The 144,179-nt window shown below is 42.5% G+C and overlaps 1 long non-coding RNA gene across 1 annotated transcript; it reads right to left on the reverse strand.

The window, feature by feature from the left end:
- Positions 1–43,956: 43,956 nt before the first annotated feature.
- On the reverse strand, positions 43,957–92,280 carry LOC147463453 (uncharacterized). The gene is made up of 3 exons (XR_015190215.1): positions 92,141–92,280; positions 91,933–91,997; positions 43,957–44,030 (listed from the first exon to the last, which is right to left on the reverse strand). It is a non-coding gene; the product is annotated as an uncharacterized LOC147463453 (long non-coding RNA).
- Positions 92,281–144,179: the final 51,899 nt, after the last annotated feature.

Below are 144,179 nucleotides of genomic sequence, written 5' to 3' on the forward strand. Positions count from 1 at the left end.
AGGTGCTTGGGAAGATGGAAGGGGTGGATACACACTATGAAACACAATGCCAAGCTAGAGGATGTTCTTTATAATGTTTCCAAAACTAAAAAGGCTACGTCATTTTGGCCAAATGAAGGAAGTACATCATCATAGTTTCATTTGTAAATTGATTTTTGGCTACTGTGATAAGAGCTACGCTCATGAAGTGGTTGGTGGTTTAAAAAAGGAACTCTTGCATACTAGATGACATTTATGTCATGGTCTTATTCCATCATGCCAACTTGCACATAATGGTATGATTAATATATCACTATCCTATATGGCACTAATTTGTGGCTTTGTACAATATTGCAATCCTTTTGCCCATCACGTTGTGGTCTTGCATCTTGTATGATTCTTTGAATCATCTTACATGCTATCCCCTCAAACCAATGAAGAATTAGATTTTTGGATAGGCGAAGAGAGAGAGAGCGAGAGAGAGAAAGGGGGTTTGCTCCAACCAAAACCCTCAGAGAGAGAGAGAGAGAGAGAGAGAGAGAGAGAGAGAGAGAGCTTGGAAGTTCAACTAAATTTGCATCTCTCTCCTATTTTATTGTGGGTGTGTGAGTGCCTAGAGAGCAGCCATAGAGATATGGCAAGCTTTGGAAGCTATAAATCGGCATCATGAGAGCTAGGACTAAAAGACAAACACAATGAAAGAGATCTAGATCTCCAAGAACTTAGGAATTGGGTTTTAGGCCTTGAACAAGTACGTCGAAGTCGCCATTAAAATTACATGGCATAAAAGTCAGATTCGGGCAGCTAAGCCACTAAATGAGCGAGGCGTTAGTCCCAAAGCTTCACATAATTTTCTATGTGGTCTAAGCATCTTATCTTTTGTAGGTACTGCTCAAGCTGGAAGAGTTGAGTATCTATATGTTGTGTCACTCATGTTGGTGTAGGTGAGCATAAGAGTCAAAGTCTATGTACTTTAAGTCTAGTGAAGTGAAGGAGGAAGTCCAAAAGACACATGAGAACTATTCAAAAAGATAGCTCTATGGCTAAGAAACACTCTTCCAAGGTCAAAACATAAAAAAATAACCATTCTAGAAAAATCTATGAATTTATCTCACAAATAGTTTGTTGCAAACCACAACAAAACTGAGAATGATTACACCTAGATTCAAGAGCAAGAGACAAGGAACACAATGCACTAATCAAAATTGATTTTTGATTACCAGAACAAAGAGAATGAGTGATTACGAGTTGTAGTAGGGTATGAAGCTAAGCCTACCAAACATGCAAGGGATATATTGTGCAACAATGGAGAACACTTCCCAAATGCCCCAATACTATGTCTCATATCAAAGGGAGTGGGAGCTAAGCTGGATCACTACTCAAGTGCAAAGTGCGGATGTGAAGATGGGCTCAATAGATCATCTCTTAGAGATTAACATGATTTAGCAATTGATGGAAATATGGTAATTTGGATTGCTATAAGTTTTCATAACTTCACTATTTAATTTGATGTTTGAACTCTTCAGCCATCACAATAATATGATTAATGTTGTCATGACTCAATTTCACTCTCTCAAATCATCATTCATCATCAAACTATTAGTAAGGATATGGAGATGATGATAAAGGGCAGGGTATTAGATTTAAAGAATGATTTCTTGGCATGAACATTCATGTTCTGGAATGTTATGGATATCCTACTTTACTTTAGTGTGTTAGGGTGATGAGATAATTATGGCACTACTCAAATTTCCTTCTTGTAAGAACATTTAGCCTTAAATTTTGTGAAATTTGACTAGATTTGGTTTCACTTGACAAGTTACAACACTATCTCTCATTACGCAAGCTCTACAAGTTTGCACTCCCTTGCCCCCCCCCCCGCGCCTCCTCCTCCTCCTCCTCCTCTCTCTCTCTCTCTCTCTCTCTCTCTCTCTCTCTCTCTCTCTCTCGCATGCACACGCACAGGCACGTGCACACACACACACACACACACACACACACACACACACACACACACACATTCTCTTACAGAGAGAGAAAGATATATTAGAGAGTAAGAACATTGGATGGTTGAAACTCATCAATGCTGTTTTTGGACCCTCAAACATAGAAATTTCAAAGAGTTTTATGACATCATAATGGATCTTGGAAAGAGTGAGTGGGGTAGCATAGAAATGGGGAGAGCTATGAGAATTTGAGTGTTTTAATGACTTGGGGTTGCATTGTATGTAAGTTCAAGTTATGATTACATAACAATTATGGAAACACTCTTTTATTTTTCTTAGTACAAAGTGATTAAGAGAGAAAGAATGTCTCTTTTCTTTTTCAAACAATGATAGGTAGATAAATATTTCCAGAGAGCCTATCCATGCCATTAAAAGAGCTCCCTACAATGCATACACACATGGTTATCAAATATGTCCACTACCTAGCACAACACATAGGTGAACAAAGAGTTAGGTAAACAAACATCTTCAAAGCCAATTATTTCAAAGTATTGTGAGAGAAAATTCTCAATGGAAATTTATATAGCTTTATGTATTCATTTGTAAAGAACAATGTAGGGTGTTAAGGTCCCCTTTGAGAGAGAGAGAGAGAGAGAGAGAGAGAGAGAGAGAGGAACTTATGCATCAACTTTTTGATAATAGAAAAGGAATTTACTTGACTAATAAAACAACATGATTGATTTTCTTACTTTCAGTGCTGATGATTGAATCATGCCAATCCTTTCTAGTTGTTCATAGAAGCTCATGAAGTGCTACAAGGACCAACCTATGCTCACCTTGCAATGTTTTTAAGGTATCTTGTTGCTCTTCAGCAACATCATGAAGCTTCCATGTTGCATCTCTTTCACCATCTCCTCCCCCCTCATCATCTTATACGGCTTCATGCTTGGATTGTTTGGTGCCTTTGTATGTGCAAGATACCCCCTCACTTGGTATGCCTTGTTTTGTGTCCTTCATAGCTTGATGGGATACAATTTGCTTCTTGCAATGTTGCATTAAAAGTTATTGTTTTTTTTCATCCTATCATCATTTACATTTGTGAAGGATGTGATAGGGGGGAAGCAAGTGTTTGTATGTGATTTGGATATCGAAAAAGCAAAAGAGAATAGTAAAAATGCATTTGTGGCGCAAGCTTGCCATCATTGCATCCTATTAGTATAAGATAAGCTAAAATTCTAGACCTAACATGAAATTTTAAATATGAAGAGTGATAATCCCATCACCTTCGATGTCAGTGTTGCCTACGATAGCAAGAAAAGAGATCATTCCAAGCTGAATAACTAAGGCATTATAGGCTACCGCTATTGGAAACAAACTTTTTTTGTAAAAGCTTCAAAAACCTTCAAACAAAAGTTTTAGATTTGAAAATTTGTATACTAAAACCCCTTCACTTTTTTTTGGGTAGGGTCTTAATCTTGACATGTACATTGCTACATAAAGGTGTAAATTGTACTTTTACACTACACTAAACTCAGGTTTTCCAATCAACTTGTAGCACCGTCATGTAAAGTGAAAACATCAATTTTAAATCATCTTTTATTCTTTAAAGGTAGTATTTGAAATTTATAGGGGAGATTTAGAGGGGGAACTTATATGGGCAAGCACTTCTAGTGGCACCATCACCTCCGAGCTGACAACCATATGCATGCCTTAGTTGCTTGAGTGTGCAGCTAGTACTACATCCAATAAATGAGTAGACCCTGCCACCATTACGGAGAGGTGGGTCTACACGCTATGAAAGGGGTCCACGAGGGAAGTTATATGCTGTTACATTCAACATGAGCTTCTCATTAAAGGAGTGGAGGGAGGTGATTGAAGAGAGAGCATCCAAGGGGAAAGGGAGGGTGCCGCTAGCTAGCAAGTGGGAAGGGAGGGCGTATTCCTTTAATCCAATGTGGTTGCAAATGATTTCAGCAACAATGGATGCAAGGTTTGCCTCTTTTGTGTGTGTGTGTGTGTGTGTGTGTGTGTGTGTGTGTGTGTATATATATATATATATGTAGATATGTGGAGTGTAAATTTCCCTATTGATGAAAAAGTTTAATCAAGAAGTCATTGCATGTTAAGTTTCAAGATTATAATTTGGGCACTATACTTTAATTATAAAGTATCTTTGCCCTTTTGTTTTGCATGAATCGTGGTTCCTCTTGATATGGCCTAGATGCGACAACCATAACCAACCATAATGTGCACATGAGTGCTAACTTGGCTTTGATGCAAAGAGATTGCTATTATCCTTTCAAAGGTATAGCTTTTGCCATAAACTAAAAAATGCCCCTACTTATCACTGATCTTGTTGGTAGCCACTATTAACCACTGAATGTAGGAAACCACTGTTAACCACTTTTGCCATAGACTACAAAATGCCCCTGGTTATCACTGATCTTGTTGGTAGCCACTATTAACCACAGATTTCTATTATCCTTGCAAAGGTATAGATTTTGTCATAAAATACAAAACGCCCTGCTTATCATTGATCTTGTTGGTAGCCACTGTTAACCACTAAAAGCCCAAGTTGTATTATTTACTCCATCAAACTCAATGTAATTTTTTTTGGGACTCGATTGAGTTTCCAGATTGTAATATACTGATATGTGGATTAGCCGAACTCATGGGAGAAAGTAGGAGATGATTCTGATAAGTTAGAACCTCCAAGGATGAGGTACAAAAGCCAATTTTTGTAACCCTAAGAACAACTTTTGAATTAATCAACTTTTGAACTCAACTAAGTGTGCCATGAGTTTTGTGTGAGAGAGTGAGTGATCTTCTTCTACTTTCTACGAGCGCTATGAATGCTACATTGCAAAGGTGTCTTCACCATTGTGTTAGCAACAGCAAGAGCTACGCGCCGACGCTAAGCTTGCACGATTTTGATCTCTTTGCAAAGAGCTCTCCCACACGAGCTTCTAGGCGAGTTTTCTCTCTAACCGTGCATCCGATTAGAGATTTCTATATGGCATTGCATTCATGATGAGTAGAACTACACATTAGGCCCAAAAACGTCTAGAATTGGTGACATGTAATTTTGGCATGTCTTCACACGCGATTTCTGCACCCAATGTTTACAGGTAGTGAGTTGGTTTAGAGCCTTTACGGTAGTGTTCTTTAGGTGTATAGAGGTAATTCCTTGAGTTTTGTGATGATTCAATAACTTTAGGTCTTGTTTCGAAGAGCATAGACATCATAGACACAATAGCTTGCCCGCATACATAGTGTGTTTTGAGCTGGTTTTCCTTGTTAGTGATCATCCTTATAAGGTCAAGTAGATGATTGACACCCATCTATTTGTTTCCGAGACCTGTACGGGTCAAGCTCTGTCCTTCGCTGACATTTTGTTTATTGGCCTAGGTCTCACTTTGCTAGCAACTGCGAGCAGCGAATGTGCCCGACAACATTGGTGCCGTTGCTGGGGATGAGAGCCCTAGGTAGGTGACCTTAGACTAGTCCTACGAGGTAAAAGGTTCCTCTCGTTTCCAGAGCCTTATTATTTTACTCTAGGTAGGACTCTTGAGGTTTTAGAGATATTCTAGGGAGCGTGTGTCTCACCTGGGTCTTTTGCGGTAGACAGTTTTAGCTAGTTTGGTATAGTGGTGATTGTTGGTGTTTGATTGGTTGTGGTGGTGTGAAAGTGCTTACTAGACCGTGTGTGGAAGTAAAGTGTTTCTACCCACAATTGAAAAACCCCACATGGTGAGTAGGAGTAGTTGTAGATAGGACATGTGATTGTGATCTAGAGCTATCCATCATCAATGTTATTTGCTTGTAAGCTTGCTTGCATAAGTAATCTCTGAAAAGTCAATGTTTAGAGCAATAAAAAAGCTTCAGTAGACATTTATGCATGGTTGCATGAGGGTGGGAATAAAAGAACACATATGCAAGAGATTTGGATGAGAAATCTGTAATTTTTCATATGTAGACATCATACGTGTATGATGTCTTAAGGCCTAGTAGGAGATCAAATTTGACAAAACAGACTACACCAAAGTGTTCTAGAGGGGTGTTATATGCTAAGTTCACCTTGGGACTAAGGTTTTGACCAACATTTGGTCCTCAAAAGACCAAAGCCGAGTGTGGAAACAAAAAAATGAGAAACTTGTGATTTAGTGCATATTTTTGCATTAAAAATGTGTAAGAGTGCCTTGGGGGCAGTGCTGAAGACTTGGGAAAACATGTGCTTGAGTTTTAGACCAAATCTCCCCAGCAGACATCATACGCGTATGATCTCTCAAGAGTAGTTTTGGTAGCAAAAATGGACATTTAACTTGACAACCCTAGTGTACATATTCTATAGAGCACATACACCAAGTTTCATCTCATTTGGGCATCTGAACTAAGTATTGAGAGAGTTGTACTTTTTTTAGAAAATTTCTTGAGAAAAAGTGGTGGTAAGGTGCAATTTTGATATCCAAACTTTGATATAAGCACTTGTGCATGCTGCACACATCAAGGGACACCTAGGAGGGAAACAAAAATTCATTCTAACAAGTTAGACATCATACCCGTATGACGTCTAGAAGGCCAGATTTTGGGCCAAAAGGCACTTTTGTGTGAACCATTGTGCTTAAGAGTATCTAGGGAGTAAATAGGCCAAGTTCCATTGAGCTTGGAGCAATATAAAGCTGATAGAGAGCAAGAGATACAATTAAGCAAAGTGGATGCTTGATTTGACCATATCTAGCACAATAAGTATTGAAATTAAATTCTTCAAATGGCACTGAGTTTCTTATGTGGTGGGTATCCTCTGGAATGAGATTCACTCCATTTTGACAAAAAAGACATCATACGTGTATGATGTCTCAGGGGCATATTTAGTGACAAGAACTGCCAATAGAGCTTACCATAGTGTGAAACATCTCAAGGAAAGCCTAAGGATCAAGTTTCACCCAATTTGGATCAATTTTGACCTAGTTAACCTGTTGGATAAGCCAACACCAACCCAAGACTACATAGGAGAGATTAACTTACCTACAAGGGTTATAACTTCAAGATAAGCCTAGGATTGGGGTAAAAACATCAAGGAAAGTGCATGGTTCAAGTTTGAGTCACTTCTGAGAGAATAGACATCATACGCGTATGATGTCTACATACCAATTTTAGTGCTCAAACTGAGAATATACTACTCCAAAAGACTTTAATGATATCTTAGAAGTCCATTTGTCTTATCAGATCAGGATTTGGAGCTCATATAAGGATCTTGTTTGTACATATAGTAATAAGTGAGGAATACTAATTTGACAAAGAATTGCAGAGTCAAAGTTTTGTAGAGATAATCAGAACCAAGGAACTTGCAAATTGGTAATCAATTGAAATTTCAAAGCACTCTAATTTGAAAAGCTACTTGGAAGCAAACAAGGACAAAGGAACAAATGCAAGCAGACTTCTAAGGTAAGAGGTTGGGGTTGGAATTTGTTAAAAAAGCAGCCTTAAGGTTGAGACTACGTAAAATTCTACCGAGTGGAGGAATTACCAACTCAGTCCCGACTCATGCTGATATTTATCAAAAGACTGAGAAATGCAAATCTTCATAAGGATTTTCATATGAAGAAGAGCTTAACTCTAAATGAGTTGACCAAGGAGGTTCTATACCTAGTAGTTAATTATGTTTTCTATAAGGAAGAGGACTATAGAGACTTAGATAATGACTCATCATCACAACAAAGCGGAGCTAAGTCTATAAAGCCAGCACAAAAGAGCGAAGTAACTATGAACCAAGAGAAACTTGTTGAGGAATTTCTCAAACGGATAAGCCCGTTTGCTAAGCCACAGGCTAAGTAACCTAAATGGTGTGCCATTGAGCAAAAATGGATGAATCACACTACGAAAGAGTGTTATTATAACAAGGGCTATGTGAGAGAGCAACAATATGCCCCACTAGTCCAAGTAGCACCTCCTCAGGTACCACCAATGCCTAGGTATGCGGTAGGAAATTTGCGAGGACCAGGAGGAGTTGAAGGGCCACAACCAGTTTTAGGACAGCAACCACCTCTACCAGGAACGTGACCAGTGGGCTTCAGATATACACCCCACTATAGAGGAATCAAAGAAACAAGCCTTAGTGCTTGTGCGTGTGTATTACAAAGAGCCAAGAAAATATGGGGCTCGTTCAACATACTATCCACGCAAAGAGCCAAAAGCACCTGAACCACCTTGGAGCATGATTAGGAATGTTGGACCACCAACAACAACTCATGTTGCAGGAGAAGGTAGATATAGTTTAGATGAGCACACATTGCTATTATGATAACCAACAATGACCAAGACCTACCTAACAATAGAGAGCGGCCGCATGAGCGCCTAGTCAACCCTTAGGACCGTGTTACAAATGTGGTGGTGACCATCTTATGAAGGACTGTCCTTACACAGAGATCATGAGAGTGAATGTGTATTGTCCAGATTGCGGAATTACGCATTTGATCAATGATTGTCCAAAAAACCCAAATAAGACAGTGAAAACTACACTAAACATATTGGGCGCGATCCCAGCAAGTAGTGGTTCAAAAAATGAAACGGTGATACCCATACAGGTCGTCACAAGAGCACAAGCACATAAATCAAGGGAGGAACCAATAATTGAGGAACCTAAACTAGATGCACCTGGTTATGAACAAAAAAATCGACGAAACACCTGGAAAGCTAGGAAGGCACGTATGAAAGCTAGAAAGGAACGTGAACAAACAGCCCTAGCAGAGGTGTTAAAACAAACCAAGGATAGATTAGAGAGATTAGATAGTCAAACTAACCTTGAGTCGGAACTCCCTAAGACCAGAGAGCCTAATGAGACAAAGATACCAAGGAGTGCAAGTGCTGGCAAATTAGTACTAGTTGAAAAAGTGAATGAACCTCTAGATGCACTTATGAAAGCCTAAAAGCACAACTTTAGGCTAAACAAAGCCACGAACAAAAGTGGATGACGTACTCTTATGTTGAGCTAGAAAAGCAAAGGTTAAGGATGTGTCAAAAAATGATCCAAACCATCCAAGCGTTGCTAGAGCCACTTGCAACTAAGCCAAAGAGTTGGATCAAAGTTCTAGCTCCGAAACCGATAATCTCATCTAGGAATGAAACTAAAGGGACCATTGGGAAATCCACAACTAAAATAGAAAAGCCTAGAGTAGTGATGAATACCACAAAGCAGGCATCTAAGGATCTCCACTCTAGGATACAAAAGCTTACAGAGAGGATGATGGCTTAGACGAGCTTTGGAGACACATACAAGAAGCAAACGATGCAAAAGAGTTGAGTCAGAGAGTCAACCAACCCGATAAGGGACGGGATGTTTTTCTTCCACCTATTGAAGAGCTTGAGGTAGGATCTCAAGCTGATCTAGACCTTTGCTCATACTGGGGAGATAAGGGGTCAATACACTCTTTAGAGAGTTGACCTCAATCATTGAAAACCTTACCCTCATTCGTGGTCTGCCAACCCACACATGCACACGGGCCATCATCCCGCTCTTCCTCTCTCTCTTGCATGGCATTGCCAAGATCATGCTATTAATCTCTCTCTCTCTCTCTCTCTCTCTCTCTCTCTCTCTCTCTCTCTCTCTCTCTCTCTCTCTCTCTCTCTCTCTCTCTCTACACAGCCGCCACAAGTCCCCTCCCTCTCAACCCTCTTGATCGCCCACTCTCATGCAGGGAGTCGTTTAACATCATCTCACCAACATTGGAGCGCCCTGCACTACATAGCCTAGTAGCTTCTTAACCACCATCTAGAACATCAAGCCCATAATTGCTGTCAGCTAGCTCTTTCAACTATCACCTACCACCCTCGCTTTTAGTCATCACTTGACCATACCCTTGCAAGAGACACTACACCTTTGTACTCTCTCTTATGCTCCATCACTGTGGGATGTCGTGCCCTATTTCTCATGAGACTACTCATCTCACCACACTCCTAATGATGGTGTTCCCTAGACCTACGACAACAAACACCACGTCCCACCACTAAGCAGCTGTTGCTGCTCTCGTCACTTCAGGTCCCCTCTCCAATTGCCATGAAAACACACTGCAAGGGATCCCATGGTGCTACAAAACATCCAAACCTCAATCTTGAAGAAATATGCGGTTGGCATCACCATTTGCTGGGGAATTCAAGTTGTTTGCACATTTTCTAATGGTCGCACCACCACTGACTATCTTGTCCCTGATACCCTATGTGCATGGCATGAGTACATCGAAGGCCAACCCAAATTCTATGGTGTTCCATATTTTGACACTCCCTGCATAGGCAACATGGAGTGGGCTCGTGCGAAGCTTTACACTGGTGAAATCCGCGTCCCTCACACCATACTTTACATTAATTTCTACGATCTTCTGCGTTGACCTTTCGTCGAAACCACCCGTGCACGTAAGGTAATAATCTTGAACCAAGCTTGGGGATGTTTTTGATCACTATGTTTGGCATGTGGGACCACATGGTAAAAAAGAATGCCTGCTATACTTTTTGATCTATACGGGATCTATACCACCTGATCTTTTTCACCTGGTTTTTGGCACATTACTCTGTCATAATCCCCACCACAATGTTGTTATGTACAACACATTCCATAAACCTTGCATGAACTTTGACTTTCGGGAAAATTTTCTCGACACCGACTGGGATTACTACTCCCCATACTACTCCGATCACCTCACCGAAGAGAAAGTTGAAATCCACAATCGTGAACATGTTCCTCCTTCCAACCTGACCTTGTCTAACCAATGGTATGGTAATCACAAACCCTATTTCTCCCACCTGGAATACGGCCCTTGGCTCTCACGTGACCCTCAAAACACCCAACCCAAATGGAAGGCCATGACCCCCCTCGCTGCTGGATACAATTGGGAAGCTGATCCCCACGGCATTTTTGAAGAATCCAAACCTGTGCCAAACCAACCTATGTAAATAGTTGGCAGCCTGCTCGCATTTTTTTTGTTATTTGTTTTCAACACACCTAGCATATCGCTTTATTTTTTTTAAACATGTTCTTTATTTTAACCAAAGACTAGCATCGTTTCAACTATTTACTTCGAGTCTTGTTTCTTATAAAAAATTTGGCTCCTCCTCCGTCCCAAAATCACGACCACTTGCCACAACTAACTCAATATACATGCTTTGCAATTGCAACTCCCCACCCCTTCCCCTCTTACTTAGTTGAACAACACACAATTGGTCACAATAATAATTTATTTTGGTTACGATAAACAAGCTAACTCACAAGGGATAATTTTTTTTAAAACCAACTCCTTTTATTTTGTTTGTCTCAAATCAGTTTGCTTGTAGTTTGCCATCGTGCACATGCCATATACGTAATCACATCACACTTTAAACATACATATACCCATAAATGTTTTACTTTAGAAATATGCACTAAGAAAATCTAAATCTTCTTTGTAAATCAAATCCCACTCAGGATTATCATGTTGTAGCACCCAATGTGCATAACCCACACAAGTAGAAGCCCGACACATTTCATATGACACCCACCTACAATCAATAAACATAATTATTTTTATGTAGTAACACACAACAAGTACCAAACACCCTGTGATAACCACATTTTAATACAATTTTACCTTAACAATCTTGCCATTTTTATTAGAATTCTCATATAGCTATGTGAGCAATTCCCTACTGACAACAAGCAACAAAGTTTATAATTATCCCTTTTCAGTGATGTACTCTAATGGACTTTGCACTTTGTAGTTGTCTTCCATGTTATAGTATTGAAGTTATTACTGCATCTTGCTCAATCTAGCTTCTGTATGACATGTCTTTTGTTACTTTTATTACTCCTTTGTGAATAGCTAGTACAAGATACTTATTCCTATGCATGATGCCAACCCCTTTTGCATTATGTGCTTAATTTTAACGTGTTTGAACATGTCCTCTCATCAACCGCCAAACATCTGTGTCTTTACTCACGTACTCCATTGACTTTGTGCCCTAATTTTGCACTTACCTCTTTGGTCTTCTAGCTCCTTATCGACGGTTGTGTAGGTAAATCATCATATTTAGAAATGGCCCTCACTGTTCTCTACATATACCACCATAATGAGGCCCTCACTCTTCTTGTCCTAGTTTAAATTATTCTATACAATCTTTGCTTTCACATTATCAACTAATATCATAGGTAATCTTTGCTTCTATCACACAAAAATTTGTCTCAACTGCTGAGAAATACACTGCAAGCAAAATCTAACTCAAACAATGTAAGATTCGAAAGAGCTTCATGGTATGGATTTTGTAATGATTGTTCTCTTTATCATTGCATTTCTCTAGTTCTCACTTTGGTTACTAATTGAATACCAACACTCCCTCCTCGCGCACTTCAATTATTAGAGGATGCTTCCCATTTTCTTTGAAAATGTTCTCATTACTCACAAGACTTTCTTATGACCTACTTACTTAATAGTCTCTCTCCACTGGTTGCCGCTCAAACAACCTCTATATTTCCTAGTTTGTCAATCATCCTAACTATGTATATTTCACTAATAAGTAGGATACTTTGTCATGAACCTCACTAATCACACCGTAAATCCTCTTCTTTTATTTTTACAGTGTTACTTATCACATTTAGGTGATATTCCACTAACACTATTCTAAAAGATTCTCTGCTCGCATTCTTTGTGAACCGATCCACTATCTAACCTAATCTCTTACTAAGCACTTCATTTGTTAAGTATGCTAACTCTCTTGTCTAAAACTGCGACAACCTATGGATGTGTCTACTGCTCCCATTCAAAAAGAGAACAACATAGTTACAACACTCTCCAACTTGTACGAGCATTTTTTTTTGTGCGACCCCCTAATCTAAATTGTCATTCTTTCAATTATAGCTCTCTATGCACACACACACACATAGGTACATACATTTTCAGATGCAGAATATCCTCCAAGTATGTCCCTTCATTACGTCACTCCTTTTTTCCTAATTTATTTATCTGCATTGTCTTGTTGACTGGATACTCCAACAATACTACGGTTAAGGCTTACTATTTGCATTGTATGAAATTTTTATTGACATGATTATTCATTAGCTATGCAACTCCTCATATGAGCTAGGGTGCTCTAGGATATCGAGCCACAATTTTTAAGTGCTTTTCTATTGGAACATACTCTAATTTGGTGTCAAATAGGTGGAAAATGTTTTCTTTTTATGCCTTCCTTGGTCCATTGGTCACAAGCACACAGATTTTTCGATTTAGACAGTGTGTAAACATTCATCCTGTGCAGATTCACGAATTTAGGTAGCACACAACACACAACACACAATAGATTCAAAAGTTTACATAATATCAATGCAGATTTGTCGGTTTAGGCAGCATGACAAATTGGCACCGATTCGCCAATTTAGGCAGCACGTATGGTGTAGATTTGCCGATTTAGGCAAGAAAATCATACTACAATGATTGACCACCACTATAACTGGTATGATTTTGATACCTGAGTACAAAATTAGAGTGATTTGCATTTGGAGTTATATTTGAAATTGGATTTGGATTTGGTCTATGACATTTTCCTGTCGCGATAATATTTATGGAATTGGAATTGAGATTGATGAGAATTGATTATTGAATGATGAGTTGTGACCAATGATATCTTGATTCATCAAGGTATGACATATACTGCTTATTCTAGTGGTATTGGACACTAGAATATGTAATATGTGGATGACGACAAGCATAAGAAATGTTGTTTATTTTAATAAATTTTTTCTTTTACTATGTGATATTTTGACATAGAATACTAATCGCTGTTTTTGACAAGTATCGTTTGCAGATTTTGACATAGAATACTAATCGCTGTTTTTGACAAGTATCGTTTGCAGATTCATGCTTCGCAATTGAGGACAGGTGCTTTCTAACGGAGCGGTATGTAGCGGAATTGATATTTTGGTGAATTAATGCAGCTGGCAGGTGGAAAAGGCTTGACCGATCTAGGCCTATGCGAATGGATATATATATATATTTTATGCACATTCTATTATTCAAGTGCTCTTTTTGAGATTTGGCCATTTATGACCTGCTAGCGAGTTTGTACTCACTTTGGCCATTCAAGAATTCTAAAAAATAAATACGTGCAAGAGGGAAATGGTCACTCTTGCACGGGGGGAGATTGTACCCAGTGCTTGTGTATTTTCTTCATGAAGGGTCGAAGTTGATATGAATGCATGGGGTCGAGGTGCTCAATTTGTAGAGAGTGTCTCTCTTTTCAGATCAGCAATCGGAGTTCTGGTTGTTGAGATATTAGCGGATTAAGTTTCACCGGGGGCCAATTGCGTATTGGTTTGGTCGCCTCAGTCAATGTGACATTTGAGAATTTCTAGGCTTCAACCACGTTTTGGAATATCATGCAGTTAGTAGAGCAGTAAGTGCTTGATGAGATTTCAACTAAAAAGGGTCCCTATGGTGCTCGGTAGTATCTTAGCCAATATGAATGACAAATGTGCGGGACATGCAATGCTTTGGTTGATATGTTGTGCCTGGGAAAAAATCCATTTATTGGAGACCGCTGATAGCAAGAAATGCCCAACACGGCTATGGCTTAAGCACATGCAAAGACAAGGGTCTCTCGCAAAATGCAATCACGTATACTAGATATTTTGAAGGCTATGACAATATTCACGACACATAAATGGTAGCAAACTTCACGATGATAATGTTAGTCAAGGACTATTGGAGGAAGATGTTGTGCTTAGCCATGCTTTGGGTGATGTGAATGCCAAATGTGATGCCTTCTTTTTGTGGAGCAAAGCCTTGGTAGATATGCATGTCAAATGTGGTGCCCTTACAAAGTTAAATGGCCGCCCAAAGTAAGTTGAATGGCCGCCCATAATTAAAAGGTTTATTGTGTGTGAAGGGGAAGGAAAAGGAAAGCGTGGGCATGGTGGCAGGCAATGAGGACAAACAACAAGGAAGGGGGGCAGAAGAGCTCGTAGCGGCCATGGAGGGCCTCGAGTGAAGCTAAGGAAGAAGGTGAAAGTGATTAGCTTGCTAGGGCACTACCTTTCGGTACCACTCACACGACATTTAGTGCTGCTTGACTCTCTTGATTGCCATGTCATCAATAAAAGGTCACGTGCCACATCAATCACGGTGCTTGACTGATGGGCAAGGCAAAAATAGCACGAGGAAATTTAAATGAGAGGATAAAAAGGGATTTTGAAGCAAGAGGGAGGAGGGGAAGCAAGAAAATGAAGCATGGTTCTTTCTCTCTAGCTCTCAAAGCTCAAGGGGACTATCTTGCTCTCGTGCTTGAAGAAGGAAGGGGCAAGCCACACTCTCTCTCTTGTTCTTGGACGAGCAAGGAAGGAAGGGAGCTCTATTTCTCTCTCGTTCTCGAACGAGAAAGGGAGGAAGGAGAAATATCTATTTCTCTCATGTTTGAACTCCCTCTCGCTCTCTCCCACTCTCTGTCTCTCTCTTTTCGTGTTGAGCTCGATTATGGATTGGTGCAAGTCGTCAGATATATAGATTTGTTCGTTTATGGCTTGCTGTATGCTATTTCGAGTATTTTGAAGGGCTCTCAATGCTCCCATTTGTAGCTCTCTCTCTCTCTCTCTCTCTCTCTCTCTCTCTCTCTCTCTCTCTCTCAGTTTGAGGTAATTGGCTCCCTCCTCCATACCTCAAGAATCCCGTGCAAATGGTCATGATGCAATTGGGCATGCTTGAGATCATCATGCATTGGGCATATCTCTTCATCATCACCACTGCATACGCCATCAATGTAATTGCAACGGGTGCATCCATAGCTTGTTGCTCTCATTTCCTCCTCATCCAAAGATTGCTGCTGTCATTTCCTCCACCATTTTAGTAAGTTGGCAAGGGAAAAGAGAGGGTAGCTTGAGGGAACTACACTGTGAAGCCAAGAGAGAGAGAGAGAGAGAGAGAGAGAGAGAGAGAGAGAGAGAGAGAGAGAGAGAGAGAGAGAGAGAGAGAGAGAGAGTGAATTGGTAGCTCTAGGTTGCTGCAAAGTGAAGAAAAAAGGAGAAAAAAGTGTATCCTCGGGAGCTGCAAAGGGAGAGAGAGAGAGAGAGAGAGAGAGAGAGAGAGAGAGAGAGAGAGAGAGAGAGAGAGAGAGAGAGAGAGAGAGAGAGAGAGAGAGAGAGAGAGAGAGAGAGAGAGAGAGCACCATTTCAATGCCGAGTTGGCAAGGGAGAAGGGAGGGTGTTGCTAGCTGGCAAGGGGGAAGGGAGGGCAGCTTGTTCCTTGCATCCATTGTGGGTGAAAGCATTTGTAGCCAGGTGGATGAAAGATATGCCTCTTTTATGTATTGTATAGATTTTTTACTTAAACATGACTTCTTTGCATTTGATTTCTCTTGCACTGGTATGTGATTTCTGTCTATGAGCACTAAGCAGGGTCACAATAAGGCTTGCATATTCAAAACTTGCTCTAAAATAAAGTTGACACATTGAGCCTATTGTGTAATCTTACAACAACTAAAGCTTGGTTTCTCCATCAAAGATACACAATCTTCAAGCAAGACAATTGCGTTGCATATAGGGTAATGGAGCCACTTTAGAGACTATTTGTAAACAAGCTAATCATTTTTAATACCCTTGGGGGGGAGATTTTGCAAATCTAACCATTTTCAATATTTAGACATTGCACCAAAATCCTCATGAAAAGGCGAATCAAATGATACCAAGATTAATATTTTTTAGATTGTTTTTTCAATGCTCCATTCGGGAAAGTTTGATTTTGAGTTTTTTGATGCATTAGAAACACTCAAGGCTCAATGTTGGTACAATTTTCAACAAATGACAACAAGAAACATAAGAAAGATTCTAAGAATATGCCAATTTTTTGGTCTCTAAATTGGGGGTGGAGCCGTTCCAAACTTGGGGCTCTTGTTTTTTGGTCTCTAAACTAGCTCCTTTACCCTATACATACATGCATCCAATATAGCCATGTATTCAATGCCAACCATGGCTGCCAAGATATTATCCTCCTTCAACTTGACTTGGATAGGACGTACAACAAAATCTCATGGTCATACATTACGGTGGTCATGAAGGCTTTGGGATTTGGATTAGTATTTGGGCAAGCCATGGGAGTTTGAAACCAAAAACGAAAAGAAGGTCATGACGGTGTGATTTGAATTCGTGAAAGAGAAAGAGTGGGAGGCTATAAGAAGGGAGTCTCAAAAATAACTGAGGGGAGATTTGGGAAAAGCATGAATATACAATGGAAGCATGGAGCAGGAAAAAAGTGAGCAAGAAGAGGATCATTCTTCCTACAAGTGAGGAAAATAGGTACTAGTCTATTGGAAGTTAATTGTCTTATATTGTCTATCACCATAAAGCTACCCAAGTACCAAGTTATGGCTTCTCAAAGCTTAAGGGAAGATTTTCTTTGAGACCTCAATGTATCAAGCCCACTACAAGGGGGGGGGGGGGGGAGAGAGAGAGAGAGAGAGAGAGAGAGAGAGAGAGAGAGAGAGATTGTGCATAGAAGAGAGCAAGAGGAAGCTTGTAATTGTGGCTATGGTGACATGCATCAAGAGGCATGTATGTGTGTGTGTGTGTGTGTGTGTGTGTGTGTGTGTGTGTGTGTGTGTAGGTCATGATCTATGTATGAGCATACATGGAGAGGCTATAAACTCATAGCCAACAAGTGTTTGTTGAACAAATTTCAAGGGCTAGAACATTGTAGCTTGGAGTGATTCCAATTTGAGGATTTGAAGGCAACCAAAGAGAGAGCATGTCAGTAGGGTTTTGTAAGAGTTCTTTTCTTGATGTATTTGAGATCAAGCATAATATACTAGAGTAAAACCCTTATGGTAGGAGACTAGGTTAGCCATATTTCCACAAAAGAGAATGTGAATTAGGGACATAGGAAATTCTATCTAATACTTCATCAGAGAGATCCTATACCTACATGGCTGAGGGATACAAAAGTCTGAGTTTCAAAGAGGGAACAAACATGGGAGTAGGACCATCCCAACCCACATAAACCATGAAACTTTTGCACTTGAAATACCAGTTTGAAAAGGACCAGAGTGCACAAATTCACAAAGATGGTATGGATTGCTACTGTGTAAGGTTAAAGGAGAGACCTAGTGAGTTCAAGGACCTAGTGCTTGTGGACTACAATGGTGATCGATACTTTGATGATGAGGGTATAATGTATCTAGCTATGCAAAGTCCCTATATTGTGGACAAATGGGGAATGTCATGCACACATGACAAAGTGGACATGGAGCTTGAGGAAAAACCACCTGTGTTGGACATTACAAATGCAAAACTAAGGCAAGTGAATGAGACAAATCAAGTCAACATGGAGAACACTCATGTGGGGGGGTTCTACAAGTACAATAATAGAGAGAAAAAGATCTATTATAATTGCAAGGAGCTCTACATTGGAGAGTTGTCAAAGTAAAGATGCTTATATATTTTTACATACATTGAAGGAAGAGATACACATGTAATCATGCTTGATAAATATGGGTATAGATACTTTTTAGTGGACCAAAAGGATCTAGAGAGATATACATACTTTGGAGGCCCACTCCATCAGTATTATGTCACTCCAAGCATGTTTATACCTACTGTATTGAAGACCCGACTAGACAAAAAGAGTAAGTCCTGATAGAACAATGGAAGACTCATTTAGTTGACCAATTTTCAGTACAAAGAGCAATGGGATCCTCGAGTTCAAGTGTTTCATTGACCACATACATAGGAAGTGAATCTCCAAGCACGATCAATACAATGAGAGTTCTAGATACATGGACTCAAGTAGGAGATGTGCGACTTGACAAGAGGGCTACATAACGAACTCCAACTAGAGTTCCTAGTGGGGGTTGCAAAGCTAGAGATGTCCTTGTGAGAAAACCTAGAATTGTGAGAATGGTTGCAAAAACACAACAAATGCGACCTTCTCAAGTAGTGAAGTGTGTTGCCAAAAAGTACAATGGGTTAGGGGATCCATATGCACATGTTTCATTCTTTAAGCAAGTTTTGCAAGCTGAACAAGTTGCAGATTTCCATACTCAGTATGAGGGATTTGGGTTGACATTGGAAGAAACAACTTTGACATGGTTCCAACCATTGAATAGGAGAGATGTTTCCAACATAAAGAAACTTCTATGAGAATTTGCTAAGGAATTATCTAAAAGGGAAATCAAACACAACACAGAGTCCCAAATCTATGCATTCAAATAGAAAGAGAATAAAAAAGTCAAGGAAGCTTTGCTTTGCTTCAAGCAATACATAGAGAGGTGTCCTATTAGAGAGCTACTGCAAGATGAGAGATTATTAGTTCTCTTTATAGAGGGCTTGAGAAATGAGACTCTCAAGAAGGACCTGCACTTTAAAGCATGCACCACATTTGAGCGAGTCACTAAAGAAGCATTGTATATCTAGTTGACAACTATAAGGTTTGTGAGAGGTAAAAAAAGATATAAATAATACAACCAACAATGCCTCTTCTACCACAAGTGAATCCACATCAAAGCGGAGTATTCAGGTTCCACTTGTACCAAATGTTGATCAAATGGTCAAAGAAGTGATCAAGAGAATGAACCGGAAAATATACGACAACCACTAGTAGCAACAAATGTACCATGCGTATTGAAGTGGTGTGCAATAGAGAAAAAGAATAGTAACCATGAGACAAACAAGTGCTTCTACAATAGGAATTATGTGAGGGAAAGGCCATTTGGACCTTTGCCAGGGGTGCAACCTTTGCCACCACCACTGAGGTATGAAATAGGCCGAAATAATGCAGCATAAGGGTGATACAAGCCTCAACCAGTGTTGGGCCAACATCCTCTTTTACCCAAAGTGAATCGAGAAATTGTTAGATACATGCAACCTGTAGAAACACTCACGAACCAGAGAATTTTGCCACCAACTTTGTATTATGAAGAACTAATTGAGACATACAAGGGAAATAATAAATGTATTTCATCGAGATTTTACCATGCTTGAGTGGATCTAAAATCGAGCCAACAATTCCAATAAATGTGGTGACTAAAGTGCAAGATCAAGAAGCTACAAAAAACACACCAATTGAGGACACACAAAAACTAACAATTCAAACTAAATTTTAGAGTTTGACAATAAGGACTCAACTAAAATTTTCGAAAGAAAGAAGAGACACAATGAATCAAAGAGGCTAAAAGAGAAAATTGAGTTAAAAACAAACCAAGGAGCTACAAAAAACTAGGGATCAGCTTAAACGTGAAAGGAAAAACAAGCAATGGACAGAAGGAGTGATTCATTGGGAGGTTCAATCTTAGTGGACAAAGTGCTTATTTTATTGGTAAAGAAGATAGACATTACTACATGCATGTGCATAGATAGCCACAAATAGATCTTGATTACTGGTACAAACAAGTGTCCATTATCACGAGTGGATGAAATGTTTGATCAACTACATATAGCATGCTATTTTATAAAAATTGACTTATGTTTAGAGTATTACCATAAATCTTATGGATATCATAGAATTTCTTACAAAACATAGTTCGTGCAATATGAATTATAGATATCCCTAGCTAACATCCTTTTCTATAGAAGTATCAATGGAAACATCTCAAATAGGTGTTTGGATTTGCTACATCAACAAAATAATTATTCCAAGGAGAGAAAATGTGATTTTCCCTAGATAAAATCTCACTATCTTGTTTGATCAATCATTTTGTCTCCTTTGTGCTCAATTTCCCTATCCCTTTGGCAGATTCATAATTTTTGATTCGAGATGTTTAGTGTTTTTGGATCCATTAGAGCTAGTTTTTGTTATCGTTACGATAATTTGAAATCACCTTTTTCTAGATCTATATGAAGGCAATGTCCGATACATGCATGCTATATAGCAAAATATAGCATTTGAAGGGTAGACTCTAAATGCCCAGCCTTTGACATATCTGGGTCTTATTGCAAAAATTTTATCGGTCACCACTTTTTGAAAGCTTGCCACATTAGCAATTTCTTACAAGGCCCAAAAATGAGCTCAAAATTTCCCTAATGTAATGAATGTCAAACCATGGGTGAAAGACGATTGGTAGCCCAGCCACAAGGGGTTGTAGTAGCTTAAAATGCATTTGAGAAATGGGGTTTGCATGCTACTAGTCCACTACCCAAGTTGAAAAATGGCAAGAATTACATAGTGATAGCTTTTGAGTATCTTACCATGGGGGTCAAAGCTAAAGCAGTATAAGGGGTAAATGCTCACACTATTTTTGAGTTTGTTTTTTAGTGAATTTATTTCCAGTTTGGAGTGCCTCCGGTGCTTGTTTCATATCATGGCCAAGGTTTTGAAGTAAGTTGGTGCGTGCACTAGTGGAGAAGTTGGATATTCAACACATGTTCTCTTCTCCTCATCATCCACAATGCAATGGTTTGGTTCAGAGTGCAAACAAGAAGATTGCCAAAATGCTCACCAAATATGTGTACACGTAGGTAGAAGAGTGTGAAGCTAATTTTGACAAGTGTTTGTGGGTATACAAGAATTCTTATAAAGTTGTTACCAACTTTATCTCTTATGAGTTTGTCTATGGAAAATAGACTTTGTTTCGTGTACATGTTTAGTTGGGTGCATTGAAAGGTAAGTGGAGGATTGATAAAGCTCAACAAGATGTTTTGCAAGATATAATCACAAGTTTTGAGGCTTTGAAGGTAGGAAACAACATATTTCTATGTGAAGCAAAGGGAGAAAAGAGTTGCAAATTTCAATTAGCACTTGCTAGAGAAGCAGATAGAGAAGGCTGATTTGGTACTAAAATATGAGAGCTATCTTGACTTTATGCTCCAAAAGAAATTCAAGAAGAAGTGGACCGATCCATACAAGGTACATCAAGATTTTCCCAATGGTACCTACCGGTTGATGAGGATGGACGTTTGATTTCTCAAACATAGGGTGAATAGTGTGCACCTCAAGTTATATTTCTCAAGGGAGCTGGTGCCAACCTATGCACCAAGTGTTGATGGAGCGAGTTGGGCAACCAATCTAAGCAAGAGTCATACATTTGGGATAATATCTTGTAAATACAATAGTATTTTTTTTCTTAGCTTACAGTGTTGCTTAGTTTATGGTTAGCAAAGTGCACCAATTAGTTTTTAATCAACCCTACAATTTGAAGTGTGACTCTCGTTTTTATTTGAAGGCCATAGAGAAATCCCCTTTTCTTTCCACACAAATTGGAAGGGCATATAACTAGTTAAAAAAAAAAAAACTTGAAATGGTGTTGTAACCTTCTAGTTTTAGAGCTGCCTAGTACAATATGCAACACTATTTACAAATATCAGAGGTGCTATGTTGTCTCTGAGATAAAGCCAAATGATCTCTTCTCCTTTTGGAAAGATAGCATTTCGGATAGAGCCTTTCTTAGAAATCACAAATGGATGTTTACATACTAATGCAACAATTCTACATCACTCAGTAGAGCTTGGTATTGGTGGTTCAACTGCATTGACAACCAGACTTATTGATAGTGCGAGTGTGTATGTTTCTAATGTGGGTGATTCTAGGGATGTTAATTTTTGTGTTAAGGTTGCAACACCAAAATATAAATCATGATCCAATTTTAGAGTGAAATAGTGTTCGAAGCAAGGGTGGATATATATCAATTCTAGAAGGCACGCTGCATTTTGAAATAACAATGTTGTACTAAGATTTCCATCTTTGTTTGTGTGATTTAGTTAGATGAATGCTCTGAGTTATCCCACAAAAAAAAGGATTTTCTTCAAACTACCATTCTTTATCTTTCCAAGCTAAGACAAAACATGACGTTTCTCTTTTACTTGCTACATCTCCCCACATGCAAGGTGCTTCAAGGCATCTAGCTTTAGACCTTTCTTTCAATCCGCACCTTTTTTATGCTCCGCAATCTTCAATGTCAAGAGCATCAAGCTCATGTTTACCTTAGTAGAACTAGGAAGAAAAGTAGCACTTTTAAAGTAATTTCCTTGATCATGTTGTCAATTGACAAGAGAAAAAACTTACTGTTTGATGTCCCCCAAAGCACAAGTGTGCAACTTGTGAGCAACTTATTTGTCTCATTGTAGGGATGCTAGCTTGTTAGGAGGATTGTTTATGATGTTTTAGTGAGTTGTTTTCTTCTAGACCATATCCAATTACATGGTATCTTTGAAATGTTTCTAACTACACCTATTCATGTAATTTCAACCTTTTTGATGGTTGAAATTACATGAATAGGTGCAACTAGATTTTTGGAGGTGCACCTAAGCCTCAACCGGTCATGTTGAATCTCGCAAGTACTTAGTTTTGATTCTTGCTTAATTGATAGTTACAATAACTTAGATTATATACGTATAGTCCATGTAGTGGATTTTTTGAGATTATCTATTGATATTTCATGTCCAACTAGAGAAACACATGCTCAAAGCACTCAGGATTTCTCTCAATTGAACACATGTGCATGTTTTGTGATCAGGATCTTAGAGTAGACTGGTTTGATCATGGAGGAGTTTCTACCAATGATCAAGTGGGTTCTCTACAAAGTTATGCATCACTACTTTCTTTTGAAAAGGTCATGCTTTTAATTGGGAAATTCACAATACAAATTGGGTTATGTGTGCACGCTACAACCACGTGTGATGTAAGCCTAAGAGCTAACCTTCCAAGCTTGCATAAGAATTCAATACTAGCCTTCTAAACAAAAAAATGGCACATCACTTGAACGAGCTTGAGTTGTGAATCTCTCTCTCTCTCTCTCTCTCTCTCTCTCTCTCTCTCTCTCTCTCTCTCTCTCTCTCTCTCTGTGCTTTGAGGAATGTTGAAGGAAAGGAACACCTAGAGTAGAAGAACTTGATAGTCAATAAAGACAAGCAAGACTTAATTTTATCTTCAAATGTGACCCGACATTTGGAAGGTAGCCATTTTGAACTCTCCTTGGCTATCATTTTATCTTGCAGGCATTTTAATTGCCTCACAAGCTTTCGGATCTTGTAGATATCAGGTGAAATATGTTTGATGGTTGTAGTTAAGACTCCCACTTTCTAATAATTTTATAAATTATGAGGGGTTTTCCCCTTGAAACGTGAGCTTCAATTGCTCTCTATATACGCTTCTCTAGCTTACCAACATTGTTGTAGTCATCATTAAAGTGCCTCAGTATGTCAGCATAATTGTTGCCTATAAATTCAAGAATGTCTGTGTCAAAAGCTTCAAAATATCCAAGATCATCATGATAGTTCATGAGGAAACATGACCAGTGCCAAAAAAAAAGACGTAACCCACCCTCTGTGTGAGCTCTATGTATTCATTTTTCAGTGTGAGTTGTCTTGATATTCAAAATCTCGTAGAAATATCCAAAACCAGGTAGGTGCTCTTGCACCTACTCAGTACATGTTATTGCTCCCACAAAATTGTGCTTTGTTGAGGTAGATGGTATCCAATGCTTGTTTAAAATGTAGGGTATTCTGTGGTTCAAATGCTACATTGGTTAGAATAATACGCAAATATTGATCACTACGAATGGGCATGGTTATGGTAGAAATCATATATTCTATCTAGTACAAGCTTATGATAGATCAAGTTACTCTCACTCTCCCTCAAGTTATCTATTATATTAGCTAATAAAAAAATAGATCTAAAATCATTTATTAGCATGTCTATATAGCTCGAGAATACCACTACAATGGGGCTCATTGATGTTGATAAAAAAACAAAGTATGGCATCTTGCTTTGTAGGGATTATGCAACCTACATTACCATGTCCTTGTGCTTCAAAGTTTGACTTTCTTGATTAAGGTTTCTCTCACCTACATACACACACATGTTTCATGGGATGGTGCTCAATAGCAATGAAACCATGTAGCTTATTGGTCTTCTAAATTGTTCATGCAAGCCTTGTCAAAAAAGCAATATGGCTTGACTTGCTATTGATGAAAATATTCATTGATATAGCATAATGGACTTCTGCTAGCTAGGTTTTGTTCAGTTGGAAATACATGGGTACCCTTCAACTTTTTGAAATGTTGTAGTTTCTCATGTTGGACTTTCTAGCCTATGGCAGACTGATTTGGTTGGGGAAATGATGTATTTTTGCATGTCATTTCACATTCATGGATGCCATCTCATAGTGATTGTGATAGATATTATTTGAAGTTACATGTAATGCAATAGAGCATCTACCATCCCGTACCCTCTTCTTAAGATCACAAAGTGGTAATCGATGTCTTGCTAGGAATTGCTAAAAAAACATGGATTTTCTTTGACTCTTTATAGGTTTTTCTAAAATATTATTTGGGGATTGTGACATGCTACCTAGATTTCCTAGATAGTTTTTTGGAAATGATAGAGTGGAAGGCTATCATATTTTAGGATGCTTGGATATCCGTGGTTGTGACATTACAATAGGAATCCGTTAAGATAAAGAAAATCAATGTAGTAAGCCATACGGATAGTGGCAATGATATTATATTTGCTTCTTCTTTTAGTGCCCACTCTTTGGTTGTTGATTTTGATGATGACATGCACACCTAGATTTTGGATCCAAGTGCTTCATTCCATGTGACACCACATCGGGAATGGTTCTCTAGCTACAATGCTAGCAAACATAGTGTTGTTCATTTGGGGGACAACCATGCATATGATATTGAGGGAATCGACAGTGTGCAGCAAAAACTTCAGCACGGATCAGATTTTACATTGCATCATGTGAGGCATGTACTCGAGCTCAAGAAAAGCCTATTGATAACATGCTCATTGCGCACAAATTTCACTAGAAAAATGGTTTTTAATAGTGGTTGGAGAGCATAGTGATCTTCTTTGTCATAAAGTTCTTACTACACTAGCAACATCTAGAAAGTACTTAATGCAAACATATTGTTAAATTAAATTGGAAATCTGTATGAGCATGGTTTTAGCCACAAAAATCTCTATCTCTCTCTCTCTATTGCTATGATGATTTAGTACTTGATCTCTGCTTAATTGTTAGTTTCTTTGTAATTTCTAACAAGGATAGCAAGGGTGTTGGAATTAGGGTTACAAGGAAATAGACATAGCTTGGAGAACACAAAGGAAGCTCAAGGCACACAACAGAGAGTGTATTACTTAGGGTGCAATGGAAGATAAGATATCGCTAGAGTGATGGGTGTATATACAATGCACGAGGGAAAAAACCTCTTAGTGAGGGAAAAATTTTCCCAGCGGCCCTAATTGTATTCACACACATCACTACCATATGTATATGGTAATAAATCTACTAGAGAATGATGTGGTGAATAAGAGCTGGCACATAGAGTATAGGGAAGTGCCATGCCCTATGAGGACATGATCAGTTTGCAAAGGGAAGAAGGTACATAAGCCAAGCTGATCTCTCTTGTTGAGAGCCTCTCCCTCATAGTGGTAATGCACCTCAATGTGCTTTGTGAAAGCATGAAAAATTGGGCTCCTTACAACTCCTAATGTGCTCTAACTGTCAGTGTAGATAGTGTTAGGAGTGTCCAATCCAACACCCAAATTAGCCATAAGGCATCTGATCCATACACACTCAACTGTAGCTATGAAGACTCTCATGAAACACCACTCGTGGACACTCAGGTGTCAAAACAACCAAACCAATCTGAATCCAAAAAAACATGTAAATGTGGCGGCAATGATCCCCCCTTGGGATAAAACAACCCAAGATGTAAATTAACACTCAAGTAGCAAAAGATCCACTTGATAGCCTGCCAATGCTTATACCCTAGGCTATGCATAAAATTGCTGACTTGTGAGATTGCAAATTGAATATTTGGCCTCGTGTTGCATACATAAATGAGGCATCCAATAACAGTTTGGTAAAGAGTGACATTGGTAGGATCACCAACATCATGAAGAATCGATTTCAAACCTATTTCCATGGGAGTGGCAATAGGTTTGCAATACTCAAGTCCAAACTTACATAGCAATGTCTCTATGTAACTTGTCTGGCACAAGTCAATACCACCATCAAAATGCTTAAAAATTGTATGCCCAAGTGATGATGTAATAGCCCCAAATCTTTCATCTTGAAAGTAGCATTCAAATCACCCTTAAATTCAGCAACATGATTTCATTTGGTCGAGTGATCAAGAAATCATGCACATAGAGAACAACAATGAGAAGTACATCACCCTCACACTCTACATACAACGTGCTTTTTGTTGGACTGTTATAGAAGCCTCGTTTGACCAAATGAGTATCATCTTTCTCATACCAAGCACAAGGAGATTGCTTCAACCCATACAAAGCTTTCTTACATTTGCACACTTTATCCTCTTGATTTTTCTTGACAAAATCGTGAAACTGCATTACATAAACTTCCTCAAATATGTCACCATCCAAGAAAGCAGTAACAATGTTTGACTGATGTACATCCCAACAAACATGAGCTGCCCTTGCACATAGAAAATGCACACTAGTCATACGACAAGTGGGAGCAAAAGTTTCTTCATAATCTATGCCTTTCTGTTGTCCATAGCTTTTTGCAACAACTCGAGCCTTATAGTGATCAATCTCACCATCCGGATTGCGTTTCAACTTGTAAACCCACTTTGTACCAATGGCCTTTTTACCATGAGGAAAATCACAGAAAGTCCATGTGTCATTTTCTATGGATGCATCATATTCAAATTGCATGGCAGCCATCCAATTTTTTGAATTCTATGCTTCATTAGAAGATAGAGGTTTGTCAACATTACATAAGCTAGACACAGCCAGAGCATAACATGTGATGTATAAGATTCATGACAAGAACCTAAACGAGTACAACTAGACAAAGGTGCATCCAATTTACTGCTATGCAAAGTATGCACCAGCCATTTTGGCATACCTCTAGCCTACTCATTCTCAGCCCTTTCCTTATTTGCATCATAGGCTGATCTGTAGCATTTTCTAAAACCCCCATAGACAGTACACTTACCTCATTTGAATTTACATTTGAACTTCCACCATTGAAAAGGGGCAACAAACTGTCATAAATGTCATGTGAGCTTACATTACTGTCTCTAGTACATGATAGCAACGGCTAAACAAAATCTTCCACAAACACTACATCTCATGAAACCAAGATACACTTTGTTTGTAGATGGTACAACATGTAACCTTTACTTTCAGCACTATAGCCAACTAAAATACATTTGACAGCCTTATCATCTAGTTTTTTGTGTTGCTTTTGTGGCACCAAAGCATATGCCAAATAGCCAAAAACACGCATGTGCTGAATAGAAGTCTTTCTTCTATCATGCCATGCTTTATATGGAGTCATAGACTGCAAAGATTTTGTAGGACACCTGTTAAGTACATAAGTGACACACATGATGGCCTCAAGCCAAAACAAATGCGGCAAAACTTGACTTTTGACCATACATCGTGCCATTTCCGTAAGTGACTTATTTTTCCTCTCAGCAACACCATTTTAATGAGATGTATATGGCATTGTACATTGGTGTTTTATCCAAGGATTAGCCAAAAATGCATTAAATTAATGATACATATTCCCCCCCCTCGATCGGAACGGAGGGTGCCCATAGTACATTTCGAGTAATTTTCAGCCATAGCCAAAGGATTGTTTGAAGCACATAAACACTGTGGACTTAGCTTTAAGTGGATATACCCATGCATGCCTGGAGTAATCATCAATAAAAGTCATGAAATTATAGGGGTTCCCAAGGATGGAGTTTGCATGGGCTCACAAACATCACTATGCACAAACTGCAACCTGCATGTGGCCCTAATTGAACCATCCTTTGGAAATTTTGAACGTTGCATCTTACCCAAAATTTAGCCTTCACAAACATGTTTGACATGTGCTTCAAGAGGTGGCAAAGAAGCAACCATATCAGATTTCTGCAAACGCAGCAAACTGGTAAAATTTAGATGCCCAAAATGTGCATGCCAAAGTTTTTCATCTGAAACAGCCTTTGAATCCACGACAACATCTGCAAAAAGTTTCCCACACTTGTCATACAAATTGAGCTTATACAACCCATGACATAAAATGCTTGATACAACAATCTCATCTCATTAAAATTGAGATTATGAGCTGTACATCCGTCATCCACAAATTTCACAACAAGACCAAGTCTAGCAAGTGCAAATATAGACAAATGATTCTTCTTGATCCTAGCTTCATACAATGCATCAACAAGCGTGAAAGAATTTCCATTTGCAAAAATTAGCACAATCTTTCCAACTCCCCGAATCCGATAAGAAGCATTGTTGGCACAAGTGACAATATTCCCATGAGGGATATACTCAAGAGAGGTAAACAAATCACAATGTGAGGTAATATGATTCGTAGCACCACTATCAAAGTACCACACATATGAATGTGCAACAAATGGCATGCATGCATCATGGACAACTGGATCATAAGTACACTGTACACTAAAAACCCAATCTGCATCTACATAAGCATTACAATCTCCTTTCACAAAAGAATCTACAATAGTTGCACTTTTATTGGACCATGTAGTTGATCCAACCTCTTTCTTCTTAGCCTCTTTTGGCTTCAATTTTAGACACTGCTTGATCAAGTGATCATTATATTTACAATAACGGCAACGCATATTCCTTTTTCCCTTATCACCAAAATTCCTAGAGGAATTGGTGCCAATAGAAGCATTAGGAACATGTGACTTTCTACTCGTAGAAGAACCATGATAAGTGGCTACATTGCTGTTACCCCCGTGACAATAAAGGCTTGTTCAATTGCACACTGTTAAATCCTGTTTTCTTTTGGAAGTTACTCTTGCAACACCAATGTGCATAATGCATCAAACTTGACAACTTCTGGATTTCCTAGGGTCATTAGTCTCCAAGTACTAGCAAAAGTCTCATAAGAATCTGGCAAAGCATCAAGAACAATCTACACAGCGAAACTGTCAGAAATGACTTCGCCTACAGAAATAAGTTTCTCATTGATATCCTTTACACCAGCAAGGAAAGTGTCCATCTCATCTTCCCCATGCATAATCTTTGACTCCATCTCTATATGCAGCAATGCAATTTTAGCCTCATTGCGACTTGCATAAAGACCAGCCAGATAACCCCAAGCTTGTTTCGTAAATTTTGTTGAACAAATATGAGGAGTAATAGTGTGCTTCATAGAAAAAAAAATCAATGCATGAGCCTGTGCATCTTTTATATCCCAATGAGCTTGCTCAATTGTAGGCAAAATAGCTTTGGGAGTAGCAATCCTGCCACCAAAACCTGCAACATCCTCAACATCTCCTACATCCTGAGAACCAAGACGTACATCAATTCCCTGCACAATATTCCAAATACCCTTTGACACAAGAACATGTTGCATCATATGAGCCCACATAGGGTGATTGTCCCCATCCAATCTATCCTCAGCATCAAACACCTTGAACAAATTTGTGTTGTTGTCAGCCATGGAAAATCTTGCACCTAACGTGAAAACTGCTCGAAAAGAAGAGAAACAAAGTGAGACCAACATGTGATATATAGCACAACCCATAGAATATTTGATGGGACCTGTTATGCAAAAAACGACACTGATAAAAATCCTGCACAAAATGACAAAATAGACTGTGTAGTACTACTTGTAGTGGAAATGGAGGCCGAACTGAGCCAAAATGAAAATTCTGAGAAGACCAAGCTCTACTAGTTTTCTTGAAGTATTTGTCAACTTGTTGATGCTTGCCAAAGCTCACAAAAATTGGAGAAAGTGAGCAAGTGTGTGTTGGAGCTGTTGGCGACTAACCCGTGAATACAACCTTCTCTCATACCAATTACTGGATTAGGGTTGCAAGGAAACACACATAGCTTGTAAAAGGCAAAGGAAGCTAAAGGCACACAGCAGAGAGTGTATTAGTGTGGAATGGAAAGATAAGATAGCCCTAGAGTGTTGGGCATATATACAATGCACGGGGGAAAAAACCTCCTAGTGAGGGAAAAGATGCTACGGTGGTCCTAAGTGTATTCACACACATCACTACCACATCTATATGATAACAAAAGGAAGGGGTCATTCACACCTATCTTCCCAAGTGATGCTTGTATTGACGTGCTTGTGCTCTTGAATGGTGATAGGTAAGAGGTTCCTTCCTTGGGATTACAAGAAGAATTGCATCAATAGTGGGATATAAACCTTGTAAAGTCTCATTTAATAATTGTATATTCACATAATACAAAATATATCAATTGTAATGTCCAAATTTTTTCATCTATACAGACTTTTTCTTACCACTTGTGAACTCTAGCATTATTCTCCTGTAAAATCTAAGTGTTCTTTATGTATGTATGTGCTATCTCATTTCTAGTCCCATTACATCATTCAATAGTTTTTAAAACAAAACTACTATTAGGTATTCAATCTTAAACACACGCATTGCACCGCTACAAGGAAGATTTTGTTTGTTCCCTCTCCTCTGATCGGCTGAGAGGGTTCCCTGATGCTATGCCTGATTTGGGATGCTCAAGACATATTATCTCTTGCCTTGGTCATGGTTTGTACACGAGCCTTGTTTCCTCTTGGTTTCTGATATTATTTGATGACATCACCACTTTGTTTCCTTCATATACTTGTCAATTACTATTTCTTGTCCTTGCCTACTTGAAGGAACTTAAGGAAAATAAAAGACATCTCCTATTACCTAATTGGCTACCCGATAGCTTGGAAAGGTGGACATCGCACCTGGCTAGTTGTTACCTCCTTTCTTAGAGGTGAGGCATTTCTTTTTCTCAGTTAGACTATTGTTATTTGCATTTTTGTCTACCAAGCATGAGAGGGTGATGTTGTTGTTTAAGAGAGAGTGCCTTCTACTATTGTTGTTTTAGAACCTCCACGGAGATTTAATTGTTTTGGTTACTTGCTCTTTTGAACTTTTGCTTATGATTGGTCCTCCCTTTAAAAATTCATATTGACTTAACTTTTGATTTGTGATACTCACCACATATTCTCTTTTCTTCACCTTCTTTCTACTTGGACATTTGGTTTTGAGAATTGTGTTATGTGTGTGTGCCTACAAGGGGTGAAGGGTGCAATGTGATCTATAGAGCGGCAAGCAATTTGTATCTAGTGTGTGTGCATCATTACCCTTTTCCATCTTTTGGTGCCCCCACTGAGGAGGGTATTGAGGAAAATAGTTTGAAATAGACGACAATGGATATACAAATTTTGAAAGGCAAGTGCAATTGAAGAGATGTTAGTTTTCAATTTCTGTCAGTAATGAAGATGCAAATGATTGGTTGAAAAATTATGAGTTGTTTATGTTCTTGATGTAGATGGAAATAGATGAAGTAAAGTTTAAAACAATGTAGTTTGTCATGCAAGGGAAATTGAAGGCCTCATTCAATGGTGTAGAAATTGCATACAAGCAAGATTGACATGAAATTCAAGAGAAATTTCTTCAAGGATTGAGAAAAGTGGTTTTGGTTGCTAAAGCAGATACGAAGACCAAAGGCCTATGTCAAGATGTAAGTAAAGAATTTTCTGTTTTTTTATGAATCAATTTGAAGCATGTTGGAGGGATTTAGTTGGTGTTATCCAAGTGGTCAATTTGAAATATTTCAAGTTGGATAAATTCCTCGCTTGACTATATACTCACTTGATGGATGGACAAAGGGCTCACTAAAATGATCTTGGTGACCATCTCAGGAGTCTCAAATTCGATCTGGTAGTAGCCATGCCTGAGAAACTATACATCGATGATCTTTAACACTTTCAAGAGAAGGCGGGCTTGGAGGAGATTGGCACCTCACCTCTGCTAGGTCAGGTGCCAATAATCTTGTAGATAGCTGAGGTGGCTTGTAAGTGCTCCAGCTTTGCTACAAGGCTTGCTTGATCTGTTGGCAAGAGAGCAAGTCAGATGGTGGGTTCTGCGAGGTCGGTGCTGAGGGGGTTTCATGTGAGTCCCTCTGAGGTAGACCATAATACTTCATCTGTGTTTTTTGCTATTGATAGTCGTTTTTGGCTATTCGTATTTTTCATAGTAAGCTACCTCACCCAATCCAAATCACCTAAACACTGTGACTATCCTCACCTTTTCATTGTACATAGGCGTGTGTGAGTTAGGGGACTTTCCCCGTAGTATCTCCTTAAAAATCCTAAGCTAGCTAGTCCCTGAGCTAGTTGAGCCAAAAATAAAATAGAAAATAAACATAAAAATATATTATGGCCCATTTATGTGTAAATATTTTATTGTATGGAGGACCTAAATATAGGTATTATTATTATTATTATTATTATGGTATTTATTTAAATATTTATACCTTGGTGTATGTTATTTGTCTAAGTATGCTATGTACATTGACTCACCATTACCACAATTTTTTTTTACCATCGAGCATACTCTTTATTTTATAAATAAATATTTTCATCCAAGCCTCTTTAAATTTTGGTGTGAATCCACTCCAAGAAAAAATCACAAAAATACCTTTCATCCAATCATTTCTTTTTACTAAATTAGTATTTTCTACATGCATTTTCTCTTACTTCATGTAAATAGAATTACATCACTAAATACATGAATTGTTTTTAAATTAAGCTGTTTTTTCTCATCATATCCATATTTGTGAATAATCCGAATTCATGCATTTCTCAAACCTTTAAGAATATATTACTTCATTCTCTCATGCAGTAAGGAGGGGGTCACTTTTGGTGCCTTATAGGATTTCAACAAAAGGAGGGCCACTAGAAGACATTTGCACTTAGGAAAAACAAATATTTTGGTGTCCATCTCTACTCCGATTTTGAAGAAGTGGTCAAATGAAAAATGTAGCTCACAAGCTGAATAATCTTCTCAATTTTTTTAATAATTTTTGGAGCTACCACTAGTGAGATATGATTTTCTGGGTAGACCTTGATCTGCCCATTTTTTCTCACAAAGTCACCCCCAGTCTTCTCTCACCTCCCTTCACACTTTCACACACATACACTCATTCCTCTCTATCCCTCACTCAAACCTGCATCTTCTATGGCCTCTCTCGCCCTCTTCACCATTACCCTCCCCTCTCACCTCCATATCTATCACTTCTAAGTTACAATTCTATCTAACCTCTTCTTAAAATACATAAAAAAGCAGCATGAAAACCATGCCTAGCCTTTGCAAATTACAAAATATCATCAACCAAGTCATCATTTTCATCCTTGGTGATCAATCTTGACGGCGGTGACGTCATTTTTTGAGAATCTACACAAGTAAGTCCAAAACTTTTCCAAGGCTTCACCATCACAAGACTTCATTAACCATCTTTCTTCAACCATTCAAATCGTTCTACCCATTTGTAAATATACCATTAAACTTTTTAGTGATTATTAATACTAACGTACTAACATAATATCCATTGACCTAACCTTAAAAAACACCTCAAGACATGTACATAAAGTAAAATTCTCTCTCTCTCTCTCTCTCTCTCTCTCTCTCTCTCTCTCTCTCCCCCCCCTTTAAAACTCTAATTTCACCTTATCTACCATCAATAATTCTCTCTCTCTCTCTCTCTCTCTCTCTCTCTCATCCATGACTCAAGCAAACAAAGAAGTCCCACAATATTTTGATATGAAAAAAATCATAATCTAGATTTTTTAGCTTGTAAAATAGGATTACCAATAACCTTAATGAGGGTCTTTGATCTATAAATAGGCCCCTCTCCTTCTTGTAAATAATCTCTCATCTCTGATCTCCAATCTCTAATCTCTAATCTCTCACACAACATCCCAACACTCTAAGCATGAGGAGAGACTTAGGTGTAGTGACTACTTTGTGAGCTTCACACTTGGTGTGAGGGAAGCTTGGCACTATACATTGCAAGTGAGAGTGTGAATGCCAATAACCTTAATGAGGGTCTTTGATCTATAAATAGGCCCCTCTCCTTCTTGTAAATAATCTCTCATCTCTGATCTCCAATCTCTAATCTCTAATCTCTCACACAACATCCCAACACTCTAAGCATGAGGAGAGACTTAGGTGTAGTGACTACTTTATGAGCTTCACACTTGGTGTGAGGGAAGCTTGGCACTATACATTGCAAGTGAGAGTGTGAATGCCATGTTTAAAACCACTATTGTACATGCTCTTTTGTTATCAATAGGTTGAGATTTTGGTGCTTCAAAGGCATGTTTTGGCTTCAAATCTTTGTCTTCCCACTTGTGAAATGCGGTTTGGTGAATTTAAGGTGACTTGTATCTTTTAAGTTCTATCATTTGAGCTTGTTTTATAAAGTTTTAGTGTCTTTCCATTGCCAAATTCTTGACCATTGTAAGAGGGTATTGTGGTGGTGAGAGGTCTCCCACACCCAAAGACACTGAGTGTGTGTTAACAATGTTTTAGCATTGGTTTAGTTGTATGCAAGCTCCGTGATAGCATCATAACAAACAACATCACTTTGCTCCATTCCTCCCTTTCTCTACATCATCCTTGCTGCTATGCTTGGTACATGTATTTGTGTGTGTTTTGTTGCGCCTCTTTTGGTCGTAACAGAACTCTTTCGCGTCCTAATTTGCATCCCATAACTAGGTGGTGCCCCTGTTCTTATTTGAGTTTGTTGATATGTTTTGTTCTTGTGGTTGTTTTCAGTCAAATGGAGTAGCACGAGAGCCTTGAGGAGTGTTTAGAAGTCGCTTCTCTTGTTGCCCGCCCCAGACTGCCTCAATTTTGGTGCCCCCCAATGAGGAGGGCTTTGTGTATTTTGTTAGTTCCTATTTCATGACTTCTTGGCCTTTATTATGATCAAGTAGGTTATAAGAATCAAGAAGATTTGTATGACCCTTTTATTCCTATTGCAAGGAAAAAGGTACCCATCATTGTTAGCACTAAGCTACAATTCCAATGTGTGATTTGTAGAATTCTAGGTCCTTGTAGATTAGCTAAAATAATCGCATCAGTGAATATGTTTATATTTTTGTTCTATTTTAAGCATTAGGCTATAAATACATTATGGATAATGGACCAAGAATAGAGATTTATCCGTTTCACTCTACACTACATATTACGATAAACGTTGCCATTAGTAGGAAGATCCATTTTTAACAACATATGGTGTTTATGTCTGACGCTCAAAGGGCATGTGAAATCCTTGCATCACCACAACCTGTCATCTTGTCTCTTATTCACTATCATAGATCATTTGATGTCCATGTTTTCATTTTTCTTTAGAATAGATTGCAACCTAGAAAACATTGTGTGTGCAACCTTTTTAAGAAAAAAAAAAAGAAACGTGTTTTCACTTTGAAATTGTTTTAATGGAGACCCATCACCAAATGTCTGGATATCCTCCCCTTTTTTAGAGAGCCTAGCAAGGATGCCGAGTTATTCTTAGCAAATTTCAAAATGGCTTGCTACATAAAAAGGGTGATAAGTGACGAGGAATGCTCAGAAATGTTTGAGGTAGTTTTGAGTAAAGATGTTAGTACTTGGTTTTTCTCTCTACCTCTGGAAAGCTATAAGGATATTTTGGAACACTTCAAACGATACTTTTTCAAACCCCAAAACACTCAAAAACTATGGCAAGACATTGTTGCCCACAATAAAAAACACCTAGATGACTACTACACCTACAAGCAGAAGTTTCTACGTCTTTGGGCTATTTGGGTAAGGAATATTGCTAACCGTGGGCATAGTGTAGAATTTCTAAAGAATGATACTTTTATAGTGGGCTTATTTCTCACACTCAAGGTAAAAGTAGAGGCGGATGCACATACCACCTTTGATCCCGCCAAAACTAGGACTGCCTTGAAGTATAGGAAATTGAAGTGCATTCACGGAGAGCTTCTAGTTGACGGTCCTAGACATAAAGAGACAACACAAGCATCCAACTCCAAGGATATTCCTAAGGTGATGGCTGAGGTAATTGAAAGGTTGAACGAATCCTTAAGCAACTTGTCAATTCACCTTGCACGAGATGTAGGTCTCAAGGGACAAAGAAAGAAAGATGAGGAACAAGAGCTACAGGTGAGTATTACAATGCTAAAATTGCAACGAATCTAGGCATGGGATGCATAATTGTTTTTGGCCCCATAGGGAGCTAGGGAGCCCTAACTTGAATTATCTAATGATGCGCAGGTGAAGGAACTAGTCAACAACCCATGCTTTTGCAGAGGCCAAATGCAATGAGACCACCTCCACGAGCAGTGGAAGGAGTTTCGCCTTTTTCAGATCCAAATCTTCATGTGGTAGAGGGAATTAATTTAACTGAGTTTGACGTGGAAGCAAATGGCATCAAGCGTGCCGTGGAAGAGGTACAGAGAAAGAAGGAGTTACATCACAAAGTGACCAAAGAAGGTGAACAAAACGAAGGAAGCCAAGAGGACTCAACTTCATATCAACCTCCAAGACTTCCCTCTTGGACATGGCATGGCTCCATACAAATTTTTGGAAGACATGAGAGGTAAGGGTTCTAATATCTCATGGCCTCAATTTCTTGCATTGTGTCCACAAGTTAGGAGAGAACTAACAAAGGCAGTTAGCACTATGAGGAAGGTAAAAGAGAGTGTCCATGTTGTAAAAATTGCACAAGTTGAAATGAATACAGACATTACACATGTGCTAGATTGTTATATCAAAGGAAAGTTGGTTAAGAAAGGTCTAGTGGATGGGGGCACACAAATTTGAATCATGACGAAGGGCCTCATGCAAAGATTAGGCATGAACATTCATGAGCCACTTGAAATCAAAGCCAAAATGGAAAACAATAGCAAATCTAGGTGCCTAGGGATTTGTAAGAATGTTTTTGTGGAGGCCTTTGGCATTAAGAATGTTGTATGTTATGTCTACCAAGGGAAATGGCTATCCATTTATCCTGGGAAGACCATGGCTAATGAAAATGCTAGCTTTGCAAGATTGGGAAAGAAAAATTTTGATTTGCAGGGATGCCAATCATAACAAGATGGTCTTTGACATGAGAGACCAAGTTAAAAGCTCCATGAAGAATCATCTCAAAGTGAGACAGAGGAAGACTAGATCGGGATCACCTCAGGAGAAGAAAGTAGTGGTAGCATTACAGAAGAGGAGTCTTCCATTGAATTCATGGGGGTAAGGTTTAGGCAAAACAACCGAGAGACCTCTTGTCACGGTTTTGGAGGAGATAGGTCCCCAAGAGAACCAATGTGTGCAAGATGAAGAGATATGTTAGAAGATATATTGTCAACAACACTTACAAAGTAAGAAAGAGAGGAGTTCAAATGTGTGATAAAAAAGGTTCCTAGGATTTTTGTTAAAGACTACACAGAAGTGCGTGGAGTAGATGTTGTTCAAAAAAATCATTGAGTTAAATCCTATTGAGGCCACACCTAAGGTAGAGAAGCTACGGAGGCTAGGAGTCATCAAGGAGCAGGCTCTACTAAAAGAGGTGATCTAGCTACAGGGTTTATCTATCCAGTTGAGAATTCAATGTAGGTCTCTCCAATTGTAGTCTCTAAAAACAATGGGAATTGGAGAGTGTGTGTTGATTATAGGTGTCTCCATTAGGAAGAGGATGGGGTCTAGGAGAGCCTCTTTATTTGCCATGTGATTATGGAGGTGATTAGCATTTTGACAAATAGGTTCATGCCATGTATACAAGAATGGTGGGTGTGTAAAAGTGGTCAAAGGATGCACTTTTTCCCCCAAAAAGGAAAGGGGGGGGGGGGGGGGGGGGGGGGGGGGGGGGGGGGGGGGGGGGGGAGGAGGAGACAATTTTATGATTTTTGGCCTTCCATAACTTCTACATACTATCTCCGATTTGAGCGGAGATGGTAGATCTGTAATCTACACGTCCATCTCTTTCCATAGATATGTTACACGATATGGTTTTGAATTTAATTTTGGGGGGAAAATTTGAATTCAAATAAACTAGCCGTTTTGCCTGTTTGAATTCAAAAATTGTTCTTTGATTACTTTCTTAATACTAGAGGTTTGACTCCCTTAAACTACCAAATAAAGAGCCCCTCCTAGACCCCATCCTCTTCCTAATGCAATGAGGCAACCAAGCGAGATCACTTCCCCTTCCATTTCAGGATGAGATATAAATGAGGTAGTTGGTGATGAGAAGTACATTGTGTGTGATGGCTACACGGGCTACTTTCAAATAGGTATTGCATTGGAGGATCAATTGAAAACAACCTTTATCACTCCTTGGGGCTGCTTTGCTTTAAGAGTCATGCCATTTGGCCAGACAAATGCTCCTCCAACTTTCCAACGCTTCATGAACATGGTGTTTCATGCATTCTTTGAAAACTCAATTAGGGTGTTTAATGACGATCGTTGCATTTGTAGCTCGAAATCGTGCATCTATAGAAGGTACAAGAAGGTTTGAAGGAGCTCTATGACATGGGAGGTCAACTCAATCTTGACAAATGTCACATAGGTGAGGATGAAGTGAATTTGCTTGGTCACAAAGTTTCTTACAAAGGTATTGAGGTGGATCCTTCAAAGGAAAAGCCTCTTATTGAGTGTCCATCACCCAACAGTCTCAAGGAGGCCATCTCATTCATTCAAAAGGTGAAGTATACGTCACGCTTCATTCACTTAGCCTCGGAGCTACTTCCTCCCTTGTAAAAATTGACACAACAAGTTGATTTTGTGTGGTCTGATGATGAGCTTGAAGATTATTTTTGTAACATTAAAGTCATTTTGTTATAGTTACCAACACTGATGCCTCCTTGTTGGGAGTACACATTGTTTGTTAGCTCTAGTGTTGGGAACGAAACAATTGGTGCTATCTTGTTACAACAAGATCCCCATATCATTATGTTGCCATCTATCTACCTTGCTAGTAGGGTCATGAATTCTTTGGGGAGGGGCTACACAGAAGCAAAACTCATGATGCTTGCTCTCATGTTTGTGGTGAGAAAATATAGATCCTACTTGCTACCAAAACCTTTTGTAATTTCTCACTACAAAAAATTTGTTCCCTTGAGTGTATCTCAAATGAATCTTAGTACTACGATCTCAAAGTGGATTATGAAATTGCAAGAGTTTCAATACTCTTTCAAGGAAGAAGATAGTGTGCGTGCACAATTGGCAGGGATTCTCACCTATAGGATGCATGATGGGAAGGAGATTAAAGTGCATGAAGTAAAGACCCTACCATTGGCACCACCTAAAAGTATCCTTAATGTTTTTACCTTGTTCTTTGATGAAGCTTTTCGATGAGCCACACGTAAAGGAGGGGGAGGGTTAGTGTTGCTGGACCCAAGTGGGGAGAGGTGGTTATGAAAAAAAAGATCAATTTTCTAGAATCTACTGGCAACAATGAAGCAAAGTACGACGTATTACTTCATGGTTTGAAGATCTACATTAGTCAAGGAATACAACATCTCAAGGTAAAGGGAGATGCATTGTAAAGAAGATTTTGGGCATTTGGGCATGCAAGAATGAAAGCCTAAGGACAAAAGTTCATGCCATCCATAGGTTGTTTAATCAATTTGAAGAGGTGCAATTGTATCATATTCCTAGGAAACAAAATGAAGATGTTGATTTACTTTCACAAAAAGTGGTTACATGTGTTGAGAAAGAAGTGCAAGTTATCATGGTGGCAGTAGTAGCTGTCAGGCAACCAAAAGTACCAGGGAATGGAGTCATTGGCTACATTTTGGAGGGCGAGTTTCCATAAGGATTCACGAAGGCTCAAAAGAGAAGACTCATGAAGAAGGAAATTTTCTATCTCTTCCTAGAAGGCTCCCTCTATCAAAGAGGAAAAGATCAAGTGTGTAGAAGAATACCAACAATGGAGGAAATTCCAACCATTCTTGCAAGCCATTTGTGAAAAGATTAACGTGGTGTGGATGTGATTGCTAAATATGTTACAATGCTAAATACATTCTTGCAAGCCATTTGTGAAAAGATTAACGTGGTGTGGATGTGATTGCTAAATATGTTACAATGATTTGTATCCGAGACCCTTGATAGAATGTGATTGATCAGTGATTGATGGCTTTGTAGAAGTGCTAGATTGGTGGAGTCTGGTGCATGAGTACATATAGTTAGTGTCTAGTGAAGAAAGTTTTTGTCCTTTGGATATTTTTGCAAGCATAATTGAGGGAGATTACAATTCTTTCAAGAGAAGGGAATGTCACAAAGTGATGACATGGGGTACCCAAGTAGAAGAGAAATGGCCGAGTAGACAAGAGAAAGTGAAACCCTGAAGAACTAAACCTAGAAAGGGCGTGAACTGAGAGAGTTTATGTTTGTGTGTTGCTATTGATTTCTTGCTTGGAGTGTCCATGCCTACAACAAATACCTTCTAGACAGCAGGTCTATAGGGTAAATGCTTGCCACTGTGGGAATTGTTATTACAGAGGAATGGTCTCCGGGAGACCATTCTCGGCAGTCAAATGTCCAGGGAGAGGGGGCCCAGAAAGCAACCTACGTGCACATTCCGAGCATTGAAAGTGACCTCGAGACAGATTTTGCACAGCAAAAGAGACTTGGGTACATATTCTATGCAACGAAAATGACCTTGCGATTACACATGCTAATGTGCAGGTCAATGATTAGCTTCAAAAAAATATAAGTATTACAGATTTTGCAGGTTGATGTGGCAAGTATCCACAACGGCTTGAGAAGACAATTCTGTATTTTAATCGCTCATCCCCTGGACTTTGATGAAGAGAGTGAGCATTCATCTAGAGACACATTCCTCTCTCTTGCAAGAATCAAGTAAGAAGCTTTAATTACTTTCTTTACAACAATATGGCTAACAAGTGGAACTTTCCCCTCAGCAACGTCTGCCTATACAATATACTCGTAAGGTAAGGCTTTATCTACATAATCTGGTATGCACCTGATTTTGAAATGCCAAGGCGTTCCGAGAATGATGTCACATCTGTTGAGTGGGGCAAGTAAGAAAGATCCTTTGCCATGGTATCCAAATTTTTGAAGTTTTTTGAGTTGATATGCTGCTCAATTGGACTGGAAAAGGTTGTGAGGCCTTCACATGCTGATCCAAAGCTGATGGGTAATGCCCTTTTTCTTGGGAATAATACCCATAGTTTTTGCGATTGCTAAGGATTAAAAATTATGTGTGGAGCCTAGATCAAAGAGAATTAAAAACTCTTTGCTTGTTGAGACCACCTCAACCCTGCAAAATTGTCTTTCTCGTTGATCTTGACAAGTGCTACCTCGCACATCTGGAACAGATATTGCGTAAGGAGGATTTTTCTTTTGCCAAGAGGAATTTGGCTTCATGTGTCCCTTCTCCTAGAAAAAAAAAAAACATCACCCTTCTTACATATATGCCTTCAACTAAGAGGGAGTAAGGAAGTGGCTTTTCTTGTTTCCCTATGGATTCTTAGATTGAGTACTAATTTGCTGAAAAGATTCAAGAAGACTTCGCTACATATAAAGTGCTTTTTGCTTTGACTTAAGAGCTTGATGCTCTTATCTTTCTTGGCCGACTATATCATTGTTTGGAGTGTATTGTCACTACACTTTCATCGTCTTTTGCAAAAGAGATTAAAGAGATTTTGATTCCAAAACAAATTCATACTCACAAAGATCGAAGAACCCCTCAAGAAAAAACAATATGAAGTTTTTTGGTGAACTTCAAGAACTACCCACCCATGGATGCCCAACGGATGACCTCTCAGGAGTTAATTTCATGATGATATGATATAGTTATACAACGAAGCTTTGGATTTACTTGATTTTTTTAAATATGGATTTGACATGGTATGGCCGACGACATGCATTCATCATATCATGAGGACGACATTCACTATGGTATGGCCGACGACATGCATTCATCATATCATGAGGACGACATTCACTATGGTGGCGCTTCAACAACTTTGGATGGATGATCACATTCAAAGATCGCCAATTGGGAACTCTGTCTCACTGATGAGATCCAATGTCATTTGCATTTAAAGTGGTGTACAAGTGTGTGAAGTCTTTTTTGCACATTGTCACCACAACACATAAATGCTTGATTGCATGATAATTTGCAGGAAAAACTTGGGGACACATTGGGTGTATGTTAAGTTGTGTCAATCTTTTTTCTCTTTCTTCTTCCACTTTCATTTTACTATATACTACAGAATTTCTCTCTCAAGTGTGAAGTGATAAATGTTTAGCAGATTGTGGTTTTCTCTATATGTGCCATTAGATCACATGTCCGAAGTGATTACACATGGGGCTGATCTTCATTCATAGAAAGGATGCTTGAGGAGCTCTTTTTGCCATTGATGGAGGCAGATTTTTATCACCCTGCTTCTAGAGACTTTCAGTTTTAAGAGGCTTATCAACACATAGATCTTTGAGGTCTCTTGGGTTTGTTCCTACAACATTAACAATTCTCTTCCATGTTCCTCTACTATGTAGTGATCTTAAAATAGGTCTCTACAATTTCTTTTTAAAAAAGACGACCTTTGAAAACATCTCAAATGCAAGGTATAGTGTAGGGATTGAGAAGCCTCACAACATAGGAAAGACTTTGCACTCTCTACATAAAGAGATTGTCTAGCATGCATGCAATGTGTGTTTACCTTTCCCTTTATGTTTTCTTTTCCTTAAGTTTCCTTGCACTCTGTTACATGTATAGAATCGGTTTATAATTTTGGAAGCCATTAGAGGAGACATTAACAAATCTAGAAAACCCCCCCCCCCCCCCCCCCCCCCCCCCCCCCCCCCCCCCCCCCCGCCCGCCGCCGCCGGGGCGCATTTTTATTTTGCTTTGTTTTTGTTTTCTCAATGTGATTACAACAATTCATGAGACTATCCATTGCCAACAGTTGATATCAAGGAGCTGAAAAATATATGCATCTGATTTAAAGCAAACCCCTCCTCTTAGCAAAATATCAAACAGCATCTATCCATGCTAGGAAAATTGTAATGGCAACAAACCATCCGCCCATGTGCTGCTTGAACTAACACCATGACAATGAGATTGAGTGTCTCCAAAAATATTTTGGTGCACTGACATCCAACCTCATTAAAATGAGCAGCTGCTTTGTATACCAGAGACGTGTACTGATTTCAGGAGCAGATACTCCCTATGTTGTGATCCAAGACTATGGACTTTTAAAATTTTGTTGCACAGCCTCGATAGTAGTTGGTCCACCCGCCATGCCAAGGCTTGAAGGTGCAGCAGCCATTGAAAGTGTTCGTGGTCCTGCAAGCTTTGACACTTTGTTTGCCAATTCTGATGGATTGGCCCCCTCTAGTCTGTCAATAGTCTCCCCGTCCTGGTCATTAACACCGACAAATGTTCAACTGTTTCTCTTTCAGTTCACATATCCAAGCAGTTTAAAACTCAGCTCCTTCCAAAAGACTTCACGCTCTCTCTCTCTCTCTCTCTCTCTCTCAGCTAGGGAGATCTAGATGACCGCGATTGAGGAGAGGAGCTACACAGTATCAACGGAGACTACAGCAGAGAATTCGAGCCTTACTTTTTCGACGTCCAGAGTGCAGATTAGGATGGATCTCTACCATATCTTCACCCCCCCCACCCCCCTCCTCCTCTCATTGTACTACACACTGTACTGGGCACCTTTTGTATTAGTTGGCACATCCATACAGTCCCAGCTTGTAGTAGTAGTATTTTTGTTTCAGTTCTTTTTTATTCCGGACATGGTATTAGATTCACTATGTTGTAACAGCTTAATCTCATAGGTCATTTTGGCCTTTTGAAGACGTTAATATATCATTTCATTTCTCTCTCTTGGGATAGTTTCCTACAACGTTAAAATACTCTTCTCCTTCTTCTCTCTTCTTCTCGGGTGTCTGTGCGTGTGTGTGCTAATAAGAAGAGGAAAATGGTATAACCTTTCTATCACCCAAGTGTGGTAGATTGGTTATGCCATTTCCCTCTTGAATAACAGGTCTTGAGTTCAACTCTCCTCTTCGGATAGATCTTTAAGGTCTCTTGGGATAGTTTCCTACGAAGTTAAAATTCTCTTCTTCCTCGTGTCTCTCTCTCTCTCTCTCTCTCTCTCTCTCTCGCAGAAAAGACAAGTCTGTATCAGTGAGTACAGTGAGTCCTTGAGAATGCTTGGGTAAGCGCGTCCACAAGGATCCGTACAAATCAAAACATATGGACAAGGACTCCAAGCTCAAGGTGGCTTGTAGAGTCACAGAGTATGAACCAGGTTTATTCATGCCAAGTAATCAGACCCAGTGACACTGTAACAAATGCAGTGGTGCGTGCCCATCGTCTCAAGAAAGCCTGGCAGCCCTCCTTCGCTGCCCTGGAGGAGCTGATTCAAGTATCTCCCTGACTACGAAGGGTGTGAACTAACCCAGTCTGGATACCACTAAGTGTATTCGCGGGAACAGAAGGCTGACCACTAACAACATGCAAGCATCTAGCCAAATCATCCACAAGGTACTGCAATGCAGTAGCATAAAATCAGCTTGTGGGGGTGAGACTCAAGAGCATGTATAGTATCTGGCAACATATCCAATGTGCCCCGTCAATAGCCGAGATCCATCAACAAGAAAACGTTATCCTCTCCTTCCCCCTCAAAAATAAGGTGTGAATCGAGAAACTATAACAGCCAGAAAACCGAACCCCACAAGAAAAAACTTGTGCAAATGCACACCCGGCAGAGCAGGACACAAACTGCACACCATACCATATGTGCATGTGGACAAACCCGATGGCAATGGCTGATAGCCTCATCTACATGTAAGACGCAGCATGATCAAGCCTGATCATAGCCAACCCATGCCCCCACCATAGTACAAACCAGCATGGATGATCAACCAAATGAAGAAGAGTATATAGGGGCTGATCCGCAAATCCCAGAGGAAGGTCCAAAATCTGTACATGAAGGCTTGAGATAGGCCAACATCTAGTGAACACTCCATCGTATAGGTTGACAATCCAGAGTTTGCTGCTGCAATAGAATATGCCGACCAATGCTTGCAGAATTACTAAAAAAGGAGACTGTCTGATTTTGATCCGCAGCTAAGGGCCAGTGCCTCTCCCCAAGGTCCCCCAATAACCGCGAGAGGCCTCCTCTCCAAATCCATAACCACCACGAGGAAGCATCATGACATGAGAAAATAGGGTCCACTACGTGGTGTTTGCCGAATGAGTCTACCACACGAATAGAGCTCCATCCGGTCAAGAAGAAGGATTTCTCAAGCAGAATGGTAACAAACACCAACCTTGCATGAGTACCCTATCTCAGTGAATCTGATCCACTGCAAATAGTATGCAACCAAGGCAAGCACCAAGGGGAGTACACTGTTCAACTCACCTCAAAAATCCCCAGAATCACATCGTCAATCTCTGCAATCCGAGTATGTATTCCTCTACACAGACCAAACTCAACAGCAATGAAGGGTGCATCCAAACAACAATGCCGTGACCACTCAGCAAGGGATACAACAGGCTGTCTGTCCCAGCCAGCCAAATCATTATGAGTCCGCGCCCCCAACTAGCATTCCTCACAATCCTCAATAGAAGGGTTCCAAATCAATGGCTAACGCTCAAACTCCTCTTAAGGCCCAAGGTGGCTGGCAAGCAAGACCTTTCCTCATCTTCACCCAAATCCTCCACATGCATCAATTAAAAGATGAGCAATGAGCAAAGAACAATGGACTCATAAAGCATCTGAAATATTTAGCAGACTGAGCGACGCTAGCAGCCCGCATCCGTTGCACATGATGCAGAAAACTTTCCGGGGTTCATTGCCCGAAAATAAACAATGAACAATGAGCTTAGAAAGTAAGGCAAATCTTTGCATCTTTGGATCACATGCATGCCAAGCAAACTCTGGCTTTGGTATCAGCCCCATCCAAACCTCCAAAAAGGAAATTCCTAATGAGACGAAGCAGTATGGAGAAACTCTCTGAATGCAGAACCCAACACAAAAGTTGTGAACCATGTTGTAGCCATAGTCAGCACAAGAAACAGAAACGGAAAAACCGCAGTTTCAAAGTTTCGGTTGAGGCCGTAACGGCATTTCTTTTAGTTAAAAGACTCAGCTTAGTGTACAAACTATTATTGGACTTAAACGTACCACCACCCGCAAAGCCACCCAAAATTCCCACAAGCCACCATAAGTGTATTTAAAAGTCACAAAGTCACTCTCAAGTACCCTTTAACCTTGGGGGGGGGGAGAGAGAGAGAGAGAGAGAGAGAGAGAGCAGTAAACACAAGAGTGCAGAGTCTGCATACGTAGAAGCCCAAATGCATAAAAATTATACAAAGGCAAAAAGATAATTGATTGCAAAAATATAAGGGGACACACAGATGCTTTAACTCCCACAAAAAAAGGTCAGAAACCACTTTTCTTCCGGTCCGAAATGATGGGAAACAGCCGGTCTGTAAGAAATGCCGTTTCTTGCTACTATGGCTGTAAAATAGAGGTTCTCATTGGCAAAAGATCTAAGCAAGAAGAGGAGCTACTCAAAACCTACACATGATTCTTTGCCATGGCCAAGGACTGTCCCGATTGTCTGGCATGCTCCACTACCTCATAAAGTGTGAAGATGTTTGTCTAGAATGCATCGATCCTGTACAAAATCCATCTGAGACGCATGTATCAAATCTGGTAGGAAAGACTGAAGTCTAGCACTGATCCCCCGAGTGAGAATCTTATACATAGAAGAGAGTATAGTAATGCGACGCCTACAAACGATGCAATGTGCACCCCCCCCCCCCCCCCCCCCCCCCCCCCCCCCCCCCCCCCCCCCCCACCCCCCCCCCCCCCACCCTTCTCTTGCATCCGCGTAATGAGGATCATCCCCAGGAAGGAACCATTATCAATACCTGCAAGAGCATCATGCATCTCTCCGACTGTAAAAGTGGCTAACAGTGAACTACCCATCAGTGAAGTGGCTCTACAAATAGTAAATGACCAAAACTCCTCTCTAGCATGAAGCATGTCCTCTGTGATTGGCACTGATTTGAACAATTCTACTCAACTGGGGAAATGGCAATAGGAAGTGGAGATGTAAGAGCCTGAAAGTTTGCATGTGACGCAATATTATTGAAGTCTCCCCCCACAATAGGCGATACATCCACTATCTCTTGCCCAAACACCAAGCATGCACGAACATCGTAGAAGCATATACAACCATGATACCAAGCAAAGAATCTGCAATAATAACTACATAGCACAGCCGGGGAACAATACCTGATGACTACGCACCGCTGAGAGACAATGACTCTCCACTGAGATACATACAACGCCACTACATGACATGCAGCCAACTGCGGGCTCCCAATAAGTGCGAAGCTCTAGGAAGGAGCTTCCCTCAATGATAAGTGTGAGAAAGAGAGAGCTTCTGCTCTTGCACAAGTTGTAACAGACTTGGACACTCCAAGTCGAGAATCTACCACGACACCACAAATAATCACTTCAAACAGTTCACAGTTCACAAATTGATTCGACATTGGCCCGCCGGCGGAGTTCCGTGCCTAGAGATATTGGCCCCAAAGACTGGCGTCCCTTTTGGTATTTCTTTTTTAATTAATCTGTGTTCAAAGTACAAGAGTGCGGGCAGGCGCTCACACTCAGACTCTGCGTCCAGATGCTCCGAGTTGTGAGAGGCCAACCCGCTTATTTAAAGATTACAAGGGATGCTAAAATCAAAGCCCAAAAGCTGTCCCAAAAACTTGAAGTATTATAAAAGCTTTGAAAAAAAAAGCAAAGGCTCTTTCCCTCTCTTGCTTGTAAAAATAAAGCAAAAGGATTCTCTCTCTCTCTCAAGCTCTCTTGAGTAAAAATAAAGCAGTCTTTTGCGTAGCTTTCTGCCCTTTATTTCGCGTAGCCAAAAACTGCCCCCCAAGAGCTGTCCCTGCTGGCCATACGCTGCTACCACGTGTCAACAGCCCCGCCAAACGCGGGCGTCCGTACAGCAAGCCATGTCAGCATTTCCGCCGTACAGGGCCTTTCCAAAAACAGCCAGCGGGTGTGTGCGAGTATGGGACAGCCACCTCACTATCAACAGAGAGTGTATGTGTGTGTGTTGTGGCACGCCATGTCACCAGTTTGTGACATACCCCCCTCTTGAAATCATTGTAATCGCCCTCGATTACGCCTGCAAAACAGACAGAGGCCATAAACTGTCTTAGCAGACACTGACTGTTAGTACCGACGCACTAGGAACACACATCTAGCACATGTACCAATCGACAGTCACATCACATGACAAATCACATTCAACATTCACTCGGATCTTAGACCATGATTTATCGGCAATGCAGTTAGCAATCACATCTAGATCCACTTAAGACCTCATAGATGCCCGATTGACTAACCCCTATTGCAACCATGTCTATTCGAGATCATTTAGACCAAAATGCTGCAGTCATTTTGTCCATCAGTTCCTGCACTTAAAAACAAGTCAAGAACAAATCGGTTTCATATTCAGGAATTCCATTTCATAAAGTCATACATCAGAATACTGTCAGCTCTCAGTATCCCTGAAGCTCAAAAGAGACATCAGTGACTCTAGTATTCTAAAAATCAAGGCATCTGTTGACAAAGGAGCGGAGTAACTCCTCTCTTGTGCAACCCACTGCACCAGATCTCCGGCCAAGCTGAGTTCGGCGTTCCATTTGGAGTAGACTATGCTAAACCAAAAGCTTCAAGGTAAAGGTTCACAATCTGAGGAGTATCTGCTAGGTCCTCCTCCTCCATCCACTTTGCATCCAATGTAGGATAGTTCTTGAATTTAACCAAGAACCTCCTTCGTACTTTACCCTTATTCTTTCTGTCCTTATGTGCCAAAATCTGTTTTGGAACAAGGATCTCCTCGTTTTCTTCCACTTCGGGTTGCTCATCGGGCTCCCCATCTTCAGGCACATCACCTTTAAAAGGTTTCAAAAGACTCACATGAAATGCATTGTGAATCCTCCAAGTGTCAGGCAGTTTCAATCGGAAGGAGACATCGTTGATCTTTTCGGAGATTTGGAAAGGTCCGTAGTATCTCATACTAAGCTTTGGAAAACGCCTCTCCTTTCCCTTCTTCTTTCTCAAGCGTGCCTTCTCAAAACGTACGAGCACCCAATCATCCTCCTTCAATTTCAAATCATGACGATGGCGATCCGCTACCTTTTTTTGTCTTTCCTAAGATTTCTGCAAAGCCTCGCGGACCTTGGCAAAAGCCGTGTCTAAGTCGCACGTGTACTCATCAGCTTCAAAAATCTTATCTTTCGTGCTTAGGAAGGGTGGAACCTTCGTAGCACCTTCAATAATCTCAAATGGCGCCTTCCCCGTCGAAGAGCGTATCGTGTTGTTGTAGGCAAATTCCACCAAAGGTAGATACTTTTCCCATTGAGTCTTCTGATCCGAGATATAAGACTTCAAAAAATCTAAAACCACTGAATTGGCAATCTCAGATTGCCCGTCAGTCTGCGGGTGGAAAGATGATGAGAACTGCAACCGCGTGCCAATGTTCTCCCAAATTGCCTTCCAAAACAAACTCATAAATCTGGGGTCCCTGTCGGAGACAATCATCTCGGGCATGCCATGTAATCTAAAAATCTGGGCCACAAACAGTCTCGCTAAGTGATCCGGCTTGACTGTTTTCTTCACTGGAATAAAATGAGCCTCCTCGCTAAATCTGTCAATAACAGTCCAGATGCCATCGTGACCACTCTGTGTTCTCGGGAGATCAAAAATGAAATCCATTGCAATACTTTCCCAGGGGCGGGTGGGTATGGACAAAGGCTGTAACAATCCCTGCGCTGTATGCCTGTCAAACTTGACCTTCTGGCATACCAAGCAATTGCGCACAAACTCGTCCACATCCTTCCTGAGTCTCAGCCAAAAGAAGTATCTTTCTACCCCTGTCACGTGACACATCCAACCCCACGTGTCCGTGGACAAGCTACAGCATGACAAGGGTTCAGTTCAGACACGTCAGTCTAGAATAGGAAGTGATCTGGTACTTTTGTGAGTCTGTTTGTAGACCGTGCATGTCCAGGCACTTAGAGTAGATGCATATCCTATGGTTGCACACAACATGATCATCAGCATTACCATCAGAATCCATCAGGAGCATTTTCCCGTGCATTAAACCTATTTCCCTATTTTTGACATTTTCACTTATTATTTTTAAGTGACTTTTGTTGGGAACTGGGTAAGGCAATTTGACTAAGTTAATATATAAGCAATCCCTAGCGCTAGCATTTCTGGCAGAAGAGCAAGGAGAACACAGGCACAGGGCAGCAGGTTCCTCCCTCTCTCTCTCAAGCAAGGTCCCCCCTTAGGTTGGCGTTTTTCCACAAGACTAACCCAGCGTTTTCAGCAACCCTTCCACCGGCATAGGCAGCGCTTTTGGAACAATGTGCATCATCATTCCAAGCATCCGCTTCAGCGTTTTGAAAGCCTTCAAGACAGCAATTTCAGCCCCTACACTTGGCGATTTCAGCAGCCATAGATCAGCGTTTTGCAGCAGCGTTTCAGCCCCATCAGGCCAGCGTTTCCAGCAGCAATTCAGCGAATAAAACAGCAGCAGGAACAACGTTTTTTTCAAGCAAATACAGTCAGCAACTCAGCGTTTTTGTCAACACCCAATCAGCGTTTTTGGAAATAGCAAGGAGTCGGGTGTTTTCAGCATTCAAGGCCGTAGCAGCATATAGAGGTCGTCGTCGTCGTCACTGTCGCCTTCGAAGCATTCAGTTTCCTGCATTAGCATCACTTAGCTTCGCATCTACACTTGTACCAGATTTGTGCAATCAATAGCGTAGACCTCTCTCGCCATCGAGAGGGGGGCCCTTGGAGGAGGGTTTTACAACTATCCGGTGTCGTATTCTCTTCTCTCTCTATCTCTCAGTCTCAGCACCTTCATTCACAGTGTTCATCCACTTTGTTCATGATCACTTGCACCCTATCATTTAAGAACGGAAGGCTCTCCCTTCCATAAGTAAAAGGAACCTTGAGCACAGTTCGGAGCACTCATCTTGAGCAAAGTTCAACATTCATTCCGCTGCACCTTACAACCCCTTTCATGGTGGTAGCAATGCCGCGGTGACCAGTAAAAGGCGGACAATGGCATTTAGTCATAACCTTTTCCCTCAACGGCTGTGTAACGCACAACATGGTTTTCCTCATCAAGTAGCCATCCCGAATGGAATATCCCGCTACTGTCTCCCCATCCCGTATCCGTGTGGAAACGTCTGCAAAATTCGTATCCGTGGCATACTGATCAATCATATCCTCGAAGCTCCTATGATTATCGCGGAAATAGCGAGAACCAACGGTTTCCGAGACAAAGCATCTACCACCAAATTCTTCTGTCCCTGCACATGGACAATCTGGAAGTGAAACTGTGACAAGATGTTCGCCCACCGCATCTGCTTTTCCAATAGCTGCTTCTGTGACAAGAAGTAGCGTAAACTCTGATGGTCTGTAAAGACAGTAAAATCCGCTCCGAGTAGGTAATGCCGCCACTGAGTAAGAGCATGGATAACTGCCAAAAGCTCTTTCTCATACATCTGTGCAGTCAATTTCGGCCTTGAGAACAATCGGCTCTCGTAAGCAATGACATAGACTTCTTGCATTAAGACCGCACCCAGACTACGATCACAAGCACACAATATACTTCAATGACTTCTACAAGTCCGGCAAAGTCAAAATTGGTCCCGTAGTCAATTTCTCTTTCAAAGTTTGAAAGGCAGTCACCTCTGTGGGTCCCCACGAGAAAGGGACTCCTTTATGTGTCAAGATATGCAAAGGGGAAGCAACCTCTGCAAACTTTCTAATGAACCGCCTGTAGTACGGACACAATCCCAAGAAGCTTCTAACTTCATGGACATTCTTCAAATCGGGCCAATCACGGATAGTCTCTATCTTGGCCGGATCTATCTGCACTCCTGCTTCTGCTGACACAATGTGTCCCAAAAAGTGTATCTCTAGTAGAAAAAATTCACTTTTCTTTGCATTAATCAACAGCTTGTGATCTTGTAATGCCTGAAAGACTTGAAGCAGATGATCTCTATGTTCTGCCTCATCCTTGGAGAAAACAATGATATCGTTAAAGAAAGTGCCAACAAATAGCCTGTACTCTTGAAAATCCTGTCAATCGTTCAGTTAAATGGCGCAGGAGCATTGGTTAAGGCAAAAGGCATCACCAAAAACTCAAATAACCCAAAAGCCGTCCGAAAGGCTAACTTGTAGACGTCTCGCGGCGCGATTCGGATCTAATGATATCCACTCTTCAAATCAATCCTGCTAAAGCACGAGGATCCCTGTATCTGTCGAGTATATCATCGATCCTAGGGATCAAAAATCTGTTCTTGATGGTGATTTTGTTGAGAGCTCTATAATCGATGCACATTCTCCAAGATCCGTCTTTCTTCAAAACCAACAACACTGAAGAGCAATACGGTGAAGTACTAGGCTGGACAAGACCCTTTTCCAAGAGGTCTTTCACTTGGTTCATAATCTCTTCGTTCTGGGCTCGGCTCACACGGTAAGGTGGCCGGTTCGGTGGTGTGCTTCTAGGTATCAGCTCAATAGTATGATCTTCAAGACGAGCGGGTGGTAACTCGCCTGGCAGGCCCTCTAAGAAGCAATCAACATGAGAGTGGAGAAAGTCTTGGCGTTCTTTATCAAGTTCAGACATATTTGTCCTATCCTCATCGCTCAACTCTTTCAAAAAGATGGAGTAAACAAACAGACTAGATTTCATTAACTTTGAAATGGCCGAAGCCGATACAATAGGGACAAACTCGCCCTTAAGTTTAATGTCAAGTACAATGGTTCTGCCCTGCTCTATGGTCAGTGTCGCTTTCCTCGCCCGATAGTCGACCACGGTGTTGTTCTTGTGGTACCAGGGAATTCCCAAGAGAACATCACAACCTTCCAAAGGCATTATGTAAAAGTCCTCATGCCCAAATACCCCTGACAATGCAACCGAAGTTTGCCAATGACAAGTGTAATGGCTACGTCCCTGTCGGGTGCCGCTAGAACTGCCTCCACAAGTGGTCCCATCCAATTGGGAGTGATCTCGAGCCGCGCCGCCAATTCCGGTGAAATGAAGTTGGCCTTGGCTCCTCCATTAAAGAAGATCAGGGCTTCTTGGTCTTTCACTTTGCCCCAAGCTCGACAAATTTCTGTAACTCTCGTCCAACGTGCTAGGATCGGTACCACCGCAATCTGGAACCAGTCCTGTTTTCATCTTGCCTTTTCTTCCACGTTCCTCACTGCTCTCGAACTCTCAAGCCTTTCGTCGTCCTTGTTGTTCTGTTCTTCCTGTGCCTTTTTAGGGCACTTCGTGCATCCTTCTTATATGGGTTGCTCTTCCTCTTTCTACTTTCATTTGTCGAAATCTGTTCGGCTCTTTGTGTCATGATCTCATCTGTGGGGTAGGTCAGACTGCCTGAGTGAATGGAAAAACCCCGTTTCGCATGACTCATCAATTCCTGAATGGAAGCCGACTTTTGTTCCAAGCAGTGATCTCGGATCTCTGTAGGAAGACCCAAGGTAAACCGCTCAATCTGTTCCTTGAACGAGATCTTCTTATATGAAGAGGCGGGTAGAAAAGAGCTCCAGAATCTCTCGCAATAAGCGTCCACTTTATCCTTCTTGGTCATCCGAAGATGGTTCCAAGCAGTTCGTATATCGCGTTCATACTCTCGAGTCAACCAAGAAATAAAAAGCCTCTTGAATTTCAACCATTTAACTGGCGCAATCTTGTTTAATAGAAGCGTGGACCACCAAGTTCGGGCATTCCCCTTGAAGTAAGAGGCAGCTCTCCGAATCTTAGAGTGCTCTGAGTAACGCCCTCCAGGGAAAGCGATGTCAAACTGCTGTACAAATGACAAAGCCTTCGAAGCATCTCTATAACGAGAAAACATGTCAAATTTAATTGACTGTCCACCTTCCTTAAAACTCTCGGACTTTCTTGCTTTTGTCTTCCAGAAAGCCATACTGGTTGGCTTTATAAAAATTATTCTTCTTTGCATAAAAGTTGCTATCATCAGAGTCCAAACTGTTTGTAGACGAGTCCTTTGTAGAACTGTCAATCACGGGGCGAGATTTAGACTTCTTTGCCTTTTTCTTGCCTTTTTCGAAGCGTTGCTTTTTGCTTCGCTTTTTGCCTTTTCTGTCTTCTTCGCTCGAGTCAAATGAGCTAGAAGAACTGTCAGAAGAAGAAGAAGAACTGGGTACTCCTTCAAATCGAACACGCTTCTTCTGTTTCTTTGCCTTTTCAAAAGTAGACTAACGAACCAAATAACTCGGGAAGTCAGTGCCTTTCTTCTGCTTTTTGTCGTGCTTTTTAGCTTTGTTCTGCGCGTCAAAAAGCTGAGCAATTCGTGCATCAACCACCTCTTCTAATTCTTTCTCTGTATACTTCTTGGGAGTAGGAGGTTTCTTGAGAGCAGGTTTTCGGGGTGGTTTTGTGGTCTGCCACTGCGTGTGCACCTGCTCAAAAGAAGTCTTTGAAACCAGCCCGTGGGGCGGTAGGCGTTGGCTTTCACCCGAAATTCTTTACTTTAAACACACACACAGAGCACTTCGCAAAGAGAACCTGCGAAACGGGAATTAACACTTAAATACACACACCGCTCGGAAGCTAGAATGCCCCGACCAAACGCCGACAACCTGTAGGCCCCAAAATTGGCGCCCCTTTCGGTATTTCTTTATTCTTTAGGAGGGTAAATTACAAAGAAGAGTCTTAGGAATCCTTTATCTGTATCAAGCTAGATACCACTTGTTTTGGCCAAGTTTTGGCAGCATAACAGTCCCAAAACTTGCGCGAAACCAATTCCCCTGCTGGAACTCACTTCCACTGGCATAAACCCTCTGATTCCTGCCAAAAAACAGTAAATTCAGCACGCTGTATTTACTGGTTTTTGCCCTGTTTTCAGCCCCAAACAGTCCCCTAACTGTCCTCTGCCAGTGGGGCACTATTCCCAATGGTTCTAGCATCCATATGGCTGAAAAACAATAAAATTACAGCACATACACAGCGCTGATTTTGCACCTGTATGGTGAGGTTATGACCCTCACCAGTGCCTGCTTTGGAGTAGCAGCTAGCTACCCCTGTTCCTGCTCAAGGAGGCTCTTGCCTCAGCACAAAAGCATGAACCCACACAGCTGTACATCAGTCAAATGAGGAGCCCTCTTGTGGGGCATCACATAACTGCACGTAGGGGAGAGAGAGAGCAGTGTGTAGTGTGCAGGGCATCACTCCTAGCACCACACTGTACATGAGAGGGAAAGAAAGCACTCCATAGCTCTTAACCTGTGAGGACAGGCTCTCAATGAAGCATCCCCCCAGCATAAATCGAGCACCCTCTCTTCTGCCCTTGACCTGTAATGCATCTGTGAACAAATAGATGCAAAAAGGAGAAGATTTCCATGGCTGCCAAAACCTGCATATTGCTGAAAACGCAGCAAAACAGGCCTGTAAACACGCATCTGATGCCTTCCAATGCTGAAAATGAGCTCCTGGACCTAGGCAAAGTCATGGGCAGCTCAAAAATGGAGAGAAATGGCTGAAAATCAAAGTTATCAGCCTCCGAAACTGCTCCAGAAAGTCAGTTACGGATTCTGTTCTCCCAGACTTGGTAAATTGACCAAAAAGTGCCACTTGGCACTCATACATGCAATTTCCCTGCATTGGGCTTCCTGCTTAAAAATCTCTCAACCGGTGCATCAGTTGACTTTGTAGCAAAGTAATAAAATGTTCCCTTGGTCATACCGAAGGTAATGACACGAACACATTTCACGGCCCAAAATAGCAGTTCCCTAATTTTTAGGAGATGCTTCCGTCGGGCTCCCGCTGGTCTTCTGACCATCTATCCTCATTGGGACCGCATCCAAAAGTGAAATATGGCCCAACTGTTGGATACTTTCTGTTGGTGATCCCACCTTGACTTTATGCCTTTATTGAGTTCACTTCCTAGTATCCACCAACTTGCTAAGTGCGACGGGGGGACCTATATGATCTTGCTCTGAGCCTAGACATCCTCTTACCATACGAATTCCAGTGCCGACCACTACCAATCTGCGGGTGAAACTACCATTCACATTGGCCATGCAATGTCCGACCATTTGCAACTTCAAAAAGAGGGTCTCAGAAATAAAACAAAAATCATTGGAAAGAAACCAACAACTAAGGTTAGCAATTGCCACGTCCTCGTGACAGTCTTGCTCATATATTTTGCCAATTTTGGGTCCTTGGCAAAATTAAGCATCATCTTTGTTGCATCGCCGATCAATTGTCGACGCTCCATCTCTTGACGCTCTGCCAAAGTAGGCCGAGGCGAGCCGTACTCCTCGCGTGAATCTTCGTTGTGATCCCTTCCCGCATCTCCGGATGCGGAGGGAGTCAACTGATCTTTGCCTGAAGCCATAAGTACCGTGGAAAAAAAATAGGGATCGGATTTCTCGTAGAAGAGATATCGGCCACGCTCTGATACCACTGTAACAGACTTGGACACTCCAAGTCGAGAATCTACCACGACACCACAAATAGTCACTTCAAACAGTTCATAGGTCACAAATTAATTCGACACTGGCCCGGCAGAGTTTCGTGCCTAGAGATATTGGCCCCAAAGACTGGCGCCCCTTTCGGTATTTCTTTTTTAATTAATCTGCATTCGAAGTACAAGAGTGCGGGCAGGCGCTCACACTCAAACTCTGCGTCCAGATGCTCTGAGTTGTGAGAGGCCAACCCGGTTATTTAAAGATTACAAGGGATGCTAAAAGCAGAGCCCAAAAGCTGTCCCAAAAACTTGAAGTTAAAAGCTTTGAAAAAGAAAGCAAAGGCTCTTTCTCTCTCTTTCTTGTAAAATACAGCAAAAGAAATCTCTCTCTCTCGAGCTCTCTTGCGTAAAAATAAAGCAGTCTTTTGCGTAGCTTTGTGCCCTTCATTTCGCGTAGTTAAAAACTGTCCCCCAAAAGCTGTCCCCACTGGCCATACGCTGCTGCCACGTGTCAACAGCCCTGCCAAACGCGGGCGTCTATACAACAAGCCACGTCAGCATTTCCGCCGTACAGGGCCTTTCCGAAAACAGCCAGCGGGTATGTGCGAGTATGGGGCAGCCACGTCACTATCAGCAGAGAGTGTATGTGTGTGTGTTGTGGCACGCCACGTCACCAGTTTGTGACACAAGTAGAATATCCAGAGTCCTAAAATCTTGACGCATCAGCATCTTTAGCAGTCCATTACAACTAGTCAGATGCAAAATCTGTGTTCGTGCAAAGTTTGCTGCTTACGAGATCCATCTCTTTTATACACAGTATCTACGATCTTCTCAAAGATAGATATGCTTGCCTAGCTTTGGAGTCTTCTCGACAGCTTGCCTCATAGGGAGACACATCTTGTCGGTATGCACAAATGACATCATGGTTTCAGCTACATTGATTTAGTATGGATAGACTACCCCCTTTCTACCAATACTCGCTAGATGCACCGTCCTTGTCCCTCACACGGACCGAGATTTACCGCCTCATCAGGCAGGATTTGATTCAACTAGACACCAAGAGGACATGGATAGAGCCGACAAGAGCACTTGGCACGAAGTGCTAGAGCTACATAGACACAGGGAGAGTCGCTTGAGGAGATTAGACAGTGGGAGACATCCAAGAGGGAGATCACTGACTTCTTTAGAGCAGAGACTCGGCAGTCCGATGAGCAAGCTTCATAGTAAACTTCAAAGTCCACCTATACCAGAGGTATATTGACTGACAGAGTCATTGAGCTTGGGAGAGCTAGACGCCCACATCTACGAGGGCCACCACGGCATCGATGGAGGCTCCATCAGAGGATCAAGACTATTCTAGCACGACACGGGAGACATCCAGTACGACTATTTATAGAGGCGGACAATGGCGATGCTCTTCAGCGATCAATGCAGTACATCTTCGGACAGCACTCGATGCTGGACATTCTCGGACACTGATGATCATTTTAGCTATTATTTTACTTCATTTTATTTTGTCCATAGACATTGTATTAGATCCACCAAGGTTGTGTCTTTTGGTCTCATAGGTCATTTTCGCCTTTTGAAGACGTTTAATATAACATTTCATTTCATCTCTCTCTCTCTCTCTCTCTCTCTCTCTCTCTCTCTCTCTCTCAACCAGCATGAGCTCTTTCACAAAGTAGCTGAAGAAGTTGACAGGCCGTGTGTTCACGCTAGAAGCAACGCGTGCGAAATTGCAAGCGAAAGTGTGATGCTAAGGGGTGGTGAACATGTAGGATAAAGGGGGTGATGGAAATTCAGGTAGAGTCTTCACACTCGTCTCCATTATGCCAAGGTCAGTCAGTTGAGGAGGCCCGACGGGTCAGTTGCTTGTGAGCCCGAGGATATGCGTGCAGTTGCTGCTGACTTCTACCGTGAGTTACTGTCTGCAGGGCCCGAGTCAGAGCGGCAGGATGCATGCAGGGAGCAGGTTTGGGCACAGATGCCTTGTCTTGTGACTAAGGAGATGCGTCAGAGGCTAGAGATGCCACTTCAGCTTGAGGAGCTGCACACGGCTCTTAGGGCCCTCCCCCGTGGTAGCTGTCCAGGTGAGGATGGGTTCACTCCCAGCTTTTTCTTGGAGTACTGGGACCTGCTTGGCCCAGATCTTTGTAGTGCTTTTCAGTACATTTTGCACACAGGAGTGTTGCCTGACAACATGAGTGAAGGCCTGATTTACCTCATTCCCAAGGAGGGTGGCTCCTTGGGTGAGATTCGACAGTGGCGCCCCAGCACCATCCTCAACTCAACCTACAAAATTCTTGCCAAGGCTCTGAGTTTGAGGATTCAACCATTTTTAGAGAGCCTTATACATGGGACTCAGACAGGTTTTGTCAAGGAACGCAGTATCCTTGACAATATCTTTACTTTTTTGGAGGCTTCTCCCCTGGCACGGCTCCGTGGTGAGGACCTCGTGATTCTTCTTCTCGATTTTGAGAAGACATACAACAGAGTTGACTGGGACTTTCTAGAGGGCACTCTACGCAGGATGGGCTTCTTAGATGCTTGGATCAGAGGGGTGTCAGCCTTGTACAGACAGGCTCAGAGTCATGTACTTTTGGCAGGAGGTAGAGGTGATCGCTTCATGCTTACACGCTTGGTCAGACAGGGCTGTCCTCTTGCCCCCTTTCTCTTTCTGTTCTATGCGGAGGCGATGAGCAGATTTTTGGTGTCACAGCAGGTTGGTCTACGGGGCTTAGCACTCCCTATTCGGGGAGATGAGCTACTGGACGATGAGTTTGACGATGACTCAGCCTTGTACTTAGATGGCCAGGAGGCCAATCTTCACAGATGTGAGCAAGCTTTGGAGATCTTCTGCTGTGCATCGGGCGCACTGATCAACTGGAGAAAGACTGTGGCTTTCTCGGTTGGTAGTGCTCCTGTGCCAGATTGGATGCCAGGAGAGGGTTTCAGGTGGATTCCCTCAGGGACTCGAGTTCGGTACTTGGGTTGTCAGGTTGGTTTGGACTTGTCTCCCGAGCAGCAGATTGCTCCCCTTCTCCTGTCTATCAGGAGAAAGTTGTTACATTGGAGCTCAGCACGACTTTCTCTGGCTGGCAGAGTAGTAGTTGCCAACCAGGTGTTGTTGGCGACTATGTGGTACATCACTTCTTGCTGGATCTTCTCGAGTTCTTGTATCAGCCAGGTAGAGAGGCTGATCAGGAACTTCCTTTGGTCACGACGTGACACTCAGATAGCCCAAGCCAAGGTGGCTTGGCAGGTCATCACGCTTCCTTGTTCTCAGGGAGGGCTTGGGATCATTGATCCAGCACAGCAAAGCAGAGCCCTTCTTGGGAAGTTCATCGTCAGAGGACTTCTTCCAGGTGAGGAGCCCTGGAAGGAGCTCTTGCTACAGCGGCTTCGTGCCAGGGTGCCTCAGTCAGGAGGCCCTTGGCAACCTTCGACCAGATAGATCTTTACAAAGATGCGCAGAGTTGGTTTGAGCAGGAGACTGGAGGATCGCTTCGATGTGAGCTTGCTTCGATCTTGGGAGCTCTTGCGGCGAGGCCTGGAGCAGAGACAGCCTACTTGCACGGAGGAGCGCCTACGACAGCCCCTTGTCTGGAACCCCATGGTTAGCACTCAGAGAGGCCACTTGGTTGGTAGTCGGCCTCATGTTTCCTGGGGTCCCATGGCAGCAGGTCCAGCGCGATCTCTAGGTGAGTGGCTAGAGTTCACAGGTTTGTCAGAGGAGGTACAGGGGTTCCAGCTACAGGGCATGAGAGGGGTGCAGAGCATGTGTCAGGGCATGAGAGGGGTGCAGAGCATGTGTCAGGACATCTCAGAGTCAGTTCTAGCTGAGTGGCCCACGCCTCTCGAGCCAGTAGCACCCCGGTGGATGGGAGCCTTCACACGACTGGAGGTTCTCATCTCAGTCAGGGCCTGCTCAGAGACTGTCCCAGCCCTGTTCTTCGAGCTGCAGGGTTGGGGACGACTTCAGTGAGTTGCAGTAGAGGCCCCCCAGGTAGCAGAGTGCTGTTTTCAGAGGATCCGAGTAGTGGGCATCTGTGGGAGGACTTGCGTCATAGAACCTCACCCAGCAGCTCTTGAGAGTGGACACTGGAGGTTATGGGCTTGGGAGTGTTGTCCACTGGCACGAGTACAGTGGGGTCCTGGTGAGTGGCTATGGAGGGACTCCTTCTCTTCTGCAGACCACCCAGGAGTCCCGTTCTTTCAGTACACTGTTCGACTGGGACGTCATATACTAGCAGTACGTCATTGGCAGGAGGAGGGTCTCACAGACGAGTTCTTGGCAGCCTTTTGGGAGAGGTTGTGGGACTCCAGACAGCTGAGGCGAGTCACTCTGTTTCAGTGGCTGGTCGCACACAGAGCTACAGCAGTAGGAAGCTGGCTAGTGCATAGTCGTCTCTCGGCGGCATGTGCAGCTTGTGACCATTTGGTGGAGAGTCAGCGTCACTGTCTTTGGGACTGTCCCTCGGCCCAGCAGGTGTGGCTACGAGTTCTTCGGCTGATGCCTGCTCTCTCCACGGCTCGACAATTCACTTGGGGGGCAGCGGCTTGGTCCACCCTCACGGGCCCGGCACTTCAATTTGAGCTATCTTCCACCAACAGGATGATAGTGATGAAGGGGAGGCGACCTACACTCCAGCCTGCTACAGAGCTTACTCCACAAGAGTGGTGCAGTGAGAGAGGAGCGTTGGGAGCTCATCAATGGCCTGACACTTTGGTTCATCTGGAGAGCCCGATGTTTCCGCATCTTTGAGGCTGTTCGTGACTTTTGGCTAGAGCTGATCCATACTCCCAAAGGACAGCTTGAGGGACTACAGGGCAGCTCTGACCGCATGCGAGAGCGCCGCGAGGCTTTCCTTCGACTCTGGCACCCTGGGCCTTCTACACCATAGTCGAGGGTGTGCTCAGATGGCACTACCATCCACCTGTGTGGCTCTTCCCTCCTCCCATTTCTTGATCTAGCCTCATTGTATATATGTTGTTTTTCTTCATTGGGAGAGTCTCCCCATCATGTTTGTTGTAGCCCTCTCTTGCAGAGGTGGTTGTAGCCCTATGGGCAGTTTTCATTAACTAATAGAAGGCTCTTTTTCTCAGAAAAAGAAAAAGTACAATGTCCGAGGGTTCTCCTCTCAGCCCTTCCATGCAAAACTAAGCAGAAGTGAAGCCCTAGGCACACTTATAAAGACCATTCGCCAAACTCAAAAGTAGTTACATGAAAAGCTGAAATTGTAAAAGCATTTGGTGCCCAAAAGCAAGCAACGCACGGGCTATCCATACGATCTGCCAGGTCAATAGCCGTCTGCAAAAAGCGCAGCAAATCGCGGACGTCTATATAGCATGCCACGTCATCCGCGCTACGCAACTTTTAGGTCTCTGCTTTTTATTTTAAAGATTCTAGGCCCCTTGGCTAGGTGCAATAATTTGGTACTTACCCCTTCTGGGCCACTCGGCCATAATCTACAAGTTGGTAAAACTTCTTCTACCTCTTTTGCTAGGGTTTTGGCCCCTTCTGTGCGGGCTCAGTGTCCTTTACGCCATGCCACGTCATGACTTTGTGAAGTACCCCTTCTTGAAAGAATTGTAATGTCGTTGTAACGAGACTGTGACAAACACTGTCTTTATTTGTTGGCTTCCTTCCCTTGATTGCTTTTTTAATTTTTGGAACCCTCTTTTTGAAATCACAAATGTCCGGATATTGCATGGCCATTGTGAAACGGTCATTGGCCGAGAGTTTCACCCACAGGATTCAAGGCTAGGTAGCCAGGAGATGGTTGGGCCGATCTGCATTGGAATTTTGACTAGCAAAGAAGTGGCCAGGCTCAGCTAAAGTCTTGTACGCCCCTCGACACGACTAAATAAGTTGGAGGGGGTTAGGAATTAAACCAAATCGGGCAAACTGGACACATGGCAGTAGGAGAGCAACCTGCAAGCCAACACACACTCCATAAGGTCTCATCCCAGCTGGGGGCGCCTAAATATGCGAGGGAAGGCTGAATCAATTTTGTAAGTGAATTTTCATTTAATGGAAAGCTTGCCTTCTTCCCTTGTCTCGTGTAGCACGATGATTTGCTCTCGTGCATCTTTCTTCACTTTGCACATATGATAATGCCCCAATAGTTGGGCTACTCAGATGACCATCTGCAATTCTGACGGTTTTATGCGCATTGTCGGAATGTGTGTGGTTTAGGCTAGGAAGGTGCGGAACCTATGGCTGTGAGAGTTTTTTATGAGAATCACAAACACTTCGTAAAAAAGTGTTTATGGAAAATCACCAACCCTCTTCCTAAAGATGGTCTAAAGTCTAAGAGCGTTCGTGACAGAAAAGTCACAAACCCTCTTTCCTATCGTGCTTGGAACCTGCTTGTTTACATAGTCAAGATTGTGATGAAAGTATCACCAAATCACTTTCAATTTCACTTAAAAAGATTAATTAAAAACACTAAACTTTCAGCCATGAAACCTCAATGCTCATTCAAGCACGAATCCCACTCAAAACCCAAACCTCTTTCATGGAATCATGTAGCCTCGCCCCCAATTACATAGTCGTAACATCAAGCAGTTGAAAGGAATACACGAGCTTCCACCTTCACGGTGATCATTTTTTGATTTTGCAGACATTTAAGAGCCTTTAAATTGAAGCCCACACACCATTTTGATAAGGAGAAACCCTAATTCACTTCCTCACAAGCTCAGATACAAGATTGCGAAGAGGCGGGACTCCACTACACATAGATTGAGCAACCATGAAGGAAATTACACAAAAGTGGAAAATTGCCGTTTTCCTCACTAAAAAGCAGCCTTCTCTCTCTTCCCCACAGCATTTTCAGCTGATGTATCAATTTTTGGGTCATTTTTCCACTTTGGACCAAAACTAAGCCCTTTTCAGCCAAGAAAAGCCATTTTTTATGTGAAAAATTCCAAACAAACTGAGAAAAATCCCTAAATTTGTGGGATCACTCGCATAAGCATAAAAAGCATAGATGTGCATCAATTTTCATCAATAATTCATTTTGGTTCACTTTCCAGGCAATTTTACGACGCCGTCCATCGGCTACTATTTTTGGCAGTTTTTGTCTGCATCAAGCTTTGTAGGCGAGGTTAGTGTGCCTATGTCAGGAGTTTTTTGGAGCAAGGGATTGCACATATGTACATACCCATGCATGGTGCATCAAATAAAGGATTGCCCATTTTCCTTAGCCAGGTGGTTATGTGGGGCCCACATGTGTACAGGAAGGACAGGGTGTACATAGTGCATCGATTTTTCACTATTACCAGTACCACTGTGTTTTTTCTATAATAAAGAGGAGTTGTTGGCGCGTAAAACTTCTCGAGGAAGCTATCCGCGGGCCGACGACGTGAGGTCAGCAGGTGCTTCAGATGGCATCTAGTGGCGTCAGGAGGGCGAACGAGGTCAATATTTGCACGCGGATGAGGACGGACACAACGTGGGTGTTTTCTTGTGAGAGTTATGCAGAAAGGTCATCATTAGGACCACTTTTTGGGGCCACTTCACGTGGTGGCGAGATGCATTATTGGAAAAAAGCTGAGTGCCAGGTGTGCGAATGATGCAAAAAGGTGACAACTATGCACTACGAGGTCAGTTTTTGGCCTGTTTGGGGTCCGTTTGAGGTCATCTAAAAAGCCAAGGGTGCCCAACTAATAAAGCTAAGTGTGGGAACTGAAAAAACAGAGAGAAGACCAGAAAAAACGTGGAGAAGAGAGGAGGAACAGCCGCAGGTGTGTTTTTGCTCATTTTGGAGCCTGTTTTGGCCGTAAACTGCTCATCCGAGGTCGGATTTGAGCACTTTGACATTGTAGACTGGGGTTTTGGGCCGTTCCGGACGCGATGGCGCTGTCCATTTTGCCAAATTCCTCACTCTTTTCCTGCTGTTTTTCTGTGTAAGTTTCTCCTATGAGCGAAGTTTCTGCTCTAGTTTGTGATTGTATCTGGCTTATTTTACCCATATTGTGTGAGCTATGTGCCCCATTGGTGTTGGCCCAAGCTCAATTGAATCTAAACATCAGAAATTCTACTCTTTTGAGCTGAGGTTTTTGGGGGTGTGTGTGTGTATGTGTGTCTGTGTGGAGTGGGCAAGTGGATAGTCTCTCTCCTCTCACTCCAGAGGTGTGTTCCCTGTCTCGGCCAGGTGTGTTGTCTAAGCCGAGTGGTGCCCCATAGTGTGTGTATGTATCTTCCCAAGAGTGTGTGTCGGGTCGTTATAGAGGCGCTGTGTGTGTTTTCATCCCGCTCACATTCTTTTGGCGCCCCCACGGAGGATCTTCTTCGAGTACCTTCTGCTTCGAGCTTCGAGCTTCGAGTTTCGGGATTGCAGATTACAGGTTACAGGTTACAGGTTACAGGGACAGGTACAGGTACAGGTGATTCACACAGGTACAGGTAGCTGGACTACAGTGATATACTAGCAATGATGTCACTTGCAGTTGTTGTGGGAATGCATCACTTGGCGCCTATGTGAGCGCATTGTCTGCTGGATTGTACGTTACTTGTGGAAACTGCCATTGTACGCCTTTGTGGAGCCATATATGGTTTTATTTGGCAGTCCCAGCCATTTCTGAGACTTGGTCTGGAAGATAGTCATTTCTGAGACTTGACTATACGCGATTTGCATTAGCTTTCGTGTGAGGGTCGATAGCGTGAGGTTTTTATTGAGCTGGGGGATTCTCAAATGTGGAGATCCTTTCGGTGATACAGGTAGCTGGAGCACCCTTTTCGTGACCTCGCCATAGGCTATGTACTAGTGAGTCCTACTTGATGCTCGGGTTCTATTGTTGACAGTTTATGCATACATAGACAGTCTATATTTTGGGTTCCTACTGCTCTACTTCTGGGGAAACTCTGTCGAAATTTTCCCAAGTTATGATGGCTGGTTTTTTGGTATTTTGAGCCATTTATGCTGTTATGCTGCTGAAATTTTGGCAAAATCAGAGGTTGAGTCAGGTGTGCCTTCTTGGGAGCTTCATGGTTGGCTTTAATGGATGATCAAAATGGCCCTCAATTCACTCCTTTTCATTTAACTCAAAGAATTCAGGTTAATGTTCATGTGTCCAGGAAGATCTTTTTCCAGCAGCGCATAGTCTTTATGTTTGGGCCAAGAAGATTGAGAGAGATCCTGGAATGTCCTTTGCCTGTTGTCATTCCGATGATTAACTATGAAAACTCATTTGATGTGCATGTGTTTGTCCTTATCTAAAGCTGAGCTCCATTGAAGTTTCTGGGGATTGGGTAGTGAAAAGTTTTGGGTTCTTGCACGTGTGTTCAAAGGGATTCTCAAAGCATTGTAACTTGGGTAGCCATGGCTTTCTCTTATCCGGAATTTCATGGAAGAAGTGGTGAAGATGCGGAAGACTTTCTTGAGCAAGTCGAGGTGGCATGCATAAGCAACAAAATGTGTGATGAGGACAAGATTTTGAGGCTATTTGGATTGCTTTTGAAAGATGAGGCCCGTGTTTGGTTCATGGATTTGGAAGCTAAAGAAGCAGTGGCTTCTTCTTATGGTTTGAGTCTTGACAAGTTTATAGAAGCTTTTTTGGAGCGTTTCCAGGTTTTTGAAGATGCAAATGCAGTATGGAATGAGCTCAATGCTCTTAAGCAAGGTTCTTGTCAAGGTGTTGATGCCTATGTACAAGGTTTTACAGATTTATGGACTCGTTGGTGTGTTGCTCTTAAGGATGAAACCCCCCCTTGTTCATTGAAGAAAAGTTTTTTTGTTGATGGTTTGTCACCTTGGTTGCGGTTCGAGGTTGAGTTGAAGAGGCCCGAGTCTTTTGAGGATGCGGTATGCATTGCAAAGCACAAGGAATGGAAGTGTAAGCATCTTCAGGAACATGGTATCAGTACAGGTATGCATGTGCAAGATGGATTTGACATGGAAGATGAAGTTAAGCCTAAGCAGGTGAAAAGTAGCCTATCCTATGATGTTTCTCGTTTTTTCCCAAGGTCTATTGTGAAGCGTAAAGAGGTCTTGCAGGTTGACAGGTTTTTGGAAGAGCCTAAAGAGGTGAGTAATGCTTTGGATACAGGATTGAAAAGTCTTGAAGAGGATGCATTGGCTACTTGTGTACCTTGTGATTCTGGGTGTGAGTGTGAGGTCAAGGTTATTGATGATGAGCACGTATCTTTGGATACTAGTTCCTTGGAAATTAGGGAAGAGGGCAAGGTTGAGAGCCATTTTGTAGATTTATTGGATGTGGAGCCTGTTTTGAAGCCATATTTTGATGTATGTGCAGTGATTGAACCGATTTATGAGCATGACTGTGGTTTAGAGCAGGGATCTGTATTCTTGGAGACTGATGAACCCATGCTTGAAGCTATGGATAGTGGTGCTAGCCATGATTATGATGTGGATAAAGTTACGTGTGATGATGAGTATGCTTATGATGATGAGAAGGGGTTTGGCATATATGAGTCCAATCTCAGCTATGTGGATGCCTATGCTAGGGATATGTGTGCTGCGGGGATACTTTTGTGCTTTGGATATCAACAACTTTACCTTGACACAATGCTTTTAGCTACTTGGGTGCATGATTTGCAGGTTGTTTCTATGGCTGGTGAAGCCAAGATGCCAGGTGATGAGTCACTTGAGTTGTCTCTATCGGTTGGGTTGAATGTGGCATGCAATATTTATGATTTTGGAACTCCAGACAGGGCGGATGTGTTAGTTGGATATGCCTATGGTGCATTTTGGTTGATTGTTGACAAAAATAGGTGTGGTGTTATGATGCTTCTTGTGAATCAGGCAATATGCCTTTGGCCTTTTGATCCAGGTGGAATGAGCATCTACTAGTGCTGCTGCTGAGCATGAATGCTCTAGCAGGCTAGGGGGTGGGCAAATTATGTCAGGAGTTTTTTGGAGCAAGGGATTGCACATATGTACATACCCATGCATGGTGCATCAAATAAAGGATTGCCCATTTTCCTTAGCCAGGTGGTTATGTGGGGCCCACATGTGTACAGGAAGGACAGGGTGTACATAGTGCATCGATTTTTCACTATTACCAGTACCACTGTGTTTTTTCTATAATAAAGAGGAGTTGTTGGCGCGTAAAACTTCTCGAGGAAGCTATCCGCGGGCCGACGACGTGAGGTCAGCAGGTGCTTCAGATGGCATCTAGTGGCGTCAGGAGGGCGAACGAGGTCAATATTTGCACGCGGATGAGGACGGACACAACGTGGGTGTTTTCTTGTGAGAGTTATGCAGAAAGGTCATCATTAGGACCACTTTTTGGGGCCACTTCACGTGGTGGCGAGATGCATTATTGGAAAAAAGCTGAGTGCCAGGTGTGCGAATGATGCAAAAAGGTGACAACTATGCACTACGAGGTCAGTTTTTGGCCTGTTTGGGGTCCGTTTGAGGTCATCTAAAAAGCCAAGGGTGCCCAACTAATAAAGCTAAGTGTGGGAACTGAAAAAACAGAGAGAAGACCAGAAAAAACGTGGAGAAGAGAGGAGGAACAGCCGCAGGTGTGTTTTTGCTCATTTTGGAGCCTGTTTTGGCCGTAAACTGCTCATCCGAGGTCGGATTTGAGCACTTTGACATTGTAGACTGGGGTTTTGGGCCGTTCCGGACGCGATGGCGCTGTCCATTTTGCCAAATTCCTCACTCTTTTCCTGCTGTTTTTCTGTGTAAGTTTCTCCTATGAGCGAAGTTTCTGCTCTAGTTTGTGATTGTATCTGGCTTATTTTACCCATATTGTGTGAGCTATGTGCCCCATTGGTGTTGGCCCAAGCTCAATTGAATCTAAACATCAGAAATTCTACTCTTTTGAGCTGAGGTTTTTGGGGGTGTGTGTGTGTATGTGTGTCTGTGTGGAGTGGGCAAGTGGATAGTCTCTCTCCTCTCACTCCAGAGGTGTGTTCCCTGTCTCGGCCAGGTGTGTTGTCTAAGCCGAGTGGTGCCCCATAGTGTGTGTATGTATCTTCCCAAGAGTGTGTGTCGGGTCGTTATAGAGGCGCTGTGTGTGTTTTCATCCCGCTCACACCGCCATGAAACGCTTGGAATATGTTCATCACAAAACCAGATTACGCATCTTATCAAGTAGATAAAACATGCAACGGTGCCACAGCCAGGGCCACAACTCCCCATATAGGTATGTACATGATCGCGACCGTAGTAGCCGCTTTAGCATATATCACAATATGTATATGATGGCTTTTATTCCCATGCATCAAAAGTATCAAAAGTAAGGTGAATGTTGTTATTTCACATTATGTACGTGCCACAGCTGCACATCCTCCGGCATGTGCCAACATTTTGGTTATAATCTTCATTAAGATCCATAGATATTTGGATGTCATTCTCATTTTGTGCAAAGTCTAGGAGATCATTCTCTGCTTCATCATCCTCATCCATGGCAATGTCACTAGGTTCTTCATCTTCATTTTGTTGTGAATCAAAAGGATCATTATCATGTCTCCTCTTGAACATCTTGATTCTTTTGCCTGCTATGGGAATTTTTAGCTTTGTTCCATCAAGCTCACTCAAGGTATATGTAGCATTTTCATACACATGTTTGACAACATATGGCCCAAACCACCTTTTTGCAACTTTCTTTGTGTGGTGCGCTGGTTGTCAAGGCTTCTATCATACATTAGGACCCAATCACCCTCTTCAATAGGATTTGGTCGATGCCTATGTCTTTTATCAAACCTATCTTTATTCTTTAGTTTTGCATCCTTCAGTCACGCTTTTGCAATCTCTATGTCTTCATGTCTTCTTTTCAATTGCCTTATGCGCAATGCAATTAGAATTTCTGTGCTTATACCATCTCCCCAAGGTAACATGTTCCAAGTAGAAACGACATCCTCAATTGGCATGACTGGCTTCTAACCATACATCAATTCAACAGGCATGTAACCGGTCACTGAGCTATGAGTTGTACGGTCAGCCCATAAAGCATATGGTAGCAACCTTGGCCATTCATGCATTTTACCTTTGCATGCCTTAGCCAAAGCTTTGACGATAGGAGGATGTCCTCTTTCACTTTTCCCATGGCATGTGACAAGACTCCACAAAATCTACTACATCCTTATACATGCCTTTCCCCCAATATCTTTCTTTCACTTTAGCAAAAAAATCCCATACACCTCGATGTCCGGCATATAGACTTTCATGAAGCTCTTTGATAATTTTGAACTGAGTGGGCTTATCACATACTACTCGCAACGGAGTCCCATCTCTTCTTTTAGGATATTTCCATAAATAGCCATACCTCAAGAAGTATCCATATGCTTTCTTTCTGATCCTTTTGAATTCTGCTTCAATCCAATCAGCTTGCTTTTGTAAAGTACTTACGTAGCGACCTATGAGCAGCCATTCATCCTCGTAAAACTCCTTTGAGAAGGACTTAAGTGAAGATACGATGCATATATCATCACACTTTGCATGAGAAGTTGTATAGAATTTTGTGCCCACATCTTCTTCCTCATTGATCATATCATTCTCATCTTCATACCTTGCCCTTGAAATAATATCTGCATTTGGATTATCTTTTCATACAATGTGATTCAATTGTAGGTTCACGGACTTTATATAAGCAATCCACCTATGTATAGCAATGTCAAGAATAGAACAACTTAAAATCATCCCTAGAAGTGGTAAGCAATCAGTCTCCACAACTATGGATGCTCCAATCGAGTACTCTTTGTCACAATTTAATGTTGTAGCGCCTCCCCATACTCCCTTTTTACCTGTGGAGATGATCTTGGCGAGAGCTTAGAACCTAGGCCCCAAACCTCTCCACATACCTGTGTTTCTCTTCGTTGTCTTGTCTTATTGCCCATCCTATCCATGTTGGACTAGTGTCCACTGTCACAATCACTGTTCTTCCACAGTCACAGTTGACCTTTCTCAAAGTTGGTGAACTTTCCTACATGTACATCATTCCATTGAAACCTTTGGTTTTACTTAGCAATTGATAAAGAGGATCAACAACATGTGCATAATGCGGATTCCATATGAGATAGAAGACATGTGCCTAAAAGATATACTCAAATCCATGATATTTATGCACGATTCTTTAATCCTCTGTATTGCATCCACTTTAGCTGGACAAGGTCGGCGGCCATGAGGACTACAAAGATGTCCCACAATCAATATTTCTTCAATCCCAAACACTAACTATTGCCCAGATAAGGTAAGGTTCACTTCTTCCAACCTTGTTAAAATTTTGTCCCAATCATTGATGTGGTTTGCCACATATTTGTGGCACCCCTTTGAATCTAGGACCTCATCTTTTTTGGCTATGTCGCATCCTTTGCTTGGCACGTCCTGTACCATACTTGGACACTCTAAGTCAAGAATCAATCACGACAGCACCAAATAACCACTTCAAACAATTTACAGATCACAATAGATTTGTACTGGCCCGGCGGAGTTCCGTGCCTAGAGATATTGGCCCCAAAGACTGGCGCCCCTTTCGGTATTTCTTTTTGTATTAATCAATCATCAAAGTACAAGAGAGCGGTTAGGGTTTCACTCTCAGACTCTGCGTTCAGATGCTCTGAAAGTGAAGCCCTCACCACTTATTTAAAGGTTACTAGGGATGCCCAAAAGCAGAGCCCCAAAAGCTTCAAAATCAAAAGCCCTGAAAGCAAAAGCTCTTTTCCCTCTCTCACTGAGAGTTTCTGAAAGCAAAAGCAAATTCTCTCTCTCTCTCTCTCTCTCTCTCTCTCTCTCTCTCTCTCTCTCTCTCTCTCTCTCAATCAAAGCAATAAAAAGCAATTATGCTTTTTTTTGGCCAAAAGCTGAGATTTTCGTCGCTCAAAAATATCCCAAAAAAAAAAAAATCAGCCTCCGCGATTTTCGGAAATTAGGGTTTGCAGGAATTTTAGGGTTTCTGGCAGAAATTAGGGTTTCTGCTGTCCGCCACATCATCACTTTGTGACATACCCCCCTCTTGAAAGCATTGTAATCGACCGCGATTACGCCTGCAAAACCGACAAAAGCCATAAACCGTCTTAGCAGACACTGACTGTTAGTACCTACGTACTAGGAACACACATCTAGTACATGTACAAAATCGACAGTCACATCACACGACATCACCGGACATCACCAAACATCACAGGACATCAGATGACATTCAGCATTCGTTCGGATCTTCGACCATGATTTATCGGCAATGTAGCTAGCAATCACATCTAGGTCCAAGCGGGACCTCATCGATGTCCGATTGACTAACCCTTATTGCAACCATGGGTAGACCAAAATGCTGCAGTCATTTCGTCTATCAGTTCCTGCACTCACAAGAAGTCAAGAACAAATCAGTATCATAATGGAATTCCATTTCATAAAGTCATCCAGCAGAATACTGTCAGCTCTCAGTATCCCTGAAGCTCAAAGAGACATCAGTGACTTTAGTATCAAAATCAAGGCATCTGTTGACAAAGGAGCGGAGTAACTCCCCTCTTGTGCATCCCACTGCACCAGATCTTCAGCCAAGCTGAATTTCTGGGTTCCGTTTGGAGTAGACTATGCTAAACCAAAACATCGAGGTAAAGTTTCACAATCCGAGGAGTATCTGCTAGGTCCTCCTCCTCCATCCACTTCGCATCAAATGCAGGAAAGTTCTTGAACTTAACCAAGAACCGCCTTCGGACTTTACCTTTCTTCGTATGGTTATGTGCCAAAATCTGTTCAGGAACAAGGATTTCCTCATTTTCTTCCACTTCGGGTTGCTCATCAGGCTCCCCATCATCAGGCACATCACCCTTAACAGGTTTCAAGAGACTCACATGCAATGCATTGGGAATCCTCCAAGTATCTGGCAGTTTCAATCGGAAGGAGACATCATTTATCTTGTCAGTGATCTGGAAAGGTCCGTAGCATCGCATACTAAGCTTTGGAAAAAGCCTCTCCTTTCCCTTTTTCTTTCGTAGGCGTGCCTTCTCAAAACGTAAGAGCACCCAATCATCCTCCTTCAATTTCAAGTCACAACGATGGCGGTCCGCTGCCTTTTTCTGTCGTTCTTGAGACTTCTGCAAAGTCTCGCGAACCTTGGCAAAAGCCGTATCCAAATCTCGCAAATATTCATCCGCTTCAAATATCTAATCTTTCGTGCTCAGGAAGGATGGAACCTTCGGAGCACTTTCAACAATCTCAAATGGCGTCTTCCCCGTCGAAGAGTGTATCTTGTTATTGTAGGCAAATTCCACCAAAGGTAAGTTCTTTTCCCATTGAGTCTTCTGCTCCGAGATACAAGACTTCAATAAATCTAAAACCACTGAATTAGCAATCTTAGATTGCCCGTCAGTCTGCAAGTGGAACGATGACGAGAACTGCAACCGCGTGCCAATGTTCTCCCAAATTGCCTTCCAAAACAAACTCATAAATCTGGGGTCTCTGTCGGAGACAATCGTCTCAGACGTGCCATGTAATCGGAAAATCATCGTGATCATTCTGTGTTCTTGGGAGATCAAAAATGAAATCCATTGCAATACTTTCCCAGGGGTGGGTGGGTATGGGTAAAGGCTGTAACAATCCCTGTGCCTTATGCCTGTCAAACTTGACCTTCTGGCATACCAAGCAACTGCGCACAAACTCTTCCACATCCTTTTTGAGTCTCGGCCAAAAGAAGTATCTCTCTACCCCCTTCATGGTGGTAGCAATGCCGCGGACCCGTAAAAGGTGGATAGTGGGATTCAGTCATAACCTTTGCCCTCAACGGTTGTGTAATGCACAACATAGTCTTTTTTCATCAAGTAGCCTTCCCGAAGGGAGTATCCAGCTACTGTCTCCCCATCCCGTATCCGTGTGAAAATATCTGCAAAATCTGTGTCTGTGGCATACTGATCGACCATATCCTCGAAGCTCCTATGATGTATCGTGGAAATAGCCAGAACCAACGGCTTCCGAGACAAAGCATCTGCCACCACATTCATCTGTCTCTGCACGTGGACAATCTGGAAGTGGAACTCTGACAAGATGTTCGCCCACCGCATCTGCTTTTCCGCTGCTTTTGTGACAAGAGGTAGTGCAAACTCTGATGGTCTGTAAAGACAGTAAAATCCGCTCCGAGTAGGTAATGCCGCCCCTGAGTAAGAGCATGGATAACCGCCAAAATCTCTTTCTCATATATATGTGCTGTCATCTCCGGCCTAGAGAACAATCGGCTCTCATAAGCTATGATATGGCCTTCTTGCATCAAGACCGCACCCAGACTACGACCATAAGCATCACAAAATACTTCAAAGGACTTCTGCAAGTCCGGCAAAGTCAAATCTGGTCCTGTAGTCAATTTCTCTTTCAATGTCTGAAAGGCAGTCCCCTCTGTGGATCCCCACGAGAAAGGTACTCCTTTCTGTGTCAAGATATGCAAAGGGGAAGCAACCTCTGCAAACTTTCGTATGAACCGTCTGTAGTACGAACACAGTCCCAAGAAGCTTTCAACTTCATGGACATTCTTCAAATCGGGCCAATCATAGATAGTGTCTATCTTGGCCAGATCCATTTGCACTCCTGTTGCTGAGACAAAGTGTCCACAAAAAAAATGTATCTTTGAAGCATATGATCTCTATGGTCTGCTTCATTCTTGGAGAAAACAATGATATCATCAAAGAAAGTGCCAACAAATAGCTTGTACTCTCGAAAAATCCCGTCCATCATCCGGTTAAATGTCACAGGAGCATTGGTTAAGCCAAAAGGCATCACCAAAAAAACTCAAATAATCCAAAAGTAGTCCGGAAGGCTGTCTTGTAGACGTCTCCCGTCGCGATTCGGATCTGATGATATCCACTCTTCAAGTCAATCCTGCCAAAGCACGAGGATCCCTGTAACCTGTCGAGTATATCATCGATCCTAGGAATCGGAAATCTGTTCTTGATGGTGATTTCGTTAAGAGCGCTATAATCGATACACATTCTCCAAGATCCGTCTTTCTTCAAATCCAACAATAATGGAGAGCAATACGGTGAAGTACTATGCTGGAAAAGACCCTTTTCCAAGAGGTCTTTCACTGGGTTCATAATCTTTTCATTCTGTACTCGGCTCACACGGTAAGGTGGCCGATTCGGTGGCGTACTTCCAGGTATCAGATCAATGGTTTGATCTTCAGGCCCTCTGAAAAGCAATCGGCATGAGTGTGGAGAAACATCTTGGCATTCTTTTGATCACGTCAAAACATATTCAACCTTTATCCATCGTTCAGTTCTCTCCCAAAAGAATGAGTAAGAAACTGAAGTTCATCAAGTACAATCTCTAAGCCCTTCATTTATCAAAGTCGCTTTCTCGGCCCGGTAGTTAACCACGGCGTAGTTCTTGTGGTACCAAGGGATCCTGAGTAGAACGTCACTCGCGTGCCCTGAACACCCCTGTCATTGCAAACGAAGTTTGCCAATGCTCGGTGTAATGGCAACATCCCATCCGGGTGCCAGTCGAACTACCTCCGCCTGTGGCGTCAGTCTGTCGGGCGTAATTTCCAAATCGAGCCGCCAATTCCAAGTGAAAAGAAGTTGGCCTTGGCTCCTTCAAAAGAGCTTCCTGATCCTTCACTTTGCCCCAAAAGCGGCAAAGTTTGTACTTCCATTCATTAGATTCGGTGCAGGTTCTACGCCATGTGGTACCAGTTCTGTTTTTCTATCTGCCTTTTCTGCCACTTTCCTCAGCTGCTCTCGAACTCTCAGGCCTGTCGTCGTCTTTATCATTCTGTTCTTTCTGTGCCTTTATAGGGCACTTCCCGGAGATATGTCCATGTTCCCCGCATCCAAAGCACTTCCCCTCTCTGATGAAGCGATCTCTCTCCTTAGGAGTAAGCTTGGGTCGTGCATCCTTTTTCTATGGGTTGCTCTTTTCTTTCTACTTTCATTCCCAGAAGTCTGTTCGGCTCGTTGTGTCATGGCCTCATCTGTGGGGTAGGTCAAACTGCCAAAGTGAATGGCAAAGCCCCGCTTCGCATGACTCATCAACTCCTGAATAGAAGCTGACTTCTGTTCCAAGCAGTGATCTCGGATCTCTGTAGGTAGACCCAAGGTAAACCGCTCAATCTGTTTTCTGAACGAGATCTTCTTGAATGAAGAGGCGAGTAGAAAAGAGCTCCAGAATCTTTCACAATAAGCATTGATTGTATCTTTCTTGGTCATCCGAAGATGGTTCCAAGCAGCTCGTATATCTCGTTCATATTCTTGCGTCAAACAAGAAGAAATAAAAAGCTTTTTAGATTCAGCCATTTAACTGGCACAGTCTTGTTTAAAAGAAGCGTGGACCACCAAGTGCGAGCGTTCTCCTTAAAGTAAGAGGCAGCTCTACGAATCTTGGAGTGCTCTGAATAGCGTCCTCCCGCGAAAGCAATGTCAAACTGCTGTATAAAAGACAAAGCATCGAACCATCTGAGTATCCTGAAAAAGTATCAAACTTGATCGAGTGGCCACCTTCCTTAAACTCTCGGACTTTCTTGCTTTTATCTTCGAGAAAGTCATACTGGTTGGCTTTGTAAAAATTCTTCTTGTTCGCATAGAAGTTTCCATCATCAGAATCTGAGCTGTCTGTAGACGAGTCCTCAGTAGAACTGTTAGTCTCTCGGCGAGATTTAGCCTTCTTTGCCTTTTTCTTGCCCTTTCCGAAGCTTTGTTTCTTGCTTCGCTTTTTGCTTTTTCTATCTTCTTCGCTCGAATCTGAAGAGCTAGAAGAACTGTCAGAAGAAGAAGAAGAACTGGGTAAGCCTTCAAACTTGACACGCTTCTTTTGTTTCTTTGCCTTGTCGAATGTCGACCGACGACCCAAATATCCTGGGAAGTCAGTGCCTTTCTTCTGCTTTTTGTCTTTCTTTTGCACGTCGAAAAGCTGAGCAATCCGTGCGTCAACCACGTTCTCCAGTTCCTTCTCCGTATATTTCTTGGAGGCAGAAGGTTTCTTGAAGCGGGTTTCGGGAGTGGTGTTGTGGTTCTCTGCCACTCCATCTGTACCTCTTCCAAAGAGGTCCGGTTCATATATTTTGCCATCTTGGGGTCCTTGGCAAAATTGAGCATCATCTTTGTTGCATCGCCAATCAATTGGCGACGCTCCATCTCTTGCTGCTCCGCCTGAGTTGGCCTAGGTGGGCCATACTCCGTGCACGAATCTTCGTTGTGATCCCAACCCGCATCTCCAGATGCAGAGGGAGTCGACTGATCCTTGCGTGAAGCCATAGGTGTCGCGGAAAAAAAATTGGGGATCGGATTTCCCGTAGAAGAGAAATCAGCCGTGCTATGATACCACTGTAACAGACTTGGACACTCCAAGTCAAGACTCAATCACGACAGCACCAAATAACCACTTCAAACAATTCACAGATCACAATAGATTTGCACTGGCCCGGTAGAGTTCCGTGCCTAGAGATATTGGCCCCAAAGACTGGCGCCCCTTTCGGTATTTCTTTTTGTATTAATCAATCATCAAAGTACAAGAGAGCGGTTAATGTTTCACTCTCAGACTCTGCGTCCAGATGCTTTGAGAAGTGAAGCCCTCACCACTTATTTAAAGGTTACAAGGGATGCCCAAAAGCAAAGCCCCAAAAGCTTCAAAATCAAAAGCCCTAAAATCAAAAGCTCTTTTCCCTCTCTCACAGAGAGTTTCTGAAAGCAAAAGCAAATTCTCTCTCTCTCTCTCTCTCTCTCTCTCTCTCTCTCTCTCTCAATGAGAGCAATAAAAAGCAATTATGCTTTTTTTTGGCCAAAAGCTAAGATTTGTGTCGCTCAAAAATATCCCCCAAAAAAATTAAAAATAAAAAATCAACCTCCGCAATTTTCGGAAATTAGGGTTTGCAGGAATTTTAGGATTTCTGGTAGAAATTAGGATTTTTGTTGTCCGCCACGTCATCACTTTGTGACACGTCCTCAAGAAAGGGCATTGTAATCTAAGGTATGAAGTCACGTAGGACTTTGTTCATACCATTCATCACGTGCGCAACCGAGTTGGTTGCTCCCTGCTGTAAGCTGCACATCCTTACCAAACCCAAGGGTGTTCTCAAGGTAGTCAAGTCCCTTCTTTCCATTGCTAGTTGGAATTGATCATACCCTGAGTACAACCCCCCCATAGAATATATTGCCCTTCCTACAAATGCCTCTGCAAACTCATCTACAATTGGCCATGTATCCATATTCCTGATTGTAACTTTGTTGACAGGTTGCATGTCTTGAATGAAGTGTAGAGCTCCATTTTTCTTTGGTACGGTGAACCATCAGCTTGAGTAGGGAGCACACGAAGGCTCCAAAATCCCCATCTTTATCTTTTCATTGAGTAAGTCTATAAGCTTTGACAAGAGTGCTTTTGGCACTGGAATTGGTCGTAGATTCCAAGGCACATGAGGTATAGTGAATATTACCATTGGTTGGACTATAGCAAGATCCACACACCCTATCTCATGCGGCTCAAATGCAAAAGCTTTTCCATGTTTGGAGAGCATCTGTTCAAAACATTCCCTTTCAGCCTCTGTTAAGGAGTCATTGCTTCCAGCTTTTAATATCTTCAATGACTCGTGTAAACTTGTGCCCAATTCTTTTTGGATCTCGAAGACTAGGTTGCAAAGAAGGCTGCTCAATCTTTTCCTTGCAATCTGTAGGCAATGTTACAAACTGATGACGTGGCATGAACGCCTGTGGCCAGATGCTGACGTGGCAGATAATTTGGACGTCCAAAATTTGCGCTGACAGGAAGCTGACATGGCAGTACAGACCCCTGTAAAATGCACTCCTGACATGGTAGAACTGTACGGAATTCCGCAAAAAGCGTTGATGCTTTTGAGCCAGTTTTTGGAGATTATTGCATTTGGAACCCTCTGCTTTTGAGTTTAAGCTTTTGGGACGTTTGCTTTTGGCAACCCTTGTAAGAATAAACAGACCCTAGGGGCCTCACTTCTCAGGGCATCTGGACGCAGAGCCTGAGAGCCAAGGACCCACGAGAGTTGTACTCTGATCAAGCATTGATATAAAAAAAATACCGAAAGGGGCGAAAGTTTTTGGGGCCAATCTCGCTGGGCATAAAACTACGTCGGGCCGTGTTGACTCAAATTGTGAAACTGTGATAAAGTTTTGAAGTATTTTAATTGATTCTCTCGTGTGTCGTGCCCGATTTCCGACTTGGGGTGCCCGAGCTTGTGACAGTGGTATCAGAACATCAGGCGTGTGCTTTTCTCAAAGCATACCGGTCCTATCAAAGAGCAGACATGGCACTTGGGCACAATTTTGGGAAATTAATATTGAAGAATCTTCGTGCCTAGACCCCGGACTTATTAGCAACTCCCACCCTTCGTTCATCGCGCATTGGAAGCGCTCCCATCTTAATCGCTTTGTCTTACAGGGCATAAAGCCATAAAGAATCCCAGATTACAAATGGGCTCTCATGAAGAATCTCACAAAAAATAACACCTCCTAGTCGAAATCAGGGGCGGGAACTAAAGAAAAGAATGAAGATTTTTTCGACGGAGAAGTTGGCTAGAGCGAAGTACAAGCATCAACTGCAGGTTGACACGTGTGTGAAAAGCTTGATCCCGAGATTTGTGAAACACCTGGAGAATTACCCGATTGATGAAATTCACTCGAGATGGCATGAGGCCATTGATTTTTCTCTAAGGATGGAAGGAAAGTTGGAAGGATAGACAAGTGCAAAAAAGTGGAAGCTTTATTCACAGAACGAGCTAGACAGAACTGTTGGCCAGAAAATGAACCAGATACTGGAAAGAATACTTATTGTGAAAGATTTTGGGATACTTTTCCGAGGAGTAGATTGAGAGGTTCCCAAAGAAACTCAAGACTACTGTTTGAGAAGAAGTCAGAGTCCATTCAACAATTGATGGGACATGCTAAGCAGGGATTTGCTATGCATTCGGGTAACTTGACTTACCCTCGAGATGAACCTTCGACAAGTCAGAACAGAAACAGACGACTGAAAGATACACGAACTCGATTGACAGAAGAACAGAAAGATACACGATCTCGACTGACAGAAGACCAAAGAGATGAATATTTCAAAGCAGGAAAGTGTTTTGAATGTGGAGAACAACGATGCCCCAAAAAGGCACAAGAATAAGGATGACTGACAGATTGAAAGTACAACGGGACGAGGAGATACTCATGGATTAAGAATGAGATGATTATGACTTTAAAACAGTGACAACTCCCGAATGAACCTGAACTGAAAGAGAACGAAGAGATACTCGTTCCGGAACAGATACTGGCTTTACAAGATTGAAAAGAGAAAGGTAAAGTGAACGGTGGTTCTTAGTTAAGACCATCGGGCATTAAATGCGAAATGGATGGAGGGGGAGGACCTAGCAGATACTCCTCGGATTTGGAACTTTACCTCGACGCTTTTGGTCTAGTTGTGGCTATTCCAAGAGTTCTCCAGATCAGACGGTTGAATCTGGTGTAGGTGAGACTGCACAACAGAGGACTTACTCCCCTCCTTTGTCACAGATTACCTGGATGGAATAAAGTCACTGGTTTCCTTTTGGACTTCACGGATACTGATGTGCTGACAGTATTCTGTTGGATGACTTTATGAGAGAAGTACTTCGAAATGGGAATCCCCGGAAATGATTACTCACACACGACAGTGCTTGAGTCGAAAATCTCTATAGACATGATCGCAATATGGAATTAGTTAATTTGAGATCAGTGAGGTCCGGGATGGATCTAGATGCGATTACTAAATACGTTGCTGGCAGTCATGGTCTGAGATTTGGAATGAATGTCTATGTGATGTGATCTGAATGTGATGTCATGTGATGTGCCTATCGTCTTTGTACAAGTGTTGAATTCGTGTCGTCTAGTGCGTCGGCACTTAGAGTCAGTGTCTATTGAACAAGTTTATGGCTTATGTCTGATTGTGCACGTGTAATCGAGGGCGATTACGATTCTTTCAAGAGGGGGGTATGTCACAAACTGATGACGTGGCATGACCACCCGCGGACACATGCCAACATGGACAGACAGTACATTAGCTGACGTGGCAGACAATATGGACGTCCGAAATTTGCGCTGACAGGTTGCTGACGTGGCAGTACGGACCTGCGTAAAACGCATTGCTCACATGGCAGAATTGTACGGAATCCCGCAAAAAGCGCCGATGCTTTTGAGCCACTTTTTGGAGATTATTGCTTTTGGAACCCTCTGCTTTTGAGCTATGAATTCGAAAACTATGATGCACCTAATCGAGCTTTATTAAAGGACAGGACGCACTAATGAGAAATCCTAAACCGTGCTCAATTAAAGAGCTTATTAAGAGATGCAAATGCAAGATACCATGCCCTAACTATTTCCCTCAATGCTAGTTGAACCAAGAAGTGTAGTGGCTCGACGAATTAGCCCAAAAACATGCTCAAGACTTAGCTAATTAGACATAGATTAGAATAGAATCTAAAAGTGCTAATGCTGGTCTTGCTGTCGCCAAGAATCTGCAATTGCAAAAACGCTGGCTGATCTGATGCAAAAACGCTAGGTTCTCAGATGGCTGAAAACGCTACGTCTACTGCGGGTGTTGGTCTTGCTGAGAAGTTGCCTGTTGAGCAAGGTGCTCCTCTTGCCTCTTCTGCTAGAAAGTGCTAGCTCTGGTTTCCTTATATATTTCATTAGCAAAATTGCCCTACCCAGTTTCCAACAAAAGTCACTTAAAAATAATAAGTGAAAAATGTCAAAAATAGGTTTAATGTACTGGAAAATTCCCCTGATAGATTCTGAAGGGAATGCTGATGATCATGCTCTGTGCAACTAGAGAATATGCATCTAATCTAAGTGTCTGAACATGCACGGTCTGCGAACAGACTCACAAAAGTGCCAGATCACTTCCTATTCTAGATTGACTTGACTAAATTGAACCTTCGTCATGCTGTAGCTTGTCCATGTACACACAGGGTTGGATGTGTCACGTGGCATCCCCTCCTTTTCAAAGTGAGGTACTGGTACCGAATTGTATGGTGTCGAGGGAGATCGCCAATAACATCTGGAATCCTGGAAAGGACTCTTCGCCGGCCCACGCTGAGGTGTGGTCGTGCGATACTTGAACTTCATAAAGGTCTGCAACGCTTGCTTCCTTGGGCCGCCCCGAAAGCGACAGTGTTCTGTGGCTCCTTCGATGCTTCAACTTCGTCTAGAGTCATGCTTCTTCTTCTTCAAGAATCTCCGAGGCTAAAAATTCCTAAAACCACTTCCAACACAAAAACATGAACATACCTATTCCATGTAAAGTGAGTGGAGAAAATCTCGTCTTCCTCAAAGACTGTGCATGCAATGTAGATGAAAAATAGACGGAGTGCTAAACCGTTCACCACACACACGCAAACAATGAGATTGAATCTTGTCTTTCTGATCTAAATCAATCAACTGTGGCAAAACACAATGGAAATGCCGATGCTTGATGCTCAATCTTTCTTGTGCTCTTTCTGTAACTGTGTCATGCCAAGGAAGAGACATGGAATGTGAATTCCTTGAATGCATACTTTTCAGCTTTTCATGAGAAATCGCATACATCCGTGCTCATTCATGAGTGAATCACGCTCAACGTACAATATGGCATGCCTATGAAAAGGGATCACATAAAGACGCTGACTAAAATACAGGAAACGATCACGAATGAAACACTCGAACAATGCATGCTGACTAATCATTCAAACACATAATACTTCCTCAAAGGGTTCTGTGGACCTAAGCTTGAGAGCCAAGATCGGTTCTTCCTGAGGGGGTTCATTGGACCTAGGCTCGAGAGCCAAGATCGGTTCTTCCTGAGGGGGTTCTTTGGACCTTGACGCGAGAGCCAAGATCGGTTCTTCGTGATTGATCGTCTCTGCAATGAGGTTAGCTTCACTAGAGAAAGTATCCACTAACACATCATCCTTTTGAACAATCACATCATCTTCATGCAAATCATCATGCTTGTGAGAAATCACATCTTGATCATCATGCAAATCATCATGCTTGTCCTTATCATCCAAATCATCATGCTCATCATTATCATGCAATTCATCGTGCAAATCCTATGTGTCATGCTTTGGAGAAGAAGAGACTAAGAGAGTCTCTTTTTCCAGAATCTCTTGCATCTGTGCCTCAACTTGAGAAAAGAGTCGCAACATCTCTTGCATTCTTGCTTTGTTCTCGCGATCAAATTTTGCTTCTCTTTCGTCGCGCTCATGCGCTATGGCTTCCATTCTGTCTTCTAATTTACGCTCTATAGCTGCCATTATTTCGTCGCTTTCTAACTTCCTATCCATCATCATCTTGTCGAAAGCCTCCATAGGAGTTAGTGCAATCCTTTGCGTAGATGGGGAAGATAAGAGGGTCGGAAAAACCTCCTGGAAGGGAAAACTCTTCTTCGCCACTCCCATACTCACCACCTTTATGCGAAGTATCCATTCCGCTTCGGGTGATGACCATCCATTGACGTCGTGGGTTCTTAAATTCACGAGAAACTTGGGTTCTTGTGGGTCTTGGTTCTTGGGTTCTTGAGGGTCTTGAGGTTCTTGAGTTCTTGAGTTCTTGAGGGTCTTGAGTTCTTGAGGGTCTTGAGGTTCGTGAGCTTTCGCTTGCAATTTGTGTTAGAGAAGGATCTTCTCTTCACCCGAGTTCTGCTCTTTTCCGCGGGCGCACCCCTTGGCAGCCTTGCGCTCACACCAAGGTTGCTTTTTCCCACCTCACGTCGATTGGCCAATTGCTAAGTGCACGGTCCGCTCTCAATCAGTGAAAAGAGGCACAAGGGGAGGCTGGACAAGCCCTTCTTTCTTGGGTTTCCTGTCACTCTTCAAAAACACGATTAGGAATCGACACGCCCAAGAGGTCTTGGGTTACATGCGACCGCAACAAGCAAAAAAAAAATTGTGGTTCTTCCTTGAGTGATACAGAACACTGCCAAAACTCTGATACCAATGTAAGGTGCAGCGGAACTAAATGTTGAACTTTGCTCAAGATGAGTGCTCCGAACTGTGCCCAAGGATTCCTTTTACTTACCGAAGGGAGAGCCTTCCGTTCCTTTAGTGAGAGAGTGCAATGGACACAAACAAAATGGATGAACACTGTGAATGAAGATGCTGAGACTAAGAGATAGAGAGAGACGAATACGACACCAGAATGTTGTCAAAACCCTCCTCCGAAGGCCCCACTCTCTATGGCGAGAGCAGTCTACTTATGATTGCACAAATCTCTACAATGCTTGCACTTGCCGACGATGTCGACAACGATGAGGACGACGATGAGACGGGCTGAAATCTGAAAATGCTAATGGCTGAAATCTGCAATGTAAGGTGTAGCGGAAGTGAATGTTGAACTTTGCTCAAGATGGGTGCTCCGAATTGTGCTCAAGGGTTCCTTTTACTTATGGAAGAGAGAGCCTTCCGTTCTTTAATGAGAGAGTGCAATGGACACAAACAAAGTAAATGGACACTGTGAATGAAGGTGCTGAGAGTGGGAGATAGAGAGAGAAGAGAATACGACACCAGAGACGTAAAACCCTCCTCCGAAGGCCCCACTCTCGATGGCGAGAGTGGTCTACTATTGATTGCACAATCTGGTACAAGATGCTGAATGCAAATCTAATGGCTATGTCGATGTCGGCGGAGTGGACGACGAGGACGATGCTAAGGCTGAAAACTGAGTGCTTGGGATGCTTCTTGTCGGGTTGTCTTTTCTTGCTTGGAATGGTTGAATCTGTTGGCTTCTATCAGCTGAATTTACTGATTAAAAACGTTGATATGGCTGAGGTAAAAACACAGAGTTTAGCTGGGGTTTCCTTGCCGAAGTAGCTGTTGCATGTGCACTTGTTCGTTGAAATTGCCCTTGCTGAAAACGCTGGACAGCTGCTGTAAAAATGCTGAAAGGGGCTGGCTGAAAAACGCTAGGCAGCAGGGAAAACAAACGCTCACTGAAGAGGCTTGTGTTGCTGAATTCGCTGGCTGAAAACACTGCTTGGAAACGCCAATGCAAGGCTGAATTTGCTGAGCAAAAACGCTGGCTGAGGCTGCTCCAAAACGCTAGGTTGAGGGTGGGGAAATCGTTTTGCTGAGAAGGCTCTCCAGAGGCCTGCTGCACTTGAGTGCCTCATGCTCTCCTTCTTCTTCTGCCAGATAGTGCTAGCTTTGGTTTGCTTATATATTATCTTAGCAAAATTGCCCTACCTACTTTCCAACAAAAGTCACTTAAAAATAATAAGTGAAAAATGTCAAAAATAGGGAAAATAGGTCTATGCACTGTAAAAATGCTCTTGATGGGATCTGATGGGAATCTAATGGTCATGTTGTGTGCAACCAGAGGATATGCATCTACTCTAAGTGTCTGGTCATGCGCGGTCTGCGAACAGACTGCCAGATCACTTCCTATTCTAGACTGACTTGATTGAACTGAATCCTCGTCATGTTGTAGCTTATCCACGGACACATAGGGTTGGATGTGTCACGTGACATCCCCTCCTTTTCAAAGTGAGGTACTCGTACCGAACTGTATGGCGTCGAGGGAGATCGCCAATAGCATCTGGAATCCTGGAAGGGACTCTTCGCCGGTCCACTCTGATGTGTGGGTTGTGCGGTCTGCAACGCTTGCTTCTTTGGGCCGCGCCGAAAGCGACACAGTCTTCTATGGCTCCTTTGATGCTTCAACTTCGTCTAGAGTCATGCTTCTTTCTTCTTCAAGAATCTCCATGGCTGAAAATTCCATAAACCACTTCCAACACAAAAACATGAACATACCTATTCCATGTAAAAGTGACTGGAAAAAATATTGTCTTCCTCAAGACTGTGCATGCAATGTAGATAAACAAAGAGACGGAGTGCCAAACCGATCACCACACACACGCAAATAATGAGATCGAATCTTGTCGTGCTGATCTAAATCAATCAACTGTGGCAAAACACAATGGAAATGCCCATGCTTGGTGCTCATACTTTCTTGTGCTCGTTCTACAACTGTGTCGTGCCAAGGAAGAGACATGGAATGAGAATTTTTTGCATGCATACTTTTCAGCTTTTCATGAAAACTCCGCATACATTCATGAGTGAAACGTGCCCAACGTACAATATGTCATGCCTACGAAAAGGGATCACATAAAGACGCTGACTAAAATAAAGGAAACGATCTCAAATGAAACACTCGTATAATACGTGATGACGAATCATTCGAACACATAGTACTTCCTGTGAGGGTTTTTTGGACCCAAGCTCGAGAGCCAAGATCAATTCGTCGTGTTTGATCGAATCTCGATTCTTCGTGATTGATCGAATCTACAATGAGGTTAACCTCACTAGAGAAAGTATCAACTAACACATCATCCTTGTGAACAATCGCATCATCTTCATGCAAATCATCATGCTTGTGAGAAATCACATCTTGATCATCATGCAAATCATTGTCATTCATATCATCATGCTTATCATTATCAAGCAATTGATCATGCTTATCATCATGCAAATCCTGTGTGTCATGCTTTGGAGAAGAAGAGACTAAGAGAGTCTCCTTTTCCCGAATCTCTTGCATCTGTGCTTGCAATTGAGAAAAGAGTCGCAACAACTCTTGTATGTGTCGCTCTTGCTCATGCTCACGCTCTATGGCTGCCTTTCTTTCTGCTTCTCTTTCTGCTTTTCTTTTTGCGTGTCTGCAATCCATTTCTGCTTTTCTTTCTTTGCATTCACGATCAAATTCTGCCATACTTTCTGCTTGTCTTGCTTTGCGTTCTAACTTCCCTTCCATAAACATCTGGTTCAAAGCCTCCATAGGAGTTAGTGCAATCCTTGACGTAGATTAGGAAGGAAGAGTGTCAGAAAAACCTCCTTGGTGGGGAAATTCTTCTTCGCTACTTTCTTGCTCACCACCTCCAAGCGAAGTAACCATTCCACTTCGAGTGATGACCATCCATTGAAATCAAGGGTTCTTGTGGATTCTTGTGGTCTTGGGTTCTTAAGTTCACGAGGAACTTGGGTTCTTGGGGGTCTTGGGTTCTTGAGGTTCTTGAGGTTCTTGAGGTTCTTGAGGTTCTTCTTTAGCTTGCAATCTGTGTTAGAGAAGGATCTTCTCTTCACCCAAGTTCTGCTCTTTTCCGCGTGCGCACCCCTTGGCGGCCTTGCGCTCACACCAAGGTTGTTTTTTCCCACATCCCGTCGATTGGCCGGCCGCTAAGTGCACGGTCCGCTCTCAATGAGTGAAAAGAGGCACAAGGGGAGGCTCGACAAGCCCTTCTTTCTTGGGATTCCTGTCACTCTTCAAAAACACGATTAGGAATCGAAACGCCCAGGAGGACTTGGGTTACGTGCGAACGTAACAAGCAAAAAAAAATTATGTGGTTCTTATGGTGCTTTCCTTGAGTGATACAGAACACTGCCAAAGCTCTGATACCAATGTAAGGTGCAACGGAAGTGAATGTTGAACTTTGCTCAAGATGAGTGCTCCGAACTGTGCTCAAGAGTTCCTTTAACTTATGGAAGGGAGAGCCTTCTGTTCTTTGATGAGAGAGTGCAATGGACACAAACAAAGTGAATGGACACTGTGAGTGAAGGTGCTGAAACTGGGAGATAGAAAGAGAAGAGAATACGACACTAGAGACGTTGTAAAACCCTCCTCCGAAGGCCCCACTCTCGATGGCGAGAGTGGTCTACTATTGATTGCACAATCTGGTACAAGATGCTGAATGCAAATCTAATGGCTATGTCGATGTCGACGGAGTGGACGACAAGGACGATGCTAAGGCTGAAAACTGAGTGCTTGGGATGCTTCATGTCGGGTTGTCTTTTCTTGCTTGGAATGGTTGAATCTGCTGGCTTCTATCGGCTGTATTTACTGATGAAAAACGCTGATGGCTGAGGTAAAAACGCTGAGTTTGGCTGGGGTTTCCTTGCCGAAGTAGTTGCTGCAATGTGCACTTGTTCGCTGAAATTGCCCTTGCTGAAAACGCTGGACAGCTGCTGTAAAAATGCTGAAAGGGGCTGGCTGAAGAGAAACGCTAGGCAGCAGGGAAAACAAACGCTCACTGAAGAGGCTTGTGTTGCCAAATTCGTTGGCTGAAAACACTGCTTGGAAACGCCAATGCAAGGCTGAATTTGCTGAGCAAAAACGCTGGCTGAGGCTGCTCCAAAACGCTAGGTTGAGGGTGGGGAAATCATCTTGCTGAGAAGGCTCTCTAGAGGCCTTCTGCACTTGAGTGCCTGATGCTCTCCTTCTTCTTCTGCCAGATAGTGCTTGCTTTGGTTTGCTTATATATTATCTTAGCAAAATTGCCCTACCTACTTTCCAACAAAAGTCACTTAAAAATAATAAGTGAAAAATGTCAAAAATAGGGAAAATAGGTCTATGCACTGTAAAAATGCTCTTGATGGGATCTGATGGGAATTTGATGGTCATGCTGTGTGCAACCAGAGGATATGTATCTACTCTAAGTGTCTGGTCATGCACGGTCTGCGAACAGACTCACAAAAGTGCCAGATCACTTCCTATTCTAGACTGACTTGACTGAACTGAACCCTAGTCATGCTGTAGCTTGTCCACGGACACACAGGGTTGGATGTGTCACGTGGCATGCAAATCTTTATCTTCTGAATTTTGACTCTATGTCGGTGATGATGTCGATGACGACGATGCACCGACGACACGCTGAAAACGCAGATGCCGAAATCTGTGTTTTCCGGGCTGAAACTGCAAACTTTGCGAGATTTGACTGTGCGGCAAGGATTTGTTGCGAGAAGGTGAGATCTGCGAGGTTCGGGGGTTCTACTGTGGGTACTAACTGCTGAAAACTGAAAACGCTGATGCTATCTGAGGTCTTGTCGCGAAGATCTGCAAAAACACTGGACTACCACGCTGAATCTGTATTCTGCTCCAAAAATGCTAGGCTGAATTCTGTCCTACGAGGGAATCTGCTAATGCTAGAGGATCTGCTGGTCTTGCTGTCGCCAAGAATCTGCAATTGCAAAAGCGCTGGCTGATCTGATGCAAAAACGCTAGGTTCTCAGATGGACGCTAGGTCTACTGCGGGTGTTGGTCTTGCTGAGAAGTTGCCTGTTGAGCAAGGTGCTCCTGCTGCCTCTTCTGCCAGAAAGTGCTAGCTCTGGTTTCCTTATATATTTCATTAGCAAAATTGCCCTACCCAGTTTCCAACAAAAGTCACTTAAAAATAATAAGTGAAAAATGTCAAAAATAGGGAAAATAGGTTTAATGCACTGAAAAATTCCCTCAGGGATTCTGATGGGAATGCTGATGATCATGCTCTGTGCAACCAAAGGATATGCATCTAATCTAAGTGTCAGGACATGCACGGTCTGCGAACAGACTCACAAAAGTGCCAAATCACTTCCTATTATAGATTGACTTGACTGAACTGACACATAGGGTTGGATGTGTCACGTGAGAGAGAGAGAGAGAGAGAGAGAGAGAGAGAGAGAGAGAGAGAGAGAGAGAGAGATTGACACTAATGAAAGTAGAAAATCAGAAGTAGGTTAATGAAAAACTAGAATGCAAATGGAGAATACAAAGTCCGCTCAAATGCTTGGGATATGAGTAGATGCAAAGTCTGTAGCTTAGGCTTCTTTTATAGAGTAGGGAGAGAGCATCTAATGGCATAAGCAGTGATGTCAAAGTGCACGCTTCCAAAGTAGAGGAGGTTTCCACTAGTTGGTGGTGCAGATGTGTCACACACCCCAACAGAAAGAAGAGTCAACACAAAGCAATGGAGTTCCGCTTCCAGATGCACTAGCCCCAGAGCTTGGTGCCCCTTTTGATATCTCTTTGTTTACTGATGATCTAAGGCCCAAAGCCAAAAGGCATCAAATATGCAAAGTTGCATCCATAGAGCAAATCCCTAAAAATCCGGGATTTATATACCCTCCCTAAAAAGCCGCTGTGAATTCCAGGATGTCCATACAAGTGCCACATCATCATATTTTGAGGTTTCAAACAGGTCCACTTGATTTCGGCCACTTTTGGGCGCTTAAACAAGTCCTTTTTAAGTTAGTATGCCGCATCATCACATTTGTGACACTTGTCCTCCTGCTTTGTCTACTTAAAGCCAGCAACAACCACAAGATGATCAACCGACACAAGATGCCTTCTAGGTGACGCATCAGGCAATGCAAAGCACTGCAATTCAGAACCCCGCAAAAGAAAATCGAGGCAAAGGTGATGATGACCGAGAACTGCTCATCTACGTGAGTGTCCCAGTGTCCACCTTGGGACTCTTATGCTGGATCATACAAACGAATTCCAAGTACTGATTGAGAATGCTATGGAAGTGCATGCTGCCTACCAACAGCATACCCGAGAATGAACGGCAATGGCATTCAAAAAGTCAAGAAAGAACATGAAGAGGATGTTGGCTGAGCTCCAAATGAAAATCAAACAGCTTGATTTGCAAAACACAAAGCTCAAAGCTAAAGTGAAGGAGCAGATTGAAAACCGGTACAAGTCGTTGAAAAAACACCATGAAAGACTCTGACAGACTACATAATTAAGCACTTGAAATGCAAGTCAAAATATCGCAAGAGCAAAAGGACAAAGCTGAGGACAATCTGCAAGCGAATTGCTTACACTCTCTCTCTCTCTCTCTCTCTCTCTCTCTCTCTCTCTCTCTCTCTCAGTGCATATGATGGTTCTACTCCCTTGCACATATAGTTTCACATCCATTACAGTGAAGAGCATCCCCCCATACACTCGTTAATGTGAAGGGTCCTCGACATCAGCGCGCTGCTCTCAGCCGGTGGAAGTGCACATTCAGCCTCGAATAACTGGGAATAGCCAATTTAAAATGCAATACTTTAATGTGCACAAACCCCCCACCCCCCCCGCGGGGCGAAAAGGCAGCATCAATCACTATTTTTCCTTCCTGCAGAATTCGCTATGGGGCACACCACATAGACTTTGAGGACCCTCCAAAGGCCCTGTTAGAGGGCCTATGGGGGAGACCTCTTAGAGATCCATTCCCCTCATACACACAGGTCCCCCATGCCAGTCTATGTTATTTTGTAGCATGGTTCATTTTCAGCACTTTTGTCCTTTTCAAAGGACACACACAGTACATTGTTCTGTCTCATAGCCAGACTATGGACTCTAGAAGACATTAATAAAGTGCTCTCTCCCTCCCTCCCCTCGTTTATAAGTGACACGGGGTCCAAGTAGAGGGGTCGACGGCAGGGAAGCTTTTTCAGCGACGGGAGCGATTGGGGCCGTTGGATCGACGCAGCAAGGGGGCAAGATTTATATAGCGCAAGAGTCGCATCCATTTCAATCAATCGCGCTAGGCGAGCTGGATAAGGCGTGGGCAGGTCAAGGGTTCGAGACCCGAGCGGCAATCGGTGGGGAATCTTTTCTTAAATCTGTGTAGATGGGATCAACAGTGGATTAAACCCTCACTGTAGATCCCACTACTTTCAGCATGTCACTTATAAACATGGACTCCCTCCCTCCCTCCCTGGAGACCCTCTCTCTCTCTCTCTCTCTCTCTCTCTCTCTCTCTCTCTCTGTGAAATATGTTACATATTTACAGATGTGTCATAAAGCCCTGCCTCATGTCTGCCTCTGTCAAGGCATAACAGTCCTCTACTATCTTCTGCTTGATCAGATTCCAGGGAATCAAGGACCTAAAGTTATCTTGGTGTTCGTAGTGACATTGGTTCCTCGCGGTCCATATGAATCACAATATCCAGCATCCATCTCTCTCTCTCTCTCTCTCTCTCTCTCTCTCTCTCTCTCTCTCTCTCTCTCTCTCTCACACACACACACACACACACACACACAGCGAACACACAGACACAACCAGTCTCACAGCATGGAACAAGGACAAAAGCTCTACCTTCAAGAAAATAAAGTATGGGGTTATCGATACATTGAATGCTGCTAAAATTTCTGGCTGCTTCTCTGCTTCGACCTTGAGACGCATAAAGAGTAATAAGACGGTGAAATGTGTGTGTGTGTGTGTGTGTGTGTGTGTGTGTGTGTGTGTGAGACAGAGAGAGAGAGAGAGAGAGAGAGAGAGAGAGAGAGAGAGAGAGAGAGCGCACCCGGAAAAAGCGAGCTTGAGGGGTGTCGACACAGAGTTGGACAAACAGAGGGTCGATGCTGTCATGCGTGCCCTTGGACCAGAAATGCAAAACGATGCTGACATGGCATGCCAGGAGTTGCTGTAGAGCAGCCTCACCTCTCAATTCCTCCACCCGCTCCATTCTCTCTCTCTCTCTCTCTCTCTCTCTCTCTCTCATACACATACAGCAGCAGCAGCAGCATTCAGTTGTATGTTCTCATCCTGCGACACTTGGCAATTTCTCACGAGCCTCAACGACTCAAGTGCGTCTGTACGGCCCATGTCACACGCGGGCGCTGCTAAGGAGCTGCTCGATTGAGTGAGAGGAAAGCTATTCTTGGCCATCCTCCGGACTAAGGGCGTGGTCACGGGAGGCTTAGTTTTTAATAATTCGCGATAGATTCTGACCACAGCAGGTAAGGCTGCTCAGAGGGTGATAGGGAGCAGCCTATAATGAGAGGGAGTGTGAGGCGCAGACAAGAGAGAGAAAAAGAGAACTCATCGGCACACAACGGGGCTAGTTTGAAAACTACACCAAAAAGGGCACAGTCACAAGTTCTCACAGCAACTATGTCTGTGGAAAGTTGCATGCTGTCAGGCTTGGTCGGCTGCTGTCTGTGGAAACTAAGCCTGCGTGACCATAGCCTAAGTGAAGGGGGCATGGAGGCGTGCGATATATGGTGAGACCATTGAGTACTGTAGATCTTGTCGGCGCCCAAGATTACTTTTTGTACCCGAGATTACTTTTGATAAAAAAAAATGCACGAGTGCTCGTGGATAGGACATGGGAGTCGCAAAGGTGAGGTCATGGGTTTCAGGACGCAGTGCGAAGTTTGTCATGATCTACTTCTCCTTCATCCCACCATAGATCCCACCCCCTCAATGCCCGTGTCACTTAGTCCCCAAGGCTACCCATGTGTAAGGGTGGTTTAAGATGGACAACAAAGTTTGCAACTTGGGAAGGGGATTTCAGGTGGAAGTATGCTCGACAAAACTGACCCCCCCCCCCCCCCCCCCCCCCCCCTCCAAAAGGGGGCGGAAGAGATCTAACAAGTGAAAGATCACATGATAGAGATATCTATTAACAAACACTACTAATCATTAGATTCCCAAAAGAATTGAGCTTGATTGTACTTGAATACTTCAATGAAATAAAGCCAAATTGACCTCATGATTTGAAATTTCATTCATTGAAACATAAAACACCATGTAGTAAATCCCAACCCATATTACAAAATCTCAATTCGACGTTGATGATGAAGATTCATCTGACATATCATCACCAAAGACTTGTTGTACTTTATTCTTTGCATATTCTTGGTACAATGTTTTTTCAAGATTGTTACAATGATTGGCACCTAACCCAAGGTCGTTTATCACTCCTCCTTGAACATCTACTTCATAAGCACTTTGAGCTTGCTCGATTGCATCCTCTGACCTTGTGGAATTAATAGCTTGAATTTCCACCATAGAGTTTGTTGCAGTTTGTTGGTTCTCCTTGAGAGAATTACCAATCGCTAGGTTGGCTTCAGCATCACGCACCCATTCCATGTCAAAAGCATCAGCATACTGTATACAAATATTTTGTAGCACAAGGCACGCAGCCACTAGATCAGGCACATGATATAAATCCATGTCACATCTCTTCAACAAGATGCAAAACCTTGCCTTTATCATGCCAAAAGCTTGCTCCACCATCATACTAGTGCTAGATTGTACGAAGTTCCAAGAATGATACTTCTTGTGTGACAAGCCTTCTTTTCATCCTTTAAAGGGCACCAACACAAATGGTTGTACTGGATAAGTGTAGTCTCCTACCAAACAATAATTGCCTAGCTCACCTCTAACACATTTCTGACCCAACTCACTATGGGTGAAGTTTTAGCAGTCATGGATTGACCTTGCCCATCCAACATCATAGTTCCAAACGGGAACACTCGGTTGTCATTGTTATGCAAGAAGATTGAATGAAATCCTTTACGATTGAAGCATCCACATGGTTCTCCTTTGGCGTAATGATGGGAATATGTGAGCTATTAATGGCACCAACAACGTAGGGTATTCCTTTGAGGGCTTCAAATTCACTAGCTAGTTTCTCAAAGTGAGAAGGAGAAGGTCAGTGAATGTAGGCCTCTCTCAGCCCCGATTTGATAATAGGCTTGCAAAAATCATGGACGATGCCATATATGTTCTCTTTGCACACACATTTAAAGTCACCCAAAACTTCCAAAGTTGTACCTCAAGCTAATCTCAGCATAGCAATGGTCACACGTGTAGAAAGGTCGATGCTTTTGTGCATGTTTGTGACATGCTTTTCCATGAAAGGGGCCACCTTCCCACAAATGTAATGGAAGGTGTCCTTACTGACTCGATGCGTTTCTTAAACATGCTTCCATTGTAAGATCCTAGAAGATAGTTGTCAACAAAATTTTGGGGTTGGGCATAAACCCAAGATTTTCTATGCTCACAACCTCTTCTTCTGTCAATGTTGATGTTGACTGATCGGCCCATACACTAGAATAAATGCAGCCATGTTTGAAAGAAGGCCACATTATCTTGGTGTGGACCATCCTTTAGCAATTTTGCAATTGCCATGGAGCACAACCGAGCACATTGAAACACCACCCCTCTAGACATCGTTCTTGTAACCTGTAGGTTTACAGATGCAATGTAACTCATCAACAAAAAGAGGCAAAGACACAATAAAGAAAATAGAAATAAATAAATAAATTTTACAACTCGAGCCATATATAGCAAGATGGGATTTTGTTAACCCTCACGCACATTCCTATCACCTACAATGGGCGTTGTATTATTTATTTGGTAGAGTCAGGTACCGGGCTTGTCGGTCCAATAGGAAAAGGGTAAGAGTGATCGCCGATGAGAGGCGCACTCTAACTGGAACATTCAAGGGATTAGTTGGTTAAGCATGGGCGCCCAAGTGTGAATGGGGCGATCTCATATAAAAGTCAACTAAACCTAAAATTCACTCACTCTCTCATTTGTGCAATTGAAGAGTGCTCTTGCTCCATCTCCATCTTCTTCTTCTTCACCTCTTTGTGTGTGTGTGTGTGTGTGTGTGTGTGAGAGAGAGAGAGAGAGAGTGTGTGTGCGATCGAGCATTGTGACAACGGCACGGCGGCGGCGAAGCGGTTGAGCGCGGTGCAGCGGTGGCTCCTTCTTCTTTGCGGCGAGGAATCCTCCACGACAGCAAGCGTAGAGCGGTGAGTGACACACCATCACCATCTTTGAGAGTACTAGTTTAGGCTAGTTGCGTGCTTGGAGCCATTTGTGGCTCGCACACAGTGTATCGGCAAGTTCCTTGCATTGACACGTGCGACAGACGCACACATTTTTGGCACCGCTGCCGGGGAATGCCATACACTAATCTTGAGTGGCACTATGTGCTTCTTTGTGGTGCAATGTCAATTGTAGGAAAGGTAGGGAAGGAAGGTGTGTGTGTTGAGAAGAAGGATTTTGTTTTGCTACTGTGTATTTCTTTGTTAATGAAGTTTTGAAAGGTACTGTGTTTTCTCTGTGATAAGGTGTTAGTATTAAGGTTGTTAGTTCTGTGTAATGTAAAGTACAGTAAGTAGAAAGTAGATCTGTTAGAGCTAATGAAGTGTGTTAGTGTGTAACAGTAGGTGTATTAGTTGTAAGTAGGTAGGTAGAGTGTGTGTGCTCGTGCGCAGGCCGCGGTGACCTTATCCCAAAATTAAAAAATTAAAAAAATAAAGGTAGGACCGGGATCAGGAATACCTCCCAGACCCAAGCCCAAGCTCACGCTCAGGCTCAGGCCTCATTCGCCCTTTAAAATTACGTATTTTAGCTTCACAAGTAGCTAAAAATCGACTTTTTTGAGGACTAACAGAGCTTCAGGTGACCGAATGTTGTGCTGTACAGCACACCGCGACCCTCTAAGTGATATGCTCGTTTTGAGCTATCACACACTTTAATAAAAAAACTGATCATTAAAAAACATTAAAAAACGAGTGAAAACGGACGCCTAAAAAAGTAAGCGGTTAACCTCGAGGGTATTCACCGACGCTTGTAGGGTGCCAAAGGCACATGCATCTGCGCTCTAGTCGTGTGCTAGAGACGGAGCAAGTAGAGAGAATTTCAACTTACGCGAGTTCTCAATATCCACCTATCTTATGTTCCGGGCCCTCGGCGGGGACCCAAGGTAGTACAAACCAAGACCCAAACATAGCGGCTAGTGACTCTTTCTCTGACTACGACGTCATGGAGGGTTTCCCAAGGCCTAATCCCGATAGCTCAAGCCAAGACATGCATGCCATGGGCCCGCGGTCCGGGCCGAGCGTGCTTAGCCGCTTGAAGGAAACCTTTAGTAGAGCCACTCGCTCCGAACATGGAGCTAATGATGTAAATGAGGGGGGTGGGGAAGTAAATTCTCCATTCATGACCAACGTAGACCCTATGCCCTTAGAGAGTGTGCACGTGAATACTCTATTCACTGCACCCCGTGACTCTTCAGAGCTATTCCCCTCCGAGGTTATATTACCTGATGGTAGAAGCCTTGCCGAAGTGCAAGAGGTTGAGCGGTATATCCTTGCAGCGAGGGAAAAGGAAATCGAGAGCTTACACAAGGCAGAGCAACTAAGAGAGTTAAAAGCGAAAGCCCCTATGTCAATATCCTTGCTAGGAGAGCAATCGAGTGCTCCTGACTTAGCAACCGCTAAGGGCCAACCCCTAGAAAGCAACATTGCATCTAGCTCAAAGGACACCTCTAGCACCTCAATCCTAGATGAAGCATTCTTAAATAAGAACTGAGAGTACAAACTACAAACGAAAACTCTAGTCGACCTATACACAGGTCACACCTATCACGTGGGTTGGTTAGATGTCCTACAATCCACAACGGGTGCTACTAGTGTGGAGGATCAACAACAAAGAGTTTGTGAGGTCATCCATAGGGTTATTGAGTTAGAGAGACAGAACAAGGGGATCAACATGCCTTCAACGAGTCTCATGAGATTCTTGGATACAGGAAAAGGCTAAACAACCGACCTTATCGCAAATGGAGACTCCCTCGGTAAGTCCGATGGATCCTCCATATGTTGTTTCGCCAGGGGTCTCAGTGCAATCTGAGCCCACAAGTGATAGCTTTACCTTTCCAAGCCTAGCTCATCTTTCCCTTGATGACACCATGGCTACCATGTCTACCCCAATGATGGGCATGCCAAGAAACACGCCATGGACCTCATTTGTTAGTAAAGCACCGCTACATGATAGCTCAATGCCCGCAACAATACCTACAAGTGTGTACCAATCGTATACACCCATGGGTGTTTCAACAACCTATGATCCACAACCACAACACCCAAGTTCTTATTTCCATGGGACTATACCGGCTAGCATTAGCATGTCACATCCGACGTTTGCAATGCCCAGGGCCACCCATATGAACCTTGGGCCACCACATGGCACAACACCGTACCAAACATGGAATCCAAGGGCTTCCAATACGCCAAGCCCAATGCCAATACCTACTCCACATGTAGTCTCTAGAGCACCTTCACCCATGGTGCTTGCTCACTTAGGTGACTTGGCAACATTTGCTCAAGCTATTGGTCGATCTATTGCTGAGAATATGCATAACACGCCTGATAGAGAGCCTAGAAGTAAGGTAGTACAAATAGCCAAGCTCACACAAAAATTTAGTGGAGACGGGGATGTGAGAAAGCATATCGAAGTGTTTGAACAAATATGCGATTCTCTAGGAGAACACAATGACCTGCATAAGAGTAATCTTTTAAGCCTAACCTTAAGTGGGAAGGCAGGGGATTGGTAGAACCCTAAGGATGGAAGAAAAAACGATTTACCCTACTCTTAGGAGACTGTTCTTATAAGAATACATACGAGAGGGAGTGCTTTGGGGTGTAGCCTCTCAGCTCCAGAAAGCCCAACGAGAGGAAGGAGAGTCAGTGTAAGAGGCTTTATTAGTCGCTTGAAGCATTTGAATTCTCGTTGTAATCCAAATGAACGCTTCAACAATAACCAATTGCTTGATAGATTCATTAGGGGATTACGACATGAGGATATCTACAATGGCGTAGTCATTAGAGGTATCACCACTTGGGAAGCAATCACCACCAATGCGATCCAACTGGAGGATAATTTAATGATTCAAGGAGAAAGAGTGTCTGTTGAGCCTAAATCTATTAGCTCGCAAGCATCGCGGCATCAACCAATGACCCTAAAGCCTATTGCTAAGGAGCCAAAGATATCTGAGATGACTTTAGCAGATCTCACCAAGGCTATTCAAGAGAGTCTTAGAGACAATTGTGCTCCGCAAAACAATCATATGTATCCAAGAAGGGAGCAACAATGGTGCTCAGTATGCTATGGACCGCATAGTACCAGTGAATGCCCTACTTTTAGAGTAAAATTTAATGGGAATTGCAATGCCTGTGGAAGGTATGGTCATCAAGCTAAGGATTGCATAGTATTTAAGCGCGCGATGGCCAATAGACCAACCTTAGCATAGACACACACCTCGAGTGGCTGCATTGATGCCGGATCCACCTCTTGAACAAACAGCACAACACATGGTCCCTAAGGCCCAAAATGTTGTTCAAAAAACACCCTTACCACCTCCAGTGCTAGGAACGCAACCACCACATCCGAGAATCACTTCTGTGAATCAAGTGGATTGTGAGTCATCTATTGCTTGTTTGGAAGGCTGTGAGGAAGATATGGACCCTAATATTGCCTATGGGATGGATGTGCTTGAAGAAAGTCCACAATACTACATGGAGGACTATTGGGGACAAGTCAAACCTGTATATCAAGTAGCTGCTCTTGCGGCAAGAGGCCAAAATATCAATTACACTGCTAAGTGACTACCTCTTCAATGCTATGAGTGTGGAGGTCCACATTCTATAGCCGAGTGTCCTATTAGGCTACAAAAGAACGCCACACTAATGCAAACCAATCACGTCTACAATGCCGATACTCGTGTGTAATCGATGTGGCATAGATAATTTGATTGTCCAATGTCCAAATAATCCAAATGCACCGAAGATCACACCATTAAACTTGATTGAGGTTATCGAGGAGCCATCACAAAGTATACCTGTGGTACCAATAAACGTACTCATAGGATCGATGCTTCAAAGAGGAAAAAGACACGGCATCAATTGCCCAATCTCAGAAAAAGAAGAAAAAACGAAGGAAGAGATCGCAAAAAGCAGCGAAGTCAGACCCCAGTTCAAAGACCAACATAGGGACTGGTGACAACCCCGTATATATGAACGACGCTGAAGAGGATTTTGATTCTGGAGAAACCATGGAGACCAAAACGACCACTAAGATAGAAACCAACAAGGAAGATATTCATGACCCACAATGGCCAGGATCCAAGAAGAAGATAGGAACTTATCCAAACCCTACGGAGGAGATCAAGCGAGTCAAGCAATTAAGGAGTTTGGTAGAAGATACCCAAAGGGATCTAGAACCAGCACCTAGGCAGATCCAGATTACAGACACTGTGTTCCCTACGCAACAACAACCTCACCAAGTCCATAGACCCTTAGCCATACCTAGTGTCATCCAAGAAGAAAGTGACTTAAAGTCATGGGCTTCAGAAGTTAGAACCACCATCATGTCCAAACTATACAAAGACCATGAGCTAGTCTCAGCTCTTTGAGCCTTCCTCAATGGAGAACTAAAGTTTGGGCTACCACAATTTGCATAGATGGATGGAGCTGGGGAGATGCCAATAGAGGAGGAACACTTAGATCCACAACCCAACCTAGATGAGAACCTTGTTATAGAAATACCTGTTAACAAGTTGGGACAATACTTTGAGGGTGATGAATCCAATGCGACCATACCAATCACTACCAAGGGATTAATTGTGAAGGTAATCCTTGATGGTGGCGCTGGGGTTAGCATTGTGACTAAAATTGCTGGGAAACTATGGAAAGACCTCATCTTGCGACCACAACCATAGTAGTGAAGATGGCCAATGGGTCTTTTGTTAAACCTATTGGGATGCTAGAAGATCTCACGATCAAGGTCTTTGGACATAAAATAAGAGTTACCTTCATTGTTATGGATTTCTCCAAGCACACTATGGCATCGGAGATGATCTTAGGACGTCCTTTCATGAGGGAAGTAAAAATGGTGTATGACTGGTCTAAAAACCATGTCTACTTGCAGTTCCAAGATTCTGTCATTCGAGTGGATCTGATAATTGGTCGAGCACATCCTCTAGCAAACACGTTCATAATTGATCATAGATCTGACACCATAGTTCACTCGGCCCCATTGCAGTATTGTTACACGTGTAAAGCAGACACTGATGTTGGGGAAGATTCTCCTTATATGGATGTACTACCTGGGATGACTGAGTTGGACAATGTGGATTGGGTTCACCTAGCGGCAACCATAGACACTTGGGGAAACAGTGGGACAACCTGGGTAACACCTGAGGGGGATGCTATGCCCGTACCCTTAAATATGCTACAAGCAATGCATATAGTTTTTTGACAAGACTCACCCTAATATAATGAAGAAAACATACAAGTGGGTCCCTAAAGATTCTTTAGCGATTATAGCTAATGCTAAAAAACAGAAGCCTTGTAAGAAACGTCCCACTCGCTCCAAGAAATGTAAGGAAACGTGGCGTTGGATTCCTAAACGACTATTGGAAGCCCAAGGCTACTATCAAGGAAATGATCAATCTGGGTGCCAAAACGTAGATTGTGTTCTTACCTGTCACCTGACCCATGTGCGCCCAATCCTGTAGCTCCAAAACGAATTGACGATCGTGAAAGAAAAAAATCACAGAATGCTACACACCCGCTCCAGAGCTAGTTTGGGTACCGAAGAAAGAACAATTTGTTCCACCTAGCTCAGGAAGGGGGGAGTCCTATGAAGCTTCTAGATTCTCATGTAATGCATCCATAGAGGTAAAAGCTTCTCCACAGCCTCCACCTACAATAGTGGACCTCCATAAAGTTACAAAGGAATCCACACCTCCCAGTGTTCAAGAATCACCTGATGAAGCACTTTAAGTTTGATCCTGGGAGAGTACCTTACCACCCTTGCAACTCGATGAGGCACCTAAGGTAATAGAAAACTACTGGCAAAAATCATCACCTATTACCAATTGGAACAATTGGTTTCAAAGGGTGACGATCACATTTTAAACAATATAACCTACCCAAGGAAGGGCGGAAGTCCTCATTCATGTCATCCTATTGAATTATTTCCCTCTCAACCTTCCTCCTTGACCTCTCAATCTCCCAATCTTAGGGAATGTATATATATAGCCTTATACTCACAAAAAAGAAAAAAAGTAAAGAGCAAGAGTAATTTAAAAACGAGTATGCACAATAAAATTCATAACATTGACCAAACCTACACATTCACATCCGGTACACTGAAACAGAAACCCATGTCATCAAACACCTTTGATCCTCATCACTCGAGTGATGGAGGGTAGGTAGAATTAGTACGATAGGAGTGTTTCTGTTTTAGAGTTGAGTGATTTGCAAAGTTCTTTTTTCCCATTGATGTGCCTCCTAGAGGTATTCTTTGTGTTTCCTAGTGTGTATAGGAACGTGTTGCTGTTGTTAGAATTTGGACCTTCATGGAATCTTTCTCTCGTTCACACTTCAAATCAAGCACAACCATCAACACAAACACGTGTTTCTTGTCCATTAGCATTGCCCCTTATCTTTTTGCATCCATGTTTGTCTGCTTTAATTGTGATTGATAGCATAATATCAAGCACATTTGCTTAGTATCAAACACTAAATTCAATGTAATTTTTTGTCATAAGCACTTGTCTAGGTTTAAAATCAAGCAATCCGACTAAGCTAGTTTGGCCAAGCTAGGCGTTAGAGATCTTCTCTTAATACCATGGGGAATGCCTTCCTAATAATCAATGGCTACTTAGGTTCTTAATCCGATTTAGGCAGCATTGTGTGAAATGTACTAGGGCTTTCTAGTGGGCTTAGTCCCTATTGACCTTTAGCTTAAGTATTATAAAGGGAGTTTACTAGTATGATGAGCCTGGGGAGGGTAACAATGTTATATGACCCCCCAAAGTTACAAAATTAAAATGTTGAAAACGAACAAACAAAAAATCAAAGTGCCACAATTTAAAATCTTAAGCTGGAAGAGAAACCTCAGCTTGATTTGGTACTCCACTCACATGTATCGCCTATGGTACTAGAGCCCTAGAGGTTCCCAGTGTGGGCACTTTTCCCTGAAAAGCAAAAAACCCAAGGCATACAAAATAAGCACACACATCAAAATTGAATCACTATGAAAAGAATTTGGGGGGTCAAAGAAAAGGTAATCAGTCAGGCGATGATTTCATGAGAAATTCTTTTTATCGTAGCTTAACTACAAGGTCTTCTAGGTATAGCCTCTAGTCAGCCCTCGGACATGAAATACTTGGCTCTCGCGATTAAACAACTTAATTGACCAAAGGAAATTGAGAAGCTTGCCCATGGTATTAATAGTCGATTTTTAGTGCCTTTCCACCGTTAAATTAGCGACCCCATACTTATTTAATTTTTTACCTTTACAACTGTTTATGCATTTGATTATATTACAATTTAATGTTTATTGCTGAAAAATGGTTTAAAATTCTGCTACCAATCAATTTGTCTGCCTAAAACTACATATGCTTTTTAATTGTATATGAGAATGCAATTACTGTGCCAATGTTGTTTGATTTTGCAGTGACTGAAGAAGGCTAAGGACATTCATCTCAAATGCTCTTCCACCTCGACGAACGAACTTCAACTCAATAGCTTCCGAGGATAGAATCTACATAAGGAAGGGGGACATGTTAACATTCACGCACATTCCTATCACCTACAACGGGCGCTGTATTATTTATTTGGTAGAGTCAGGTACCGGGCTTGTCGGTCCAATAGGAAAAGGGTAAGAGTGATCTCCCGATGAGAGGTGCACTCTAATTGGAACATTCAAGGGATTAGTTGGCTAAGCATGGGTGCCCAAGTGTGAATTGGGCGAGCTCATATAAAAGTCAACTAAACCTAAAATTCACTCATTTTCTCATTTGTGCAATTGAAGAGTGCTCTTGCTCCATCTCCATCTTCTTCTTCTTCACCTCTTTGTGTGTGTGTGTATGCGAGCGAGAGAGAGAGAGAGAGAGAGAGAGAGAGAGAGAGAGAGAGAGAGAGAGAGAGAGAGAGAGAGAGAGAGAGAGAGAGAGAGAGAAACAAATTTACACCTAAAATGTATTAGAATGGCTGACAATAGTAAAGAGAATGAAATTGATGTTGATAGCATTGGTTTTGATAATGAAAGAGCAACTAATGATGCCCCTATGCTTGTAAACTATCTTGTTTCTAGGCTACAAAAAGCCCTAGGCAACCCATCCCTCCAAGGTGAAGTGCTACAACAATTGCGCACCCATGGTATTCTTCAAACTCCCCACCAAGAAGAGAGAGTAAATAGGAAGCCTCCTAGTGAGACTTCCAAAAGAGGACTCTCTCCGATAAGGGAAGAAGAAGAGGATCCATACGAAGGGCTCAAAAATCTACTACTTGATGACACATCTCCTTCCCAAAGGAGAACTCAAGTTTCAATGGTAAATCCCCCACTAAAAGAAAAAGAAAGAAGTGAGTCTCTTGCCACCTTGGTGGAGATGGCTCCACAAAAACGGTGGGAAAAACACTCTCCAACACCCCCTAAACGGAGAAGACCATCGCACACTTCTCTACACTATAATTCAAAGAGGGACGAGAGAAAACAAGAGATGAAAAAGGCAAGAATGAATTCACCCTCTTCTCCATCTTCTTCATGCTCTTCCTCTTCTGAAGAAAGTGATGGTGCAGGCTAGAGGGAACAAGGGAAGAAAAAGGCAAGAAAGAGGCCACCCTCTTCTCCATACTCCTCATACTCTTCCTCTTTGAAGAAAGTGATGGTGCAACTCATGAACCACCTAAAAGAAGAGGCCATAGGAAATCCTATGCCACATGGAAGAGGCCGTCCAAGCTCAAAAAGTTCAAAGAGGGAGGAAAGAACATCTCTTTCCTTACCTACGATGGCACCTTTGGTGCTACGGACAAAGTCTTGGCCTTTATCCAACAATTCGATGCGGCGTTTGGAGATGAGGGCTTCACGGAGTCCTCTAAGCTATGCCATGTAGCTGTGCATTTTCAAAAGTCCACCAGGCAATGGTGGTCTAGCCTACGAGCAAACGATGAAGCTCCATGAACATGGAAAGCTTTAAGAGCTTCCATCATGAAGCAATTTTTGGCTACCGATGCCAAAGACAAAGTACTCACCAAATGGCAAATCTTGAAGCTCTTTCCCTACGAATCTATTCACAAATATGTAGACAAGTTTTGGGATTTACATTTCAAAGCCACTTAATAAAAAAGATGGATTTTGGAGAGCAAAAACAACAATTTTGTGCGGGTTTAACCGAGGATATGACGGAGTATGTTAACTCCCAAAGGCCACGCACCATATCTGTGGTCATACACCATACCATGGTGGCTTCACGAATCAACTTCCAACAAGGGGCTAAGAGAAATCTTAAGCCCACGGAAAACAAGGGCCGCAATGAGCCTAAGGGGAAGGACAATGTCCAAAAGTCTCCTAAGGGCAACTCTAATAACAACAAAGCTAAGGAGAAGGGAGTTTACAAGGGCAAAAACAAACTCTCTCCAGAAGAGGTTGAGCGTTATCACAAGGATAACCGTTGTTTTAAATGCGGGGAGCAAGGCCATGCCTACCGTGCACGCCCCCAAAGGAACACATGCAATGATCCTCCTAGAGCTTCCATAGTTGAAGTTCAAGAAGACGACGCTCATCGCAAAGGATCTCCACTATGTTATGCTTGGGGAAAGGTAAGAGAACACGATGCATTTATTCTCTTTGATCCTGGCTCTACTCACAACTTCATCTCCATGGAGTTGGCCACCAAGCTAGGTATCCAAGCATATGAAATGGGAGATGAAGTGAACACGGAAAAGGGACAGGAGGCCTCGGTTACTCCCTTGATTGGGAAGCTAAGGCTCTATGTCCAAATTTATGTAGATAAAGAGGAATTTTTCATATCTCCTCTTAAGTATGAAGATGTCATTTTAGGGGCACCATGGCTTGATCGCATGGCTGTTGACATCAAGTTCCCTGAAAGGCGTATTTACTTTACGTACAGGGAGAAGACTATGTATATAGATGCTAACGAGTCGGGTCACACTATACCCCTTGTACATAATGATAAGTCAGTAAAGAGCTCTATTTCCGCGTATATGATATTAAGACTCTCAAAATGAACCTAATGATTTGTCAACTAAAAATGAAGGGAATAAAAAAGAATTAGAGTTGTTAAATTTTCTTAGTGGATTCCAAGATGTTTTTATTGATGACATCCCTAGTGAGCTATCTCCAAAACGAGGGGATGACAACCATGCAATTGAACTTATTCCAGGAAGTTCTCCGCCTAATAAACCTCCTTATAGAGTTTCTCAAGCTCAATAAGAGGAGATTATGCGGCAAGTGCATGAGTTAGTTGAGAAAGGCATAGTTAGGCCTAGCTCATCTCCATTTTGTTCACCCGTGTTATTAGTGCAAAATAAAGACAACATATATCGTATGTGTGTTGACTATAGAGCACTAAATAGGATCACTATCAAGAATATGTTTCCTGTTCCACGGGTAGAAGACCTATTTGAGAAGCTATAAGGGTTGACCTACTTCAGGAGGATTGACCTAAAAAGTGGCTACCATCAAATAAGGATAGTTGATCAAGACATTGTAAAGACCGCATTTTGCACTATGTTTGGTCTTTACGAGTACATTGTCATGCCTTTTGGCTTGACCAATGCACCAGCTACCTTCAAACGAATGATGGAGAAACTATTCAGGCCTCATTGCAGCTTCACTGGAGTGTTCTTTGATGATATTATCATCTACTCCAACTCTTTGGACGAACACCAGCGACATCTCTAGGTAATTTTTCAAGTTCTAAGAGAGAATAGGCTTTTCGTAAATTTTTTAAAAAAGTGATTTTTTCTTGTAAGAAATTCAGTATTTAGGTCACATTATCTCTCAAGATGGTCCCAATTTCAAAGATGTGATTTCAGCCCTTGCACTAGGGAAGAAAGAGGAACCATTCACCATACAAGATGGTTATCTTCTTATGGCAATAGGCTATGCGTTACTAGCTCACTACGTGAGAAAGTGATGTATGAATCTCATGCTTCTCCTTATACGGGGCATATAGGGATTCAAGCTACCCTAAGAGGGATAGAACCTACTTCTATTGGCCTACCATGAAAGAAAACATACAAGAGTATGTCTCAAAATGCGTGGTTTGCCAAAAGACGAAGTTTGAGAGGGGGAAGCAACCCAGTTTGCTTCAACCTTCGCCAATCCCTAATTCACCATGGGAGAGCATATCCATGTATTTCATCTTTGGATTGCCCAAGTCTATCCATGGGAATACGGGAATATGGACGATAGTAGAGAGGTTCAGCAAACAAGCTCATTTCATACCTATCAAAAAGACTATCAGAGCCCATCAAATGGCAACCCTCTTCATATCACAATTCTTCAAGTATCATGGCTTCCCAACATCCATAGTGTCGAAAAATGACTAGTAGTTTTTGGAAGGGTCTCTTTGAGAATTTAGGGACAAGGCTACACTTCTCTTCGGCCTATCACCCGCAAACGGATGGCCAAAGTGAAATAGCTAACCTAACAATTCTTGATCTACTAAAAGCTTATGTAATGGAAGTAGATCAAAGGTTCCAATGGGGGAAGTACTTATCGTTGGTGGAGTATGCCTACAATAACACTGTACATACCTCCACGGGAAAAGCAACTTTTGAGGTAATTGAGGGAAGATCCAAAAGTCCCCTGCTACTTAAGGTACATGGGAAGATCTTCGCTGCAGATGAGTATAGCGGAGACCTACAAGAATCTTTCTAAAATATTAAGGATGTTATCTCTATCTCATAGCAAAGGAAAAAGGATTCCGCTAATAAGCACAGAAGAGCTCAAGCCTTTAAAGAAAATGATTGGGTCTTGCTTAAGTTTCCAAAGGCTTGATTACGGTACACGAGGGGCAAGAATCCTATGGGACACCAGAAGTACTATCCTAAGCTAGCAAAAAGGTAGTATGGTCCCTTCCAGATTCTTAGGCCTATCAATAAGATGGCCTATCAATTCAAGTTGCCCGACCATTGGATCATACACAATACTTTTCATGTGAGCCTCTTGAACCCTTACAAAGGTGAGACACCCCATGAAGCAACCAATGAAGACCCACCGGAGATCGAGGACCAAGAAGAGGTGCTGCAGCCCGAGTCCATTCTCTGACATGAAGACAAGGTATTGAGAGGCAATAAGATTATCCGACGGTATATTATTAAGTTTAAGAACTATCCTTTTGAAGATGCTAGATGGATGCAAGGCATACAGTTAAAGGATAATCTAAACCTTGTCAATGCTTACAATGCTTCCCTAGAGTAAGCAAATGTAAAAATGTTTAAATGAAATTTTTTATTGCATTATAAGACTCTCTTTTTCTTTATTGTGCACAAATGTTAAGAAATATGCATGCTTAGGATCAAGTTTGTGGAGATGACATCTCCCAAACACCAAGTAGAGCTTGTCACTCTACAATGGAAGATTGATAGTACTAATGTGCAAACATGCTTGTGGAAGCTTAGGCTCTCAAGCGCCAAATGGATTAGTCATCCATTCTAGAACGGTGTCGTAGGGTAAAATAGGGATCCTCTACTCGCTAGAAAAAGGACTAATGATGACTAGGCTCTATCGTCTCTACCTCATAGTCGAGGACCACTATGATTTCAAGAGAGAGGTAATGTCATAATAACTAATATCTAATTATCCTAAATGATTTTCTCATGTTAAATTGATCATTTAATATATGGAGGGACCAGGGGAGAAAAAGCTAGAATATTGGTAAGGCTAGCAAACTGGTCACAATAGGGATCCAAAGGAGGGAAAATAGGGATCCAAAGAGGGACCATCTGCAAAAGAGCAATGTGCATCAATGGGATTTAAAGACCCTAAGGTTTAGCCCATTAAAACTTCCAAAAAGCTTAGGTTTCGAAATTCAAATGAAATTTTCAATGGTCAATTCTTAGGGAAGTTGGATGCTTTAGGAAGACCACAAAGTCTTCCCACATCCCTAGATGGGAGGGGGAGAGCCCTAAAGGTAGGGGAAGAGAGAGAAGAGGTGAGAGAACACACACACACACACACACACACACACACACACACACACACACACACACACACACACACACACACTCAAGGCTTCCCTTTATACAAAGGGCATATTAGACACATGTCAGGCTCCTAGCCCAGTTGCCCCCAATTCCCGTTCAAATCTTATTGGATGGCCATAGAGGTGGACCAATGAGAATAAGGATAGAGTAAATTTAGTCTAATTAATTTAAAAACACTTGATAAAAGAACCAATGAAAATTAAGTCTCCTAGAAGATTATTGGACAGACTGCAAAGGGGTCCAATGAGAATTAAGCAGCCCAATGGCTTGCTTAGTTCCTATTGGCCAGAGGGAAAAAACGTCTAATGGGGATTTAAATGAAATATTTGAATTACCTAAACTCTCACTAAAGGGGAAAGAGGGACACTTGTCACAAGGCTCTCCATTTGACCTCTAATTTTCTATGGGCTAAGCTTGGCATGAGCCAATGAGGGGCCAGGAGGAGGAAATAGCAAGAGGGGTCGACCAAGAGTGAGAGGGGGCTGATTTTGCAAGGCATTATGGCACACACACTCACACAAACTCATGTGTGAAGTAAAGAAGACTATCTCCTTCTCAAGCTTTAATGGAAAGCTCATCATCTACTCCAAGCTTGTGAGAAGGGAGGCCTACACCAACAACCCTTGGCTTTGTGATGCAAATCCAACCAAGAGCCAGGATCCAATGCATGCTCATGTCCTCTACCATGCTAATTAGTAAGCTATGCTAAGCTATTAAGAGTGATTATGTGAGGAGAAATACTTCTTTCTCGTAAGAATACTTTGTCTTCCTCTAGATCTACTCTCATACCCCGCTAGCTCTCACCATCTTCGAAGGTGTGTGAGGTCTTGGGTCTGAGACTGTGAGGGAATTAATGTTGTGTTTTTCAAGTGTAAGCTTGGTGCTTGAAGCTTCCATTTTCATTGCACCAACAAGTTATCCAAGGAACACAAAATATTGTATCGTAAAATGTCTCCCTTGATGGGGGAAACCTATAATACAAAGCCTTTTGGAGGGGGGACCGGCTCCATGTACATCCGGTCCTCAACTGTCGTCAATAGCTCAATTTCTCTCTCTTTTTGAAGTATTTTTCATGCCTAATTATAACAATGTGTTATGGTTTTGTTGCTCTCTCTCTCCAACTAAGCACTCTTGCTATGCTCATTAGGAATATATTCTTAATGAAATGCTCACTACGTCTATGTTAATTTCTGCTACACATAAGTTACTACCCCATGAGATGTTACACATATGTACCTCAACTACACAACCACTACCCACCACGGCAGGCTGTAAGCAACAAGGGCTTCCTTCCCCGTAGATGAGAACCCCACAACACTCACGACCAAAAACTGATAACAAGTTGACTAGGCACCTTCCCTACTTGCTTATAAGTTGGAATTAACTTATGCACAAAGTTCCCATTCGACATCAGACCCGCATAACTCTCACTCATCTAAACTAGCACTTGACACACAACACATCTGCACATTTTGTAAATGCATCATCTATTTACATACATGAGGTCCTAAAACATGAAACCCATCTTCTCAAAGTATTTTGTGTGGTCCACATTATCCCGTAAAAACACGTCACAACGTATTGAGCCAATGCATCAAATAGGCATTGAGAGACGGAAGTGCAAAACAGACCGGGTGGCCTCTACACCAAGACTATGCATGATGGTCTCATCATGGGAGGTACACAATAGGGGCACCAGCTAGCAAGATATGCGGCTATGACGCATACATATACACAATGAAACATGCCATGGAAAACAATTTCAAGATCCACGCCAAAGTGTGGGATGGGGTGGTTGGAAAACAAGATGAGAGGAATGGTGAGTCATTAGGAAGAGGATGGGGTCTAGGAGGGCCTCTTTATTTGCCATGAGCTTATGGAGGTGATTTACATTTTGACAAATAGGTGTATGCCATGTGTGTAAGAATGGTGGGTGTGTAAGAGATGTGTAAGAATGATAAGAGGATGCACTCCATCCCCCTCCCCACAAAAAAAAAAGGAGATGGAAAATTCTATGATTTTTGGCCTTCCATAACTCCCACATATGATCTCCAATTTGAGTGGAGATCATAGATATGGAATCTACGCATCAATCTCTTTCCATTAATATGCTACATGATATGGTTTTACCCGCTAGATTTTAAATTTCATTTTGGGGAAAAATTTGAATTCAAATAAACTATCTGTTTTGCCTGTTTGAATTCAAAATCTCTCCTTTGATTACTTTCTTAATACTAAAGGTTTGACTTCCTTAAACTGCCAAATAAAGAGGCCCTCCTAGATCCCATTCTATTCCTAATGGAGTGGGCTTGCTACTCATGCATGTAGTAAAGAAGATAATGAGGTAAGGGAAACATGCAAGTATGCTCATTTCTCATACCAGAGGTGGAAAATCTGCACACCTCAAGATGCAAGTAGCAAGATGATAGGAATATGAGAGGGAGAGTGTGTGTGTGTGTATGGTGGCAAATCTGTGCACCTCAACATAAGCAAAATGGAAAGAAACAAGCATAAACCATACTCAAAGGTATTCCTAATGGCTTAAAAAAAATTAAAAGGTGTTTCTAATTCAAAGATTCCTTTAAACTCTTTGGTACCCTCTTGCTCTCCTGCTCCACCTTCTCCTCCTCCACTATTCCAATGTTGTGCACATACCTATCTACTACCCCCAAGGGATTTTTCGTGGCTCCCCTCTCACAATTGTCCCACCCTTGAAAAACGGATTTGCATACTTTGCCTTGTCACCATGCATGAATAGCACAACATACAAGTGTATGATCATTTTCCAACTAGCTTCATGTGGAATGCCTTCCCATCAAAGCCTAATATTGCTCTCGCTAGTGAGGGTTTTTTATAACAATCTGAGTGCCACCACGGAAACACAGGACTCCACTTCTCTTTGATTCATATACCTCTAGGCGACAAACCGTAATTGCATATGAAATTGGAACTTCTCTCCTACATGCACACGAGAGAGAGAGAGAGAGAGAGAGAGAGAGAGAGAGAGAGAGAGAGAGAGAGAGAGAGAGAGAGAGAGAGAGAGAGAGAGAGAGAGAGAGATAGAGAGAGAGAGAGAGACAGATCTGTGATGTCCTGCTGCTGCTGCACATGACTACCGACTCCAATACACCTTGTGCTGCGTTCACTACTATGGGAGATGAAAAATATTAGCCCTGTGTCGCACGCCAGCAAAGAAGATGTTGGCAGAGGGCTATACCAACATCTTCTTTGCTGGCGTGCGACACAGGGCTAATATTTTTCATCTCCCATAGTAGTGAACGCAGCACAAGGTGTATTGGAGTCGGTAGTCATGTGCAGCAGCAGCAGGACATCACAGATCTGTCTCTCTCTCTCTCTATCTCTCTCTCTCTGGCGCATATAAGGTCGTGATGTCTCGCTTGTTGTGCGCTGGCAAGAGGAGACTCTCTCTCTCTCTCTCTCTCTCTCTCTCTCTCTCTTCAATGGATGAGAAAGAGCCGGATCACTATGGAAAGTTACTTTTACACATGTGTAATAGCACGGGTATGCTCATTGCCAATGGTGTATCTTTGTGGAGTGGAACCAATGGATTTACGTGTAGAAGACATAATGGGGATAGTGTGACTGACTATATGCTACTCTCTGAAGCCATCATGTATCGTATAAAGAGTTTTATGTTTGGTCAATGGACCCCGGAATCCGACCATCGCACCTTATGTATTGACCTTTCATGTGGAGAAGCAACTAAGCATGATAATCTTAGCCAAAGGAAAGAGAAGTTATCACTATGTATGGATTTCAAACGGGCACCAATGTACATTGAAATGGTTGAGCAAAAATTATGGATGACAAAGCTTCAATGTGATGCACCATTGGAAACTAAATGGGAAGCTTTCAAGAAAGCTATTTGTTCTTGTGCGGAAGAATGCTTTTCCATAAAGCATCTCCATGGTATCAACAAAGATAGATCACGCAAAAGGTGGTTTGATAAAGAATGTCAAGATGCTCGAAAGTCCTTGATAAAGCTTGATGCAACTATGGACAAAGACAACTATCAAAGTCATTTGCATACATACAAGGCATTGATTCAAAAGAAGAGAAGAAGATGGGAAGTAAAGCAACAAGAATTTCAAGTCCAAGAAAAGGCACATGCATGTGGAAGATTTTGGAGAAACTTGAGAGGCAAGCGGGTTGAGAATTTTGGTAACTTGAGTCTAGTGGATATGTACACACATTGTAGGCAATTATATGAGCAAGAAAATACTGAAAAAATGCCATTTTATGGTTCACTCCCATGTATGCCGTCTTTTTTTACTATTGAGGATGTATGCGGTGGGCTTGAAAAGTTGGCCACTCGCAAAGCGGGAGATCTTCAAGGTATCAAGCCGGCAAGCCGGAGATGATCAAATGGACGGGAGATTTTACCCATGAGTGGATGTGTGATATGTTCAACCTTGCACTTCAACATGGTATGCCTTATGATTGGAGTACTAATTGGGTTAAGCCTTTGCATAAAGGAGGGGATGTAAAGAATGTAAGCAACTACCGGACTATAATGATTGGGTCTCTTATGGCAAAGTTGTTTGGGTGCATAATGGAGATGAAATTGAGTGATTGGGCTGAAGAGAATGACAAGCGTGCAAAGGGACAAGCGGGTTTTTGTCGATGCCATAGCACCATTGATCATCTTGTCACTCTTCGTGTTCTCATGGAGGAAAGTCGGTTGAAAGGCAAGCGATTGTATTGTTGTTTTGTGGACTTTAAGAAAGCCTTTGATATGATTCCACGTAACAATTTGTGGAGAAGGATGGAAGAACTCCAAGTGCCAAGTGAGTTTATGCTTGCGGTTTCTCGAATCTATGAGAAGGTGATTTGTCAATTGCGCATGGGAAGAGAAATTTCAGAAATTTTTGTAAGCACTATTGGGGTTAAACAAGGATGTCCATTGTCACCAACTCTCTTTGGTCTATGCATCGATCAATTGGAACAAATGGTACTTGACTTTATGCAAGAAGAAGGCATTGAAAAGGTCACTATTTGCAATGCGGTAATCATGCTTTTGTTGTATGCGGATGATGTAGTGCTTCTAGCACACACTTTAGAAGATGCACAAAAGCTTATGGTTGTCCTTGAGAACTTTTGCTTGCATAGTGGGCTGATTGTAAATGAATCCAAAACAAAGGTTATGCTTGTGAAAACCAACCATAAGGAGAAGCCATGCATTGTGTACAACAACGAGACACTTGAAGTTGTTGAGAGCTTTAAGTACCTTGGCCTTGAGGTTCCATCCAATCACAAGTGGCATGAATGTGCTATGCGTCGCTTGGAAGCGAGAAAGAGAGCATATTATGCATTTGAGAACATGTGTAATGCGGGAAACATCAAGTGTTGGGTTCTCAAGAAGTATCTTTTTGATGCATTGGTGACAGCGGTTCTTCTTTATGGAGTTGAAGTGTGGGGCGGGAGCATCTCAAAGTCTACTTGGAAAGAGTTTGAGAATGTCCAAAAGCGTTTTCTTACAAACTTTCTCCAAGTTAAGACACAAACACCATATATGCTCCTACTTCTTGAGTTGGGATCTCTTCCAATTGAGGTTATGGGCATGGAAAGGGTTGTGGAGTACATGATAAAGATGCGTCAAAACCCCTCACATCGACTTCCTACAATTGCATGGGAAGCAAGCAAAAAAGTTCAAAAGACACATAAAAGCAGGATCTTGAGCACGGGATGGATGCAAGACATAAAGAAGTGGTTTGGGAGATGGGATGCATTACACTTGCTACATGATGCTTCAATTGACTCTTAAGTGAATGAAGCTTTTCTACAACGCCAATGTATTACGGCTTGGGAGAAATCCGGTGGGTCACGCTTCATACATTACACCACCTATATTGCCCCCAACTACAAAACCATGTTCTTTGCTGAGAGAGGAAATCGTACTCACACTTACATGCTTGAGCCTATTCCCTTGTCTGCGATACGCACTATCGCAGCAATTCGGCTTAGCTCCCATTTCCTTCGATGCGAGATAGGGCGTTGGGGCAATGGAGAAGAGTCAAATCGATTGTGCACATTATGCTCACTGCAAGTTCGAGAGTCTGAGTACCACACACTACTAGAGTGCTCAGCTTTTGATCACATCCGAACTTGCTTCTCTCACATTTTCAGCCATAACTTAGACCTACACACTTTCCTCTCCCAGCCAAAGTGTGGGCTCTCCATTGCGACTCTCATCACTACAATTTTGGAGCATCAAGAGTCACTCATCAGCCATACACATACTACATCACATGTAACTTTGGTCCCATAGGTCATATTTGACCTCCGAGGACGATAATAAAATCTATCTATCTATCTATCTCTGAGCTATTGCTGCACAAGGAGGGGGCGAAGATAGACCAAGTTGGAGGCAACGGGTGCAAAGCCTCTGGGAAGCCCAAGAGACGAAGAAGGATCTCGCTTGATGTCACCAGGGTTGTAGAGGAGGGCGGCGAGCTCACCTAGAGGTGTGGCAAGGTTGCATTGACGAGGGATCCCAAGGGAATGGTGCACAAGGACGACAAATAGCAAATGGAGGGGAAAGGGGGCAGAGCGACGGGCGATGGCAAAGCTTGGGGGAGGAGACAGAGTCTTTGATGGTGACGCCTCATTTACTTTCCCTTTGGACTTCTGAGATTCTCCTTAAACCAAGCTTGACTTTCCAAGTCCTTAGTGATACACGTTCTGAAAGTCATTATATTTGAATCAACCTAAACTAATACAAACATTTTTCCTTTTTTCAAAATTGGGGAGACCTAATCACAATGAAGTATATCCCAAACAACACAAGCTATGGCACCCAGATGGAGTGTGTTGATTGCTTGCAAAAGATGAATACAATAGGTAGCATAGGGAAAGAAGATGAGAAGGGGACAAGACCGCAGGATGCATAATGGAGGGATGCAAGTTGATGGCGAGGAATATCATGAGTGTAGCCATCATTCTTCTTCTTGAAATTGTGCCTTCAATTCTTTATTACAAGTGTGTGGAGATATGGTGCTCATTTTGTGCATGGTGATGGTGTTGTGACAATATGATTAGGGTTCATGCTACTAGCATGTGGCACAAGGGTGTGTATGTGTAGGTGTGTGGGTATGGGATAGTGTGTGTGTGTCTCTCTGTTTACAAAAGTGGAGGCCTCCTTTTATAGGCCAAGAGAGCGATTAGGAAAGAGATTATAAGCAAGAGGAGTTATCACAAAGTAAACTCAGTTAGAGGCATTCCCCCAGTGAGAGAGCTCCGTGTGCCTTTCTTATTGACCAATTTCCTCCTAATCGCCTTCATCATGGCGAGCTTTGTCTCCATGCCACCTTCCATAGCTTGAGTCCAAGAGCTTCCTTATAATATTTGAGAGAATCTTGATAAAATAAGAGAAAATATAGCAATAATGGAGAGAAACCTATAAGAAATTGTGTGTGTGTGTGGAGTTAATTAATATGGACTTCTTCCCATGTGGACAGATAGGATCCACCATTTCGGCCATATCTCCCAAATTGTAGCTCCAAAAGTTATAAAAAAATACGGGCCAAAAGATCAGCTCAATGCCTACAACTTTGCTGTTGCAAACATTTTTCAATTCGGAATGAAAAAAATAGAGAAAAATCCCATAAAAATATGTGTTCGTCTTTTCCCTTCCAAAAGTCTTCCAGGTGGTCCCCTCTTGACTTCGTGTGCAAGCCTTGTGTCCACAAGTGAATTAGGCTTGAATTTGATAATATTTTGTTGACTCTAGCTGTGTAAGATTCTCTTCCCTTTCACTATTGACTTTTACTCCACCTGTACTGACCGTCATGTAGTGGTTGTCGGGTAGAATCGGCATCCAATGAAATTTTCTTTTTCATAGGGTTTGTTCCTACCTCTCCTTAATTCCGAGATCCAAATGTGTCAAAACCATAGCTATGTACAAAATAAATACATAGATTTTTTTGTCATTTTTATGCATCAGGTCCTTCCTCCTCTTAGGGTCCTTGAAGCCTTGCCACCAAGTGCATACCAAGAGAGAGGTGGAGAAAAAATTGAAAAGCGGCCCTCATTAGCCCTCTCCCTTAAGCTAGAGGTATTTATGTCTCTAGCTAGGTACTTGATTCTTCTTCAGTTGAGATGGAGGAGTCTCCCTCCTCAGGGATTTCCATCATAGGTGCTTAATCAAACCTCAAAAAGTACTGCTTCAGCCTCCAGCCATTGACATGTGTTTTGGGGAGCCCACCATCTGCATCCATCAATCGGTAACTACTATTTTTGTAGTGCTTTCTAATGACAAATGGCCCCTCCCATTTGGGTGAAAACTTTTAATCCTTTCTAGTATCAAACCTATCATCATACCTTAGGACCAACATACCTTTCTTGAGACCTTTTGCCCTAAGTCCCTTGTTGAAGGTAAGTTGACGTTGCTCTGTCTGTGTGCTGCATAATAGTTGATAGCATCTTCTCTGTGTAGTTGAAGCCTCTCTAGAAAGAATATGGTTGTGAAGATGAGAATTAGGGCGGTCCATCTGCCTAGCTAGCACCCTGAGACTAGCCAATTGTACTTCAATGGGTAAAATAGCCTCCTTCCCATACACCAAGTGATATGGCGTGAACCCAAGGGATGTGGGATAAGCCCAAAGTGCAGCCATAAGATGCTTGTCCCAATCACTTTTGTGATTGTTTACATGTTTAGTGATGATCTTGCAGATCATACCATTTACCTTCTCCACCAAACCGTTGCATTGTGGGTAGTAGGGACTTGAGTGTTGTTGTGAGATACCCAACTTCTTCATCATTTACTTTCTCCACTAAACCATTGCATTGTGGGTAGTAGGGAGTTGAGTGTTGTTGTGAGATACTTAGCTTCCCCCATCAGCTCTCCTACTAGGTCTTCTCTAAAACCTGGTCCCCTGCCAAAAATTATTTCAAGAGGAGTGCCAAAACGGCAACAACTGTTTTCAAATACAAACTTAACCACTTCCTTAGTTGTAATCCGGGTGGTAGCAACTGCTTCAGCCCACCTGGTCATGTAGTCCACACCCATGATGATATACGATTTACTTGATTGGTTCCTTGAAAAAGGCCCAATGGCATCAATTCCCCATTTCTCAAATGGTCTATAAGAGATAATAGGAGTTTGTGGCTCGTATGTGAGTCTCCTATCCCCAGCCTTTTGACACTCTTTGCATGTTTTGCACCAGTGATTCACATCTTTTTGTAAATTACTACAAGAGGTACTTCACATTAGCGACGCTCGGAGTGTGACGCTCAAAAGTGAAAATCCACGGCATCACTATCTTTTTTGTTGTATAGCGATGCCTCTAGTGACGTCCATAGTGATGCCCATAGCAACACCGACAAGGGTAAAAAATAAACCAAGAGCACCAAAAACTCAGATCTCAGATCTGAGTTTCGACGCTCTAGCGAAACAAATAAACCCGAGCTCTTTCTCTCTCTCTCTCTCTCTCTCTCCCCCCCCCCCCCCCCCCCCCCACACACACACACACACACACACACACACGAGGAGAGGAAGGAGAGCCAGGTATGCTCCTTCCCTCTCCTCTCTCTCATGTTCCCTTCCCCTCTTTCTCTCTCTCTCTCTCTCTCACACACACACACACACACATTGTGTCTTTGAGAGAGAGAGAGAGAGAGAGAGAGAGAGAGAGAGAGGGAGAGAGAGAGAGAGAGGAATGATTTGATCAGAGGCATTCTAATGTGGACCATGCATGACTATCAGAATACTCAGGTGAAACACAACTTTACACTCAAACTCAAAACACTATAAATCTTGGTTTTTGTCAAGCTTACCTATTGTCATGTGTATACATGCAAGGCTTCAAACAAGCGGATACAGAGCATGTATTACATGTGGAGCTAGACTTAATGCACGTTGGGAACCCTCACTGAAGAAGAAAATCTACGAAGGTCATCAAGTGTATCTTCCAGAGAATCATGAGTTATGTGACAGTTTTTGGGAAAGAGAGTCACTAAAGATGTCTGCACAAGCATGGTTAGAGCAGAAGGAGATGTGTGATGACGGTTTGCCCCCAGGGATGAAGAGACTCTCTCTATGGTACGAGTTACCATATTGGCCCAGACTCATGATCACACTTGCTTAATCCAATGTACATATCCAAGAATGTGGGTAATTTGCTGTGGGACCATCTGACCGGCAAGGAAGATACTTTGGGAGCCAGGGTTGACCTTAGAAATGTGGATTGTATGGAGCAATATTGGTCGGAGATAGCACCCAATGGATCGATAAAACTCTCTAAAGCGCCATGAATTTTTACAGGAGCCCAAGAACGCAAAGTAAAAGAGACCACTCTCTCTGTGCGGACCCCGACTGTCGTAATGCACTCACTCCGAACGTGTTTCACTAAAGAAGGGAAGCTTACCGGTTTGAAGTCACACCACTGGAATAAAATGTGTCAGGTATGTTTGAAGTGGAATATATCATAGTGGGAATTGTGTAACAAATTCGTGTGTGGACTTTAATATTATTGCTAGACGTGTTTTGCAGTTTATTTTACCGGTGGCCATTGAGGGATGTTTGTCTCCTGACATTCGTAATAAAATCTACAAACTTGCAAAGTTGGTGCAATGGATCTCATGAAAGGAGATCAATGTAGACTCTAGACCATTCGCCAAACTAAACGCTGCGGAGATTGTGTGCATGTTTGAGAAACACTTTCCTACTACCATGCTAAGTTGATGAGGTTGAAATAGGTGGCATAGGACATTCGAGATGGATGTTCTTTTCAGAACGTTTCATGAAAACGCTCACGGGATATGTGTGTCAGAAGGCACGTCCGGAGGGTAGCATGGTAGAAGGTTGGCTGGTATTAGAGTCCCTAGTTTACATTGGAGAGTGGCTAGACGGATTTGATAAAGCCCGAGACATGCTATGGTGAACCATAGATGGTGAGTGCATATCTGGGATTGTCATGTGCAATCTTGGTGTTGAGAAGAAGATGACAGAAGATCTAGAGGCTAAAATCAACCGATTTTGCATGCTTCACAATCCAATGATGCAAAAGTGTATTTCACAATACGAGGATGCAAAGCAAGAGTGACAAAGGGCACGAATCGAGTGGAGACGGGGAAGACGATCTCCGATGCATTATCCGGCGGGTCTAGAGAGCCTACCAACATTCATGAGCTTAAGATGATTGCACAACCAATTGAAAAGCGCACAATAGTGCGGTGAAGAAGTGACTGAGGAGGAGTGGGAGTACTCTCGGGGTTGCGCGACCAAGGTAAGTTTGGAATGTACGACTAGCGACTTTCTAGATGTTTGAATGGCCACTCAAAATATTTGTTGGTTGTAGTATAAGTCATACACAACACCATGGTGTAAAGGTCAACATTTTAGGGTGGAACGGATCGACAAAAAGCATTTTACACAAGATTGTGGAACCATGGCAAAATTTGAACAGTCTAGTCGACGACGGTCCTTTGATGCAGATCTTGTGGTGGCGGAACTCACTTACTTTGGCACGCTACAAGAGATTTTGAGGATCGATTATAGAGGATTTTTTGTCGACTTGTTTGACGTTGGTGCAACCAAAGTTGGTCCGAGCTAGGAAATGGTCTATGCCAGGCAGAGAGAGCAGGCATGTGTAGTGCAGAAGGCTAGGGCAAGTACCAAGGTCTTGGGTAGCCAAAGGGCAACAGAAATGTATGTCTAAAGTGGTTTTTTAGGCCAAAAAAGTTGTGGGATGGTTCGGATTGGAGGATAAATGAAGGTGCCCTAAATGCCAAGTCAGTGCTCTGGAATGTAGTGCTCGAGATGCTCTAGAAGTGGTTCCAGATGGCTTGTCAAACGGAGCCCGGATGTGAAACATGTGCTAGTTTGTAGGTGAGGGTGGTTGCAGATTCCCGACGGGATGGACATGTGCGTCTAGGCTAGAGAAGTGGATGTGAAGTGATAGGGCTGAACTGCTTAATTTCTGGAGCCTGTCGGTCTTTTTAGATTGATGATCAGACTCACGATGTGCAAGTTATGAGTTGTCGAAGTTTGGACGGGGGCCGGGTCTGACCCCACTTGCCCGCATGGGGGGTATGTGCCATCTGGCATCTTTTTGGTCTTGCCAAGGTTCTCAAAGACATTGTGCGTCATGTGGAGCTAACACAAATCAATGGCACATCAATCGGGTACTTAGTCAACAAGATACATCAGGATCAAGTCGGGGGCATTTCGTAGTGAAAAGTTGGCAGCATGTGATTTTTAAAGTTTTTTATGGCCTTAGATAGCGAGATCTGAGGAGTCCGAGAGGCGGCTTTTCGAAGCAGATTTGTAGCGGATGCACAACTAGATGAAGTAAAGCAAAAGCTGAATGGTTTGAAGCAAAGATTGGAGGGTGATATTGATCAAGGTAACTGCTGCAAAAAATGCCAGTTTTTTGAAATTGAGTAAATTCATGGGTTGCCTACATGAGGAAGTGCATGATAAGGTGGAGATAGATGGCCCGATGTCGTATGAAGAGGCGGTAGCTTTAGCGAAAGGGCGAACCAAAAATATTTTGAAGAAGCGTGAGGCTAGGCAGGGTTTGCTAAGTGCGATGATGCCAAGGCAATGCAATGCGGTATTAGCCGAGCCGCAGGTGGTACAAAGAGAAGTGAAAGTGCAATAAGAACCAAGGGTTCTTTGGCTACAAAGAGAGAGGGTGGTTCCTATGCCAAAGATGTCGGCTAGAGTGGTTCCAATTGTGGAGGAAGTGCAGGTGATTCCAGAGTGGACAAAGGATGTGATGTCGAGTTCGAGTGTGGCTGTTGAAGCTCCATTGAAGTGCGGTAAAGACCAAAGAGTGCGGTTTGCAGACGAGGTTGAAGCGGTGAAGCTAGAGGAGATTCATGAGCTTGAAATAGAAGAAGAGGCTGAGTCGAATGACAGTAGCTCTATGGATGCAGATACAAGTTGGGAGATAGAGTCATCTCAATCTAGATATGATATATTTGAGCTCTTATATGTGAGTGGAGAGGCAGTGAATATGTTCGAGGAGCAGCATGAGGTGCAAGCCGAGGTGCTTAGTGAAGACCAAATGGAGTAGTTTAGGCCCACAAGTGATGAGATGCAGGTAAAGCTAGTGTCCAGTACCATGCTAATGGCCATGTTGGTGAAGGTAGAGATGGAGTATGCCATGGTGGTGCAGCAGGTGCAAAGTTTTGCTGGGAGTAATAGAGCAACCGTGCCTATGGAAGAGGACGAGCGTGATGCGATAGAGAACGAGTTTCTCTCTTCCTTGGCAGAGCTTGATGATGCATCGGTAGAAGAGCAGGTGATTGCAACGGATAAGAAGACGATGCTTATCGACCTTGAAGGGCCAGTTGAAGAAGAGGAGCTCGACGATGCTGGAATTGAGTGCATGGCAGGTGAGAAAGACAGTGCAGAGTCAAAAATAGAGGTGCTTCCTATGCAGTCAGTGCTCTCAATGACAGGTGATGTGGATTCCAAGGCGATGTCCAAGCTTTCCAAGGAGGTCTGTAAGTGGTGGCTGAAGGGAACGCTAATAAAAGTAGCTGTGGAGTGTGCTATTGAGCAGGTACAGGATCTGCTAGACGAGGATCTAGCTTTACATGGTTGGGAGATTGGGTCAAGTATGTCAAGTCTACTTGGTGCGAGTGATGGTACAAGAAGTTTTTTGGATGGTGAGCACAATGATTCTCCATTCGGTGTCCTTGCAGGCACTTTCTTGCGAATGGGCAGTTTGCCAATAAGTGCTTGGAGTGGTAGAAGCATGATGATGGCAGTTTGGCTATGCACTTGGATATGTGCCTTGGTGTGGCACTATGCAAGGGTGCTGCAGGTGGACGAAAGAGACCAATGCAAGGTGTTTGACCTAGGAGGTTGATGACAGATAAAGCAGGGGTTGGGCAACCCGTATGAGCAAAGACAGCGGGTTACAGGTGCCAGTTTTTGTATATATGCTAGGTGGTTTTGCAGTGTACAGAGAGTCTGTGTTTGGTGTGCAGTTTTTTAGTGCAATAAGCCCATATGTGGTTGAACATAAATGTTCAACGAGGGGGTGGGCAATAATGGTGCAGCCAAAGTTGGTCTAATCTAGGAAATGGTCTATGCCAGGCAGAGACAATAGGCAGGTGTAGTGCAGAAGGCTAGGGCAGATACCAAGGTCCTGGGTAGCCAAAGGGCATCATAAATGTATGTCTAAAGCGATTTTTTAGGCCAAAAGGGTTGCGGGATGGTCTAGATGGGATGACTGATGAAGGTGCCCAAAATGCCAAGTTAGTGCTCTGGAATGTAGTGCTCGAGATGCTCTAGAAGTCGGTCCAGACGGTGTTAAGTATGGAGCTTGATTTACCCTTGTAATTTTCTGTGGTAAAAGCTCACATTTGTAAGGCCCCCATTATGAGGAGAAGCCATTTGTGCGTGAAGGAAAATCACTCACCGGAAACCAAAATTTTCACGGACAAGAATCAGGGGCAACTTTAAAGGCCTCGGGGGCGGAAGCCCCCGAGACTTTTTTTTTCGCCGGAATATTCCTTTTCGCAGGAATATTATGGTCGGACTACGGCCGAAAAGTGGTCGAAAAACAACCGGTCGGTTGGCCGGTGGCCGGTAGTCAATGGCCGGTGGCCGGTGGTCGGAAGTCAATGGCTGGTGGCCGGTGGCCGAATTCAAAAGCGGACTTGTCTTCTCAAGGGCGGCCACACATGGGCGGATTGGAGGGTCCGATTTGGACTTATTCGCACAAGGGCGGCTACACATGGCTGTCTCTCATAAGAGAGGGCAACCCTTTTGGCCTATAAAAGGAGGCCATTTCTACACACATTTCATAGTGTGAAGTTGATGCAACAAGGTGAGTGTGAGGTGGTGAGAGTGAAGCAAGGCGGGAGCTCCATTAAGGGTATAATCCCTTTGTAAACTACTTCTTGTTTTGAAGTACTAAAGCCATTGAGTGGCTGCTTTCCCGTGGACGTAGCCCACATTGGGTGAACCACGTATATCGTGTGTACTCTCTCTCTCTCTCTCTCTCTCTACTCTATAATCTCGTGTATGTAAATCTGTCTCTCTCCATTAAGTAATCTACTCAATTATCTATTTAGCTACGTCTTATTTCCTAACAGACGGCTTGTCAAACAGAGCCCGGGTGTGAAAGATGTGCTAGTTTGAAGGTGAGTGTGGTTGCAGATTCCGGATGGGATGGACATGTGCGGCTAGGCCAGAGAAGTGGATGTGAAGTGATAGGGCTGAAGTGCTCCTGTCGGTCTTTTCATATTGGACTCACGGTGTGAAAGTTATGGCACATCCCCCGCATCGGGGGATGTGCCATATGGAATCTTTTTGGTCTTGCCAAGGTTTTCGAACATAGTGTGCGTCATGTGGAGCTAACACAAATCGACGGGGCGTCAATCGGGTACTTAGTTAGCAAGATACGATAGGATCAAGTTGAGGGCATTTGGCGGTGAAAAGTTGGCAGGTGATTTTTTTAGTTTTTTATGGCCTTAGATAGCAGGATCAGAGGAGTCCGAAGATGATGAGTTTTGCATGGCATGAGGTTGACTTAGTGAAGATCTGACCCGGCTTGGCAGCACGAGGTTCCGACCAGTGAGAAAACAATGGGAGCCAAGGGAAGAAGGCCAAAAAGTGGAGGGTTTTAAATAGATCTTTTGGTGGTTTTTGGTGGGCTTGAGACCACGGAGCCAATGGCTGCCACATGGCCTAGCGGATTGACCCACATGCACAGTCAATTAGACGAGGTGGGGGGTATATGGGCCAGGCGAGACCACCCCTTTGAAGCATAAGGAGAAGAAGAGTGGAGAGGGAGCTCTCCCTCCCGTTGGTGATGGCGGACCCCCTCAGGGGTGTTGCTCTGGTCGTTCGCAGCGGCCCTTGGGCGATGGGAGGCCGTTTTGGCCAGTGGCACGCCCGCGTGGGGAGGCGGTGCTAATTTGGTGGCTATACAGTGATGACGTGGTAGGCAGTCGTTCCTACGGCCTTAGGGCCCCAACATTCTAGAAGAGACCCCCCCCCCCCCCCCCCCCCCCCCCAAATAGAGACCTTGCTATTGCTAGCAAAAGGGGAGGGTCCCGCAGTATAGGTGTGAGCTGACAGGGGCGGTCAAAGGAAAGGCAAGGGGAGGGTCCCGCAACAGGACAATGAGCATAGAGAGAAAGAGTGAGTTCGAGGGCCTCCAGGTGGACCAAGCAAAGGCCAAGAGGCCATTTGGAGGCCGGCCAAGCAGAGAAGAGGGCAAGGTAAGAGCCAGGACCAAAAGGGAGAAAAGGAGAAGAGAAAAATAGAGAGAGAGAAGGCAGGGATGAGCCGACAGAGGTGGTAAAAAATGAGCCAAAGGAGCAGTGTAAAGTGGGCCTTCCCAAGGGTGATAAAATAATGAGAAAAAAATAAAAAGAAGCCTAGGGGGCAATAGCGATGTCGCTGTTGCCCCCCCCCCCCCAAGTGCAAAAGAGAGAGAAGGAGAAAGCAGATGAAGAAAAGCGGTGCCCCCTTCCCAAAGATACCAAATTAGGGTACCAGATGGACCAATGAGAGGGCAATTTCCCAAATTGAACCCCACCCCCCCCCCCCCCCCCCCCCCCCCCCCCCCCCCCCCCCCCCTCCCCCTATAAAAGTCAAAATTTAATCAAATTAGGGGCTTTTTTGTGCCATTTGAAGCCTGCAAAGTGGAGCTCTCTGACAAAGGAGTGTGCCTGTCAAAGCCCTTTGTATTTTCTTGTGAAAATGGCCATGGTGATGGTAGTGTAAGCCTATGTGCATGTTTGGTGAAGTGCAATCAAGCCACTGTTGCTCTGTCTTGTTGTTGTCTCCCCTTCCCCCCTTCTCTTTCTCCTGCTCTAGTGTTTCCCCTCGGTGTTGGCTGTGTGGAATTGTGTGCCCCGCCGGACCGACGGTGTTTTGTGTGAGAGAGTGAGATTGAGCGGCTGTGAGTGTGTGTGAAGGTGGAGATAGACCATGGCAGCAGTGTGCGTCGTGTGGTGGGTTTGTGGAGTGTGTGAGCAGTGGAAATTGAGCAGGTGGTGGTCTGCTAGTGTAAAGTGTATTTTTGAAGGTATTTTTTGAGAGGACAGGGGTGCTGTGGATACCCTGAGCTATAGAGAGGCCCTTGTGTTTGGGCCGGGCGTGTTCCCCCATTCCCCCTCTCCAACCTGCAATGGTTCAAGATAAACATGGAGGGTCACAATGCTACTGTGCGCAGAGGAGAGTCTGGTTTCCTTGAGGTGGATTCAACTAAAAAATGGACTGACCTAAGAGACACTTTCATACTACCTGAGCATTGTGAACAAGTAAGTTTGTAAATATTTAACATCCAATTTTAGAAGTTATGTGCTTGGAAGCTCTCATGTAAGTTATGTAGCTCTAGCAGGTGATATTTCATCCTACAAAGTCTGCATCAAACTGGTGGTACGTCATAGAGGTAGCCCATCGTAGTGCACGAATGTATAAGGGCTACCATGTGCCAATCACAACGGCATCAATGGAGGAGATTAGAGAAGATGCTCAATCAGAAGCCACTGAGGTGGTGCCAGACGAGCATCAAGCTGCTACTCTATATGGGGTGCATGCATAGGATCTACAAAATGAAACGGAGGACATCTGCCCTAAACGGAGAGCTCTATATAGACATAGGGAGTTATGTTGAGCTATGAGAGGATGAGAGAGAGACCTCTTAAAGCCGTAAACATTGTATTTGAACAATTTTGCTCTATTTTATAATATATACTGTATTCACGTGCCTTTTTTTTCATTCCTGTCTATATGCTCTACTTGAGAAATTTAATTGTGTTTAATTGTCATTGCTTCCACTCCAGGTATGCTCCTTCACTCTCCTCCCTCTCATGTTCCCTTCCCCTCTTTCTGTCTCTCCCTCTCAATCACACACACACACACACACACACACACACACACACACACACACACACACACACACACACACACACACACACACACACACACACACACACACACACACACACACACACACACACACACACACACACACACACACACACACACACACACACACACACACACACACACACGGCTAGCTCCTACGGTTTCAACAGTTGCGTGTAAGGGTACTACAACAAACATAACACACCATTAAGAACTTACAGATGTACAAACATATACAAATACTTCAATGCGAGAGTATTCTCCAGAGAGGGAGATGGAAACTCCCAATGCAACGTAGCAATAACATAATCCTTGGAGATTTAGATGGAGACTGAGGTTGCAATCTTGAAGGAGGCAATCCGTCTTTGCTCATAGATGCTGCTCGTCCCTCCACTAGATCTATTTGATCGGGTGAAAGAGATGTTAAGAAGCACTCTATGTCCGCCTTGCTGGGGCGAGCACTATTGCTGCCATGATCACTCATACTGATGGAGTCCAAGAACGTGCAATTGCCCAAGAGTAACTTGCATATACAAAATAGATTGGACATACCACTCTCTCTCTCTCTCTCTCTCTCTCTCTCTCTCTCTCTCTCTCTCTCTCTCTCTCTCTCTCTCTCTCTCTCTCTCTCTCTCTCTCTCTCTCTCTCTCTCTCTCGCGTGATAGATAAAGATCTGTCGCAAGTAATTGAGAAAACTATGGAAATAGAAAAGAAATTTAATTTATGACCAGAGTGTCTTGTCACAGCTATATATAAAAGGCATGTTGTCCAAGACATTAGGGCCAAAAACGACTCAAAAAGGGCTGTTTGTTAATCTAAGGATTAAGGAATAGTCCAATAGTATTGGACACGTATACAAAAGTATGGCACTCTTGTCTCCTCTATTGTGGGTTTTGGTGGTCCTATTTTGACGGAGAACCGCTAAATGTCTTGATCACAAGGCTAAAACTGCTATATTTAGGTGCTTTCGGCGAGAGAGCTCATTAAATTTGCGGCTCAAAGCAATGAAGTCTTGTCTTTTATTCTATTTTATATTTCACAAAAGCGTTGTCAAAAGATACGAAATCTATGTCAGAAGGCTCTCAAAACAAGAGCATTAATGATAAATCACCTACTTTTTTCAAACGTATACCTTTCTCGCTCTCTAGTTTGTGAGAGGTTTTAGTTTCTCTAGTTTCCGTCTATACTTTCTTTCTTCTCTAATCTCTGAGTTTCCATGGCATCTTTTGCACGTCGCCCTTCACATAACATAACTTCTTGTGACTTTCATAACGTTAGAGAGGATGGTCTTTGGAAGTCCATATCTTTTCGTGTGAATGACTGGGTAACAATGCTTCCTTCATGCAAAGGTGTACACAGAGTGAAGAGAACTAAACGCGATAAAGTAAAAAACCACGTGTTCTTGCTTTCAAAGTGACCGACAATGGCTGGCTAGCTAAGGTTCAACATGTGTACATGGCCAAGGATATGGTGTTAGACTGGGAAGAACATCCCACACTGCATTCTTACTGTAAGTACAAAAAAAAACTATTTGATACAGTGAATTTTTTTCATTATCCCATTGTTTTTCTCATTTTTTGATTCCATTCCAGATATATTTCCTTCAACAGCTGTGGAATGGCAGCCTGTGGAGAGTCTGAGTGGGACGTTCAAAGCAATGCATAAAGGGATTGCAGATGCTATGTATGCTGACAAGCCACCTTCCTTTTACAAAACAATGGATTTGTTTGTCTATTTTGCAGAATACAAAGTTCCATCACGAGAAGGTGCATATGGAGAACTACAGTAGTTACCCGTTCGCACCATAAGTTCACTTGATTGGGAAGCTCCTGATGCATGTACTATATCAAGCTTCAAATCCAAGATCAAAGAAGACATCCTTAAAGCTATGTCTCCAGGCAGGATATCAAGCAGGATTAAAGTTCAATGGTTCTTGCCTATACATGTCTTTGTGGCATGTTTCAAAACAATGGATTTGCAGAGGACAAAGACGATGTGGCTTAATAGAAGAATTTCTATGACTGAACTTGATAATGTTCTTGGAGACGGATGGAGCACCAAAGAAACTTTCCATATTGGTGACAATATTAGTTGTAGAGTAAGCCCAAATTCTATGTCTATCTCATATCAACTATGTCGTCAATCATTAGTTCTGGGCTACGAGTATAGGAGATGGAGAAGAAAATTAGGTAGCTGGGTTCCTCTCGACTCTGAGGAAAATTGTCCAGAGTTTGAACTAAAGGTCACAGTACATCCACACACCGAGTATAGAAGCCTGATAGTAACAACAAATTGGAGACTAAATGATGTTAAAGAATCTCTTGAGTTTCTTGATGGAACATCTCCCGAGTATAGATTCAAAGTGGATGAAATTGTGGTGAGCACAAGGATGGAGAATTCAACCTCTTGCATCACATGCCTTCGCCCAAAAAGAGTTGTATTTGAGCTACTTGCAAGGACTTGAAAAAACAAGTTCAATAATGTAATCATTTTGCAAATATATTTATCTTTTCTCTACTTATGTTGTTTTAAACTTACATGACATCATGATACACATTTAAGAATCGACAGTTGGTATTAAGTATTTGAAGTACAAAATTATGAATCACCAAAGGGTATATATATATGTTTTTTCCTTTTGTGTTCAAAAGGGGGTGAAAGTTCAGGAGTGGGTGGTGGTGGTGACTTGGCAGGGGTTGGTGCTTTGGACCCCTTAGGGCTTGGCACGGGTGACTTGGCAGGGGTTGGTGCTTTGGGCTCCTTAGGACTAGCTGTCTTGGGTGATTTGGAAGCTTTCTTTGACAACATAAATGGTAGCTTGAAAGGTGAGCTAGGTGCCTCCCCCTTATTGTTCTTAAGTGTACGACGCTTTTGAACCTTGAATTTCAATGGTGAGTGGAATGGATGGCCCTTTGTATCTGCTCTTTTTTTTGCAGGGCTCTCAGTGGGACTCTTCCCCTTGGTAGTCTTCTTAGTGGGACTCTTCCCCTTGGCAGTGATCTTCTTTTTGGTAGGACTCTTCCCCTTGGCAGGGATCTTTTTCTTGGGACTCTTCCCCATGACAGGACTCTTCACCTTGGTAGGACTCTTCTTGTGATCCTTTTTCTTTGTATGGATCTTTGCAGGACTTTTCTTCTTTTGATCCATTTTCTTTGCATCCAAACCTTTGGTGGCTCTACCTTTCTTTGGTGGCAAAGGAGAATCTGGATCATTTGGATTTATTGATCTTTCCAAAACCATAGAAACAGCCTTCTCTCTCACCCACATGACCCAAGACTCTAGATAGTCATGCAACTGAAAAAAATAGAAAAAGGAACTAAAGGACATGACATACATACATAAAACATCAAAATAAATACATGAAGCACACTTACAGTGAGTGTAGTCATCCGGCACCTTGACTCAAGATATCTCCATGCATTTGCAAGCACCCTCCATCCACAAGATGTTGAGTCTGTCTGTAAAGGCACTTTTTGATTGTAGTACTTGAAAGCTTCTATATTGTAATCCTTGTTTGTGGTACTCAGGTGACCAAAAATAAGTTTGGCAGCACTGCAAGAAGACATTGAATCAAAAAGCTACTAATAGAAAACAATGGGCCATCATCAAGCATAGATTATGCTTCATACTTACAGTTTACTTTTCCCATGGATACTTGACAATGAATTCATAAATATAATATCTTTCTCCAAAAGATTGAAGATAATAAGACTCCAATGTCCTCTACAAAATAAAAAACAAATTAGCTAAGAATACCACAAAATGTTAAAAATAACATGTAAGGAGTTAAGAATTACCCTTCAACATAGGGGTATAATATGTAATTGCAGGTCAGCATGTTAAAATCATCAAAAAAACTTGAAAGGGTTCCTTGCTTGTTGAAAAGGCACTGTGTCACTAGAGGGTCAAGTATGGCAATTTGCATAGCTAGAGCCTCTGGAAGATCCCTCATAAGACACCTGAAAAAGGAAACACAAGCCACAATGAGCCCCTTGTGCCTGTCTGCCATGCACATGCACATTATAATAATTAGCAAAGCTACACACCTGAGAGAGATATAGAGCACAGTGTCACCAAGCTCAACGTTGGGATTTACAAGCATACTTGTGTCTTGAGGGAATATGTCCAAATATGCCTCAGTATCTCCAAACAAGGAAACATCCACCACCATTTGGCCTGTGACTTTTTCATAAAGAAGAGAGTTGGATGCTCTTAAAATTTTAGCTTGCTCTTTAAGGATAGCGTCCTCGGATATCATGTCTTGCTCCCTCTCAACTTCCTTAACTGCTTTAATATCCTGAGACTTTCTTGTCTCGTATTCATGTGTAACATCCTCAATGACAACCCTAGAATCTTTCTACTACCTGGAAGGAGGGATGTTTAAAATTTGGGAGGCTCTAAGATCCTCACTAGGAATGAGCTCAAGAGCCTTATCAAACTTGTACCTTAGCCTTGACACAAGCACAAAATCTTTGCTCATAAGTGTGACCCTGTGAGGAAATGCAGTTGCAATGTAGCTATCATTCATAAAGTCTATGAGAAAATCCTCAGCAGCTTCCTGAAGGCACATCACAGCTTGAGACTGCCACCTCACCGAGACAAAAGTTTTGATATTCATCATGCTTACAAGTCTATCAGATATCTCTTTCACAACCCTCATGAAAGAGAGCTTTGGAATTAGTAGAGAAGTAGACTTTTGTGCCTTCCTTATTTTTCTTAGGGACTTCACCTGATAATTGAATCTCTTTCTGGCATTGGCCCTCTGACGAGGTTGTGGAGGGGGTGCTTTCTCTGCATCTTTCTCAGCATCACCTACTTCTGGATCGGTTGGGGCTTGGTAGACCTTCCTTGCAGTTTGCTTAGTCCTGGCCATTTGGGTACAAGAACACACCACGTGACAGAGGGGTAGGCCACAACCTTCAAGATGTTTCTATCGCGCCGTGTGTGATGAGAAGGATAACACGACGCGATAGAAGGCTGACAAAAGCTGTGGAAAGCGTCGTATGTGACCACCGGAACGTGCGAAAAGAATATCACAGAACTTGCTGTACGACGCGATAGAGGGCGCAACCACACCCTAGAACATCGCCGTATCGCACCGTATGCGAGGTGAAATCTTTAAGCCGAGAAGCCCCGCACGACGCGATGAGAGCCCCACCCAAAAGTTGCAACATACGCTTATCGCGTCGTATGGGAAGCCATGAATATTTGGAGGTAGAGACTACCACAACGCTGTAGAAGGCACACAAACACCGTTGGAAATGGTATAGAGCATCGTATGCGAGGTCAAATTTTTATGAAGTGTCCACCTCCCGCACGACGCGATGAGGGGTTCACCGAGACTCTGGGACTTGCGCCAATCGCGTCGTAAGGGACGCTTAGGAAGCGGTAGAAAGTAGAAAGTGCGCCCACATGCCCAACAGTTCCGGTCGCGTCGATGAGAGGAAACTTGGTTTGGCTTAGTGGACGGATGACAAGTGTATGGGTAGTTGAGGACGACACGACGCGAATGTGGACTATAGGAGAAAGCACAAAATGAGCACGTGACAAGTGTTTATATACATAAAACCGTCCATACGACGACTGTTGTACGCATGCCACATGGCACGTGTGCATGGCTAACACGTGTCACTAACGGTCATATATCGGATATATATATAGCTTGGTCTCGAATTTTAAAAATGTTCCACGTTCACTTGTCGCATACGACGTGAGATATTATCTATTTTTGTGTAGTCCTTTCGCCTCGCACAATCTTATCTTTGCAATTTGCACATTGGTGGACGCTATCGCTTTTTGTTTGCCTTGTCACGTACGACACGCAGGGAAGAAGTTCCAAAGGTTGGGTCGAACGCCTATCGCGTCGTTTGGTGTTGTTTTACGGTTTTGGTTGGCTTTGTCCCGCACGACGCGCAGGGAAGCAATTCCAAAGACCAGGTCCAACGTCTATCACGTCGTTTGGTACGTTTGGTGTTTGTGTGGTTTTGTCCCGCACGACGCGCAGGGAGGCATTTTTGGAGCTTGGATCAAGTGCCTATCGCGTGGTCCAGTTTCGTTTTGGTGTGGTACATTGGCACTTGTATCTAGCTTCACCTGTCAACTTTTACTCTACTATGATGGAAGGCCGGGAGGAGATTTTGGAGGAGAGTCCAAGTGAAAAACTATTGGTGGCTGTGATGGATGGTGGTGACATGGAGGTGTACACCAAAGCATATGAAATATTCAATCCTGTGTTTGATCTTGCAGCTTTGTTAGACCATTTGAAAGACTTCTTGGCAGAAGAATTCAAAGAGTTTGAAGAAGCAGTTGAAGGCAAGTGTTTGGTTTTAGATGGGAAGGCGTATTGTCATCTAACCGAATATACTACAAACTCAATTGAAAAGAGCAAAGTAACAAGGAGGTTTGGAAGATTTTCTAAGAAGACTTCCTTTGTTTGTCCACCTACCATTTCTTGTCAATTACATTTGAAACCTTGTAACCTTGTTCCAAAAGAAGTTGCTTTTCTTTTCTTTTTGTTCCTTAAAGTTGACATGCAAGGCAAAGCTGATGAAGTGAAAGATACAGATGAGGCAACAAATAAAAATGTTTCCACAGTTTTGCAGCTTGAGAAAAGTGAAATTCTAGAAGAGGAGGAGGTTGATGTTGCAGCTGAGGAGCAGGAGAGTGCAAATTTTGATGTTGCTCAATTTAGAGCTAGTACTGTCATTGATGAGCCAACAGATGAGGTAGAGGTATCTGAAGCTTCCCTTACTATTCCAAACCTTCCCTACTTCTTTATCAATGGGAAAGAGTATATTCCTCTCCATCATATCCAGTGTTTGCTTAATATGAGGGAGGACTATTGTATTGCAACCATTTCTGAAGCTTCTCAGGTGGCCAAAGATTTTATTGACACAGAAGAAGAGTCAAAAGAGGAGTTTTTGGCACTTGATCTTCATACATCCAATAAAGATTTTTTGCCTGCTCCTGATGCACTTGCTCTATGCATGAGAAGAGTGGAAGAGGAAAAACCTTCCCTCAAAGATGAGGATTTTGAGAAGAGGCTTGTTGAGCTTGGCATCCAATCTTTTGGCAGAGACTTTAAGTTGAAAAAAATTGGAAAGGAAGTTGACATAAGAGAGATGACCGGATCATGCAATCTCCTTCAAGAAAAAGTCATTGCCGAAGATGAATTGCAAAAGGTGATCTCCCTACTGAAATCTTTCTTTTTTTCCAAGTTAGTTTTAATTACTCATTGTCTTGTTTTGCAGATTGAACCCTTGACAAAGACAATTTTCTTGGGAGAGCTAAAGGCTCTAGAGGGAAAGCAATAGAGGGCTCTTCAAGAAGGGATGCCTCCTCTCTCATGCACTACATGCCTACATTGGATAGTGCCACCTTCTGTGCTTTCCACATGCAGTATTCTGAAGATCTTGAGTTGCCAATGTTTGCACTGAAGATATTGTCACGGTTTTTAGGGTACACTCCCCTTCAAATCAATGCAAACAAGATTATGCTACTTGAGAGAGCAGCAGCACTTCGAATGTTTGGATATGCTGCAGGATTCAATGCCTCAAGAGCAGGATACTTTCTTTTCTACTCTAGCTATGCAGCAGCAGCTGAGGAGACAAATGTCAACCTTCTTGGGGGCTATAAAAGAAGAAAGTTTTTGAGATATAGGGGTGACATGCCTGGAGATATAAAAAAAATCAAAAACTGATGTAAATTTGACAATTTTTTGCACCAAAATATCTTTTTTGAATTTGGATCTCTTTAGAAAGAAGTACAATGTTTCAAAGTGAAGCATTAATCTCAGATCTGTGGTTGAGCAGCACGGTTGTTTGATCTCATCCGTTGTAATTGCCTCCTATAGAACCAATTGAATAATTCCTTTAGTGCATTGCTCCTTCTTTGTCCACCTCCCTTTCTCGTACATTTGAAAAAAGAAGTCCTCGCTTGATAGTGAGATTTTTCCATTCCCTGAGTATTCCATGTTGCAAGGGGTCCTTGTTTTGCAAAATATGGTCCATGCAGGTACAGAATATGCTAAAAATAAAAAAAAAGTTAGTTGAACTCAATAGGATGCAAAGTAAAATACTATCCAGACTTTAGAAAGTAATGAATACTCACCAAGTAATATGTGATGTCTTTTGCTCCCCAAGCATCTGTAATAGCAGTTATTAAAAGCTTTATTGTCTTTTTAAAGTCATCTGCATAAGTAGCAAAGCTAACTTGTTGTCTCAAAACTTTCAAAAAACTACCGAGCTTCTTCCACACTTCCATGCGTTTGTTGGCTACATCTGATCTACTTTTGACATTGGTTGTTATAACACAAAGATCCTTCCAGCAGTTCCACATAACATCAACTTGTTTGTTGTCATGGTTACTCAAAAATCTTCTGGCTTTTGCTCCACCCATTGAAACATCTTGCAAAACATCACCGGTTCCTTTTGAAAGAGTGGGATCTTTTTTTAGATACACTTGACCACCATGAAAACCCATTTGAGAGAGCAAAGCCTCGCATTTTTCTATGCACTCGTCTGCAAGTTTAGTTGGCTTAATAGAATATGCATAGTCAAGATGGAGTCGAAGCAATTTGTCCAAGATTCTAATCTCTACATGCATTGTGCATATATGTACATTTTTTAAATCTATTGTTAGAATTGGATCCCAAATCATAGAAGACGATGGGTAGTCGATGACGTTAACACTATTCCTCGATGGTGCTTTTCCAACCTCGTGTTCTTCAAGCCATCCTTTTGTTCCAGTGCTTGCCATGCAATATAGACATGGATACTTGGTATTGGCACCTCCACATACACCAAACATGCACTTTAATGCTTTTAGGTCGGCACTCAAGTGCCATTCTACAAAAAAGTCACCCATGCCATCTACACAGAGTTTTTCACCTGCATTTTGGTCCTGTATAACAGAAGGGATATCGGTATGCAAAAACAGCCATTTCAATGTATCGTGATTTTCTACTGGTATTTGAGTTGCTCCGATCCACCAAAGTTCCATTTCTGATTGAGTTTTGTGGTATGGGGAATCAAGCTTACCCTGGCTATAGTCCAATGCTCTATTCGTAAGGGATATGGATACTCTTTCCATTTTTTGACATTTTTGAATTTGAGCTTCATCCAATTTCAGAACAAATATAAGTTTTCCTTCACAATCTACTTCTTGCATATTATAGTATCTCACCATAGTAGATTGAACATTTTTTATACTCATCCAAATGTTATTAAAAACATTATACTCAAAAGAAGATTTTTTTTTTCTGTTTTTCATATGGCATCGTTCCTTCTATATGATAGTACTCTCCAAAATGTTCGGGTATTTCTTCGTTTAATAGAGTCCTAACTTTCCCAACATTATGAGGACTAGGCAACCCAAAAGCTTTAATCTTGTAATACTTTAAAACCTGAAACCAGGTTTTAGAGATGGCCCTGTAACCCCTTCTACTCACCCCCACTGTGTCACAAACTTCTTGCATTTGAGAAGGTTGGACCAGTAAACCCATATCTTTCAGTAAACTTTGAAATACCAATTTTTTCTGAGTTTGATTTTCAGGAAGTTTCAAAAGTTTAAGAATATCACTTTTGTTCATTACCTCATTTAAAAATCTCACCCTTTCTTGACCATTGGACATATCAAATCCTAAAAGACTAGTCACATGTTCTCTAGTAATCTTTAATCTTTTTTTTCTTTGTCCAGAACCTTCTGTTACGTTTACTACATCTCTCATTCGTTTTACTCGTGCTCTTAATCCTATTGGAGTTTCTTTTAAAGTCCGAAGTTGGTGATTTTCTTGTTTTAGAGATGCTATTTGGTTTTCAAGTTCTAAAATTCTTACTGCATTTGAAGACAAAACAGTTTTGAGATATTGAATGTAATGTGTATGATCAATGTGTAAATGAGATAACCTAGAACTATATCCTAGTAAGCCATCAACCCCATCACCAACAAATCTCATCAAATCATGAGGAGTGTTAAAAGATGGATACCTTCCAGTGCTAGGATCCAGTGGATACAAGCTCCCATCTGTACATATATCAATGTGTTTCTTTCCCTCGTTGCGAAGTTGTTGTGCTTCATTTGCAGTTGTAACTGGTCTTTGATAGACACTCCGCGTAGTAGCATATTCCTGGCTTAGCTTCATGTTCAAGTGAAACTTGCGGTTATCACTAGTGGAAGATGTATTAGTCATTGTAAGTAATGAAGGAGCAGAAAGTATAATGAAAATAACGTAGCAACAGAGAAGAAGGTGCATCAGAGAAGAAGAGAAAAAGCTCGCGAAAGGTGAGAGAAAAAAGAGAGATTCAAAAGTGGAAACAACTATTTTCCGCCAAGTGAAGTAAATGAAAACAAATTTCGAGGTGAGCCACAAAAAATGTGAAGAAAACGATATCTTTTTGAATATTTAGAGATATGTACCTAGATACGCTTTAGATTGCGTAGATATGCTTTAAATGACCAAAACGGACAAATTTGGAGCCGTTTTGACCACAAACGGCTCTGCTAATTAGTAATTTAACCAATTCCTTACACAACCCTTTTTGAGTTGTTTTTGGCCCTAATGACATAGCTTTTACAAGATACGTAGAATGCACATGGGAGACAAAATCACAAGAACTTCACAGGAATCACTCTACACAGGAATCCCTCCCCCTTATGAGTCCTCTCTCTCTCTCTCTCTATCTCTCTCTCTCTCTCTACACAAGAATCCATCTCCCTATTATCTATAGTATAGATGATACTATACTTGTCCATGTTTTCTTCTCCATTCAATATTAAGATTAAATGTTCGTGTGTTTAATGTAGGTATGGATGATGATGATTTTCTTTCTTCTTTGGCACCCCAGCTGAGGAGGTGGTATGAGGAGCGTCATCACTCTGGAGCACCATCACATCGTTCCACTCCTTCAGCATCTCCCTCTGTTTTGGAGCATTTAGCGCACTCCGAAGCTTTGGTGTCGAGACGATCTTCACACTCGTCTAGGCACCGAGGCTCTAGTGTTGGCGACAGTGGTTATTATGGGGATGTTGATAGACTTTTGTTTGTTGTCGAGCTTTTTCTCGCCATTGGTAGCTTGGTTTTCTTGGTGTTGTATGGTGTGGTGGAGTCTGTTGAGACTTAACTCGCCATTGCTTGATTGGTTTCACGGTTCGTGGAGAAGATAAGTGCTCCTTTTTCTTCCAAACCAATTTCATTATAGGTTCCTTGCTCAAAGATGGTCGTCTCTGTGTTTTAACCCTTGGATCCTTCTTTTGTTTTGTTGGTGAAGTTTTAAGCACCCAGATCTGAATCGGCTTATCCATAAGCTGTGCTTTTGGTACCCAAATTTTCTTGACTCCTTGCATGCTACTTGTAGAAGCTGCTTGTCGAGGGGATGGAGAAGATTGATTACTTCGTGGTTTGGTCTGTTGATTGCTTCTTTTCCATTCCTCCTTGCCTGGTGCAATTGGAACTATGAGTTGCCCTCCTTTAGGTGATAGATTTAGCTGATTTGTATCCCAATCTGGTACTGCTTTATATGTTCGTATCTAGGGAATTCCAAGAATCATCATCTCATTCATGTGTTCATCTAGTAAGCATACAAATCGATGAGGACATGAACATCCATGTACTATCACGTTCAAGTTGACTACTCCCAATGTTGGCGTTGGGTTCTTGTTGCATCCTTTGATTATTGTTATTCCTGTTGTCAATGTTTGACTTCTTGTATGTGGAATAAGTGACTGCATTTACTCTAGCTCCTGTGTCAACCAAAGCATTGGTGCTATGATTGTTGAGCTATACTTTAATGCGCAGGTCCATTCCTTCTAGCTAGTCACTCGTCTGTTGAAATTGCGTCTTTAGGTAATTCCAATTGTTGGTCATTCATTTCCAGAGTGTTGATAGGAATCGGTATCTGTTGATTATTGAGAGCATCTTTCCATTTGAGTACCCGAAGCCGAGCTTCCTCTTGGGCTTCATTAATAACCTGCTGTCATTTAATCTTTCTCTACTTGGCTGCATGCATTCTTTCTAGCAATTCATTGGCTAGAACTTAGCGGCAAATTGTATTTCTTTAAACAACATCCACTAATCCAATTAGCCATTGGTTCACCATCTAGGGTGGACAATTTTACTCCTCCACTTGGAGATACATCTTCAATGATAAACGGTCCATTTCCCTTTTTCTTAAACTTGGGAATGTGTTGCTTAAGGGAATAGACTAAAACTAAGTCTCCTTTCTTGAAGGTTTTTGTGATTAAGTGGGAATCAAAAAACTGTTTTTGTTTCCGCTTTTGTGCATAGATGTGAGCTACAGCAGTTAGCCTTTGCTCATCTAGCTTTTCCAAATCTTCAAGTCTTTTTGACAATTCATGTCCAGTACTCCACTCAGGATTCTATGCTGTCAGCAATAGAAATTCTATTGGAAGTATGGCATCAAGATCATAAACAAGGTTAAAGGGTGTAGCATTTAAAGTTGTTTTGAATGAAACTCGATAAGACCATAGAGCTGCATGGAGATTCATTTTCCAGTCTGTCCTTCCTAAACTAAAACACTTTATTCAGCACTGAGCTAAGAATTTTATTCGTATGCTCAGCTTGTCTGTTTTCTTGTGGGTGATAGGGAGCTGATTTGTTATGGATTACCATAAACTCATTAAGCAAATACTCGATTATCTCATTGAGGAAATGAGTTCTCCGATCACTAACAATTTGTATTGGCACTCCATATCTTGTGAATACATACTCATATAAGAATGCAGCAGTGGTTCTGGCATCATTCTTTTGAGTTTCTTTAGCCTCGGCCCACTTGGTCAAATAGTCCATAGCTACAATGATATATTGAGCTTGGGATCTATAAGCAGGTGGCTGTATTGGCCCGACAAAATCTATACCCCATTTTGCGAAAGCTCTAGCCCCCATCATTGGTCTTAAGGGCATGCTATCTACACATGTTGGCATTTTTTCTTGTTGACAAGCATCACACCTTCAAATGTATTCTTTGGCATCTGCAAAAAGTGTTGGCCACCATATGTCTGCCATCAAGATTGCTCTTGCGGTGGTCTCACTAGAAAAGTGACCTCAAGCTAATCCACCATGTGCTTGTTCTATAATTGAAATATACTCATCTTTATTTGCACAAAGACGTAAATGTTGATCTTTACCTCTCAGATACAATTGGTTTCCAATAAGAGCATAGTCTCTTGCTTTAGTTTCAATTGCTTTTTGACGGCGTTTACTCATATCCTCAGGAAATGTTCGGCTTGATAAGTAAGTAACTAGATAGTTACTCCACTTAGGAACATGTGACATTTGAAACAATGTTACATGAGGTATAGGTGTTTGTTTTTGACATTGAGGACAATCCTTTACAAAAGATCGAACATCTTTCCTCATAGTCGGCCAAAATACTCCAAGTCTCAAGATTCGCTGCATAGTTTGGTCTTCCGCAAAGTGAAGTTCCACTATGGTAACATGTGCTTGACTCATGTACTGTTCTTTTTCTTCAGGATTGATGCATAAAAGCAATATCCCGTCTCGATTTATTTTGTATAACCTTCCAGCTAGTAATTGGTACATAGCCGATTGCTCAATTAATCTGATTTTGATAGAAAGTGGTATTTGTGAATCCACTTGAGAGATCATCATCAATGACACAATGTTTTCCAACCATCGAGGTCTCATTTCCATGGAGAACAAATAGGCATCTGGTAGATCATCGTCTACCCCTTTAGGTGATTCTCCTAAAACAATCCTTGACAAATGATCTGCTCGTTGACGTGTAGTGCCCTTTTTTATGTCATAATAATCAATATCTAATTATCCTAAATGATTTTCTCATATTAAACTGATCATTTAATGTGGGGAAGTGCTAGGGGAGAAAAAGCTAGAATATTGGTTAAGCTAGTAGACCGGCCACAGTAGGGATCCAAAGGAGGGAAAATAGGGATCCAAATGGGGGGGGCATCTGCAAAAGAGCCATGTGCAACAATGGGCTAAAAAGACCCTAAGTTTCAGCCCATTAAGACTTCCAAAATGCTAAGGTTCCAAAATTCAAAGGTTGTGTCCAAAGGGTTATAGCTTAGGGGGAATTGGATGCTTTGTGTGCTCTCCAAAGTCAACACACATCCCTACACATGAGGGGGTGAGCCCTTCTTCTAGGGGATGAGAGAGAAAGCCACAACAGACACACAGGCTCCCTTTACACAAAGGGAATGAGGGACACATGTCAGCTCCCTAGGCCAGATGCCCACAAGGTGTGCCCAGTTTCTATTGGATGACCCTTGAAGTGGACCAATGAGAATTAAGCTAGAGTAAATCTAGTTTAATTAATTTAAAAACATTTAGTAAAAGAAACCAATGAGAATTAAGTCTCCTAGAAGACTATTGGGCAGTCTCCCAAGGGGTCCAATGAGCATTCAGGAGCCCAATGGCTTGCCTGATTCCTATTGGCCAGGAGGCAAAGGGGTCCAATGAGAGTTTAGTTTAATTATTTAATTACCTAAAGCTCTCACAAAAGGGGAAAGGGGGACACACATCAAAAGGCTATCACTTATGCCGCTTAATTGTCATTGGCTTGACTTGGGGAGAGCCAATGAGGGCTCAGCAAGAGCAAATAGCAAGAGGGCTCGCCCAAGAGAGAGAGAGGGCTGATTTTTGCAAGGCATTATCACACACACACTCACACAATCTCATGTGTGAAGAAAGAGAAGACTATCTCTTCCCAAGCTTTAATGGAGAGCTCATCACCTACTCCAAGCTTGTGAGATAGAAGCCTACAACGACACACTCTTGGCATGTGGATGCAAATCCAACCAAGAGCCAAGCTTCAATGCATGCTCATCTCCTCTACCAAGATAATTACTAAGCTAAGCTATGCTAATATGATTGATTATGTGAGGAGATGTACATCTTTCTCATAAGATACTCCTTCTTCCTCTCAATCTACTCTCATACCCTGCTAGCTCTCACCATCTTCGAAGGTGTGTGAGGTCTTGGGTCTGAGAACGGGGATAATTCAAGTTGTGTTTGCTAAGTGTTTTGCTTAGTGCATGAAGCTTTCATCTTCATTGCACTAGCTAGTCTTGAAGGAACACAAAGAATTGTATTGTACAATGTCTCTCTTGATGGGAGAAACCATAATACAAATCCTTTTGGAGGGGGGACCGGCTCCATGCAAATCCGGTCCTCAACTGTTGTCATTAGCTTAATTTCTCTCTCTTTTGAAAGTATTGTCGATGCTATCTAACTAGGTGTTATGCTTTTTGTTGCTCTCTCCACCCAAGCACTCTTGTAATTCTCATTAGGAATCTATTCTAATGAAATGCCCACTATGTTCATGCTCATTTCCGCTACACACAAGTTATTAGGCCATTAAATGTTACATTGGTATCAGAGCACAAGGTTTCTCTTTTCTTGCTCAAGAAGGGAGGTCCTCAAGCTTGCTACAAATGGTTGGTATTATTAATTGCCTGTGAGTAAGTAGAATAGGGATTTTTCAGCCTTGCAGTGCGCCTGCCTTCGTGCAGTTAACGGGGCATCACCGTCAAGAGCTATGGTCTTAATAGTGGAGTCTTACGGGGCTTGCCTACGGCTTAACCACTATTGAGCTATTAGAAGCTTGACAGGAGCCGGTGCTGTTTTGGTGTCGAAAGACCCTCTCTTCTATTCCTTGCAATTAATGGTATTCGAGCCGCGGGTACAGTAGCTTGAGTACTTTTTCTAAAGGGGTAAAGAGGAGTAGCAACTAGGGCTTGAAGTGCCAAAGTACACCTAAAAAGTTTACACCTAAAGGTTGTTAGAATGGCTGACAATAGTAAAGAGAGTGAAATTAATGTTGATAACTTTGATTTTGCTCATGAGCAAGCTACTAATGATGCTTCAATGCTTGTTAACTATCTTGTTAGTAGGCTTCAACAAGCCATGGGTAATCCATCTCTCCAAAGTGAAGTGCAACGGCAACTCCTTGCTCACGGGATTCTCCAAGCTCATCACCATGACAAGAGAACACCTAGGAAGCCTCCTTGTGAGACTACCAAAAGAGGTATCTCTCCGATTCGGGAAGAAGAAGAGAATCCATATGAAGGGCTCAAGAATTTACTTCTTGATGATGCATCTCCTTCCCAAAGGAGAACTCAAGAGCCTCCACCAAATGAACGAGAAAGAAGCGAGTCTCCCACCACCTCGGCGGAGATGGCTCCACGAAGACGGCGGGCTAAACGCTCTCCATCACCACCAAAGCGGAGAAGACCATCGTATTCTTCTCCTCACCACAATTCAAAGAGGGATGATAAAAATCAAGAGAAGAAAAAGGCGAGAAAGAGGGCACCCTCTTCTCCATCTTCTTCATCCTCTTCCTCTTATGAAAGCGATGGTGAAGACGACAAAGATCAAGACAAGAAAAAGGCGAGAAAGAGGTCACCCTCTTCTCCACCTTCTTCAAATTCTTCACCTTCTGAAGAAAGTGATGGTGCAACCTTTGAACCATCAAAAAGAAGAGGCCATAGGAAATCCTATGCCGCATGGAAGAGGTCGTCCAAGCTGAAGAAATTCAAAGAGGGAGGGAAGAGCATCTCTTTCCTTACCTATGATGGTACCTTTGGTGCTACGGACAAAGTCTTGGCCTTTATCCAGCAATTTGATGCGGCATTTGGAGAGGAGGGCTTCATGGAGTCCTCTAAGCTACGCCATGTAGCTATGCACTTTCAAAAGTCCCCCAGACAATGGTGGTCTAGCCTATGAGCCGATGGTGAAGCTCCACGAACATGGAAAGCTTTAAGAGCTTCCATTATGAAGCAGTTTTTGGCCACCAATGCCAAAGACAAAGTACTCACCGAATGGCGAAGCTTAAAGCTCTCTCCCAATGAATCCATCCACAAATATGTAGACAAGTTTTGGGACCTACAACTCAAAGCCACTGTCTTCAAAAAGTTGGATTTTGGAGAGCAAAAGCAATAATTTTGTGCGGGCTAACCAAAGAAATGGCAGAGTATGTCAACTCCCAAAGGCCACGTACCATATCGGCGGTAATACACCATACTATGGTGGCCTCTCGAATAAATTTCCAAATAGGGGCTAAAAGAAATAATAAGCCCCCAAAAAACAACGGTTCCAATGAGCCTAAGGGGAAGGACAATGTCCACGGGTCTCCTAAGGGCAACTCCAACAAAGCTAAAGAGAAAGGAGTTTACAAAGGTAAGAACAAACTCTCTCCTGAAGAGCTTGAGCGTTATCGCAAGGATAACCAGTGCTTCAAGTGCGGCGAACAAGGGCATGCGTACAGCGCTCGTCCCCATAAGAACAACCGCCAAGATCCTCCTAGAGCTTCCTTGGTTGAAATCCAAGAGGAGGAGACTCACCAAACTCACCACAAAGGATCTCCTCTATGCCATGCTTGGGGAAAGGTAAGAGAACATGATGCTTTTATTCTCTTTGACCCTGGTTCTACTCACAATTTTATATCTATAGAGTTGGCCACCAAGCTAGGCATACAATCCTACGAGATGGGAGATGTCCTACCCGCAGACAGTGCCTTCAAGGGGCAAGAAGCTTCAGTCACTCCCTTAATTGGGAAATTGAGGCTTCATTTCCAAGTCTATGTGGACAAAGAGGACTTCTTTATCTCTCCTCTCAAGTATGAGGATGTAATCCTAGGGGCACCATGGTTTGACCGCCTACCTGCCGATGTTAAATTTCCTGAAAGGAGAATCTCCTTTAAGTTCAGGGAAAAAGAAATGTATATAGATGCTAAGGAAATGGGTAACACCATCGCCATTGTACATACACCAGCTTTCAACAAGTCGATAAAGAGCTCTATTTCCGTGTACATGATTTTTGTTAAAGATTCTCAAAATGAACCTAATGCTTTAACAAAAGAAAATAAAAGCAACCAAAAGG

Source organism: Adiantum capillus-veneris, chromosome 2, assembly GCF_014529385.1.
Source record: "Adiantum capillus-veneris isolate H3 chromosome 2, ASM1452938v2, whole genome shotgun sequence".
Lineage (NCBI taxonomy): Eukaryota > Viridiplantae > Streptophyta > Polypodiopsida > Polypodiales > Pteridaceae > Adiantum > Adiantum capillus-veneris.